General features: G+C 41.2%; 2 protein-coding genes across 2 annotated transcripts; both read right to left on the reverse strand.

Annotated features, from left to right (window-relative positions):
- Positions 1 to 28,256: 28,256 nt before the first annotated feature.
- Positions 28,257 to 55,874, reverse strand: CRISPLD2 (cysteine rich secretory protein LCCL domain containing 2). The gene is given in 16 exon segments (XM_050903899.1): positions 28,257 to 28,422; positions 29,957 to 30,090; positions 34,846 to 34,921; positions 35,617 to 35,689; positions 36,613 to 36,656; positions 36,805 to 36,935; positions 37,907 to 37,973; positions 38,598 to 38,658; positions 39,511 to 39,669; positions 41,281 to 41,381; positions 43,393 to 43,508; positions 43,633 to 43,765; positions 45,805 to 45,859; positions 45,862 to 45,922; positions 51,281 to 51,606; positions 55,715 to 55,874. Coding segments are annotated over 15 exon segments (1,509 nt in total). The 5' UTR covers positions 51,524 to 51,606; positions 55,715 to 55,874; the 3' UTR covers positions 28,257 to 28,367.
- Positions 55,875 to 64,189: 8,315 nt separating this feature from the next.
- USP10 (ubiquitin specific peptidase 10) lies at positions 64,190 to 116,737 on the reverse strand. Its single transcript, XM_050904016.1, has 14 exons — positions 116,695 to 116,737; positions 95,634 to 95,702; positions 92,487 to 92,532; positions 86,672 to 87,697; positions 80,710 to 80,801; positions 79,038 to 79,147; positions 78,506 to 78,561; positions 76,989 to 77,092; positions 76,109 to 76,208; positions 74,655 to 74,835; positions 70,847 to 71,012; positions 69,057 to 69,201; positions 67,732 to 67,797; positions 64,190 to 65,287 (listed from the first exon to the last, which is right to left on the reverse strand). The coding sequence occupies exons 1-14, from the start codon at positions 116,713 to 116,715 to the stop codon at positions 65,100 to 65,102; spliced, it is 2,370 nt and encodes a 789-aa protein (XP_050759973.1). The 5' UTR covers positions 116,716 to 116,737; the 3' UTR covers positions 64,190 to 65,099.
- Between the last annotated feature and the right edge of the window lie 8,228 nt (positions 116,738 to 124,965).

Consider the following 124,965-nt stretch of genomic DNA (forward strand, 5'->3'; position numbering starts at 1 on the left):
CCAGAGGAAAATACTGCCTGTTGTATCCTTAGCGAAAGAAGGCCCTTAAAATGTATAAAATGTTAAGTCTAGACATTAAGTGCTGGGAAGGGATGGAGGCTGAGGGAAGGGTAAGATGGACATGGATATGGATTAAAAAAGGGGAGAGGACCAGAGGGTGGGAAGCTGGGAGGTCTGGGCATAAATGCACGTGCTGCACAGGCAGTGTTATTGCACCGGGGGCCATCAGCTGCCCCATCTTCTGCTCCGAATATCCCATCAGTCCCACATTTAAGTAAATTGCAGACAGAAAACGCAAACATTTCCAAAACACAAATCCTTCTGCAGCTCAGCTCACGCTAGAGAATGATTTGGTTAGAGAGACGGGAAGGAGATCGCAACCTGAAGTTCTTCTCAGCCTTCTGAAAACTGTTAGAAGGACCACAAGGCAACAGCCTGTCCCTGAAGATAATCAAGTCCTGTAACTATGACACAAAACTGGGAATAACGCTGGCAACAGAACAGACAGTCTCTTCCTGGGGACAAAAGCCAGAACACACTGATTTATGGCAAGAGGAGGAGAGATTTTTTTTTTTTTTTAACCAAGCCAATCTGAATCATTGTAGAGGCAAGAACTTAAAAATAAAGACCAGATCCCATGTCCTTTCTTAGTTTAATTGCAGTCGCTTTAACAGGATTTTGTTTGAACAAGGATGCCTGATGTTATGCATAATCTTAAAAGAAAAAAAAGTTTTTATTTCAGTTTGGTCAACCCCAATGAGCTAGCCTGGGTTAAAATAGAGGTGAAAAGACTACAAGAACACAAGAACGTATGGACTGGTTCAGATCAAAGGTCCTTATATCCTCAGGGAGGAACATATAAGCATGGGAAGCAGTGACTAATTCCCATACTATATTCAGCCCTTAGAAACCCACAACTTTAGAAATGTTTGAAGTCAGAGGTCCCAACCGATGGACGTGTTTAAGAGCCTCTCATGAGCCTATGCTTTGTATGACAGCTCAGCCTTCACGATATCCCACAGAAATGAGATCCTCAGTCGGATAATGGATTGTGGGACAAATTGCTGCTTCTCAGTTGATTTAAACCTGCTGTGTGGGCACCCCAGCTTCTTCAGTTATAAGTAACAGCCAAGACATGATTTGGGTTTTAGGTTGGGGTTGAATTGAAACTGCTGAATTGAGTGAGAGCCTATGCTATTTTTCCTTCTTTTTCTTCATCCTTATTTTCATTAGCGTTAATTAATATGAATTGGTTAACTGGAATTAAAAACATATTTTTCTGTTTCTGTATGTGTATAAACATACCTTAAGTTAAAACAGAATCAGGAGGTAGATATGAACCAAGCCAAGGACCCAAGCACACTCTAGGCTTGAGGAAAGCCCATGCTCCAATCTAAAGTTTGTTCTTGAAATCAAGAAAAAAAATTTCAGACTGGCAAGAACAGTTTATTAGTCTACAGAATATTAGCCTACCTGGTTTTTATTTTAGCTGAGCCTACCTGATTGCAACAAGGATGAATAACTAATTTTTTTTTGCTAAGGCTCCAATCCCAGTAGCATACATCCCTTCATTTTTCTTTCTTTTTCTTTTTCTTAAATATTTTTGGCCAATGATTTCCTTCTCTGGCTTCTTACACCATATTTTGTATAAGAAGGCTAAGGACATGCCTGGCTACACAAAGGGGTCACCGTCCAGGTTACTGATTAGGAAATAGTACAGTTTGTCAACATTTGGCCCTGACAAACTTTTAAAATATAAATACAGATGGTTTTATTTAAAAGAGAAAAAGCCCAAATTCTACTAAAGGTTGAAGCTTGGGTTTTTTCCAGTCTCATTTTTTTCCCTGAATGTTTGGTACATTGTGTTCCATTGTTATCAAGTTTAATCGTATTTATATAATAAAATGTAATTAGGAAATGGAAATAGAAATTGAGAGTCCTTTGGTTTTGTGGTTTATTCAAGAAATTCCTAGCCCAAATTGAGTAGAATTCATATATGTCAAGTACTTCTGGGAGTATATTCCCATGTTAGGAGGGAATACAAGCCCAAGTAAAGTAGAATAAACAGGATAACTCATCTAATCGTTACATCTGTGGACCAGACAATTAATTCCCTTCATTCAGAGTTTGACTCTGAACTGCTGTGGCTGAACTGCTCTTTGCGTGAGCTCTGACCCTGTGTAAGTTGCACAATACCTCGAATGCAGTTCACATTTTAGCAGTTCTTGCTCAGGTGGAGATTTCTACGCCAGAAAATATAAATTGAAGCCTTTACAGTCCAGCTCTGCAACATATCTCTCTACATCAAAGTTCACAGGCTGACAGTGGGGTCCTGAATTATCAAAGAACATTGCATAAAAAATTTTGCATAGCAAGAACAAATTCTCCACCAAATGCCTATAATTCAGGCCAACATAATTCATGTTGATAACCTAACATATGACTTTCAATAAAGCGTGTGATCCAGCTCTTGAACTTCAAGAACTCAGCCTAATGTGTGTCTCAGGCCTGACACTTTCAGTGACCTTTGGATGCTACTACTTTAAAAATACCATATCATGCAAACTTCATGCCCCAGGGCTAATAATCCAATAAACCCACATCTTGTCATTGCTTCCTGTTTTGCTGAAGCTTTTCATCTCTTTCTCCCCTAACAAAAGCAAAGGGATTCATTAGCTATGTGAGGCATAGAGTAGACAATAGCCCTGTGTTGAATAAAGTGAAAACAGTGCTATTGCTGAAAAAGGTACAGAATCAACATTGCGAAGAAAAGGCCTGAGTTAAGACCACTGTTTTTATCAAGAGAGGTGAAAAAATATGACATTCCTTAGCTAAGAGCTAGATAATGTTCATAGCAGGACACCAGCGAGCGTGGAGCAGAAACAAAGTTTTGGAGATTTATTTCCCTGGGAGGCTTACTGCGACTCTGCATGACATTTGGATAAGCTAACATGGGTAAATATGGCGGAGGCAAAATCCCTTTAACATGAATGTGAAACTAATTAAAACATTCTGCTCAATTTTATCAGTTCAGAGTCAGGTCTTTGGGGTAGACCCGTGAATCTGTTCTAGGCAGTATTTGTGCTCAGGACTTGGATAAAGAAACAAAGAGTGAACTTGCAAAGGCTGCGATTGTATCACAGTAGGAAGATTTGCAAGAGATTTACCAGCCAAGATTAAATTCCAAATATTCTTGGAAAACTGGTGAAATGGGCTGAAATGAAAATCATCAAATTGCACAAGGAAGAGCAAAGGATTGTACTTAGAAAGGAGAAACCAAGCGTGAATGGGGAACTGGTGACAGGGGCTGTACTTGGGTGTGAAGAACCCAGGAGCAAGATGGAGCTGCAGACTGAATGAGTCAGTGGGACGAAGTTGCTTAAGATAAAGCCAGCGTCATGCGAGGTTGCAGCACCATGAGTGCTGCACTATCCTGCTCCGTGCTGCTGGCTCTTGAACTCAACCATCGCCTTCATTTGGGGATGGGAAAAGTGATGAGAATAAACTCAAAAGAAGACAGAAGAGAACAGCTGGGAGAAAAAAGACTTTGGAAAACGGTGTATGAACAAGAACTGAATTTGTCTAAACTAGAAAAGCGGCAACAGGAGATGAGAAATGTGTGTTTACAGCTAAGCACATACAGATCATTATGAAGGAAACAGCAACCAGCAGGTCTCCAAGACTGCTGTGAGGAGCACACGAAGCAATTGGCTTTATTTGCAACAAATACCCTGAACACATCTTCGGGCTTAAGCGTTGTATGTAACTGTTACTTTGTTAGGATTTTTTTCCCTCCTTTTCATCAAACATCCTGAAGGCAGCAGTAAATATATATATTAATAACATGCTAGCTTAGTCATCCGCCCCATAGAAACGCTGCAAAAACTTCAGTTTGGCACAGATGTAAAGACACTCCAACCTCAAGAAGAAAGGGGTCCATTTTGCCATGAGGACACTGTTTTCAGTGCAATTTTTGTACTGAGCCCATAATAACTATGATAGCTGTCCCCGGGGACCAGTAGCTGAAGGCGCAATGAGTTACACGTTGAGTTTTCTGTCATCAACGTGCAAGGCTGATTTGCATTATGTAGAATGCATGGTCCGAATGCATCAAGCAGCACAAAGCATGAGCGATACTTCTTGGTCAGGTTTTTATTAAAATACGGTTTTGATTCTCCTTAGGATTTTGAGACATTCATCTTTAAGAAAATTAAAAGAAAAGTGGATCAGAAGGGGGAGGAGACAGCACTTATTACCCTGCAACTCAGAGCCGGAATGTCAAAAGCAAAAACTTGTGTTTGTGTTTCCTGTTAATGCATGAAGAAAACCCAGGGTTTGTGATTTAGCTGTGATTGTGCGATCCAGTCTGGAAAGAGTTATTTATTTTAAAAAAAGTATACAGAACTAGAAGCCACATTTGCTGCAACAAATGCTAAAAGGCAGCGTGACAGCCCTGCTGCACCCAGTGGGAAGAGTGTGAGCAGCAATGCCGGGTGGAAGAGCCAAGTCACTCTCCCAACCAACAGCGGACGCTGCCTTTTCTTTCACACACTACCCTGCAGCACATCCTGCTAACGCACTTGAGGAGCACAGCGACATTAGGGTGACATTTGCACCCTTGCTAACTGAATGAAGGCAAAATATATCACTGAGGCAAGAGCTGAAACTCCCCTGAAGCCCCACTAGCGACCTCAACAACCTCCGAAGTGTCGTTTGCACGAGGTGCAAATCTCACCCCAAAATGCTGATTTCTGTCCTCTGCTGTGCCTGTGCTTCGCAGAAGCAAAATTCTTGCAACATCCGTGCTCCTGCAGCGCCAAGCAAATCTCAGGGGACATAGCGATCTCCCAGCACAGGAAAAGCTCCGCTTTCCTAAATAGGATGCAAATAATCGAGGTTTGACTATGTGACGTATAACTGCATTGGGCAATGTTTCCTGAAGCAATCTATCCCCTGATCCAGATGGGAGGTGCTGTAAAAGCTGACAGGGGCTGCAGCTAGCAAATTGTACTGGAGATTTAGGAATATTCCCAAAGCTTTCAACTCCATGTGCAGCTGCAGCACGGAAAGCAAACAGGATGCCGGTTGCACTGATAGAAGAATGTAATATAATTGAAAAGATTTGGTTATTATTGTATGAGGAAATGATAAGATCTTGTGCAGAGTATGGTTTGGTCAAGAAATGATATGGGAAATAAATTATATCAGTTCTCCAGGCTTAAGACAGGAGAAACATTCCGGACAATGGGCTTATTCTCATTTCTAACAGCCTCTGGTAGACGGACCATCTATAACATTCAAGAGAATGATGTTTTGTGTCTGTTTGCTTTGTCCAGCTGCCAAATGTGAAAAACACTTTCAAGCAAACTCTCAGAAAGTTTCCCATTCTCTGTCAGCACAGCTCTGCAGCCACACACCCGGCCACATCAGTGCTGCCAGAGCTGGCTCCGGTATCCACCTCTACTCTGAGAGGACTTCAATGCAATGCCACCAGAAATAGTCCCGAGGAGAACCTCAAAAAAAAATAAATAAAAGGAAGAAGCTGCCTCTTCGCATAAGGTAACACTCAGGGTCACCTCTGGTGATGTGACCTCAGACAACTCTGGTTTTCATTTGCAGATGTCATGCAAGGGACTGTACTCCAAAGATCTCTGAAGCAGCAAACCATTGCTAGCTTGGGCTTCACCCTGAGCGACATTCCACGCTTTGCCACATATAACCCAAATATTTTGCAAACATTGCTTCAGCAACTCACCAATGAAAGAGAGAAAAAGAACAAAACAAAACTGTTACTAAATTGAGCAAATGATGTAAGGTTGATTAATGAAAGAGATGACTACTACACCAATGGCCTTCTGTGAGGTCAAAACCAGAATGCGTTTGTTGATACACCTTCAAAAATAGATGCATCAGCAAGAACAGATGTACTCACGTTCATGAAAGAACAGTTTTGGACAGATGTCAGCTTTGCTGCGTCAGCCACACATGATGATTTGTCAACCACGGCTCTGAAAAATTTTCATAAAGACAGATACTTAAACCTATACATCTATAATAAAAGCAGAGAGAGCAGCAATGATGACACCTGGAGATATCAAATCCCACTTTTCAGATGGGATGACAGGACCTGGAGGGGCTTGTGGCATCCCTACAAGCTCTGTATCTCCCTTGGTGCTTCTCACACAGCAAAGTCCAATAACATAACCTCACTGGTGGCTGCCCTTAACACCAGTTTAAACTGGCTTAGCCTCCTTGTTGCTCCCATAACACAGACTTTCCTTACCTCAATTAAGAGCTGACCTCTTTAGGACAAGTCTTCAAGTGGCTTGTGAAAAATGAGAGATACCATCTAAGGTAATGAGCTGTGCTCCTTCTCTGGTCTCTCAGCCATCAATAGAAGACCCTTGGGGTCCCCAGGGATGTCTGTCTTTCTCCAGGGATGCAGAGGCAGCCCAGATGCTCAGCATAGACCACTTGACTCTCATTAGGTGCTAGAAGGTACGTATGATCTCATGGATCCCCATCCAGGCCACCAAGCCATAGCAAGCCCAGTTATAACACTGTCCTGGAATCTTTGGTAATAAATGCTTCTGCAATTGAGTTTGCTTCAGGGAGGAGAGTAGGTCACCAAACTGTGCTCTTCTCACTGTTAATGAGCATTGTTTTAAAAGGTTTGGTGGTTCAGTGAATCCCCTGAAGTTCGAGCAGTTGTCTAAAACTTTGTCTACCAAAGCTTGAATGGGTGACGGGTGCCAGATTTTAGATCCCTTATTTCAGCAGGGAACACCTGACAATAATCCATGGAAACCAGTGGAAATGATCATGGTGTTGTCTAGTGCTTAATGGTGTTGTAATCTGGTCAAGCATAAAAACAAGCCTCATCCTTTTCCATTTGACCTAAGCACAACTACCTCTTTCTTTCTCCTCTGTATTTCAGTACCTGTTTAGATGATAAAAATGGGAAGGAAAAAAAAAAACACCCAAACAAACCAAAACCAAACTCCAGAGGTATATGTAGAGACACAGGGTTTTCTTAAAGCCTCAGTAGGTTTTTTTTCTTACTTTTACTTGTTCTGAGTTTTACATATCAGCTCTGGTTCTTTTGGAGTATAGCATGATTGCTTTATACTTTTTCACAGTAGGAGAGATTTCACACAAACAGCTTGTGTTTTCTAATATCTTCAAGAAAAGAACAAAGAGAAAACTATCTGTTTGTGATTTTTGAAAGCACCCTTTTTGCTCTAGTTCGCAAAAGACCAGGCCAGATTTCTGCCAGAGAAAAATTCAGCAAATGGGAGACATTTGAAGGAAACTTGAAAGTGGTGGAACAGAGAAGGAAAATAAATTAGAGAGACTTATTTTAGTCTATTTTTTCATCTCTTAAGTCTTATAATTGAGCATTATCTGACTATAGACAGAGACACAGGTCATTTTTGCTAAAGCATTTAGCTGTTTATCTTTTCTGCTCTGTACGCTGTGATATTTCTGGCCAGAAAAAGGCTATATATCAAATTCATACCTTTCTACTCATTTCTTAATAAAAATCAGCTAATTGCATCATCTCTTCTCCCTGCCAAACGGAGACTGTCGTTTTATTTGGCCTACTCCAACTTGTTTTCTGTAGAAGTCATGATATTTCTGGATGTTTCTTTCTCATTTGAGAAAATAAACTTTGCAAAATGGCATAAAACTTCCACAAACACAAGCTGATTTGGACCTGAAAAATGCTGTGTTCAGACTAGAACATTTCTACTGAGGCCAGTGGAATTATTACTCAGCGTTTGCCAGTGATACATTAAAAAAAAAGCACCTTTAAATTCTGTCTAAATCTCTTCAACTTGTATTACATTGGGCTTCAAGGTAGTGCTTCAATACTTCAATGAAGAAGTTGAGTGAAGCAAATGGAAATGTTTGCTGACTCAGTAGATCTTATCTTGCAGCCCCACCAAATGAATTGGGGCAATCACAATCATACTTTAGAACAGAACATCCAAACTTGGCTAAATGGCTTCTCAGATTATACAATTTATTCACCTCTTCCACACAAAGAACACACAAAATATTTTGTGTTATCACAATTACTTTTACCCTTCCAACTAGCAGAAAGCTATGTTCCTTTCTGCATCTCAAGGCTCTTGGAGAAATAGTCATTAGAAGATAAAGTAGCCTTAGAGGGTGGGGTTTGCCCTGTACTGCCTTATGAATGACAGCTCAGCTACCCCTGAAATGTTGCTGCTTGAAGGAGCACAAAGTGCTGCGGAAAGACAAGGTCTTGCATGGACCTCCGGAAGCACATACACATTACCCGCATGTGCAGCGTCTCCTCCTGGCTTTGCAGTCCCTAAAGTCACTACCAGAAATACAATCATTGCAACCCAGTGATATATTTCCCTATGTGCAACCATCAACCCTGACAGACATGTCTTCAGTTTGTTGTGCTTGATCATGTTGGTTTTTTCCTTCTAATGACTCTCTCTAATGCTGGCACCTGCCTCCCATGAAACGTGACAGACATGGGGACTCAAGAGCCTTTAAAAACCTCTGAGGAGGTAAATGAAGTCAGGTTTGTGGGGAGATATCAGAGCTTCATTAGATCAAGTAATTTGATTGGAGAAGTAAACAAGTGGCAAACTCTGTACTAATACAGTGCTTGAGATACAGCCGCACAGGAATACTCTGCCTTCCTTACACGCCTTCTTCTGGCAGCTTTTCAGAGAAGGAGGGGTCTCCTGCAGTGTGTACATACAGTATATCCAACCCCTTTTGTGATTAAAACATTGGTGGCCTTATATGTAATGACATAGTTAATGCAATATAATTATTTCTCACCAGACTTTCAAGTGCTACTGCATATTTGTATTTGATGAGTATTTATTCTGGGAGGCCTTCTCATGACCAAAGTCTTCTGCAACTTCTATGTGAAATGACAAGACATGAAATGGTGGCCATACCACCCCTGCAAGGCACCGAGCTTCTTTATTGGGTTACTTTGAATAATGTGGTCCTGCTTTTTCCTTCAGGAGAGTCTGGTCTGCCCATATCCAAACAGGAACCCTTTGATGCTCGTGGGCTGCAATGGCTCTGAGGCTGCCAAAGCCAACTGTCGAAGTGCAAACAAGAATAGACTCATCCGTCCCACCGCAGCGCCCCATCTGCAGACGTTGCCCTCAAAGACACTTTCTTTAGGTTATGCTCTTCCATCGGTTACGCAGCCTGGAAGAGAAGCTGGGTTACTCACACAAGGGCTGGGTGGCAGAGGAAGGCACCAACTCCCTCTCCTGCTTCGGGGCTGATGGCAGCCCTATAGGAACCTCATTATCATTAAATGGGGTAGCTGCTGGGATAAAGATGACAGACCATCAGTGAATTCTGTCTGATAGTTTCTCTTATGACTTCCCACTGTAATTAGCTGCCTCTCTGCACTTGCATCCCACTGAAGGGGGACAGGATGAGCAAATCCTCAGCAGAGGCTGAGTGAGGGTCAGGCTGCCTTTTCCTTCCATACTGCCCTCGGGACCTCCACGCAGACATGGAGGGCTCCCACCAGGCACAGAGCTGTAGTCCACGCTGATGCATCCTCTCTGTGTCTATCCCTTTGGTTCCCTCTCGGCTGCATCCTGCATCCTCACAAGCAAACCGGAGGACACCTCAGTAACACTTCAGCAGTAGGATCCAAGCGTACAAGCCCTGCTCCTGGGACAGGCTTCCTCTGCAGAAAGATAAGAATAACAAGAATGCAGACACCACTCGGCACTTCCAGTGACACTGGAAGTATACACTTTCGGGATAAAGCCTTTCCTTTCTAACTCAGACACTGAGAGGCTGAAAACAATCTGCTGCTGGGAGTTTAGCCTGGTTTTCTAAGGAAACAATAAATCAAATACTGCAAAGGCAGTGATGGTTGGCGCTGGGGTCATGTGGGTGTTTGGCTGCTTCTGTATCTCCCACTCCAACTCCAATTTCAGCTGACTCCAACAATGCAACCCAGGCTATCTGCCCTGGTTGCTCTTCCAAATTACATTCTGCTTGCAGATATCCTTAAATTTGACTCCTATTGATTTGTAGTGTCCAAAAGCTTATTCTGAGTTGGAGGAGCCAAACACCCCTGCAGCTTGGCATGGTCAGTTCACCTCCATGGGCACCTCCACCACTTCCAGCCAGCGGAGGGTCCCAGCACCAGCCTCAGCCCTCACGTTGCAACCTCTTTGTGCTGCATGCTAGTGAGAGGATTTGGCCTGAAAGTTTAAAGCAAAGAAAAACTGTGTGCAGATGCCCGGAGTCAGAAAAAGCACAAATCGTTTGCATTGGCTTGCTGAAATGTTGGCCCTGTTGTATAATTGTACCTTTGCACACCAGTTTCCAAGAAGAAAAAGAAAGCAACTACGCACATTTTATTGCTGAGGTCAGGTTCCTGTCTTCCGAGTCCTGTTTCTCATTCTCTAATCAAATCATTACCCTTAATATGACTAGTTCCTAAGACAATGTTTTGCCATTAAGTGCTTTAACCTTAGAATCTTATTTACTAAGACCTTAATTGAAGGGTTTATTCAGACTTAATCTATAAACTGTTTTGTGTAATCAGCCAAGAACTGGAGATCAGCAGCAAGTCCTGGGCCCAGAAATCAGCTATGCCAAGTCCAGCCACTCTCAAGGTGACCTTAAACTGGGTTGAAATAACACTCTCTGGAAGTGTAGAACAATACAGCGGAGTACAGCACATTTAGATAAAACATCCCAGCTACAGCAAGACCAAAAAGCCTTTCATGAGGATGTAAGACTAACCTAGAATAAGTTGGGTCTGGGCCACCTCACTTTTGGACGTAATTTTTCAAGTTCTCTCACGGTGAAGTCAAGGAGAATCCCACCTCTGTGCCCCACTTGGGAAAAGGGACCAAGTATCAAGCATGCACTCAGAAATTCTCCCAGGGAAAAGGCATGAGCTGGTAAATAAGAGATTTTTGTGATCACTTCGTGCTGCTGGGAGCAGCATAGCAGGGACACTGGAATGCCATGGTCTGGTCATTCATTTCCGAGAAACGATCATCACAAGAATATCTTAGTCCAGGCCACTGACATGTGTCTGAAGGTACCGTTCTTCCCTACACATCTCAAGCCATTGGTTTGTTATACAAGACGCTTTTTGCTGAATTTAGTAAGAAAGAAACCAAGTGAAGTCTCTCATGCAAGTGGCTTTGTAAGGTTGCTGTGTCTTTTTACAGATCACGCGTTGGTTCCCATACTGAAAGATACTGTACTCAGCATGAAGCAGTCAGCATCGTGAACAGTCATGTCTTTACAGTCACAGCTTGAACTTCGCATGGCTTTTAAAAAAAAAATGTGCCCAAAACATGTTTTCTGGAAACATTTTGATTTTCAAACTATTTGGGTATCCTAAAACAAGAAAAATGCTTGACAAAGAAATGCTGCTTGTTGAAAGCATTACTTGTTTCGTATTTCAAAGAGAAAATTGAAAACACTTATGAAGGGTGTAGCTATTTACCAGTCAAGAGTGTTCTTATAAACAGAATAATATAAAACATATCCTCTTTGCTGTTTTGTTGTTTAATATCTTCCAGTGTATCATCATGTAGAGAGCAGAATAGAAGAGAAAATAGAGTGTCTTTCCAAGAAGCCTTGCAATAGGTAAAAAGGGTAAAGGACAATAGCGTGGCAGCAATGTGGTTTAGCTTTATATGCACAGGAATCATGAGACATGAGACAGGTATCAATTTTCCATCAGGAAAGCTGAATGGAGTCTCTCATGACATCTACCTGCAATTCCAGCTGGGCACATCAGGAGCAGTGAAGAAACCTGAAGGCCAAGAGAAGAGTTGAGTTCATCCAATGGACAAATGCACGTAGGAAATCCTTGAACTTCTTTGACAACCTCTTCGCAGAAATTCAGCTCAAGAAAACAGATTAGTAACAACAAAGTCAAGTTCACTGTTAAATTATTCTTGTTAAACATTGTTTCCCATTTTATTTACAGCTGTTATGCTCATAGTAATTGCTTTACTCGCACCATTTTACCCACAAAGAGCCCTGAGACTATGAAAAATATATTCATGTACAAAGCCTAAAACGCATCTCTTGCAGATGGGTTTCCAACAGTGAAAGCACGGGGAGGATATTTGTTCTTTCTACTGGGATGGAGAGGCTGTGACAGTGCTTAAGAGACTGCATGCTGAAGAACTGAAGGAGCTGGTTTGTTTTAAAAAGAGACAGAACCAAATGGCTTTCTATCATTTCACATCTGTAGAACAGCTGAATTTACCCTGTGCTTCATCCAACCATTTTATCAGGTTTCTGTTCTTTGCAAACCAAGCAAACTCCTAGAAATAACATTATAGTAAGTGAAGAGTGATGCATTTGCTGACGCTGGTCTCTTGATACACCATATACCTCAGAGGAGCAAGCAGTCAGTTAGAAGAAATGCCATGTGAAGTTTATTTCTGTTTCCAGGCCCATGTGATTCCCTGGGAGAGGGCAGCTCTGCCTGAATCCACGCAGCCTTTCCAACCGTAACAGGAAACCACCGTCAGCAACGGCATAATTCACAGCTAACACTTGCAAGCCCCACCAGGTCATGTTCTGAACTTTGGACAGTGATGAGATTGCTTTTAGTCTAACTGCCCCTGAATACGGGGCTGGGTTTAGCATGCCTGACTTTATGTATCTTACTCTGTTAGCAGCAACAGTGTGTGGTTTTTTAGGCTGTAAACACCTGCAGCCAAAATGTGAAGTAGGTCCATCAACTGCAGTGAGGTCGTGCCAATTTACGCCACCTCAGACACTGCCGATGAGGGTTTACTGTGCCTTGAATGTAAGTAAGTGTCCCATTCAAACCCCGAACAAGTCATTTACAGTTTCAGTCTCATGGATAACTTATGGGCAAGAATACAGTCTGAGCCACGTATTCAAGTGCTGCAAATCCAAAGCAGAATATCAGTTTTCTTTCATTAGGGAAAAAGAAATTTCTGAGATGAAACTTTCCGTTAAGATTCTTATTCATTTGGCTAAGAAGTTGAAGTAGGATTACAAATTGTATTTCCCAGATACCTGGGACCAGTTATACAGATTCTCCAAGACATCAAAACAGATCAAAAGATTTATCACAAGGCAGAGAAATTGTGTCTAATAAGGACATGCTCCTATCAAAAGCAAAAGTACCCCAATATAGTAATGTTCAGAGCATAATGCAAGACCTCTCTCTCCTACTGTCCAAATCCATACCATTAAATGTCAGAAGTCAGGGTGACACACCCACAGGACAGGTAGGAGGAGTTTTCTGTAAAGCAAAAGAACAAGACACTGGTGACTGCCCACCAGCGTCCCCGAGCATGGAAGAAGTGTTTCAAGCAATATGTGACTTCCTTTAGTATTTAGATTGGGCATGCTTTCATCTTCCCAGGAGAGAACTAAAATTTTCCGGAGAAAAAGTCAACTCCTTACTTAAAATGCCACAAAATTCAGATGTCAGAAGTTCAACTTTCCCACCAAAAAAATTTTGATCAGAAAATAGCCACGCCTTAGACCAACATTGCTAAAGCAGGCACCAAAACTCTCCAAATGACTTGTGCATCTCTGTTCCGTGCTATACAAAGAGCTACTGCATGCGCTGCTGTACATTGACAAAAACCCAGTTGCTTTCTCGGGGCAAATAATTTGTAAAGGAGAGAGCAGACTTATGTTTATCTGCTCTGTGATCAAAAGAATGTCCTGAGTTAACATGGGTTTTTTGAGACGTACCAGGCAATCTTATCTTCATTCCAAAAATAAATCTCGGATTGATACTAGTGGACTCTGTGTCAAAGACGACAAGATAGGCGTAGAGGAGAGTACAAGACTGGTGGAGTGAAATGCGCAATATGGAACTGTTTGTTGTCTGTATCCTTTGATGACTACTGATGGGAAGTTTTAGTTGGAAATCATCCATACAAGGAACTTAAGAGTCCAGCCTGGTGGTTTGGGTGTATTGCTAGCAGTTGGCTTTCTGAGCAGGCAGTACCTATTTCTCTCTTTCCCAAAGCCATGAGTCAGGCTGTGTACAGGGATCCCACATGAGTAAAAGCACAATGAAGGAAAATCTAGTAAGCCTCAAATGTGGCTGCCTTTTCTATGTCTCAGGACATAGCCCTAGTTTCTTTGGCTCAAAAAGCTCATGGTTAAGATTGGTTCCTCTGGGTGAACAGGGATGTGAGCAGCTCTTGCTTTTATTGTGACGAGGCATAAACACTGGAAATCTTGAATCAGCCAAATAGGGCTACAAACAATGTAATAACATCTTTGACGTTATTGGAAAGATGTTTCACATCTGCCTTCCCTACTTCTGGAAGGGAATATTGGCCTCATTAATAAGGAGACAAGCGACCTTTCTTCTTCCCAGCCCTCCTGTCCAGAATCCACATCTCACTGACCCAGAGTAATATGGGCTCCTGTTGACAGGCAGTACTTGGAGGCTGATTTCACCTCCTGGCCCATTTCCCATGGCACATCATGAAGACCTCCATGACTGTACCTTCTTGGTACAGTCAAGAACTGCAATAGTTCTGTCATGCTCTCTTGAGACTTTCTTGGTTTTCTCATATATATTTCATCAAAATATAGTCTCTTCTTAAAAGTTCATTTTATTCCCTCTTGTCTTGCTATTAGCTACCCAATACAAAGAAAACTATACCCATGTCCTTAGAGCACTAACTCTAAGCCCTGCTATAATGACAAGTTTGTGGACAACTGTCCCAGCTGGTGTGAGGAGGAAGAGTGACTGAACATCTAAGAGGATGCAACCAACTGTCAGACTCATCACAGCAATATCCCATTCCCTGAAGTCAAGACGTACTTGGAAACATCCTTCTCGCTTTTGCTGTGCATCACAGGTCATCTCTCACAATGCCTTGATTCTGGATTTGGAATAGTAAACACCTTTCCCATTCCATAACTCCTGCTCCTGCCATAAAACAGGTTAAGACACTAAAAGCTCATGTTGCACCGTCCAATGGGGTTGAGGTGTAAGGTGTGACGCCTTCTCATCATCTGCTGACTCACTTGCATGAGGGTTGGTGTCCAAGCCACCGAGCTGCCAGCAGACTAATGGGGCTTAACGAGGGGTGATTATGTTCAGGAAGAGGTACTACCGTGCCCAGAGGGGACCGTCTGTGCAAGACACTCCATTCAAATACCAAATGATGCAACACCCCGACATTGCTCCACATCAGCCCGCCAACACTCTGCAGTTATTTTAACAATGGGCCTAAAGCAGACCTCAATAAAGTAAATGAGGAAATGAGCATCAAGATAGTTGCAATTTAGTAAGCAGCTGTTACCAAACCGTGCATCACGTATACGTGAATCAGAGCAGTGCAGTTTGCAGACTAGGACTTACGCAGCTGCGGTTCAAGCCTGTGGGCTCCCTATGGCGCTTGATTGCCTCTTTTTTTGCCATGCAATATACTCCAACAAATTGTGAGGACCACTCATGACCCTTTAATTAGAAAATTCATTGCTGAGCCTGTGTTACAGACCCGCTCCCACAGCCCTGCGGATACCCACAGGAGACATTGCCCATACCTTTTTCTTAACGCCAGCTGTAACAGCACAGCCACCAACAACCAGAGGCATGGTTTGATGCCATCTCCTGTCCTGCTTCTTCCATGGTGGAAATCATTTGTCCTGTAAAGACACCCTCACCAAGATGCCACCACTCCAGAAAACCTGCATTTTCCTGCCTGGCTCGTTTAGAGCCTCTAATTTGTACAGAACTGGGGTTCACATGCAAGCCCTGATCAGGCAAACTTGGGGCAGAAGTGTAGTGACTAGCTTAGGCCCTGGCTTAGTGGTTCCATAAATGAGATCCTGACAACATTTTGTGAGCCTTCCTTTTAGAAAGGGAATCTGTGTCTTTGCATCCTTTGCAATACTGGGTTCCTGTCCCCGTCAAAACAGATGTTGAAATTTACAGTAATTTTCAGTAGACTCATTAAAAAGGAACCAGTGGTTCATTTTTGCTTCCTCTTCTAATAGTTTTCTTGCCACCCTGCTCTCCTAGGAAAAATTTCCCCCACCGTTAATGTGACGGTGTATTCGGAGCACAGCCTGTGCCTACAAATAGCTGCCGCCGCTGCCCTCCATGCTCAGCACAGCCCTGCCTGCCCCTCTCTGCCACTGGGAAAGGGAGAGGGAATGCAAAGGGGGGCGGGGGTGCAAGTCCCAGGGGTCTCCGGTCTGCTTTTAATTAAAGGTAGAGATCACAGAAGACTAGACTGGTCGGTGGGCGATAATAAGAAGGGACGGGAGAGCTCAGCACAAAGTGGGGCTTTGACGAGAAATTCACATCCGCCAAAATTACTGTGCCCAGAGGGCTGGTAGGTAAAAGGCGTTGGTGGGAATAGGATTTCCCTCTGCTTCGCACGCCCCCAGCTATGGGATGACTCCTTTACCCATCTACCAAAACTGAGATGCTCCCACGGATGGGATGCAGCTTATCAAGACACAAAGCCTCGCTGCACCCCATCAGGGCAGCAGACTGGCATATCTCAACACATGGGTGTTTAAACCGGGTCTACAAATGGAGTAGTTACAAGGGACCATCCACTTGTCTGTGATCAAGCAAAAAAGTAACGATAGGTGTCATTGGTGTAACAGCAGAAGTTGGGCTTTTGTCCAGGCTTGCAATCCTCAGCAGTTTTCCAGGTTGCATGTGCTATTTGACCAGCTGAGTTAGCTGTTCCACTTCATTTTCTCTGAGGAAGGCCCGCTGGGAAGTCATCAATATGAAGAGGTAGAAACAACGGCCGTGTTGTCTGCTCACCCACCAAGCTGGAAAGCCACCCATTAATTTCCAGAAAGTCCAGCCGTTAGCTCAGGAAAAGCTAGGCTGCTTGCGATTGTCCTTTCCTAGTGAGAAATTTCCTTTACATTGCATTTAGCTGGAAGAATATCATGATCTGGTATCTCACAGAAGATGGTTTTCCTGGAAGAAGGCAGAGCCGATAGTGGCACTCTTCCACATGCTTTCAGGGAAAGGGTGAAACGTGTCCTCAGCATTTTTGGACAATTTCAGCATCGTGTGAGATCTTTCAGTAGACACTGTCCGGAGTAGGTTTGCAAGACATGGACCTATCTCCTACACCTCTGAGAGCCTCAGACTAAGAGGAAAGAGAAAACTGGCTCCATGTGTACTTGCTGGCATTTCTGTGCCGATACAGCTCTCAGCTCAGTAAGAAGTATTTTCCCTAGAGCCATAGTGTGCCTTTTCTCTTTGCATTGGATCAAATCCAAAGTCAAAAAGCAAAACGTGAAGAGGAACATCCATTCCCCATTCCCGGAAAGGGACCTCCACCTGCACTGCCACAAGGGACCAAAAGCTACCAGGGAGAGGTGCAGACCTTCAAGCTAATGCGTGTGCTAATTAATGAATCAACTGCTCAGAGCGAAAAGCTCTCATGGAGTCCTTGCAAAGCTGGGGTTTGGCTTAAAGGAAGCTGAGCAACAAGAAGCAAGAAGTAATTTGGGACCACCTAAGTGGCAGCAGGCTTCCCACCGCCACACTGGACCAGCCTTGGCAGGATGGGCCAGGGCACAACGTCGTGAAATTAGGCACCGATGATGAAACTGAGTCTTTCGTAACTGGCAGAATAAAACACTTTTGTTTTGGGGAGGAAGAGGAAAATGTGTTTGTGGTGGTTCAAAGCATCGGGATCACCTCACATCCTGACTTCCAGTCACCCCTCTGGTTTTTGGGGACTGGCTTTCATTCAACATCCAAGGCAGAACTGTCCTCAGATTTGACAAAAATAAGGCGTTAAACTCCAGTTTGAGTCTTCGTCATAGCCCCTTGCTCTTCACTTCTCCTTTTGCTCCATTTGTCTGAGAAAAACCTTTCTCCTTCACAGTTCTGCCTGGAATCTCTTTTGTTTTTTTTCAGTTGACACTCCTTTTCAATTTCAACAAAAAAAATTGCTCCCTTCTTCACCCAGACAACACCTCAGTCTCCACCATGAGCTAGCAAATGCCGGTTATACACCATGGGAAACTAAAAAAAAAAATCTAATTAAAATTTTCCATTAATGTTTTTCAGTGCCAACAACCTTTTAAGAAGCCATGTTTGCAAACATGAAAAGAAATGACTGAAATAACTGCAATTTCACTTTTTAAAACTCTGATTTTTTTTTTTTTTTTTTTTTTTTTGCATTTTGATGAACAAAACCACTTTTCATTTAAAACTGCCTCACTAGAAAAATGAGGGGTGGCTCTCGCTCCATTTTGCTCCTTAATGCAACAAAAGTGCTTTGGGGGATTGGGTGGTAGCATAAACTTTGCATAGATGTGGTTGGTTTGGGGATGATTTTTTTTTTTCCAGAGGTCAGTCTGGCAATGAAAAAAACCCCCTCATTTATCTGCAATTTGCAAGTATGGAGTCAAACCTTCCGATTCCCCAGGAGTGCCCCGCTATTGACCCCCGGACAAGGAGCACTGCTCAACGCCCTCCCTGCTTGGGTCCCTTCCAGGCAAGCTGCTCCCCTCGTGGGACTTAGACACCAACCAGCTTCGCTGACCCAAGACCTTGGAGCAGGTCCAAGCCTGCATCTCAGACATGAAAGGCTGGCACATGCAAGACAAAAAAAAAAAAAGAGAGAGGAACACATGCCCAATTCTGTAATACTGCACGTAAAAAAGACCTGCCTTACAGATCCTGCTAATATTTCTGTTCCCAATGTATGAATTATTAATATTTAGTATCTGTGACTCACTAATATTTACTTTAGGAAGTATTTTTATAAAGTTTGACTGGTTTTCTCAACGTAGGAGCTCATGGAGGCTCCTGTTGTTAACGTCCAGGGAGCCCTCCCTGAACAAACTTTTCTGGTCACTGTTTAAACTGGGCTGCTGGGTTCTTTTATGGCCCTGAACCTCTAACGCCGAGCACTGAGGCTGGCAGGGAATGCTGCCGATGGCTCTGCTGAGACGCAGCTAATTTTAAATCTGGATCTTAAGGCAAAGGAAAAACCTCTCTTTTACTGGCAAAACTGTCACAGTCGAACGCTGTGTTCAGATTACGGGAAGAGGCTGCGAGAGAGCACACACAATCCCTTTTTTGGGTACTTGGCATTAATTTTATCTGAAGTCATGGATTATATAAGAGAAGAGCAAAGACCTCACACAAGTTTCTCCTGCGTCAGCGTGGGACACCCGGGGGGGGGGGGGGCGCAGACCCCCTCCGCACCGAGCCCTTGCCGTCGCGCCGTGCTGTGCACGTGGCCGAGGGGCCAGGGCTTGACCACTTTTCCAGCAACTCTCCTCAAAAGAGGATCACAAGCATTTTCTGGAACTGCATCCTGAGCTGTCCACAATATCAACTAGAGTTGGCTCTTTAAGTCCTTTTCTTCATCTACATGAGAGAGTTTGGAACTCATCAAAACTCGACTGTTTTCATAATTTTACTGCTCTTGTTAAAATGCTTAGTGTCCAAACAAATTCCAATTTAGTGCTTTGGATTTACAAAAATCACCATTTTCTGATAAAGAAGCCGTTCCCCAGAAAAGCGTTGACCAGCAGTAGGCTACTTAGCTCCGTGCATCTGTTTTGCTGTAACGGTTTAAGACAGCTTGACTTTACTCATGTATTTGGAAAGGCAAACACAGCCTGCTGAGCTGGCCGGCTGCCCCCAGACGCCTGAGATTGTTTCATGACTCTGTAGATGAGAAAATTTCCATGGTCTCCATCTTCCCACCAAAAGCCTGTCCTCAGATGGTGCTACATGCCTGGCACTGGTACGAGATGCCTCCTCCGCATTTCAGCGGTCCGTGCTGCTCTCCAACAGCCAACGCTCAGTTTGTGTTACTCTGCTCAGCGACATCCCTACAGGGATGCCCTAAATCACCCCTTGCCAGCATTTCAGAGCAGCTTTTTTCTAGGGTTGTCCCCAGTACTTTACCTCAGACTTGGCAGGAGGTCCACGGGTCCATCTGCAAACCCACCTCAGGGTCCCACAGGACTCATTTGTCTGCCAAAAGACCTACAGGAAAAAAAATCTGAACAACAGTTAGGAGAGCAATGACTAGTTTTTGTTATCTCAATCCATACTAGCACGACACTGTGCACCTTTACCTAGGCCTCTTCTACTAGAAGGTCTCTATCTGTATCACCCGTGGGACAATGCCAGTCCATGATTGTGCACCATCCTGGTCCAAACAGATGATAACACTTCCCATATGATTTCATGTTTTCTTTAGCCTTGAAAATTACAGAAATTACAGTTGGGAGGGCCATCAAGACATTTTCTAGTCCATCCTCCACTCAAAGCAGGATCTCATTTTCAGGAGCTGCCATCTAGCACTTTCTTAAAAACCTTGAGTGATGGCCTGAAAAGACCATGCAGAGTATCTGTTCCAGTCAGAGCCTTTCCTAATGGCCAGTCTCAGTGTTTCCTACTACAGTTTAAGCCCATTACTTCTCAGTGAGGCCCCTTTGGGCATGAAGAACAAATGCCCTCTCTCCCCTTACGGTACCTTCACACACTTCAAGAGTCCTCTCCCTCTCCTTTGTTTCCTCAGTGATCCTTCCTCCTTTCTCGGGGGTTGTTTTAGCTCTTAGGTCACTCTCTTTGCTTCTTCCTGGACTTCCCACAGTAGGTTGCATACTTTTGGGGCAGTATCATACAAACCTGACATCATACTGCGCTAGAGACCTTAACAGCACGAAGCAAAGCTGAAAGGTTTCTCACGTGTCCTGCAGACTGTACCCCTCTTTGCACATCTAATATGACATTTATCTCCTTGGCAACAGTGTGATGTTTTTGACTTTTTTGTCTCAGTTGGGCTGAGTTACTGCCTTACTGGTTGGTCTCCATCTTTTATTATTCCTCGTATTCCTCCCTTCCGAGTGCTGGCTTGTTTTCGTAGACTGTTTCTCCAGCTTTTAGAGTGATTTTTATTTTCCGGCCTTACCTCTCAGCACACTCTCAGTTCTTCTCAGCTCTGTGCCATCCATCCCTGTGCAGATTTAATAAGCATATTCTCTGTTCCACCACACAGATTGTTAATGAAATTACTGGTCACAATCCGGCTGAAATTTTGCCTGCAGAGGACAGTTCTCCATAGATTTAACCAGATGAAACAAAACAGATATCAGCTGTGAACCATTGAGAATTACTCTCCAGACAGACACAGTTACTGATGCAGTTTTGGAGCCCCCTTGCATTCATCTAAACCGTATTTTGATTACAAGCACGTCAAGTGAGATGGTATCAAAAACCTTCCTACAGTCAATCTGTACCAGGTTTTACTCTTTCTTTTCCTACTCAAGGACTGTTAAGCTGATAGAGAAGGAAATTAAGCTGCTTTTAAGATTTTTTCTGACAAACTTGTCCTCTGGCCCCTTGGCATAGTTCATAGATGGTATTTTTCTTAGCTTCCACAAGTGCAAAAGATGGATGTGCAGAAATAAGCCTTGAAGCAGCTACTGAAATAAAAACTTGAGGATCAGTGTCAAGCACTTCTCAGGATGGTGTATGTGTTGGCAGGTCCTCTCTTGGGATCGTGGTCACCCACAGCCCCTAAACCAGAGAAGCCCCAAGCCTACAAGAAGCAACACTTACTTGTAAGGTATTCTTCAGCACTGAATTTATTTTACAAGCCTGTGCTCCCAACTCCTTCAGCTTTCAGCTATAATATTCCACCTGAGCCTCCTGACTTTTAGCCCGCTATAAATAGCCTTGTATTCAATTTGACACTTAATAGCACTACGATGTACTCGGCTATGCAGCAGATGATGAGGGAAACTGGGTATAGCCCTTGCCTGCTCACATGGTACGAAGGGTGAGGAGCAAACACTGCAGAGAAGAGTGCTGCATAAGGGAGACCTTGTCTGTTGATTTAACTCCATAACCCTATTTTAACCACTGTCAACAAGATATAAGGGTGGTTTCTATTTACACTGAGGCTTCTTTACACTGCTCTGTCCACACCCTAAAGTGGCATAAATGTCTTCTAAGTGCCTTAAAGTAGGTCCTTAGTATAAATGAGAACGAACCCCATCGTTTGCGAAAATGGCTTTGAAAACATCGCCCGAGTGCATCCTATAAATGAATGTGGGTTTTTGGAAGAACACCCATCCCAAGGTATGCCCGTGCTATACATAGCCTCTGATGAGGAGCAGCAGCAGAGGGCAGAGCAACAGGCAACAAGACATTTTTTCCTGAAACAGCAAGCGGGGAGAGCCCTGCATCCTGCTGATCCCGGAGGATTACCAGCAAAGTGGGAAAACAGGGTTATCAGGTCCGCTCCTTTTTGTGAACTGCTACCCTCACTCAGATCCTGTGGTGGGTTGACCCTGGCTGGATGCCAGGCACCCACCAAAGCCGCTCTATTCCTCCCCTCCTCAGCTGGACAGGGGAGAGAAAATATAAGGAAAGGCTCGTGGGTGGAGATAAGGACAGGGAGATCACTCAGCAATTACTGTCACGGGCAAAACAGACTCCACTTGGGGAAAAAAAATAATTTATTACCAGTCAAATCAGAGTAGGATAATGAGAAATAAAAACTAAATCTTAAAAACACCTTCCCCCCCACCCCTCCCTTCTTCCCAGGCTTAACTTCACTCCTGATTTTCTCTATCTCCTCCTGCCTAGCAGCACAGGAGGACAGGGAATGGGGGTTGCAGTCAGTTCATCACACGTTGTCTCTGCCGCTCCTTCCTCCTCAGGGGGAGGACTCCTCACACTCTTCCCCTGCTCCAGCGTGGGGTCCCTCCCACGGGAGACAGTCCTCCATGAACTTCTCCAACGTGAGTCCTTCCCATGGGCTGCAGTTCTTCACAAACTGCTCCAGCGTGGGTCCCTTCCACGGGGTGCAGTCCTTCAGGAACAGACTGCTCCAGCGTGGGTCCCCCGCGGGGTCACAAGCCCTGCCAGCAAACCTGCTCCAGCCTGGGCTCCTCTTTCCACGGGCCACAGCTCCTGCCAGGAGCCTGCTCCAGCGTGGGCTTCCCACGGGGTCACAACCTCCTTTGGGCATCCCCCTGCTCCGGCATGGGGTCCTCCACGGGCTGCAGGTGGATATCTGCTCCACCGTGGACCTCCATGGGCTGCAGGGGGACAGCCTGCCTCACCATGGTCTTCCCCACGGGCTGCAGGGGAATCTGCTCTGGTGCTCGGAGCACCTCCTCCCCCTCCTTCTTCCCTGACCTTGGTGTCTGCAGAGTTGTTTCTCTCACATATTCTCACTCCTCTCTTCTGACTGCAGGCTTTTTTCCCCGTCTTAAATCTGTGATCCCAGAGGCACTACCACCATCGCTGATGGGCTCGGCCTTGGCCAGCGGCAGGTCCGACTTGGAGCCGGCTGGCATTGGCTCTGTCGGACATAGGGGAAGCTTCTAGCAGCTTCTCACAGAAGCCACCCCTGTAGCCCCGCTGCTATCAAAACCTTGCCACACAAACCCAGTACAGATCCGCATGGGTTTCTCTTTCCTTTCCACATTAGTTACACTCAGTCTTCCAGTTTTTATGTCCTCTTCACTAAAGCATGAACTTGAATCCCACCCCCGGACGGGGAGGGGAAAAATAGATTTAAATTTTGCTCCTACCTCTTTGTGTGTTGCACTAAGTCTTCACTCTACCTGATTTGCACAGCTGCTGTACAGAACGATGACACAGCTTTGTCTGCAGCATTGCTTACACACAGCACTCCTGATAACACCATTTTTTTTGTTGACAAGCATAGGGTAAAGCACACGGCTCAAGCAGGAGGAGACAACAGTTAGCAAAACCAGAGCCAGCACCAAAGGGGTGGAAGCTAATACAAAGGACGGGAATGTCAGCCTTAAATTTTGCATGTTATGCTGTTTTCCTCCCTATTTCAACCTGGACCTAAATTTTGCAATGGTATTTTGAGGCATTTTGTAGCACTAGCAAATAGGAAATCAAATAAGTGTTGCAATCAATAGGATGGTCTAAGCAGCCTCAGCATGACCACGAGCATTAGTCTGAATACCCTTCTCTGCTTACTTTTAAGCTCATGAAAATCTTCTCCAATATTTTCAGCAAGGGAGATATTTTTGCAGCAGTGAGAGTGGGGGAGAGCAAGCACAAATGGGCAGTTTGTAACCGGAGAGCAGGCAATAGCCACGAAACTTTCCTTCTGCAGAAATCAGCAGCAGCTCAATAACTGTGTTACCATGTCAGTCCTTGGTTTGGGTTTTACGGGTAAATACCGTTCAACCATAACTGTATCAGGCCAGCGTTGGAGTAATGCAAACTTCTCTGTATTTTATGTTGATCTTGTTGTATACATAATGGAAAACATAAAACTTTCATGGCCTTCTTGTCAGTCAGTACTCCCTCCCATGGCTCAGTCCGCATTTTTGGTCAAAAGCCATATGGTGCTCATTGCCTGGAGGCTGAGTTGTAAACCTCCTTGTCATGTTGCTCTTTTAACCAAGATGGTGTTGAATTACCATGAAGGAACTTGGTTTGATTTGTGGTGCTGTCGGCAAGTATGAACTTGGAGAAAATTTCAAGGGGAATTTAAAAAAAAAAAAAAAAAAAAAAAATCTGTATACTTTTTCCCTTCGAAAAAACAAGGGTACATTTAACAACAGCCTGGTCAGGTGGGGAGGAGTTCATCTCAGTTGTATTTTGCAGCACTACTTCATTAAACACTTTTTCCGACCCATTAATCTACTTCAGCCCTTATATTGCAGGGACTTTTAAAGACAGACACTGATTTTCCCTTACTCTCAGGATGTTTCAGGAAAGGATACATCTTATTCTTGATGGGGTAAAGGTTGACTTTTAATGCCTGGGTACTGGGCAGTTTTATTTATTTGTTTGTGGAACAGACTCTGCACATCCTGATCTCGCTTGGGTTCTCCAGAGGATACTCTAGTCCCCAGGAGTAATCCCAAATAGCTCTTCTAAATACAACCCCAGCTCTGGCTAAGCATTAAAGACAAGGGAAGCATTCATTCTGGGAAGGTTTTATTTCACAAATAATTCAGAAATCAAAAGAAAATGGAGTGGGGGAAAAAAAAGATATTTTACAATTCAGTATTTAGAAAAAAATTATAGTTTATAAACAAACACACAGCCCCTTGAAAAACATGCAAAGGCATACAAAATTTACAAGAAACTTTTATACATAGGAAGTAAAATACATCATTTTTCATAGAAAAAAAAGCAACTCTATGAACTGGCCCTAAATATTTAGACTGCACAACCGACCAACTGGAGACTCCTCAATCAGCTGTTGGCTGAACGTCTTAAAATGAAGAAATTAATGGAGCCAAGGGACCCGACAGCACACCGGCAGCTGGGGAAGCACCGCGCTTCGGCTTTCACGCTGGTTGTGTTTTCTGGAGATTTGGCTATGCTGAGCCAGATGCTCTGCAATGGCAGTGTCTGCCCTGGCAGTCTTGGTTTCAAAAATAAATTTACTGGAAAAGAACAACCAGGCAGCATCGGTTTTGCCAGAGGTTTAACCAGATGCTTCAGTAAAGGCTACACCCGGGTGCTTCAAGTTGGCACGTGCTTACTAATCTGCTGAGCTGGGGTCTAAGGAGGAACGGATCCGGTGATATAAAGACATGCTGCATCTTTAAGCTGCATTGAAATATATTAGGCTGAGAAATGTGTTGGTATCAGAAATAAAATCAGTAAATATTTGGCTAAAAACTGGTACTGTCCCACCTATGTATGAACAGCTAGCACACATGATTGCAAGTAATTGATATATCATGACTGCCTTGGAGGACCTGATCGCCTCTAATTCTGGTGGAGGTATGTTTAAATTAATAGCACCCAGGACCTCGAATAATATTTGTGTAGTAAAGTCACAATTTCTCTCTTGTACAACAAATACAAAAATAAACAGATACAGACTTAAATTAACATTGGTTTCTAAAAATCCAAACCAGTTGGCTGAAGATAAAAATACGCAATTGTAACTTGAATTAAGCATTTTAGGATATTTCTGTTGGAATAATAGTTCTTCCCTCACCCCCTTTTCGTCAGGTAGATACATCCCAAGCTGTCTGGATTTTTATGTGCTCACGATAATCCCCCGGACTTTTCTCCAAGAGCCCTCACATTTCTTTCCATCCTTTTACAGCATACGTAATTGTCACGGACAGCATATTAGAGGTGGGATCCTACGTTAGCGTCGAGGCGTTTTATGTGCTCTTGCAGTCCCCGTGAAGAATACCTGATCGCATCTCTTACTCTTTCCAATTCAATAAATAGCACTGTGGCTACCATTTGGCCCATGATGGTCATAGATTCATGCTGCAGTAGTTAATGGGCTTGAACCAGACCATGTACAGCGTAATTATTCACAGTGGGCAGAAACAGGGAAGCCTTATCTTACTGCCAAGATCTCAAACGCTTCCAACCGGCAGCTTTTCTAAGATACGTTCCAGCTGTTTTTAACATCATTTTACCTAGTAAGAAAAAAATAGTTCAGTTTTCCTATCTAAAGCAAATACTGTACACCTTGGAAGACAATACTATATAAACAAAGACAACACGTAGAGTCATTTCTCTCTATCCACCCCAAAGGTAGGTTTGCTGTGCTGCACTTCTGGAGACAATGCAAAGCAGCTCCAACTTCATACTTTACTAAAGGTCTCTTTCCATATTCAGATTTCACAGAGAAAGATGCACCAACAGCGAGACAAACTGAGTGATAAATGTAATTTCCTTGCTGATTTCATGGTGTTTACAGAATTAAAGAAGTGCTTAATCATATAAACATTTTTGGTCTGTGTTTTGAAACAGCTTGAAGAGATGACTTTTATATCTGTCTAGATTAAACCAAACATAGCCTGAGCATAAGAGCAGCTATGAGACACCTGCCAAATAGAGGGAAATGTTTTCCAATTTGTTATACAATATTACAGTCAAGTTACTGAGCAGAAGGACTATGCATTTACAAGAACGGAAGAACTAAACTTCACGTTGCCTTATGACTAATGAAGTTACTGGATGTGTGTGCATCAAAAGACAACCAGATTTGTGTTTAGACCAATTCTAAAGATTCTTTTCCGATATAAAGCAGAGAATACTCTCCTGCCTTAAAAGAGCAGGTCATGCTAGGCTCTTCTCTTGGCTTTGAAATGCATTTGGGTGCACGTTGAGACATAAATAACAAAATATGAAATAACATCATTATAACACCTACGGGTTTTGCAAAACTTACCATCCTGGATATCAAATGCTCATGGGTACAGCATTTACACTGAAAATGGGGATCTGTTGGTTTCACAAATTGAACAGGAAAAATTCATCTACCCCAATTTATGCCATATCTTTAAAGTCTCAGAACTGCACACACCACACAAAGCTTCACGAAGGTGAAGTGAACACGCTTCCTATGTATGCAACCATTCCTACCAGAAATAAGATTAACTTTATCACTACTTAACTACTACAGATAAAAACAACCAGCACTGCTGTATAAAACAATACACTGCATTTAACTGAAATTTTATTTGAAATGGTGTGTAGTATAGGATGAGATGTGCCAGCACAGGAGCCCCAATTCACTGACTTCTCGTAGGTTGCCAGACTTGCAAAATACCTGTGAATGTTTGACCAGCAAACACTAAACCTGCTGTTTTGATTATCTGGTGGCCTCATTTTTTGCAGCGAGGATCTCTGCCACCATTTTGCGCCCTACTCCAGTCCCCAAAAAACCTTGATGTCCGGCCGACAAGAATGTCCTCTCCCCAAATGTGACACCATCGTACAACGTAGCTAGTGTGATGCCCCAGCAGCCTTACACAGCAGTGCTGATGCATGCCACCTCGTTGGGAAAAGAGCAAATTTTCTCTTCTTTTGCACAGAAAACATCAAACATACACAAAAACATTCTATCAAAGCCCAGCCTCTCCCCAAAAGATGCAACTTTCAAAACAGTTTCTCATTTCAAAGGGTCCAGCGTCTGGACAGTCGCTCACTTCTGAGTCTGCTTGGCAGTGCACGTCCTCACGCCCATCGCAGTAGATGCTTCACACCCTAAAAATGCCATCCAGGGCCAGGCCGAGATCCCTACGTCTGCTGTACATTGAGCCACCGCCGTTCTGTGTAGCACACCTCTCTCGTAAATTGAAAGTTAGAACAGTTTATCATTGCTGAATGCCCCTAGAGAAACAAAAAACACGAAACGAAAAGATACAACGCTGAACGGGTGCGATGAGATGCGAACAGCTGAGTCAGAACCTGGTGTCTTTTTTTTTTTTTTTTCTTTTCTTTTTTAATTCCCTGAAAGAGATCGGCAAGGAGGGTACGGTCAGAGCTGATGCCATCAGAGGAGCCTTCCTGTCTCTGGAGATCAACAGAGCGCTCTCCCAAAGAAACCTGCACCTTCCCTGGGAATTTACTGCTTCACAGCAAAAATTCGGAAAGCATTTCCATCTGAAGGACTCTTCAAGCTGGAGAAAAAGAAAAAAAAAAAAAGGAAAAAAAAAAAAACATGTAAGGAACCCAATGTAGGCACTGCAGGACCCAAAGTGCGATAGACCTACAGGCAACTCCGAATTTCTTTGGGCTGCACTGCTTCAGCACACTGGCTCTGTGCTGACGCGGCCCTACCAGGAACAGGAGAAAGATAAAGGATGAAAAAGAGGAGGCACAAATCCACAAGTTTGCCTTTGGTTTGTGTTTTCAATCCAAATCTACAGTGCTAATGCCAACAAAAGGAGCGGGGAAGCAACGGCCTCTCTTACAGTGCTAGCTTTTATCCAAGGAACACTGTGCTCCCTTATGCAGAGATTCCGGCATGAAGAGGAACATGTTTTCCTAAAAAACAGTTGTCAGATAGGCTGGCAGATTCCCAGGGCCTGTTTGGCCCGTCTCCTGGTGCTGGCAATGGGAGTAGCCAGATCAGCTCACGTTAAATGACAATAAATATGGATATGCTTTTTCAGTCTGCAGAGGCGTCCCCAACAGCTCTGACTCCGAACTGCTGGGGGTGGCTGTGTGCATGGGGGCAAGGGGTTGTTTCTGTTCCCAGCTCTTATTTCTTCAGCCCTGCTGGGCTGCAAAACCCCAGGAAAAAGGTAAAATGCCATATTCCTGCAAAATAAACATTCCAACAAGGGTAAAGCCTCAGTAAATCTTAAAGGCAACCTTTTCCCATACCCGTTTGGGTATGTATCTTTACCAAAGGTTCTTTACAATGTCCTGAAGGGTAAGGCTTTCACCTTGATCTTTGAAAAGCTATTTCACTGTCTGGTGGATCTTACAGCAAGAAGGTGCTCTTTATTGCTGAGTGTAAATAACACTTTCCAAATCTTCATGCTCATCCCTGCTGCGAGAACGTCTTTGGTTTCCCTCACCTCCTAGATCAGCACCGGGTGGTCATATTGCATGTCACTGCTAGCAGTAGAGGTTATTCTTAGCTAGGGCAGAGTTTGCCATCCAAGTAAAAAGTTGTCTGTTAGTATAAAAGATAAGTGAAAGCAAGACAGAGAGAGAGAAGAAAACTCATACGAACAGGAGTTTGTCACCTAAATCCAATCTACCGAATTGCAAATCACAGAACTGCAAAATGCTGACCCTTATAGATCTATACTAAAGAAGCCCATATTTAATGCCTACAGCTTTCCTGTCGTAGTCTATTTTTATTTTCTGAGATGCTTAAGATGCTTAATACAGCTGCTTATCTTTTAATGTGTTAAACACACACAACAAAAATGTATTAATATGGACTCGTACTGTAATAAAATAAAACAAGGCTTAACAATATTTCATACCTTTCACACCAATCTGAAAGCAGCTCCTCACTTGTGGAAGGTAAGAGCAGGACAACACGCTCTATTTGTTTGGGTCTCAAAATTCACAGTGACACTGTTAAGTCACATATCTCCAACCCACCAGCCTTTCTAGCTGATATCTGCTGACTTTTGACATACAACTGAACACACAGTTGAGAATAAGAGGAAAGCACAAAGAAAAAAATCCCACCTCTCAGACTGGACTCCGTTCTTTAAGGACCCAACATAACTTTTCTTCTTTTCTACAGGCATCACGTCCACAAAACCACCTCTTTCATCTGGAATGACTCCTGCGTGCACTGCAGTTTTGCAGATACTGGAGCTCTGAAAAATATTTAATTATTTTGACTTACAAACTGTCTATATTTTATATCTGGAGATTTACCATTTCCATAAGCATCAAGGAAGACCAGGGGATTTAAAAAAAAAAAGAAAAAAAAAAGAGTGAAAAAGCTATGAAACAATTCCATCCCTTTTACGGACAGACCAGGGATAAAAGATGTCATGGACCAGATCTTGCAGGTATGTCATAAGCCCCGCTGTAAGAAGATCCACCACCACCGCAGAGGACATGCAGCCTTTCCACCACTCCTGTCTGCAGTGGAGTTGCACCTGGGAGATTCTCCAGGGCCAAAGCTGAATCGAGGACAACTTTCCAGCCAGTGCCTCTTGGGTCTGCACCAGAGAAACCGCTGCGGTGAAACTCTTTGCTAGAGACCAGCCACCTCAGCAAAGTTTATTCACCCAGTTGCTTGAAAAGCAGACACTTTTCCTGAATTAAGGTAAATGACCACCAGTTATCCAGGACAGTTCACATCCTTCTTTCTAGGAAAGACAGAAGGACTGCACCCACTGAATGGTGTAGTTTTTGGATAGGCATCACCCCATAAGACAACTCCAAGCATGGAGGGAGACGAACACTTCTGAAAAGACTAAAGCTTCTCTCTTGCACATCGCGCAGTTACCCTGCTCTCCAAGATGTGCAGAGTCAGAAAAGCTAGAGGAACACAAAACACTAACAACTGATGACTAAGCTCCCAAAGCATCCTGAAAGAGAGCAAAAGCAGAGGAGGCTTAGGCATAGCATAAACTTGGCCATCTACTCTCTAGAGGATTTATATACAGCAAGCTGGAATAACAAAAAGCAAAAACCAGCTTTGCACAGGGAACTGCAGCAGGTGAAAATCCCAACCCCACGAACTCCCTGACCGCTAAAACTCAAAGTACCACAAAACCAGTGCCAAGGGCAAACGTTTCCGTCGCATACGTACAATACGGATCGTGCTGTTTCATTCTTGCAGCCATATATGGCAGGTTTGCCTTGTCCCCTATATATTTATCACTTTGGACGGCCTATCTCTTGGCAGCTTTCTGAGTTTTGAGTGCCAGTTTGGTATTTTGCTTCTATATATGGCCAAGGGAGCAAGGGAACGCTGTGTTTGGAAGATATGCTGTGAATTCACCCTAGTATGCAGTGGGAAATCTGTAAATCTAAAATTGGCTCATAAAATTAAACCGTTCTGAATCAATTTGCAGTACTCTCCACCGGGAGACATCCTAAACAATGTTCTTTTCAAGGCACTCCTGTTTTTTTCCAGGACTTGCTGTTCTGCCGCTTACTCAAAGCTTTGAGCAACAGGCTTTTTATCGCCTTACCCCAAACCTCCTCTTATCACTCTGTTGGATTACAGCCCTCTCATATCCCAGGCTGGGCTTCGCTTTGATGAATTGATTGCAGAGCTTTTGGAACATGAGACATTACAAGAATAAGTAAAAAAAAAAAAAAAAAAAAAAAAAAAAAAAGAAAAAAGTAAAGAAGTAAAGTACGTAAATTCAGAAATATGACAGCTGTATGGACAACGCAATGGCTTTCCATGGTGTAGCCCCTTGGGACGCTCTGAGAGCATTTCCTGACGAAGCGGACTCTGAGTTATACACCGTAAAATAACAATACTTTTTATAGTGGGCCATTAGCAATAGTCTGTGACTATGAGTTTAATCGCCCATAATTTCCTCATTAGTGTGACCGGTTTAATCATTAAGTTCATATCTCCCGAGAGCTGAGCCACCCAACTTGGCTTGCTCTGGTGATAAACACCTGCCTCATTATGTAGGCGATCTATCCTCCCCCAACTAATTGCCGCACAACTGTGGATAAAAGACCTTATCTCAAGAGCAGAGAGTTGTTTTCTCTCCTAGCTCAATAGGGCTCCTGAGCAGGGATGGGGACAGGTTTCCCTTACGGTCTTATGTCACACTAGGAGCCAAGCAGAGTGACAAATGACAGCGTCTTGTGAAACTTAAAAGCTCTTTTACAGCCTTGATAAAGACCCCCGGGTGTTCACACAGCTCCAGCATCACCCCCGAACTGCTCCTCTCCACATTAGCAAGAGCCGAGTTCTATTTCCTAGGCACAATCATGCGTTCATATAATTTTTTTATCCCCTCCCCTCCTCCCTTTACATGGCAGCGTAAAGAACTTTGCTGCAATGCACCACCAGGGAAAAGAGGCAACACATTTTCTGTTCCCCAGCCAGCTGCTTCTTGCTACCGATTTCAGCACTGGGAGGATGCTGGATATGTTCCTCCCGTGCCCCCACGTGCCGCTTCAATCTGCAAACCCTGCATGCAGGCAGCAAGTCTGTTCTCACCGAAAAGTAATGCCATTCAGAGGAAAAACCTGGGATTTGGGCATCAACTTTTCCCATAGCATATTTTCTTGCATTTTGTTCATTTACCCCAAAATTTAAGGCTCCTCTGTGTCCCTGTTCCAGTCTTACTAATTTCACCATGGACAATTTCCTGCACTGCTTTTTAAAGCAAAGGCTGCCAATATCTTTGCGCTTTAAGCCACCAGGAGTACCCAGGAGATAATCTTATAAACACACAATCCAAGATCATTTTATAATGATGAGTAAAAAAAAAAAACAATCAGAATGCATTTAAAGTGGGCAAAAATCCCTTAACACAAGCAGAGATAGTGGCTCCTATGCCCCCTGAATAAAAATCAGACTTATCTCATAAAAACTGCCAATTCTTCATGTCATAGCTTTGTTCTTCATGGCAAATCAAATTTTCACATGCCTTCCTGGTATCATGTAAATGTGAACGCTATCTTGGGCCAAAACCACAGTGAATCAGGTCGTTACACAGACTAGCCAAGCATTTTTGTCATCTCTGCTTGGACTGTCAACTCCTTACCTGTCAGAGCATTTAGCAGATGGATATTCTGGAGAAGGTGCTAAAAGGCCAGAGGGCACCTTGCAGGGAGTGCAGACTGGAAATGGGGCAAAATGTTTCATTTTCTTTTAGATAACTTATTTCAGAAGACACAGTCAGAGCACAAGTCCCCCCAGGGCCATGAAGGTGCCGCTCTAGACGTGAAGCCAAAAAGCCCTCCCAGAAGACTAGCACTTGTCTCACCCAGCTTATTGCCTGCTTTAATTACTCCTTGGCCGCAGGCTCGGGTTAATTCACAGCATCCTCTCCTGGAGAGCATCCTGCACAGCCCGTGCTCCCTGGGAAAAGCCTTTGCCCAAATTCTCCCTGCACGGCATGCGTGTTTCTCTTGTCAGCTTTCCAGCCTGAGCATTTCTCAGCATCAATACCTCTTCCTTTGCAGCATGCTTCACAGCCGCCTCAAACTCTTTTTTCCCCAGCTGGTTTCACCTGCTTTGCTACCAGTCTCAGACTCTTGTACAAACCTAAATGCTTTCCTTATTACACTCACATCACCCTATTAGTACAGTAGTCCAGAAAAAGGTTAACCAAACCCTCTAGGAAGTGGCCAAATACTTTTTTTTTTTTTTTCCTATTTTATTTTTCTCCCAAATCACAGTCCATGCCCCCGTTTATGAAACAATACCCAGGGGGTACAGTAGGAAATGGAGCTTGCGATTCACTAAAGGACACTAATCCTTTTGCGTCAGTACAAATCAGGAAACAATGCCAGCCCGGGATGCTGGTCCTCACCTAATACCCTTGTAATCGCAGGCCCCGTTCGGGGGTAATCTGAGGTAGTTTTGTCCTCAGTAAAAGAGAGAAAACTATTTCCCATTTCCTGCAGGTTGGAGCATGCACAGAGGCAGGTACCGCGGGGTGGCAGCTGCCCGATGAATTTGCATGTGATCTAGTCTAGGCTGTTTGTGCAACTCTACCTTTAAAAAACTTGGTCTCAAGTAAAAGAAAAAATAGGGTGTTTTTTTAAAAATTGCTTTCAAAATTGCTTGCCCCACATTATCGTATGATTTCTGCAGGATGTTTTTTCTCAACAGGCTTCAAAGCTCCACGGTGACCCCAAGCTGGGGGTCCACAATCTGCCGACTGCTTCCCCCAGGCCTTCAGAAAGCACGTTCCTACAAGCTACACACCAGCCAGGGAACTGGCATTTCTAAACACAATCTCTGATGGGGGGGGGGGGGGGGGGGGGGAGAAAAAAAGAGAAAAAAAAAAAAGAGGCACTCGCAAATGGAAAAACGTTGAAACCCAGTTTTTAGAGGCCAGATATTAAGAGATTTCAAAAAAATGACTCTTTGCCTAGTTTTAGCATCAAGTCTCTGCTCATCCCCATGAGCAGAGTTTAGAAAAACAAACCAATAAAACCAACTCGCATGCTTTCTTTCCACTGCTCTGCGCTGTGTCCCGACTGCTCAAAAACGCTGTTCAGCTCCCAGAAAGAGGAGGACAGGGGAGAGGGAAGAAGGCCTACTTTTGCCAACTATATAGTGTGATAGTATATAATAAAAGCCCTTTGATGGTCATCTGTAGATCCCAAAACACTTTGCAAAGGCAGATAAGCGCTACCATCATTTCACAGCCATAGTCCTTAAGGCAACTGAGCAGTTAAGCGACCTGCCCAAGTCCATAAGAATAAGTCAGTGCCGGAGAGTGGAAGGGCTCCCCAAGGCCATTGACCCCAACCCGGTGTCGTAGCTGTTGGTGCCACTTCTTCCTCCCCATTCCCACATTGCAATGACCATGGAGACTTTGACTGCCTTCCCTAAATCACAGAGTATGACCCTGGCTCTGCGCTACAGACGTCGTGATACACAGGGTCATCAGGGAAAGGAGCATACTCACATCTGCATAAACGTTCGTGCCAAACACTGGTGCCCAGTACGATGGCTCGTCTTTACAGTGGGCTGGACAATAAATCCTAGAAAACAATTTATTCGTATTTATTTTCTATATCAAGGCTCAACAGGAAAGCAAGCTGCATTCTTGGGAGATTTCAAGTGCCTGCATCTGGTCTGCAGGTGGCAACAGTGAATTTCATTATTTGTTCCCCTCAGATGACATTCGGTAGCTACTGCAGAACTGCAAACAGAGGGGTTTAGACCAGTAAAAGAGGGATTGGTCTTTTATGACATTTTCAAAGGGGAGTACCTATATTTTTGCACCATGCTGTGCACGTAATCACTTGCACATGTTTGTGCCCCCCTGCCCTGCCACAACTTACACCTGCACAAAGCAGCTTTCTAGAACAACCTTCTTCCAGGTTTTAAGGTGGAAAGGAAAACCACATCCAAACACCAGCAAGTGCAAGAGAATAAAGACAGAGTGCGAAGTTGCACGCTCCTGCCTAGGGGTGTGCCGAAAAGGGATTGCGTAGCCTGACCTATATGTTACTGAAGCAGTCCGAAAACTTAATATGAATTTTCTGTCGCGATGCGAAGAAAAGCACGGTGGCAGGAGGAAACATGCTATTCCCAACCCCCTCCTCCTGTTCATCTGGTAAAATCAGCTCCATTCCCGCTAGCCCTCAGATTTGGGGACCGCAGCATCCTCCATTAAGCTGTCCCTCCTCGGAGCAGAGCAGGTTTAAGCTGAACTTAAGTGGGCTTGCGTTACCTTGGGCAATGGGTCGCCGGCTTTTTGAACTGGCACAGCTCAGCTACTGTAGTATAGCAATCCAGCGTCTGTGCTGCGGAGATAAATATGGAAAGGCAAATTACTAGACCTAATAGCTCAGGCAGCTGCAGAAAACACAAGTCACAGTCACGCAAGGCATCTGGTGAGACCCATGTCCAGCTGAGGGCACCAGGAGGAAAGCTGCTCGCTCCTTTACCAGCAGCATGCAGCCAGGAAAGAGCTGACCAGCTCTCCAGCAGAAATCCTGCTACCACACTACAATGTGCCCTTAAAAAGGCCACAGCTTTCAAAAGAGAAAAGCGGCTGATCCACAAGACGGTGTATTTTTGCTACAGCTCCAGACGTGGAGTCCAAATAACCTGATACCTATAGTTTTCCCTAAAAGTGGCTCAAGTGGATCTAATCAAAATGATGATTGTATGGAGGAGGAGGAGGAATTACTCAAAGATATTCAGAAAGTGGGAATTGTTTAAAAAGTAGAACTCCACAGTATCTATTTGTATGCTCATCATAAATATGATGACTCACTGTTACAAACTAATTCCGTATGTGTTATGTGTTTCATTATACTATTGCACTATTATATTAGGTACTTTTTTTTTTTATACAGTGTTCACACTAGACTGAGGCTTTTATACAAGGATAGCTTATCTTCTGTCACTTTATTATCAGCAGCTTGTGACACTGCAGCTGATGTTTGGACCCGACCTTGATCCAGCACCAGGAGATGCTGCTGGAAATGGCCCGTTAACACTTTTTTCTGGACCTTCCTCTTAGATCCCCACAGAAAAATGAGGTGGTTGATGGTGGAACTGCCCGTAGCGGGTGACGGATCACCCCTCTAGGGTTTAGTCGTCACACTGAACCATTTGACATGACCACTTAAAGTGAAAAAGAGCACTGTAAGGAATGATGTTTTCAAGTATCCCATAAAACTCTAGCAACAACGGTTTCTTCTCAACTTTTAAAACTTACTTGTGACTTTGGAAACCATGAATGCATTTGAAGGCTTACTTTTCCTGCAAAACAAGCAAACAAAAACATTCGTTCAAAAAATAAGCATACTAGAATTACTTGAATCACTATGTCTACACATGAGTAACAAAGACGACTGAACATCTGCATGTATTTAAAGCAAATACAAAAAATTTTTCATGAAGGTAGTACCGAAAAGACTCCACGCCGTTCCTGGTAGACTTCACAAAAGCTGGCGTCCTCCCCTTCCTCGTGATATCAACCAGTCCTCCTTTATTGTCCAGGATGCCGTAATGAATTGCAGCACGACATATGCTTGATGACTGACAAGAATACGAATACAAATAGTATGTGAAATCAATCTCATTCACAGAGCAACGCTGACCAACTGCTGTGCAAAAAATGAAGAAGAAATGAAACCACCACCAAAGCGCCAAATGGAAAATAAGCTGAGTACACTCCTTTGGAATCTGGTTGTTAAATCTTACTTTCCCAACACAGCCTTATTCTTTTATCATTATTATTATTATTTTAAGCACTGCCTGGTTGAATGGCAAGCTTTTTTTAAATAACAAAACCGTACATTTAGATACAATTTAGAAGAAAAGTAGCATTGGAAATTAACAACCAGTATGAAACATTTCCAGTTCTCAACAAAATATTCAAACCCAAAATATTTCTGCTGAAACCACTTGGAGGAGGCGGCTGTCTGCAATCACAGAAGTTGCAGGGCAAAGATGTATCATGGGCGATGCAGTCATGCACCAACAGTGAGAATGGGGAAAGTAAACATGCTTTTACACAAAAACCCTTTCATCTTCAACCTTTCTTCACCCCAAAAGTAGTTTTGATGGGAAAACTCTGCCATGCTTTATTTATAAATTACCTTGCTAATTCAAGATCCAGTGAATCAGCCCAAAATATTATTTAGTTACAACATCGAACAGTGTTTTTCATATAAAGTTTCTGTTCAGCATGACAGCTGCCCACACTAAAGAGATCTTTGTAAGAGCTCTCTATTGATCCCCATCCCTCACTTTCCATGGGTTTCATTGCACATTAAGGACATTCATGATAAAATCACGTCTGGAATCACTTTGCCTTTCCAGACTGCTGCTTTTTTTCATCACTAAGATGAGGAAAATACAGATAATCTTTATTAGCGCCATTTTACAGCACCACAACTGGAGAATACGAAAAGCCAAATTACACTAGAATTGTTGGCATTTCCCATTTCTGTTATTACCGCTAACTCCCCACAAATTACATCTATGAGCTATTAAAAGGTACTTACACTCTCATAATAAAATGTTCCAAAGATCTTTCCCTTACTGTACAAGCAGCCAGCTGGGCACAAATACCTAGCAAAGATATATATCTTTGAGGGTGGCGAAAAAACAATTCAAGAAAAACAGACTTTGACTCTATTTCATTTAATAGTCATTCCATTCATTTCACGTAACTCTTCCATTTAAAAACAAGATTGCAAAATAGCTACTTTTTAAAACAGTTTCTCCACCCTCCTTAAAAGCCCGACCAATATTTAGATTCTGTGGATTTGGTTTTTCTCCAAGCGATAAACTGTCCCGTTCTTTGCAGAAACCTTAACCAGAAGTTCTTGACTGGCTGGGAGGGAACAAGCCATGAATTATTGGTCTGGCTTGGACAGCAGTGGAATGCATGAAAAAGGCTCAAAAATGACTCTGCCAAAATTTATTAAATTATTTTGGACACCTGAAACTGTGGGTCATCATGGCTGAATAAAATCAACTGAGTCACCTTATTGCTAGCTTTGGCTGAAGGCTTTGTATTAAGAGAAATTAAGCCTTTTTTTTTTTTTTTTTTTTTTTTTTTTTTTTTTTAAGAGCTCTATCTAGATAGTCACAAAAAGTACAGAGTATAGCCTATCCTATGTTTGCAAGAACTGGACAATTTTTAGGCCACTTTTTCCCGCAGCGCTCCAAGAGGCATCAAGAAAACACTACCTGTTGCATGTTGAGCCTCTGCATTTGTCTCTCATCTTGGTTTCACAGGTAATGACTTGTGCTGGGGAGAAAAAAATAAAATAAATAAATACTTTAAAAAGGAAAGAGACTGCCACAGCCTGCTTTCGAGCTACGGAGATGAGCAACCACCGTGCATCTTTCCTGGAGGTCTTTGGTGCAGCAAGATAAAAATCTTATCACAGAGCAACCCAGCCTGGAGCAGTTCGTGCCTCTTTAGCCCTTCACCTGAGACAGGTGTCTTTGGAAATATTAGCAAGGAAGAAACATCTGACAGCTGAAAGCTTTGATTTACAGCCCGAGGTCCGCAGCCAGAGCTCTCATTCTCCATTTAATTACAGGCTCTGAAGATGCTGGTAGATAAACTTGAAAAGGATGCGCTGGCTTGCCTCACCTTGTTTTCACAATAAGTCTCTTTTAATTAACAGCGATTAGAGAACAACTGAAGAAGTACTACCAGCTCTACAAATAACTTCAGAAATATTCCCAAGCAAGAAATAAAAAGGAAACAAACTAAAAAACCCAGAAAAGCTGCAAAGGGGGTAACTCCTGGGTGTGGACTATTTTAAATGGGAAATAAAACCAGTATTTCCTAATTTGATTACTGACCGGAGGACCTTTGGTTCATCGATACTTCCTTGAGACGGCTTAAAAGAACAAATAAGTATTGCAGATTGACATGTAGAAGGCACGAGTGGCTCTTGAAAGCTTTGCTCCCCGCTTCTGGCAGGCTTCTGCTATCATTAACAGCAAATTTTTGCACAGACTACCTCCCCTTCCACTCAAACATCCTCCCAGTTATTTTTTCTCTGAGCCTCCTCATCACTTTCCACACCTTTTCCCATAAAGATACTTTAAAACTTATAGGAGCTGAAAAAGAAAGAGGCCGTCTTACTCATGTAGGAGTCCGGGATGGTTTTCTTGGGCTTGATGGGTTTGCTGGGCTTGCTTTCCGGAGGGTAGAACTGCACCGGCTTTTGCTCCGCCACCTGCGAAATCTCCACTTCGTTAGTCTCATCCGTCTCAGCGATGACAGGATCTTCGTAACGGTAATCTTGTCAGAAGAGGGGATTAAAAATAATTACAACGTCTTTGCATTGATGGGGAAGTCAGAGAGGTTCATATTTTGAGGGAGGTGATTTGGTTTGATGAGGATTTGCTTTTATATAGTTGGAAACTCAAAAACGCCAGTTAAAGGCAGCGCAGGGCTATTGTCAGGGCAGGTGCAGCACCGGGAGGGGAGATCTGCTCCTCTCCCGCTTCTCCACGCATGAAGTGGCATTTAGAGCATCTTACACTAAAGGTTTGAAATGATCCCCACTAATTAGTGAAAAAAAGTGCTGGTATTTCTTCTTCTGTTTCCCATACAGCTCTTTCTCTCTGGAGGAAAACACAAATTTGCTGAAGGGCGCGTGCAAAAAGAGGGCCCTACTATTTGGGAAGGTGGTTGAAACCTCTTCTCCTCCCACCTGGGTTTCTTCTCCAAACCACCCCATCAGCACGGCTTCAGCAGACCCTCCAGTAAAGCACAGGTCCTGCTACAGCGTGGTCCTGGCTTTAGTGCCTGCGGCGCGTTTATCCCTCGCTTTACCTCCGCCAGAGAACAAGCTGCCTGCTGTTGCCGCCGGGCAAAGGGATTTGGGAAACGGTGCCAGCAAAATTCATTCCGCTTGGCGAGTCCTACCCGAAACCCTGCTCCGCTCTCGTCCTCGGCAATGAGGAGAGGAACGATGCAAACAAAGGGATGATGGATGGTGGCTCCAAGAGGGCTTCCTCCCTTTTGCTGTATCACCAGGGCATCCTCTCCCCTCTCCCCGCTGCAGCCCACCTGCACCCTGGGGTCGTCCCCCCAAACCCCGCAGGCTAAAAATGATAAATGCAACGTCACAGCAAAATAAGCCTCTGCTTTGGGCAAGTCTCCAGGGAACCTGCCTGATTCTAAGAGCCCAGTTCTCTGTGAAGCAAAACACATGGGAAAAGAAAAATGCCCTCAATGCATGACCCCAGAAAATGCTGCGTGCTAGGGGGGATAGCACTGCTTCACTGGAGGTTTCAGCATTAATAATATTTTTCACTCTATTGACCTCTATTCCGAGAAAACTCCACAGGTCAGGAAAAACCATCCACGATCCCCTCCTCTCCTCCCGGAGACACGAATCGTTGTGTTCATTTTTGCAGCCGTGAAAACCAAGGTGGGGAGAGAGGGAAACTCTCTGTCCCTGGCCCCCGAAGGAATGGGGCAGGCAGCCAAGCTCTGCCCACCCACATCGCCTCTGGTAAGCGCCGGAGAACATTCCCTTCCCAAACAAACCCCGCGAGGACGGGATCGCTCCTGCCCGCAGCCTGCCAGCGCTCAAAATCCCACTGGAGCTCCCGAGCCAAACCCACGTAAGCTCAGAGCAGCTTCCCTCCATCCGAGCACTCGCTCTCATTTTCACCGGGGAAAACGCGCCGAATCCGAGCTCCAGATTTTAAGCCGTTCAGGGCTTTTCCGTTTCAGCAGCAGCCACCGATTTACCACGTGTTGCGATGTCAAAATATTAAGGATGGCTAATTAAAAGGCGCATAAAGCTGCGGCTGCTTCTCATTAAAAGTTTCCAGGCCTAAGTTTGCTCCAGCCTTTTCCCCCACTCAGGAGGGTGCCCCAGGCCCCCCCGCCACGTACCTTTGTAGCAGAGGTTGTTCTGGCAGCCTCCTCCGTAGCTCGGCGGGCACTCGGAGCAGGGGCGGCCGGTCTTGTATGGGGCTTCTCCGATCCAGTTGCCCCTGCAAGCACAGGAGCAATGTGCACCCGTCAAACACCCAAATACTCATCCAAGCCCCCGAGACCACCTGGCACTAAGGGAGTGGGGAAAATGGGTGTTTCTGCTGTGCTCATCCTTGGATAGGGGGCTGTAAATGCGGAAAAGACGGCCTGTCCCCACTCCTTCCATCCCCGTGCTGCCTGTCGTTCTCCAGCGGCTCAGGGGCTGCCTGCCTGCAGCCTCCATTTGTCTGACGCTTGCCTTCACCTCTCTTGTTCATCAGAGCCCCAAGTCTCCCACTATTTTCTGCAACACTCCCAGGCAGCTGCATGGGACAGGCTGGAGCGCAGCTCTTACCATTTAAAAGCTGCTCCATTTTCCGCCTGGAACCATTTCCAAGCGGAAAAACACCAGAAATACATGGACCCTCGTGCCAGATGAGCTGGGAACCAGAGCAGCACTTTGCACTCTCTCTTCACCCAACCTGGCCATCCTCAAGTCCCCAGTTTTGCCTCTGAGGCTGCAGAAACATCATCCTGGCCCAGAGCAACTAAGCAAAGACTAAACAACCGGCCTAGGAAAGCCTTGTAAGGAGAACGTTCCTCCTCATTTCACCTCCAAGATGACATTTTTAGGGTTTTACTTAAATAAATTGTGTGCAATATAGCTTTTACATTGAACTCCAATATAAACACTGCGATCTTATGTAAACAGAAGTAAATCAATGGATTACTGCATTTTCCTCAAGAAACTACCCAGAAACAAAAGCCCTTTTTGGCACTCTGTACTGCAAACTTAAGGGGCTTGAAGGAGCCGGAGTTCAGCCTATAGCTATGAACCCCTGGGTTATTGCTCTTTCAGCTGTCTCCACCTATAAGGCTAGATGAGGACAATGCGCACTGATGCCAGAGAGAAAAGATTAAGCAGAAACTGCAGAAATAAGAGTATTTTTCCATCCAGCAGCCCTGAATGGATGACGTGCAAATAGCCCAGCCTGCTGCGGGAGCTCCGTGGGAGATGGTGTGATCCCTTACGAGGAGCAGGTTGTTAAAGCCCACCAAAACACAAGCATAACATGTTCAGTATCTAACGTGGGGAGAGGGGCTTAGACAACCCACCCATAGAGCTCCGCCTGGATCATGCTATGAGCTGCCAGCTCTATACCTGCACATCTTTTTTCTCTGCATTATTCTGCCCTATGATCTCCAGAAGTCAGATGCTCTCCAAGCCGCTTCATTTGCATATAGTGATTTCCCTATTTCATTTTGGTTTTAAGTTTTAAATTGCCAAGGGCTTGGAGTGGAATGTTTCTCCTATCAGCCACTAAAGCAGAAAATATTAATTGCCATTGCCAGGGAGGAAACTTCTCCTGGATGTTGTAGTCAAGAAATGTGATTTTCATTTTGAAATTTAATCAAAACATCGAGCTAGCTAAATCTCGACAGATGCAGTTATTTCACTTATTTTTTTTTTAAGCCACGGGGAGCTCATCGGGTCTGGGATTTATCTCTTTGCAGTTCCTTGCAGCGGGCCCCAGCTCGCTTCGCTTCCACCAGCGACTGCTGCAGGGCTGGCTCTGCACGAAGCAGCAGTGTGTTTAAACCAGCAGATTTTGCAGGGAGGGGTGTGTGTGAAAAATGTGCCATGATACAGCAGCCTACCTGGCTGGGTACAGAGGCTGCTGCTGGAGCAGCGCTGAGCGGTGCTAATCACCACCCCATCCCCTCCCACCCTCCGAGCGGCAGAGAGAGCAAGCCTCGCTCGGGAGCGCACGCCAGCTCCGTCTTGGCCATCTCCTGCTCCTCCTTCCCATGGCAGGAACATCAAAGCTCCGGCCTGGCCCCGGCCTCTCATTCAGTTTTCCAGGCAATGCTCAGAAGTCTTGAACCAGCACCGTGCTGCCGTCTAAAGAGAAAATTTAAAGCCACAACCACCAGTCTAGACTGCCTGAAATCTCTTCCCCAGATCCTGGGCTAGTTAAGCAACCTGCCAGTTTTAGGAAAGCTGGAGACGGCCCAGCTCATCTGCCTTACTTCGGCGAGTAGTTGCAGACCAGGTAGACGGCGTTCTCCCAGATTTCTCCCCAGACGTTCATCTGCTTGCAGACATTCACGGCACAGCCGATCTTGTTCGTCGTGGCCCAGACGATCTGCAAGTGCAATGCGGTTATTGCAAAAAAGCAAACTACCCCACTGTGGGCACACGTTGCAGTGACAACTGGGACACGAGGGGATGCAGGGAGCATAGGTACAAAAGCCCTTCGTCTCCTTTACCTGGGTGTAATGCGTGCACATAGAGCCAGTGCATTTCTCTGGGCACCACGGGTTGCACTCATGAGGATACGGGTATGTGTAATCCTTAACTTCATCATACCAAGACTGGACATGGAAAGCTGGAGATCGATACCTGAAGGAGCAAAGACAGTTTAAATCACAACGTTCTGGTAGAAGTTTTCAAACAATACCTGTAGCCTCTTGCCATATTGTGAGCTCAGATTTTTTTAATATGAGTTTTGCTAATTTTTCTATAAAAATTTCTTAAGGCAAGTTCCATTCATTGAGAAGGTGTTACTTAAAGAACCCAGTAACATGGTCTAATGAACAGAAAAAAAAAAATCTCATTGAAAATTTTAAAGATGATTTTTTTCCCCTAAGATTCACAGCCCAGTCTGACTTTCTGTATTATTTATAGGTTTGACATGCCCTTCAAGTGCTGCTGACCTGAAACGTCCTCCTGACTTTTCCACACAACTACAAAAAACTTCCAGTTTGGCGGAAAGTTGTATTTTGAAAGTAAACAGAAGTTAAGGTTTGCCAAACGTCTTAAACTGAAAGCCATCATGTACCTATTTTACCACCAGGCAATTTGCTAAATCTGGAAGTACGCTAGCAGTTAATACTGTAAGACCTTTGAAAGTGAGTGGGTTTTTTCACACTCACATCACACCAAGAGTTAGTGCAGAATAGCTGGTGCACTACACGTGTACCCCACCTTTTATTGCAGCAATTTCCCTCTGCACCAAGCCCCCGCATACGCTGCGTGTCCTTTGTGCAAACTATGCACCAGACGTTGCAGTCTGTGGCAGCACTGATGCTACTTGTGCTGTTTGGGGGAACACAAGCGGTGTCAAAACCACCTGTAGAAACTCATATGCATTTTGCACGCTACTTACACAGTGAGGAAACAGAGCAATCTGCAAATTCTGTATCAAAGCAAGGCAGCGCTTCAAACCCACGGCTTTTTATTGCTTTCAACAGCTCACATGAAGCAAGCGGCCAGAAATACAAATGATATCATTACCCACTGGAGTTTGTTCTTTCAGCCAACTCTTCATTAAAAATCATTCATTAGAAGTATTTTAAAAACATTAATCTCATGATGTCATTAAGTGAATACTTTCCGAATCCTATTTTACAGGAGAGGAAATTGAGGCAATCAAGTTATAGCCCGTTCCTGAAAAAACTGAGATAAATCTGATTTCTTTTTCCTCTCAGTGACTGCAAAGGTAGCAAGATTGGATCTACCTCCATCAGTAACCCGTGGCCATCTTGAACGCTTGTAGGAGAGCCAAGAACAGCACAATCTTTTGACTTTGTTTCCAATGGATTAACCACTCTACTTTCCAATCATTATTTAATTCTGCCAACAAAAATGGGCCCGATTTTTATATCGGGCTAATTTCACACTAGCAAATTTCCATTGCTTTCAACCACTTTCTACCTGATTTACAACAAACATAACCTCATTTCCACCCATTAGGGCTCCTGAGCACATACAAAATGTTTGCTGTACAAAGCAGGCGTAACCTATAACAGGCTTAACAATAAACAAATTTCACCATGAGATGGAGAGGCAAATCCATTTGGAAGCCTTAACATCAGCCTTCCTAGCTGGGTTAACAACTCTAGGTTAAAAACCCTCCCCAGGAAGTTGAAAAAAAAATCTGCAAAGTGTTTTCAGTAAAGAGAATGTAGGAGCTGGATAAATATTTATGGGAAATACAGCAAGAGATAATTAAGTTCTGAACTAGCAGTTGAGTCCAGACATTGTTCCTGAGAAACTTCAGCTTTCAGCTGGTTCTCAGCATGGTGCCAGAACCCCCCCTGAAACAGCAGATTTAGGAGCAAGGGTTATGACTTCTGTAGCTGTTCTCCTTTAAGGAGTAAGAGTGACCTTAAGCACATTACAGCTGCGTTACCCAGAGACACAGCTAAATGGAGCAACCCACATCAATGTTGGTTTGCTGGGAACAGTGAGCTGAAGGTGGCTGCGGATGTTATCGCTATAACCATTTCATGAAAGCAATAGCAATTAATGATCCTCAGCTTTTCTCCTGTCTCCCCAGTGCTCTACTAAGCATCAACAGGGCAAACCTTTCCAACTGGCTCTAAAGGAGGATCCATAAATTGCTCTTTGCAATGAGCTTGTAGCATTCCAACTCTTACCTGCCCCAGTGAACCGCCAAGTTCTGTCCAATTGACCTGATGAGGGCACTAGGCCATGGTCCCAGATGCACTGCTGAGCCCAAGCATGGGCTGATCTTTCCAGCTCGTCATCCCAGGTCTTCAGGGTGTGGGGAGAGAAAAGAACAGGTCAATTGGTCATTTCAAGCTTATTAGATCAATAGACTCAACCAACAGCAGTTAGTGGAGAAAGACTACATTACAGCTCACCCCCGGTGTCTGGCCTGTCCTTGTGAAGCCAGCACATTTCAGTGGTGTGCCCTAACCTAAAAGCAAGTTTCTCAGGATGTCACCCTGCCATCAAAATGCAGGGCACTAAAGGGTCTATTATTTTTCCTGTTTGATGCCATGCTTCTTAGGAGATGCTTTGTATAGGCCAGCAGAAAACACACCTGGGAAGACCTCAAGAACCCATCTAGACTATCGACTCTAAAAACACAAGATATTCTTGGTAGGTGTTTTTCTAACCTGTTAAAAAAAAAAAACAACACAAAAAACCTGCCATCAAGGATGGAGATCCCAGTACTTCCTCATGACACTTATTTCTGAGATCTGCAAGAACTCTAACACACAGTCTGTGCTCTGATGTAGTTCAGCACAATTTTCCATCCGTTGTCCTTACTATCAGGACATTTCCAGGCTTTCCCATCAAGGGGAACTCCAACAGTGGATGTGCTCCTGCCACCCACTACTGACACAGCTGGAGATTTTTGGCCCAACCTCTTAATCAAGGGGTGTGGGTCTGAGGCTCCCGGTCCCAACTCCCCTTCTCCTTCCAGAATAACTGCTGAGTCCACCAATGGATCCAGTCAAATTTAACAGAGGTGGCAAAGTCCCAGAGCTGTTAAGCTAACGCCACTCTCACCGAAACAGGCATCAGGTTAGAAGTGACAAATCCCGTTTACGTTCCCTTTGAGGGAACGACATTGGTGTGAGATCAGTCCTCATTGAATATCACCCAGTTGTAAGCCAAACGAGAGCTCAAACACGATATAAAGGCGAATAGGAAAGCAGGCTTCATTGGCTCCGCTGCCCAGGAGTGTATTTGTTTTAAAGGCCAGACTTGCTGGACCCAGCAGACAGTGCCCTGAATTCATTGTGTAATTACTGGCAGCTGCTCTATTCAGAACAGTCCTTAGAGGATAATTCGTTGGGATTAAAATATTACCACACATTCCTACAAATAAAACCAAAGAGAAGAGAGGTCTTGTAATGCTTCTCCAGCCCATTCACGTGCCAGTGCGAGATTATGTCCTCTTTGGACATTTACCATCACAACCAGCTGGTCTTTCCAAGTCCTGTCTTCTCCAGAAGAAATGCAACTTCTGATCTCAAACATATCAAAGGACCTGTCAGAACCCGTTTGGAGGGCTGGAGGGCATTTAGGCTCTCAAACACATTTAAAAAACATCAAGCGCTCATTCCGAGTAAGTATCTGAACACAGTCTCGGGCAGTTATAACTGGGATGGGGAGGGACCGCATGTCCCTGGCTAAGACGACAGGAAAATGCAGTGTCTCCTGGAACTTGGTGTGTCTACACTATCTTTGTAAGGCAAACATGAGCTCATCTAACTGAGCTAACAGCCCAGACCTCTGAAAACAGCTTATCATTAAGCATGCTCAGCAACCCAAATTCCAACAACATCCCAGAGCTGCTCTGAGCTCATCAGCTTGGCTTTGAACTGACCAGTGGCCCAGCAAATTCATGTCAGTCTGCAAAACCCCGTGCAGACACAGCCCTGACAGAGGGAATAAAACCATTTTCCATCTCAGCCCTCCAACTCCTTGAAGGTGTATGGGATCCGACCCACTACACACACATTTCCAAACCTCTGTTCAAGCAGACTATTGCAATTGTGCCTAGACATACAGCTTTTTGTGGCCTCCCACTTTCTGCACTAGGCAGTGACCAGCTACAATCTGCCTTCCCATCCAACACATAAGCCACAGAAACTCTCCCAAGATGTTATGCGCTGCTAGTACTTCAGACTTTGTAGCAGAGCCTTATTCCCTGCAGCCTCAAACGCAGAGATGTTCCAAATCTCCTAATTTAATGCAGAGACGTTATGAGCAATAGGCCATTAAATGGAAATTGATGTGAACATATGCGTTACATCTTCCTTTGATGCCTACGGATAAAATAAATTAACTCGGACAAAAGATACTCAACGGGCAATTGGGAATGAGCTACGTCTTTGCATGGCTTTGTGCTTGATGAGTAGAGAAGCTCATTTCTGCAGGCGTCAGATTACAAAGCCATCCCATTTAAATTAGAGCAGTTATTTGCCTCTTGCTTCTCAGACGTGAATGTGGTCAGGACGCTGGAATTATTTCAGAGCAATAAACATTTTAAAAAAAAAAAAAAAAAAGAGAGATTTCAGACTTTCCCAGCTACACTTGCAAGAATTCTTTATATCAATATTCCAAGCAGTATCTAGGAAGACTCCTGAAGCCAGAGGGGCAGAGTATGCCCATGCTCAGTTTCCTTCTCAAGCAGAGATTGAGAAACCTTTGGGTATGTGTGATTCCAAGTGATTTAGCACATGGACTCTCTTTTTTACTCCCTCAAATTTGTAATGGCCTTTCAAAGTACAGTATACACTGTACATGTAAAATACATGCATGGCATACACACAGTATACTACAATTAGTAGGTTCAGATTTAATAAGAATATATCCGACAAGGAGTCTACTAACTCAGCCTATCTAGTTTGTAAACCTAACCCCAGACACTTGAATTGTAGTGATCAGGTTACTCGCTCATTTTTGTCCCCAGCTTAGGCTTATTTGCAATACTGGCAATTTACTTTTAAAAGTGGCATGAGAGTCCAGGACTGACATGTACTGGCAGAAGCTTGGATATGCTTTGCTAACCCACACAGAAATACTATCCCATCCTGACAAGAAAAGTCACCACCCTACAGTTTAGAGGAAGGATGCATACCTTATACATGAAAAAAAGCTATTTTCCTTCCAGCAATCTGTACCGAGAACAATTTTGTTTTATCCAGCTGTCTTTGAGGCCTCCGCAAGAGGAAAGATTTCTGCCTTTCATCACCGCTGAAAGCCATCTGACTAAGCCATCTTAAAAGGTCAAGATGTTTTAGGAACTATTATGTTCTTTTTTCTCTGGGTTCATTAACAAGGAGTTTGTTTTGGTCTTGGCACCCATCCACTGCCGTGACTGCTGTTATAAAGTCCAAATACACAGTGGAAGTGTCGATCATAAAGCTGTTAGAGGGGTTAAGGTAATTCTGTATTCGACCAACTTCATCAGGAAGATGTACAGTGCTCACTCATTTTCCATTAACACTGGATACCTGTGCTAGCTTTCAATTAATTATACAAACCCAGCAGCAAAACTGTTTCTTTCTTCACTCCACTCCACCTTCATCCCAGATGTATATAATTCTTTTGATCTCCAGATAAGTCATGGGACTCACTGTGTTATTGCTTTCTTATTAACAGCCTCCATCAACTGAAGTTCATCTTGCAGGAGATAAATATGTCCCTTTCCTGGAATACATCAGCTCCCCTTGCCACTTTAGATCACTTAAATACGTCAGATATGGAGCTGGGAGAAAGGACTTTCACAAGGCAGTGTTTGGAGGCTGATGGGCAAGAACAAGTTCTACCTACTTATCCACAAATCCACTGCACGTCGCCTGTGACGCTCCACACTGGCACCAAAGGAAAAGAGAAAAGTTTATCTGTGGTACTAAAGACAGACCATCCTCTTAAACGAGTCCAAATGAGAAATGTCCTATGCAGAACAAAGGATTAAAGTGAAATTCACGTTCAGAATATACACAGCATTTCCAAGTAATATTGGGTAAACACGAATACATGAAAGACTGATTATAGCCTTTCCAAGTAGCACCATCTTATACTCAGCTTCTTTCTTCACAGCATATAAGGCCCTTTCATTTACCCTCAATCACCCATAAAAACCACTAGAAAAGCACACTGAGCAAAGGCAAATATAAAAGTGTAACCACGCTGCAAGCGTAAACAGCAGTCGGCCAGTGGACAGTCCGCAGCGGCAGCCCTCTCAGATCCTCAAAGCCAACGAAAACACATTTGGCTTTCTCATGCTTTGTGTTTACTTTCTGGAAATTAATCAAGTCGCCTCTTCTCTGGCAGCACCTTGCCTGCAGGATAACGCGAGAGCCCGCTGAGAAAGAGCGATACAAAGCACCGGTTCTTAGAAAGGCATGCGATTTCTGACAAAAGTGGGGTGAAAGACCAGCAGTGTGAACGCTCATGGGGACCAACTGAAGGACAGCTGTCCTTCCTTACTGTCCTCTGCCCTCCTTTCTCTTTTCCTTTTCCCTACAGTCACAAAAGGCAGGATTTTCCATTTGCAGCACTCATTTCAGCACAGCTGGCAAACAATTTTATATTACATTTAGTGTGCTTCTCTTTTACCCTTTTAAACATGGTCTTAACAAATCGTTAATCATTTAATCTGTCAGCAGGAGCGCACAGTTGAAGTCAGACTAGTTTCAGTCATAACTATATTTGCACATTGGGAAGAGGCACACAAAAAAAATTATTTGCCTACATCATTTTCTGGCCCCACAATATTTTGATGGCATGTCAAAAATAGCTCAAGGTAGGGTCTCTGGCATCAGGTGAAAAAAAACTATTCGTCTGAATTGTTGATGGTAAAGGCATATTTCATACTCATACTTTTAAGTTCTCCCTCTGAAGTGGGAGAATACATTGACCAAACTTTTATTTTGGTTTCTTGGACTACGAAAAGCCAATAGCACTGACCTATCCACCCATGAACTCCCAAAGTCTTTCCAGCTATTTCCAGTGACTGAAATTCTTTGCAGATGGAGCCACATTCCTCAAGCCCTGTTTCTCTAAGGTCCTGAGCAGATTTCCAGCAGCTTCATGGATGCTTGGCTCCCATTGATAATCTCTGGTGACCAGTGTATGACAAAAGGGCAGATGCTACCTCCAGCGCTGGGTGGTAGCTGATGGCAAGCCAAAGACCATCAGAAGTCTCTCTGAGCAGACTGTGGTGTCCCAAAACACCAGTCACAATGGTCTGAAAGCTTTCACAGGGAGAACGTGGGTTTAACACTAAGGAAAATTTGATGCTTTTATGACATTAAGGTAATGGAAGAACCTGCTGAGGCAGGCTGTGGAATTACCATCACTGGAGATGCGTCCAGGGCTGGGCCAGATGCTAGTTTATGAATAATGGAACCAGTCCTGAAACTATGCAGCGGATGGACTCGATGACCCGTTAGTGGCCCTTTCCAACCAAAACAGTCCAATGATCTAAAGCACCGTTCACTCTGGAATGAAACTGCTCCAGGAAACCTCTTGAGAAAAACTTACTTTAGAGGAAATTTGCTACACCTCTTGCACCATAAGGAAAATTAAAATAAAGTTTAAAAAAAAAAAGTAATAATAAAGTTAGGTATCAGGGGCTAGACTCACCATGTATTCCATATTAGAGGCCACTGGGTACACTTGACCTCTCAATTTATTGTGTAGCATCAATATCTCCTGTCTGTCTGAGAATAAAATGGCTCTCTTGGATCTGGAGTGAGTTTCCCCATCCTGATATTTACTCAGAATGCTCTCCAGGTGACTCGAGTTGGGCAAGATAAAGCATTCGGCTGCCTTTGTCAGGAGCAGTACACATCCAAGAGGAAGGATCCAAGGCAGCGCAGGATTCATGCCTCCTCCCCTACAGCCAGCAGCAGCGGAGACGAAGACGATGGTAGGTTTTCTTGCAGGGACTCCTGTGGCTCAGCGCGGGTCTGGATTTTGGGGAGAAACAGGCAGTCAGAGCAGCGCCAGAGAAGCTCTCAGTGCATACGTCCCCCAACGATGAAGCCACACAACCCAGATTTTTGCTTGGAAAAGAGCAGTGCCTGCAATCTAAGCAATTATCGTTCACCCCAATGACAGGAAGACCTGAACACCACCGTAAGCGATGGGAACTCAGTTTATTACACCGGGGAACTCCACTGACATTGCGTTGGGAGCGAGCATTACCCAGGCACGGCAGCGGATGCCTTCTCCACCAAAGATGCCAGGGGTGCAGGTGTCATCCAGCAACACCCAGCAGCTCGGAATAATCCCAGCTCTATCCCTTCACAGGCGGGAAGGGGAGACATGTGAAGCTATTCGCCCAAAGAGCAGCTGTTAAAGCGGAGAATGGATATGAATAAAAGGGAAAGTAAAATTCCCAGCAAGCCAGATCACAGAGGTCAGACATCAGCAAGAGCTATTTCGGAGGCCCCGCTCTGCCAATAGACTCCAGCAGAGCAGCTGCCAGACTCCATGAAAGCAGCTGTTTATGTGAAATGTCACTGTAACGTCGAACAACCAAAATCCATGCTGGCAAGTGACGCACCGGGGTGTTCTCGCTGACGCATCGCTTTACGGCGGGCGGGAGGGCAGCCAGCGATATGAATTATGGCAGATTAGGAGAGGAGACGGGGCACCTGTCCTCCCCCGGCCAGAAGATTAGGCGTTCCCATGCGCACTCGGTAGCCGTCAGCACCGAGGGCTTGGAGAGATCATCTCGATTTGGTCATTGCCGGGTTTGAACGGCTTCATTTAATCCCCATTCCCTCCCTTGCTCCATGGTGCTCCCGCTCCACCTGCCATTTCCAAACTCTTCCTCCCTTCCTCTCCCCCCCCAGCCCTGACTTCTCCATCTAATGAGCCTTGTGCGCCTTGGCTGGTTTTATTTAGATCATGAGCTATTCAGGGAAGGAAATACGTGCTGCTGCATGGCTCTGCAGCACCTACTGCTCTTTAGGTGGGATCTAAGAGCCACGAGAGCAGAATCAATCCATCGGGGCAATAAGCATGCGTACAAACGGTGCAAGCACAGCATCTCTCTCCTTAGGGCTAAATTTTGGAAGAAAGCTTCCCCATCCCTGTCTTCAACACTAGGTGAGGATCTGGTTTTGACAGCACTGTTAAAAGACACGCTGAAAGCATTCCTACACAGCGTCAGGAAACAAACCCCAGGTCAGCAGGAATTATTCGAGAAGTTTCAGCCCAGTGACATGGGATTTGGACACACTGAGACCGGATGAGTTGGAAACCATCCAAGGCAGGGAAGCGCCTTCCAGCTCCCAGCTGGAAAAGCTACGCTCGAGCACAAAGTCCCAAACCCCTGTTCCCCAGACCCAGCACAACAGCATCTGCGGAGGACAGCAGCAAGCACAAGGTGCTTTGCACAGGTGGGGACCCCCAAAAAACTCCGAGGCCGTTGAGAACCCCTGGAAACTTGTTGGCTGTCTACGCAAAAGAGACAAAGTCCCTGTTTGAGGCTTCTGATTTGTACTGTATTAAGGCAGATGAAAACCAGCTGCCCTCAGTCTCTCTCCAGGCAGAGCATTAAGCCTTTGCCTCGGTAGAACAATGCAGGAATGTAATTTGCTCAGTTTAGGTAACGGCTTCTCATTATTTCCTGCTCTCCAGAGCAAGTCGAACACACACGCCTTGTCCCCAGCTCCGGGCACACCTGAAAGACAGGACGTTCGGTGGCGTCGGGACAAATATTGCTTTAACCTCATCCTCTTCTCAGCCCTGTTTGTTGGCATTTGCTGCCCCCCCAGCAGGAGCCCAACTTTCTAACCCGGCTACAGAGGGGTAAGGGAGGCAAAACGAGCTGTTGCTTTTGTAGACTGTCTGACCCAAATTCAGGGAACAATTCCTACTTTGAGGCACTTCCCTAAGAGTTTAAAAATAGATGCTCTGCCACAGCCGTTTACAATGTGGCCATTTAGCCCAAGCAATTTTAACTGCAGCCTGCCCTGTAGGTAGAGCAGGCAGGAACAGACAGCTAATATACACTGCAGTTGTACCCCTTCATTTGGCCGGGTGCCCTTTGCTAAATAGGAGCCCGTATCCACCACCCATTTAAGGCAAACACTGAACTTACAGAAAGGGCAGCTTGAAAAAAATCAGCTGTAACATCTGAAAGCCCAGAGGAGCTGCCCCACTCACGGCTACGCAATGAAGCCAACGCGTCTGGTTTCGTGATCCAGCCAAAACCTTGCAACAGATGGTGCATTATTCCTCGGGATGTTCTTCCCTGTATCCCATTTGCGAGCGAGGGGATACTAGCACCTCTCTAAAATTAGGTCACTGTGGCACTATCTTCTTTTTCACTTGGGGTGTGCAGGTCCCTCCCCCTGCTTTGGCTCGAAGTGGGGAGCACTGAGCATCCAAAGGAAGGATGAAGTGATCAGAGAGAGACAGGGAGCAAAGAGCTCCCCGGCCAGATTAATTGAAAGCAGCAGAAAGATGCTCACATTTCAGCAAGCTCTCATCAATTTCAGATGTCCATCCATTTGCCTCTATTAATATCCTCATGCCCAGGTGCAATGAAACGCTTGGACATGTGTTAAAGCTCAGGCAGCCCAAGTGCCCTGCAGAGCTGGGGCAATGCCTCCGGGCTGCATCAGGAACTCTTCATCGGAGAAGATTGAAATCATATTGCCTTTGAGTTGGGATTTGACATTATTCAGAAAAAATTATCACCTGACAGTCAGCTGAGGAAGTCTCTGTTGTTGTTTTCACGGGTTCAAGAGGAGCATTAGCACAGCCTCCCTTGAAACGCATGAGGCCCTTGATACTAGTGCCAGGTAAACATCTGGGAGTGATCAGAAACGAGTGAGTCAGCAGAAACCAACTCCTTAATATGCTGTAAAGCCTGTCCAAACTGGGGACAAAGGGGAGGCCTTCTTCTGGGGTCTGAGGAAGCTAAAAAGCAGCACCGGACTTTGGAAAAGATTATTTTTAGAAAGCTATTTCCCCAGCTAATGGATAGTGTCTGCACTTCACAGAAAGCAGAAGAGCTGGTAGCATTTGAAGCCTGGCACGCAGCACTGCCTGCTAAAGCCACATGCAGGCTGACTGCTGTACTTCATTATGTCCTCGCTTCACCTTATTCCTTACGGCTATTGATCTTTAACTGCCTCCCTGCTAAAGTATATGAGTGGGTCTCTACTCCTTGATTATGGATGACATGTGCAGCTAAAACATCCCGGGACCTGCAGAGTTGTACATGGAACAAGCTGCCAAGGCAGGAAAATGCAAGAGTTAACAGGGGATACCAGCAAAGCATCTAAAACAGCAAAGCAGAAGGGAGTTAACCTGGGATCAGCTTTTAACCTGAGTTAGCCTGGGATCAGCTTCTAATCTGTGTAAAGAAATCCAGTGGTAAAGCCACAACATACTTAATGCGTTAAACACCAGGTCATCTATTTAACCAAGATACACACATTTCAAGCTTTGAAGAACTGTGTTGGCTTCAGAAGAAAAGTGGGATGACAAGGACATTCCTTGACACAGGACGTAACGTTGTCTGCACAGAACACACTATGCATTCAGCATCTTCAAGGCCACGGGCTAAAACATCTGGATCTTCCATTACAATCCACTCCCACAGAACTGAAGTGGGTGAGTTTCTATCCAAAACCACATGGAAAAGCCACTGGTAACAGACACAACATGTGGCAACCCTGTGAAATTCCTTTTAGACAGGACTTTAGAGCAGAGTTGCATAAACACTGGCTTCCTGGAGCAGACTAGGTGTGCCCATGGGTAGTCAGCTATTAGAGACTGCTACAGCATCCCTTAGATATTTTCTATTTGTGTAGAAATCCACTCCTGTACTTGCAAACTCCTCCCATTCATTCAAGATTAATGTTTATTAATCTTGCCTTAACCTCTGCAAAGCATACATAAGGGAAGCTCAGACAGTATTGTGCTATTTAATACCATGCAGGCAACTTTTTGGAGAAGTTACTAAAATTGTGCCTTCTTAATAGAGACATTTCTTGCACACACCACCCACCCCCAAACCACATTTCAGAAGCAGGGACCAAAGCTTACGCTTACCTCGCCGAGTACTTCCAAGTCCCCAGGAAACTGTAGCTCCTCCAAGCCTGCTTGTGGAAAATAAATTATATATCTGAAATATTTAAACTAGGAGGAGTGGAAAAAGGATGAAATAAGCCTTAGGAGGTGCGAGGAATGCAAGGTCTCAGCTCAGCAGCTCGTACCAACTGCAGTCTCACAGAGCTCCCCAGTGGTATTTATGCTCTCCAGGCAAAGAGGACAACCCTGGATCATCCTGTTTGGCAACCGGCCTGTAGTAATAACGAAAAGAAGGAGAAAGAAGAAAAAAAAAGGGGGGGGGGGAGGGGGGAAACACGAAGAGGAGGCAGGAGCAAGGAGCAGAGGGGTGTCGCTTGGGATCTCAGCAGTTTGAAGTCAGTCATTGGGGCTCAGCAAGTTCGGGCCATCCTCCCAAAGGCGGTAACGCAACACCCGGGGAGGGGGGGAGAGGGGGGCAGCCGGTGATCATATAAAAGGGTTTAGCTTCGCTTTCCCCCGCAGTCGGCTCTCAGGCAGAGCTGGCAGCTCGGCGGGTTCCCGGGGGTATGGGAGCAGCCTCCCCGCCGCCAAGGCGGGGACCGCGACGCCTCTGTGAGGGGCTCCGGTGATGAGGGAGGGGGAATTCAAGAAAGGGGTTTTTCTGCGAGGGACTAAAGCCAGCTGTCTCCTCTCGGCTGCCAGGTCAGCCATTTCCCGCTTCCCACAGGAAAATCCCACAGCGGGTCCCGCTGCTCCAGGGCTGAGACAGCTCCGCTGGACCCCACGGCAAAGCGGGGTCCCCAGCTCTGGCAGCGGGGCTGAGCTGGGGTCCAGCCCCTGGCAAACCCCATGGCATCCCCCTTTTTTCCAGAGCTGGGCGTTTGTTGGGAAACAGGAGATTTCTCACCCTCTGCAGTTTGTTCCCAACACTCTCCCAGCGCTGACATTCCCCCCACACCCCCACGGTTCAGCCCCGCTGCTCCGGCACGAAAGCGGGAGTTACAAAGAATAAGGAAAACAAAAAGCCAGTGAAACATCTAGGCAAGGCTCACCTCTTCCACTACATGGCTGATGCCCAAAAAGCCCCAGCTTTTGCATCGAGCTCCGTGCCTGCGTTTGCAATTCTACATGCACTGTTGAAACACGGTTTTACTCACTGTGAAAGGAAACGATTGAGCAAAAGACAAGCTGAAAGTTCTTTTTTTTTTTTTTTTTTTTAAGTAAACAAACAGGAAAAAATAAACCAGCATCACAAGTAACAACATGAGTATATTACAGCACCGCTGCTGCAGCAGCCACCAGCCCGCAGCGGGATGCTGCGGTGCAGAGTGCCCGGAGTGAGCAGGTCCAGACATCACCACCCACGGGAGTCCCTTGGGGTCCCCATCCGGCAGCACTGCGGGGTCGGCACCTCTGCTGGCACGTACTCGGGGTGACCCAGCCCCAGCCCGGGGTGTCCCCCTGTGGAGGGGGCACCAGTAATGGCCCAGCATAGAGGCAGGGGAGCACCCACCTCCCGGATTTGGCATATCCAAGCAAAGCAGCTATGATTTTTCCAAATCCGCTGTCTAGTCCTCTCTCCAAAGTTCTTGGGAAAAAAGTCCTTCCATTCTTCTAAACAGTCAATATTTATTTCTTTGAGGAAAACACCAACCATTTTTATTTACTGTTTACAAGAAGGGAGCTTACAAGATATTCTGCCGCTGAGCAGCTTGTTTAAAGCCCCGCAGTGCTCAAAAAGCAGAATGACATTTATTAAATTTGTTCAACAGCGCGTGAGCAAAGCAGCAAATATTGGCAGCTGAGAGAGCAACTCCACCGAGCAAAGAAAACAACCCCTCTGAAGTCAGCTCCAAGACATATCTGCTGATTTAATCTCTTACAGCCTTTTCCTGACAATTTTTCGAGAACGAGCAGATTCTCATCACTTGGGGTGTATCTTCAGTCCTGTTCCTGGTCTGCATCTTTTAAACTGAGTCATAGCTGAGACATGGGGGAGCCAGTCCTCACCAGTCAGTCCCAGTCCTGCAGCCTTGTCCAGCCACAACACCCTTTCTGGCTGCTCTTCCCCACTGGCCACATTCTCCCAGCTGTATTTACAAAGAGTTTCTATTTACTTCAAAACAAACTGTGTATGTGAACCGACACCATATGGTCCATCATTTGGACCTGGCACTTCTACCCTGCTAAGAGCAATTCAGTGCAATTTGGGCAGCTCGCTCCCAAAAAGGTTCAGATGCTGCCACCAACACGGCCAATTCAAAGACCACACAGAACTGGGTTGACAGGAGGTTCTGCACTGCTTTACTTTCAAATCACTGTATCCTTTTTTTTTTTTAATTTTCCTTGCTCCTCTCATTCACTCTGGATCAATGAGCTTGCTGTATTTGCAGAAGGCTTATTTCATCAGCTGAAAGATGCTGCAGCCCCCAGTTTCCTAATTTCCCCAAATAACGAGGGCCAACAGTGGTGAACCATCGTGCTCCCGCACAGGCTGCCACCCCGAAACCACACAGCTCCACAGCCCTGACTCACGGCCCTCAGAAGGTGCTGTTCACTCCAATTACCAGAAAGCCGAATTAACTCATTTTAAATCTCACGTACCGACATACAAATGATTTCCAGATCTCAGAGAAACTCAGTATTTTGTAATCTCCACAAATGTTCCTATGGGAAATTAATCCCTGGAGGATGGTTTGGGCTGTCCGACTTCCCCATCAACCCTGCTGCTTTACAAAGATTTGATTTTTCAATTTGTTTTTTTTAATATACACCAGTATGGTTTCACCGTACAAGCCATACGTGGTGCATGGTTGTGCTTAGGGATGAGCACAGCCCGGAACAGGACTTTTTATCCACCTCATTTTGTCTCGAGTCAGCAGTTTCAGGTCATACATTTGACCAAAGCCAAAACAATCAGAAATTACTTTTAATCATTCAGTGTTATTACCGCCTTGATTATAACGTCTCCATTTCATATGTGGTAAAAGCCACATAAAGCAGGCTGCATATATAAGTATATATTAGGAGAGAAGGCTTTTAATGTAATAGCCAATGAATAGGAAGAAACACAGATTTCACTATGCCCTCCTAATTGAACATGCAGACAGCATGTCTTGATTTTCAACTTCAACTAAATTCCCCTTTATTTCCTATTCAAACAGTAGCTCGGGAGTAACAGCACCGCATCTGAGCGGGGGCAGAGCGAAGAACAGGGCGAAAGACTCAAAGCTGGAGTGCTAGCTCCTGTTACTGTCTGGTTTTGACTCCTGCTCCAGAACAGAGGGAGTACAAGGGGAGTAAGAGGGACGAAGCAAACCCGGTGGCAACAGGAAACATGCAGAAACTTGGCTGTAATCATGTACGACGAGAGCATACTGGAGAAGACCAGCACCCCGTCAGCTATTCCTGACGGGCACCGGGCAGGCAGCGGCACGGCCATGCTCACATTTTGGGGAACCATCCTCTGCTTTGCTGGCTGCTTACATTTTCCCTCTCCTGTCTGGGCTCGGTCTGTACTGGAGGATGATGCCATGGGGTAGAGGTGGCCACGAAAGCCCTGCTGCGTCCGTCCTGTCCTCCTGCAGGGATGAGATGAAGATGCCCCAAGTCTCTTGACCGTACGGCATGCTGCTGCCTTGGCATTATACAGAGGCTGCTCCGGGAGATGAATTAACAGTGTCAGGATCCTGAATCACCGGAGTGAAAGCCAGGCAGTTATAGATTTACTCCCAAACACAACTAATATTTGGCACTGTGAAGCCCTATTTATTCTTTCTCGCTGCTCTCCTGTTTTGGGGCAGCCTGGACTGTGACCCGTTCAGTTCTGGTTCATCCGCGCCTTCTTTTCCTCCTTCTCATAATAAAGACCATTTTCCCCAAACATTTAATCTGCTGATGATATGCAAGAAAACAACTCCCCGCAAAACCTCCCAAAGCCTCTGCTGTTTCATCAGTGCCCAGGGAAAAACTGAGGTAAGACAAGGAAATAAGCACACAAGCAGCAGCAATTTCAGAGACTTTTGGGGGCACTGCTGACCGCACTAAGTACAAGTGAAACGTGAACTACAAACTACAAAACCCCTCACCTTATTACCACACCTCACCACATTTCCTGGTTACATCTGCAGTGAGAGATGTTGAAACACACTTTTTTAATACTAAAGTAACCAGTACAGATCTGCAGACTGAAACAGCTAAGAAATATTAACCCAACGCTCATTTTTGGAGATTTCACCCCCTAACAGAGAAGGTGAATTGCAATCACAAGCTCTGTAGCCATTACATCTGGTTATTTGCTAATACAAATTCTTTCCAAAATCCTCTGGGTCATTAGAAATAGCCTGGAATAAAACCCACAGTTGCACGAATCCCCGAACATCTTGGGAACATCCACTGCTTGTCAAAGGCGTACTCTTCGTTCCTACTCAAAACAAGAGAGATTTATAGCAGATTTACAAAGATAAACCCCTTGCCGACAGCCCGGGAGCTCCCTGAAGTCCGGGCAGCAATTTTGACAGCAGCTTTAGAGCTGTAACACCATGAAATTCGTGTGTGCCACCACTGCCCTCTGCTGCAGCGCGTCTCCGGGCCTCCGGAGTGGCATCGTCTCGGGGGGATATTGTGGAAAACAGTACAGTTTCTTAATTAAAAAACACACGACCTCCCCCCACCCCCAAATACCTTGTGCTTTTGATAATCTGTCTCCCCCACCCCATCGAATCATTCCCCATGCAGACCTGGCTTATGGCGTAAGATTTTCCTAACAGTCTTTTGGACTCGCACATCCAAAGTTTCTAGTTTTGAAAACTTTAAGTCTTAATGCGCTTTTTTAAAAAACCATTTCTTAAAACCTGGTTTAAAGATCAGTAAACAACCATCAGATTTATGGTGCATTGGAGGGGGGTTGTCTTGGGTGCTGGTTTTTTTTCTTTTACATAATCACTCACAGACAAAGCAAATAATCAAAAAGCTGCAAAATCCTTGTTTTGCAACAATGGGAGGGGTTTAATATAGAAAATAAAAATTGTGGTTATGTGTTCACATCAGACTGTTGCCACATACTTTTTACTCTTCTTTCCTTTGAGTAATACACTGCAGAAGACGGATTTTAGCAACAAGTGCATTTGTAATATCCTTAGTGAAAAATCAAAAAATTAATACCATCTGAACAACTTCCATTTCATACTAAGAGAGGATTTCAACACTTGCTTTTTAAACTGGCAATTACTCATTGTCATTTCTTTAAAATAATTAATAACACATGTAACCTGTTCGTGTTAAGTGAAATGTGGAACTGAATATACAGACTCAGAGTGAATTGCATTTTTGCAGCAGGAGCTCCTCTCTTATCTTCTCCGATCCTGACAACTTTTACAAGATGTCTATACAGGTCTTTTATGAACAGGAAAGGCCTAGGTTGCATACCAGGACTTGAGTTCTGATATAAATTCATTTTCTATTCTTCTGCCCCAGGGGATAACGCACAGGACATGGGAAAAAGCCCTTGGAGCTCCCACAGTTGCAAAGGAACGCAGCACTGTTCAACACCAAAAACCCCCTGATAGCAAAAAATATCAAATAGGATGTTCTTAGGACCAAGCCTATATTAGGCAAAACTATATTAGGTGATTAAACTGTAATTTAAATACTGTAATATTAATCCATCACATATGCAGCGACTCTAAGCAAACCTCAGCAGAAGTGCAAGCACAGCTAAGTGAAATACTACTAAAATCTCATTAATTGTACACCAGTTCTTTCTTTCTGATGCTACTCTTCATTTCTTCCTCTCCTCTCTTCTTCACTTTACCCTTTTTGAGCTATTTCTGCTGTGCTGGACTCCACTCGAAACTGCTCATCACAAAGAGGGGTCCGCTCAAGGTCAAACACTATGGTTTCTGAAGCTGATGAGCCACCTATAACCGAGAAGACTCGTTTCGCTATTCGCGGGAAGATTGAGACTAATACAGCGTTTCCTTTCCAAAAGATAACAAAACCCAAGACTTCAGACAGCAAAAAGTTGAACTTCATTTCAATGCACATTCCCAAGTCCTAGCAAAGCCTTGCAGGGCTGCTTGCACACAGCAACCATCCCCCAAAATAAAAAATATAATGATCGTATCATACCTGTATTTTTAATACACCCGTGTTACAAACCCATCCACAACTGGTTAAGACATCTGTAAACAGTAAAAGCTTTTTGCTAGGAAATCCCTCGCCATTAAGAGTCCTGTTAGTGGAAGAGCAGGCCAACAACACGGGGTTCAATGTGTTTCTACTAAATACAGCCAATGTCCTACCCGCAAACTCAAACCCCTAATTTTTGAGTAACATAGGTCAAAACTGACCAGCCACCCATCTTGTCCAGTCAAAACCAAATGGCAAGGACCTGATATCAAGTAATATATTAATTACTGATCACCTGCAATTTTATCTGGACTATTCTGGTAAGCCTACACTATCAGAAACGTATCTTTTCACAACCCACTGGAGATACAGGTAAATACTCAACAGCCACAAGAAGAGGAAGGGGAAAAAAAAAAAAGAAAAAAAGGATTTCTGCAGTACAGAAAACTACTTCAACCAGGGTGATTATTCACATCCTGTTTCCGCACCAGTACAGAACAGTAATTTCAAAATCTGGTTTCTTTCCTATGTGGAACAACCCCCCCACTCTCCCCAGATTTCCAATTCAAAGCAAAACCAATGTCTCACCAGCACTGGCTCTGGGGTAATTCCCATCATGGGTGGCCCTGCATTGGGAAACCCTGGAAGCACCAGCCCTTCAGCAGCGCGCTGGCACGCTGCCTCGGTAGCCCCAGCTTCGGGGCACCATGCCCAGTGAGCAGCCAGGAGCTGAGGTTTTCCCTGCGACTGGCCAAAATCAAAACAAGCTTTGGACAGAAAATTGTTTCGGAGCTGGTGGAATATCACCAAAATCAAGAGCAGCGTCTCAGTCACAATTTTCAGATCAGAAAATACTAATAAAATCTGCTGATCAATGAAAACATAACTATACATTTGGATATCCAAAACAATTGACAAAATACCATAAAATTTTCTCAGCATCAGGACTGCAGTAGCGATATAAAGTTAACACTGCCTAATAATTCAAGAAACAGGAGATCATCCACCTGAAGATCACCCAACTTTGAGCAGGGAGAACAGGACCACCCCAAACAGCCTCGCCCCAGCCATGGGGCTGGACGCTCCTACTTACTTGCCGGAGCCCTGGGCAGCACACTCATTCCTGACAGGGGAACAGCATCACCAGGAGTGATTCACAGGCAGGAAAGTCCCAAGTTCTCCACCATCCGATGAGAGGGTAGAAGAGTCGAGGGTAAATCAGGAGGGCTTTCTTCAGCAGGTCTTACTGCTCATCCAACACCCGGCCGGGCAAGTCGCAGGAATTTTGTTTCCGCTACAGGAGCCGCACATCCACCACGACTGCGCTACACGATGACATCATGCAAACTGCAGCCATGATTTAACATCTCCACCTCCAACTCCCTCCAGGAAGCAGCCATGACCGACCTTCCCGTCTTCCGTCAAGTGACTAATTGCTGTTTGACTCGGGCAGAACGCACAAGAGGGAAGCCCAGGTCAACGGGTACGTGCTGAAACCTACGGCATTTACGGGGCTGCTTCCTTCTCTTCAAAAAGCTAACACCATTTTTCACCGAAGACCTGCACCCATCTCCTGGACAGACAGGCCAAAGTAACGTGAAATCAGCAGTTTAAAGAAATGCTGAGGGCATTTATTGGAACACAGTACCTGTAAAATTAATGCAGCCAATTTTATTTCCACAGCTTTGCAGAAAATAATTTTTTTTTCCTAAATATGACCTTAAAAAAAGTGAACAGTATTTGGTCAGAGTATACACAGTTTAACCTTTTATTGACAATCTGTGCCAAAAATAGCCCTGTTTCACTGGCAACAATTATAACACTTCTCCAATGATGCAATAAGCATATAACACCACTATCATCAAATTAAGGATTAAACAACATATAGATTTATCATGTTCAGCAGCAGGGAAGGCAACAGGAAGCTGATCAAGGAAATATTTTTACCAAAGTTTTCAATGAAAACATCAACTGGCTAAAGGAGGGAATATTTTAGTCAAAGGCAAACAAAACATCAACCTCAAAAACAACCGTGCAGGGCTTTCACGTAGGATACAGAAGGGATTCAATTCCCTATTCCGGCTGATGGGTGTTCAGCCCGGGGAATACCACGTCCCGGCCGCAGGCCCTGCGTTAAGACTTGTAGCTGTTCTGGGCTGACTGATCTCGTCTCCTTTCAAAGTTCAGTTCCACCTCAATGCCGAATGGGAACATTTCTGAAGTTTCAAGAAGTTGCAAAAGAAAAAAATCATCTACGCTTCATTCGGGGAACGCTATCTACACCTTGTAAAGGTGCTTCATAGCAATTTTTCGAGTTTCCAAGGGTAGAATTTACACTTGAGGAAAAACAAAACCCACACACACACCTTAAACCAACTTTGTGACTTTTATTGATGGGCGACAACTTTATACTTCTAGATATCACTAAACTGTGTACAATTAGGAACTCAACATTATAGGAGAGCAGACAGCAAAATTAAACAAAGCAGACTTAAAGAAATATCAATCTTAATTATTTTGCCCATTTTTTTAATTTCATGTACACAGAAGCATAAATGCAGTTTGAAATTTCTTAATAGCAATAAAGTTACAATCACCCATCTATATAGACTAACATCTTAACTCCAAATATTTGATCTGCAATGTGTACTTAAGCAGTTTCTCATCGCACAATTATTAAAATGTGTCTTCCTATCGGGAACCAGCAACTCTGCATTTTCTACGTTTGTACATTTTCTGAAGCACATAGGACCATTTCCATCTCATACACGTCGGCTCATATTTTACCACTTATCAAAAACTATTGGGGAAGCAGAGAGCGCTTTTTATTTTTTTTATTTTTTTATTTTTTTACTTAAGTAAAGATAAAACATTTTCACAGAAATCTACAAGTTCTGTTGCTGGTGCAGGGTTTTCTTCTACTACGCAATTAGAAAGTGGGAATCAAATGCAAATCCCCTTTTATTATATTAGGATTCAGCATTAACTCAGATTAATTTTTTTTTGTATTTTTGTGATTCATGAGATTGAGTCTTTCAACCAAGTGACTTCATTCTGCAAAGTCAAAAGTCAACACAAACTATGTTGTGCACAAACCCAAGGCAGTTTCCTTTATCACTCTATCCCATAGTTGCAAGGGAAAAAAGAAAAAAAGAAAAAAAAGGAAAAAAAAGAAAAAAGATTCACTCAAAAGAGCATTTACAGGAGAAAAAAGTTAGTGATAGTTGGCGTTCTACAAAGCAGGTATCTTGCACACACAGCGTAAAAGGGAGAAGTTTCACAGCAGGTCAACTCGGCGGTAGTACAGGAGGTAGGCTGTGCGTTCTGCAGACGGCTTCACCACCTGGTACTGATTTATCACTTTGACTGCCTGGTCATCGATGCGTAACCAGCCGTTTAGACCAATTTGGAAGACGTCCGTAGTGTAATGGCCACCAGTTGCGCTGTTTCCATGATGATAGACAACTGCAAAGAGAAATTCATGATGCACATATACGCTATACGTAGATAAATATCCACTGAAAAAGTAAATAAAGAAAAAACGTCACGTATTGCTTTCTTCATAGCACGCTCATAGTTTAGCCAGATGATCTGATCTGGCTTAAGCAAGAATCTTTAAGTGTTTAGTGCTTGCTCGCTTACATTTGATGCTATGTAATATTGGCAATGTTTCTCCAGCATACCAAACCTCATGATTCTAAAAGGAGGTTTAAGTAAATTAAGAGTGAAAAGCATCAAATCGCTTTTCATAACTTCCTAGAAGATCTTCTGGGAGGGATTTGCCTCACAAAGGCCATCTGCACCAGTGCAGCACACCCTTCAGAGCTTCCAACAGGTACTGCCACGCTTAGCGAGATACTCTAAGCTACACATTTGCTCTGTCTGCTGACGACAACGGTATTTTATTGAAACTATTTTAAAAAAAAAAAAAAAAAAATCAATCAGGTAAAACTATGTAGTAGACTACAAAAAAAAAATTCAGGCAAGACTATGGAGCATTCTATATGGCAAAAGACAAATCATAAAACTTTCCTTTATGCAAAAAAGAATTTTTTTAAAGACAAAAATGAGATGACATTAAGCAACCCAGTCTAACAGAACACTTTTCAAATGACATTGATTACAAATGTAAGCCAGTTATTCCCCCTCTGAGCATTTTTTTTTCATTTTGTCTTAACTATCATTTTATTCTGAAAACAGGTTCTACTGAAGTACCAATCTACAAGTTTCACATTAGTTCTCAGTAACCTCCTCAAAATTGTGAACTGAACACCTCTGATTAACTGCTAATACTGCTGCTTCCAAGAGACAGTCAAACTGGCGTCTTTCCTCAATTATCTCCGTTGTCAGAAGTGTTCTGCAGAAAAGACGTCTCAGCTCTCCTTGCAGAAACCAAACCCAGAGCTTAACGCTGAGCTTTCAGTGCTAGGTGTGACAACTGCCTCCAAGTGGAAGAGATCTTTTATGTATGTAATTCTAAGGAAGCATATAAGAAATTGCATTTAACTCCTAGGAACATGTGAGCCCTAATCATATACTTAACAAGAACAAATAAAAAACGGAAGGAATTGCCGTATTTGACACAAAAGCAGAAGTATATAATTATGAACTTGTTTACACTGTTTCAGACTAGAGTGACACTTCAAGCTTACTCAGATTTTCTTCACACTTCTATGAAAATAAACATTTTGGAATAACTTGACTTAAGCAAAGCAAAAAGGCAGAATATACTACATCTCTACATTTTGGGGAATTTAGGAAATCATCTTTTTACAGTAGCTTAAACTTGAATTACTGATGCTCTAAAATTTATTGTTAGATAATTAAGGAAGTCCTGGATGATATCTGAAACTTAATTCTTCAAAAGCTTATTTTAGTAATTTAAAATTCATCGAACAAGCTCAGTTTCTGTGACGTCCTAGACTGACAGAAAACTGAAGTATTGTACTTTTCCATAGAAGGAGTTAGAAAAAATTACAGCGGTAACACATTTTCTTCAAGCCACCTTAAATACACTGTCTAAACTTGTCCCATGAAAACCACTATCAATTAAAAAAAAAAATTTACACTGCCAGAAACAGTCCTGAATTTCCACAAGAGACAGGTATGTTATTTCCTTCTGTAACCTCAGCGGTCACAAAACTGGATCCAAACCACCAAGTCACATAAGGCCACCAGTACTGGCACAGATTTGGGGACGCAGAAGTTAAGACTTCCGGTTCTCCAGTTTATTATGTTCTCCTGACGCCAACACAAATAAGCAGGTGCAAATCGTAAACTGGGTAGGAGTTTTAAACTTCCGGAAATTCATTACTGCCCAGAGACTGTTCCGTGCAATATTAAAATGCTGCTTCTGAATTCTTACATGAGCTTCCAATCTTAACTATCAATTTAGGTATTCCGTATACATCACAGACACCCTTAAAAACATCGTTTCCTCACACAAAAATCATCTTCTCCAAGTTAAACTTTTCCACCTACAATATGTTATTCATACCCTGCCAGCAATACTCATCTTGAGGGTTCAAAGGGATGCAAAGCCAGCAAACAGCCATTTCAAAAGACATTTGAAACACTATTCTGAGAATATGTGGTGTATTTTAGGCATAGTTATATTACAGCTGCGTTTCAGCTGCTGATGATATTTTTCAGGGTGGATCTGTTACAGAACTCTGTTTTTGCACAAGGTTGAAGCTGAATCAGATATATAAATAAATATATAGCAATATATGTGTATATGCACATACGCAAGAAATCACTACATACAAGAATTTGACACCCACAAGTTACTTCAGTGTCATTTTAAAGAAAAATATTTTATATAATCCAGGAAACTCCAGTGTTTCTAGAATTCTATATGCAGAATTTGTATTTGCAATACAGGGACTAGAGGCACATAGATAAAATACCTGCAAAGAGCCGGTAGGTTCTTTGGCCTTTAAAAATTTTACTTTTCACACCAGGAGATAGTAGCTCTGGAGGAGGGGAAAAAAAAGTCAAAAAGGCATTAGTTAGCAATTTTAGAAATTCAGTTTCAAAGGGATCAATTATTTCTAAGAGAAACCAACACTACCATAGTTTAATTAAAATGTCTTCTGCAGCCTTTAAAGAATGGTCAAGGTTCTGATACTCAGTTTGCTGACACTAACATTTACGGAAGGTTTAAAACTACCACAAAAAAACTGAAGGGGGGGGGGGGGGGGGGGGGGGGGGGGAGGGAAGAGATCAGACTATTCATTTCTTTTCCTTGCATTCCTGCTGTCAGACAATGACAAAAATCAATTTCAGATTCCAAGTCATATTACAACCAGTTTTGTCAGTCAAGGCAAATTGCACTAGTTCTACAAATATCCATTCTTTAAAAGAATTTTAAAAATAAAATATTAAGTAAAATAAAAGTATACTGTTTGACAAAGTATGTACTTCACCTGAGACATGAGTAATCATTATTTTTATTTATTTTTTCCTATTTGAACTACTGGCTGGCTAACAGCCAATTTGTCAGATCAAAACAAAATGTGTTTAATTTGGCAAGCTTCACATGCTGGATTATATGAAAGCTTTCACACTTTGTAAAATCAGTATCTCAAGATATTTGTTAAAAGAAAGAACTTTGTTGTTTAACCTCTGAACTACAGCTTACTTGTCTGCCTTCAGGCTGCATTTTCTGTGAAAACACCAGTTTCCTTTCATCAGCCACTGTTTATTACAATAATTAGCCACTTCTCTGAATGAAATCTGAGATTAAAATATCTAGTATTACTTGGCAACAGCCTTGTATAGGGACATACCCCTCATTCAACAGGATCACTTCCAGTATTTGTCCTCACCAGTCTACAACCTTACTCCTTACATCTGCAGGAAGCTCTTACTCAGCCAACCCATTGTCTATGATGTGCCAAAGGTTTTAAGATCTTTCGCCACAACATTCTTTGCAAAATGGATGCCCAAACTCATATACAGGCAAGACTGAACGCAGAAACCCAAATATATTCTTTTTAGGAAAAAAAAAAAAAAAAAGAAAAAAAAAACAAACCACCCACCCTAAAAGAAAAAAAACAACCCATGCAAGATGTTCATCCAAATTACTAAGTTTCTAGACAACAATGGAGAAGAAATCTTGTGCACAAAGCTGGCAGCAAGGAAGAAAACTGAAAACACAAACAGATATCCCTAGGAAACACAACATTATCTTTTCCCTAAAGAGGGGGAAATTCTGTTCAAAAATCTTTACCTTTACTAATTTCCAGATCAACAGGATACTCAATATTCTTGATAAGCTTCTGACATCCACCAGTTTTCTCATATACAAACCGCTTGAGGTGTAAAACAAGAACCGGGGGGAGTTCTTCTAGTGTCACTCTTCGACTGATCTCCACCTAAAACATACATAGAACAAAGATGAAGAAAAAGTCTCATTTTTTAACTGCTCAAAATTACTCCTTTAAAAGAGGAATAAGTATTTAATTTTAAATACACTAGCAGAAAAAAACCACAGATTTTTAAAATTAATATTAATTTATGATAAACACTGCAGTTTATGACTTAAAGCACATTGGATCTGCAACCAAAGTGTTGTCTTAAAGGAGAACCCCAATACCTTTTAGTAGAATGCAACGTGTTAGAATAAGCACAGATATTTAGGTACTGCAGTACTAAAACCAGCTTGCTGGAGATCCCCCCAGGAGAAACTCCTCATGACAGTTTAGTGATTAGTAATTCTTAGCAAGCTATTATACTCTAATCAAAGTTCAATAACTTGTAACACATGCTGCTGAATTCAGAGAACTCTGAACTGTAGAAGAGAACAGCCCCCCACCTCAGTACCTGAGGCAAAAGTTGTCATTTCTAAAAGCTATTTTCATTTCTAAAAGCAGACACCTTTTTACAAAAAGCTGAATAGAAGGAAAAATGAGAACCAATCCAAATCACTTCTTAATTTTCAATAGGTAAATTAATCAAAAAAGAATCTCTATAAAACAAAGGCAAACTACTAAAACAAAAGATTTTGGTGTAAACATCTAAATCTACATTTATCTTGAGAAATTTCATTGAATGCTCCAGAAATACCGATTGAAATGCAAAAGCAGTATTGCAACTACTTTGCTAAAAAGTTTGAATGCTGTGTCGCTTTAAAGAGTGTTCCGAGCATACCTCGCGATTCCCCACTGAAATACTAGTTTCTACACCAGACTTCTCTGGTTTTAGCTGGTACTATCTTTATTCCCCTCTTCTCACCAAAAGAATCCTAAAACACTGCTGAAAAACACCTTCTCAGAACGGTATCATTAAAATACAGACCTATTCACAGGGACGATAACAACAATTAATGTATTAAGAGATCAGTACTGCAACAGTTCAAAAATTTTTGGAATGGAGGTGTTACTGGCTATTGAAAGATTTCAGATAATTGATCCAGAGAGAAAGATAGTGATCATCAGACGTTTTAGTGAGGTTCTAGATGGACTTCTATCAGGTCTACCACCAATTAATATTTTCATTTTTGATTTGTAAGTGAAATGTGTAAATCAAAACGCATCGAGGACAGCCACACAGACAACCATGCAAGTGTTCTGCTACAAGAGTTTTCTTCCTAAAGCTAGAGCATGCTTTCAAACGATACTCTGAAAAGCTGCTCCTTTACTGAGAACATCTGGCAATCGCCAGGAATCAGTATGTTAAGATCAGCTAAAAGCTATTTTACTCATAATAGTATGTATTATTACCACAGTTCACCCTGTTAATTTAATATACATTCCAGTAAAATCTCCAACCAATTACTACACCTTCAGAGAACATACATGTTTACAGGCATGGTTCTGTTTAAGAGTTAGTTCTCTTCCTTTCAGCGTATGTGTTCAAGTGTAACACGTTTTACTGCTGGAGGACACTTTGAAAAGGTTAGTACCTCTTTTGTTAACATAAGTAATAGTGTTCAAGTAACTATTTGTAAAGCATGAGCTGTATAAAAACCCTGTTAAAAAGTTTAGTATTTGCCTGTAAAAAGGGGTCAACAGAACACACCTCTTGCTTGGTTTTTGTGGTATAACCCTGGACAGACTCTCTTGCCACCAAACTTTCCAATGCATCCTGAACTGTGCGTATCTTGTCTGACTGGATATCCAGTTGCAGGGTGAAGAAAGGTTGCAGTGTAGCAGACTCCTTAGAACTCTGCTGGTAAACAACAGATCTATGGAAACAAAAAAGTTAAAATGTAATAAAACAGTAATTTTCAACAATATAAAACCTTCAAGTAAGAACGGATTGAAGTCTATTTTAGTAACTCGATTTATAGTTAGTCCAAAACAACATACACAAATGCAAAGGTTAAGCATAAGTTTCAACAACCTAAATCCACTTTACTGCAATTTAAATGATTTTCACATCCACTTAGAGCATACTGAATGGGACTGTATTTGAATTGTTTTATTTATGCAAGGATTAAAACAGTGCTTATTGGATAAGCATCAAAAGTTTCAAGAAAAATACTGAAATTTTTGATAATGCATTTGAAAAGATTCACCTCCGGACTCTTTTTGTATTAGAGTTTTGAAATTATGTTTTCCAACAGATCTTCAGAAGTGCAAAATACTAGTGCTTATCTAACTGTATGTTCTACTGTAAAAATTACAACTGATTCCAAGTTCTCCAATAAAAATACACAAGTTTTTTAGTCACTTCACTAAGACCAATTTCACGGTGATTTTAAGTTGTTTGCTTAAATGTTGCCATAGGAAATATAAACTATGCTCCATCGAGGACTGGTATTTCCTTTTCCTCCCATCATTTTCTGTCTCCAGACTTTGTACTCCTTTGTACATAAATTGGAGTCTTTCTGAAAACTGGCAGGAGTAACGACCTAGGGCATGAGAACATGTTTCCTGGTTTTTTGGTTTTTATTTTTTGTTTGAAGTGTATTCAGTTGCAGCCTTTAAGTAGCCCGCCTTGGTGACCGTTGTTTTGTGCAATGAGACAGTACACTCTTCAGCCACAACATCACTGTGCTAAGTGGACTCTTCCTGATTTTCATTTTTCTTAAACTTCGCTGAAAACTTAAAACCATCAAACATGGCTCAAGAATCCTTTTTTTTTATTTTGAAAACAGTACTTACATCAAAAAGCCCCAGCTGCTACAAAAACATGGTTTTATACAGCCAAAGAAATCATTCATTTATTATATTGTTACGCTTGTTACAGTGCCTTACAAAGCTTAATAGTAGTAAGATAATTAACATAGCTCTAATCCACGTAGACATGCTGAAATTTCTCCAGGTCATGTACGAAATGTTAACGTACAGGTTTAATGTCTGTACTGCAAACTCCTATCAAAAGAGCCCCTTTGACTCAGGCAAAGCCCTGAAGCACCAACAGAAAGCCAATGCATCTTTATATTGGCAAATATATATCCTTCAGAGGAAAGAGAGCATATGAAAAACAGTAGCATCTTTATTTCAGTTTAACACTTCCTCCTTGGCTATATTTAAGGACAAAACCTTCAACACATGGCAAGCGCAGTGTTTCAACAAACAAACCCTTCACTGTGTAAGTCTTGCTGCTTTTGGATACACTTCCCAAACCCTTTTTAAGCTCATCATTATTTAGTGCAATAATCAACAGAAAAATGTTAACAACTCCAATTGTTTTCAAGTCCATGTATTAAAGATTTAATTAATAATACGGACAATATTCTGAAAAGATAACGTTAAGGGTTTGGGTTTTTTTTTAATTATTAGAAATTAAATTGTAACATTGCTTCAAAACATTTTCTTCAAAAAGGTATGCAGAAACTGATTTGATAGCAACATCTTTGCTGGACTATGATTTTCTATAACTATATCACTTATTAGAAAAATTACAAGTTTCAATTGGTCAAGGGAAAATGCATCATTTTCAATGAATAATTACTCTCAAATACTGTAAGAACTCTACAATAAGAATTTTTCAGGAAAACAGGCACTGCCCATTGCTACCCTGCTTAAACTACAACTATGTAATCGATGTATTTTCTTTTAAAATAACAGTGCATTTGAAGGGAAAAGTTGGTACTACTTACGGAAATATTTAGCAGACTTCTAACTGGCTTGTGAGCTGGCTTGAGTAACAAATATTTGAAATTCACACAAGCTGAAAGTCAAAAGGGACTCCCTGCACATGAACAAACCAGATCCTGATACAACTGTGTATCTTCGTACTTACACATTTAAGTCTCACATTGCTTAAGGAAGACTTTTTGGGTTTGGGGTTTTTTTTTAAGCAATTATGCCTAAACAGGCATTTAATAGACAATGCAAACCTTGAGAGGACAGCCTAAAGTCTCCCAAGCCAAAACATGCCAATTCAAACCATGTTTTCCTAGCTGCTTTTTCCATTTGATTTTTCCAATTTCTGATGCTTTCATTTAGTGGAATTCTACTGGCAATTCTGTATTCAATCCTTCCTATCTCCACCCTCAGCCTCAGAGGATGAAGCTTTCCAACATCCCAACACGGGATACTGTTTCTGCGGTAAATTGTGTGACCTGGTTTGGAGGCTAAATGAAGTGGGTGTGGTGACAGCAGGCAACAGATGTCGGATTGGACCCTGTGGTTCTGCCACTCAGTGCAAGTTTTTGCCTTTTTTCAGTATTACCTTTGCTTTATGTCATTTTCTGTGGACTTCTACAGAAGACAGCGTTCTCTTGGTATTCTTAATTCAAAAACTAATGGAATCATGTAGAGATCTAAACAATTCTGACCATGATAAATATACTAAGGGTATTAACAATACCTTGTGAACATACCATCAATGCGGAATTTCATCAATACATCCAAACATCTGTCTGCCAACTTCTATGGAAAATACCATTTTATTTGCCAGCTGTCTGACTCAAATCCCTGAAGAATAATTTCAGTGCATTTCACAGGCAGAAGGCACTAGCCCACATTATTCACACCTCTAGACTGAATACCTGGCAACACAGGGAGTCAAACACTAGCAATTAAGTGTCTGTCTCCAATTTAAAAATAATTCTTCAAGTCTAGCATTTTTGTTTTGGAATATGTTTTCAGCAACTGTTTACCTTGCTTTCATTTTAAATTATACATTTCTTCAAACAAGTCATGAGGCTTCCTTTCCAAAAAATATTCTTTCAGTATCTACTTTCTGCCTTCATCTGGTATCAGACCTGAATATAAGTAATGTCCCACATTCTTTCCATTCCTGTAACATCTTGTAGCAATTTACATTTTTCCAAACTTCTTTCGCCTTTAACATTTATTAACTATTACACATAACTTTCCTGCCTCTGGGAAGCATAAGTGTCTAAACAACCAAAAGTTTACAATTTTTTTAATTTTATTTCATTCTTTCACTGACCAGATTTAACTCTTAGCAAATCTCACTATCCTTTAGTATCCTTATTTACAAAACGAGTCAAGACTCCTCAGAGGTCACAAAAATTACATAGCTCTAAAGTTCTTTGGAATTCTTAGACATTAATATAGAAAGCATACATATTTCAAACTCCTCTATATTCAATTCAAGGCTTTTGTTCTCTAAACAGTCTGTCCTTTTAAGACACCTAAAAAGATTCAGACTCTACAATAAGTCATAGAATCATTTGATCATTGATCAATCCTTTGATCATTCTGGTCAATTTTCTGAACTCTCTTGCATAAGAAATGCTTCATGGTAGAATGTTCACCTCTCTTGGCCTCAACAAAGTGTGTAACAGTCTCTTCCATCCAACTACCCAATAATGGTGAAAAATACAGAAAGCAAAGCAGAGGAAAAAGTTATCTGTACAAGGCAAAGAGCCTACGGCCTCAACAACTTTTATGAAAAAGTACTATACCTTATATGACCACCAAAAATATCAGTAATTGGAGTCTGAACAAAGTCAGCCTGTCGAGTGACTGATGATTTGTTGCGAGGTCCCACTTGCTCCCATTCATCCTCACTGCCTTCCCCTTGTTCATCTTGCTCCTCTTCTTCATGAACAGTCTGAGCCTCAGGGCCATTGGAAACCGAGAGTTCTTAAAGCAAGGAAGAAAAAACATGCATTGATTTTTTTACAAATAAAACATGAGTTTGAAAAGCAAAAAACCCAATACAAATAATTTTCAGAGGATAAAATGTTTTCATAGATCATAGATATGAGAAAGTAAATCAGAACAAGTATATTCCAGGCTCATTCATAGCTGGACACATCCATGTATTAACAGAATGCAGCTCACTGATGACTGTACGTAAACAGATGTAGTTTTCTAGCAAAGTTTGATATATTTTTAGTAGTAAATTTATGGGGTAGAAAATTAGAAAGTCAAGTGTTATTCTGGAAACATAATTATGCCATTATTAAATACAACTCCTTTTCTGCACAGATATTTTACAGGGAACCCAGGGCTTAGCAAATATTTTCTTTGCAAGTGCCAAAGTCAGGAGGCTATAAACTGCACACAGCTAAAGAACAAAATATGGAATAATCATTTTATATCATAAAAAACTTACCCTACTAAAGGGAAATTGGATAACTAGTGATCTTAATTCTATACTTAGCTAATATTTGGCTAAGACTAAGTGTTTTGTTTCTTTTTTAATGGGGGACCCAAACATAAAGCCACTGTAAAATAAAATTGCATTTTACTCTGCATACAAATTCTAATACTTCTTCCAAAGAAAATTCTTCTCCAACTTTGTCAATAAGAATTTTGAAATAATTCAGTATGTTCTGTTTTATATTAGATATAAATGAGCCATTAGTCTAGAAGTTTCCATTTCAAAAAAAGATCTTAACAGTGGTTTAAAGATCAGTGAAAAAACACATTGATATATTTTTGAACTACGATGGAGAGAGCCAAAACCCCAGTAAACAACTGACATTGCAGGTATTATGAACGGCAGACAAACATACCTATGCTTAAGACAAGACTAGTCAACTTGAGTTAGCCTCAACTAATGCTCAGTTGAGCTCAGTAAAAATTTGTAATACAGAAATTTGTTGTTTAGGAGGACCAGGTATATGACTTTTTATTATTGTTATTCAGAGTATTTACAGAATGATAGTGCTTTTCCAAATACCCAGTAACACTTCAGATCATTTGTTATTGTACAGAATGGACTCATTTTATCCTTTGGACAGATTTTAACAAAAGATTATTTGTTAATGTCTTTGAGTTCCCTAAAACATAGCATTCTATCCCTATCTCAACATCTACTCCAAACATTACTCTGTATTACGGAATCCCACAAAAAAAGGAGAATATTTGAAAGAAGTTAAGTTTGCTACAAAAAAAAAAATCCACTAACTTTCATTATGTGGAGAGAGAAGTTTCTTTAGGGTCAGCATTTCTTCATGTAGTCCATTGAGGATAAATCCCAAGTATTCTTCAGCATCCTCTTGCCTGCCCTGAATAAAATGGTTTTTTTCAATTATTACAAGACATTTTCATGTTTTGTTTTTAACAGAAGGTTCATGACATTGAACATCTAGCTTTCTCCTATTAATTTAGCTAATTCACCAACTACTCAGTCTAAGTTATAAAGTCAAATAAAGTTTAAATTTTACTATAACAACCCATAGCTTATTTTTAATCAGTTCAAAAAGAACCAACACATTAATTGGTAACCTGCCATAAGCAGTAAGTACACACATAAGCATGACCTGGATACAAGCATTTCTGCATTCTTCTCAATACAAATTCGATTTAATATGGGAGCTGGTAATTATTTTTTTTTGCTATTTCTTTTAAAAGTAATATTAAAAGTTGCTGTCAAACCAAGGTCAAATCAAAAGATGGTCTGAACGATTATTTTTTTCTTTAAATTGAAACTAAACCTGAAATAGCATTTTGAAGTCTCTGTGGTCCTTCAACCATTCCAAGCTGAATCCCAAGCAGAAACAAACAACTGCTCATTTCTTAAATATAAATCAAGAGGTATCTTCTTTATAAAAACAGGTGTTCCATTCCAACAGTAATTTTTTCATTATTCTGACATATCAAACTGCCAAACTTGTAATTAACATCTTCCTATAATTTAAGTTCCAAGACAGTTTAGCTTCATTATAATGAACTAGCTGATTTTAGTCATATTTAGGCACAGAACCCGATGTATGGCTTTACATGGTTTTAACGACAGTGACTGTCTTGCAATGCAATTACAAAAGCCAAAGATTTGTAAGTCACACCTTTTCTGATAGACTTGACTTTATAACCGTCAAAAGTCTATAAATGTATGTAGGTTCAAAGGCAGCTCCTGGTCGGATGTCTCTCACAATTTTATCACCTAAAGCTGCAAGGCAAAAGAGAAGTACATATAAATAATACATAGAAGTTTTTCTACATTATATCTTAACATTCTCTTCACACATCACTAGATTTTGGAATCCAAAATTATTTTTTATTAATAGTTTTATTACAATTTTAGTGACTCAAGCTCAGAATTCATAAGATACAACTCTTTTATCCGTAAACATTTTTTTAAAAACATCTTACATCACCCTACATAGACTTACAGATGGTCTGGAAAAGTTAGTACACTCTTTTTATAGTCAACACTCTGAAGATTAACAAGAATACCCATAGCCATCATAAAAGAACAATTCTAGTTCTATTTTTTTTACTTCTTTTATATTCAAAGAACACTTCCTTAAATCCTTTATACATTTGTAATTCTAATAGATCACTTTTCCTCACTGCAGAAAAAAAAACAAGAAACAGTTTGACAGAATGTTCAACCTAATGGCAATACAAGGCCTCAGAAACTACATTTGAAAACTACACAATACAATAAAATGACCTAGAAGTATAATAAGTTGCATAAGACAGTAAGATTTGTTTTACAGAAACAGAACTTAAGCAGCAAACCACAGAAATGTCTGAACTGTTTGGAAATCACTGAAACAACCAGCTCCTCATGATATTTTCTTATAATGTTACATAAACACATTCCTGAAACTACTGGTTTTTATTTCTATAAGTTTGTAATACAACAGATTTGGTTTAGAAATTAAAAAAATGAAACCTACAAGATAATTTATTTGCATCAAAAAAATATTCTGTTCCTCACTACATAATCATCACTGATCCTAAACACATATTAGCAAGAACCATACACTTCTAAAGTTTTCACACTGAAATAGTGCATAGCATGGGGATGAATTAAAAGCCATGATAACATGCCTGCAGGCAATTTCTAACTGCTAAAGAGACCTATTATAGCTCCATTTTGTTCCGAATGAATGTGAGTGTTTAGTATTTAAGGAAGAATGATAGAATTGAGCAAGCTGATAAACCAAACAGCTGGAAATACGTAAGGGAGGAAGCAGAGTAAAATACAGTGAAAATCAAATGATTTTGTTAGAAAGGGCATGTTCTTAGAAGACATCTTAACAATTAAGCTAACTTCCAACAAAAACTACTCTTATTGCACTTGTACATTTGGTATACCAAATAGAAGAAAAAAAATGTAAGGTGCAACACCTATGACTTCTTGACATGAATCACCAATACGAAAAAGCATAACACTGACAGAAAAGCAACAGCAAACTTTTTAAGATATCAAGAAGCCCCAAAAGTCCAAAGAGCCGTGAAGGGAATCAAGCACCAGTACTTAAAGGTCTTAAGTACATCACACAATGCAGATCCTTACCCCAAAGCCTTCTTATCATGATCTTAAGACTTTTCTCCCCCTATTCCCACTCACCTTGTTTTGCTTTAGGAGGTACAGGCATATTAGTGAACTCATTCATTAAACGAACACTGAAACAGAATGGAAGGAACAACTAGACATGAGCAGCAAGTTAAGACTCAGAAGGACAAATAATAAAATTAGATCATTGTCATTACTGACTGCCAAAAAAAAAGTATCGAAGAATATCATAATGAAGTCTGAGTAAAGTTCAGACATAAAAATTAACCTGATCGTTGCTAATGAAACCAAGGTGTTAGGTTAGTTCTTGCAGCTCTCACGGTTCATTTTTGCACATTAAACACTATTTAAAACTGATATTCCTCAGGCAACAGGAAGTATCTTCCTTGACTAGTCAAGCAATTGTAAAATACCGAGTTCATTATAAAAGCCACGTATCACCAAAAAAAAAAAAAAAACCAACACAAAAAAGACTTCTGGATACATACCAACTTTCAACAATTGCAGTAAACAATCATTTGTTAGATATTTCTGAATAAGCTTAGTCAGATCACAGAATTTTTTTTTTTTTTAACAAGCTACTTACAAACTGTCTATCATTGGTGTTGAGGTACACGGCCGCTGCGATTTTGAATACATTGGAATGGACTTCATTAAATGATACATTGGAGGGCAAGCAACCAAGGCTTGCAGGGTCTATGCAGTGGCATTAAGGAAATATTCAGAAAGTGTAATCTGCATATTAACCAAATATTCAATTATATTTAAAATTACATGCAAAACAAAGCTAACTCTATTATGTAGACCAATCCAATAACTAAATTGGAACAGATGGATGGACTTTTATCACATTAACTAATAATGTACAGAAGTTACACTAAAAAGCCCCGGCATCTTGTAACATGCAGTGATTTCACTGACATTTTCATAATGTCAAAAACTTTAATTAAAGGGGAAGGAAACATTTACTCCAGGAGCAGGAGAGGAAAAGAACTTTCATAGGAAAGACTTCATAAAATTAACAATTTGAAAATTGGCAAGTGACAACCTGTAACACGTTTTCTGAAAAGAATGGAAGAAGCCAGCTGACAGACTTCAAGTTAAAGGTGATGATTCACCCCCATAACCAAACCAAACAAACCCGCTGTGATGTGAAACATTCTGCAGTGTGAAGAAGAGTTTGGAGCAACCAGTAAAACTAGTGTGTGTTGGGAGAAAATACTTTAAAAGCATCAAAATCTGTGCTACTTGGCGAGAACAGTGAACAGAGGAAATGTATGAAAAGACTGGAGGGGCAGGGAAATGACAAAAAAGGCAGCAATCTCAACAGCTAGAGAGATATATTAACTTGATCCCTATAGTGTGCAAAAATAGAGTAACAAATTCCCATGTAACATTTTAAGACTGAAAAAATGGGAGCTAATACATACAATCAGATGAGTGCAGAATTGGTTAGATAAAAGCTGAAGTTTAAAGCACAATTGCTGGTCTGGAAATACGTTATTAGGTTCTTCAATGATCAGTCTTGAAATTGTTCTTAATATTTTTCACCAGCAGCACTAGCAGTTAAAAGTATCCTAACTGTCACTTGCAGTGAGCCACTGCTAACATAGGAGATACAGATATATTAATTAAAAAATTATTGTTAATAAAAATTATAATACAGCACTGAAGAAGGAAGATTTCTGTTACCCAAGGTAAAAGTTACTTTTGCAGAGGAATATAAGGCTAATACATTAAGAGCGAGCTAATCTTCCATCCTGTTGTAAAAGGATTATTTCAAACACTGCATTTACACAGATGATATAGCGACAGCCTGCTCAACAGAAAACCAAATGATCCACTTAAATTGCCAAAACAAAGCCTAAGAGTAAGAACAGTTACTTCAAGTACAAAAGAGAAATAACTACTTAAGTTGATGCACAAAGAGTCATGAGTAAACTTAACTAGAAATTACAAGAAGGTTTTCAGTCATGAGAAAGTTAACAGTTCTGAAATATTTTGACAGCAGTAACAGAGACAAACTGCAAACAGGATTGTGCAACCAACTGCAGGGGAACCCTGGACACAAGGTTCAACGATCCAAAATACCTCTGGATTTCTAGATGCTACCCTTACACATTTCAACCACAGTAGCAGGATATGGGAAGACAAACACTTTTATAAAATACTTACCAGAATAATCCAGAAAAAACTTTGACAGATATAATATACAAATTTTAACTTAAGTGTATTAATTTTTTCCAAGGTAAGGATACAGCATTGATGTAGCACCAGTTTCCTTTGTTGATTAGCCCTCGCGGTTGCAAAGACACTGGTTTATGTATTAGTCTTACATTTTCCAGTATTTCTGCAGAACGAGAAACAGCAAATTGAGCATCAACAAAATGCATGTGCTAGCCATCAAAACAAATATCTGTTGGTGCATTACAAAATAATTCAAATCAATTAACAAGATTCCCAGAAACTTCAGCAAATAATTTTCACTCCATTTAAACACTGCTCATACTTCAAATCAGACATATTTCTTCAACAGAAGACATCCTGGAACTTGGGTCAGGGGGATGCTGGTACAAAAACTAATCATTGTAATTTCAAACCTGAGAAGACCTATTTGGTTTTGTTTTCCTAAAATCAGATACTTTTCTTTATATAGATATATACATATATAGATATAAAATCCTATTAGCTGTAATCCCTTGCCACAAATTTTACAAAGTATTTCCCAAATTATTCTGCTTTGAACAGAGATGAACATGATACAGCAGTCTCAGTTCACAAGTTTCAACAGTATCTTAAAACAAAAATATCTTAGTGCAAACAGGACAGACAGATGTTAACGTGGTCTTTGGAACAGTATGTTTTATTTATTGGTTTAAGACTTCCAAGGAAGTCTTAAAGATACAAGATAGTAGGCTACAAGATAGTAGGCTTACATAATATAATGGCTACTGTTCTCCTGCTTTCAAAAACTTCAGCAGTGGCCCAAGCTTAAAAATTAGAAACCACTGCATATAAGTCAGTCTGTCTCAGTTATGAAACTGAGAGCAACAGGGGGAGTTTTTCCAGGAAGTCTGACCTGTTATTTAGCTACCTAAATAAAAACTGTTTAAGGAAAATATTGGTTCTGGTATATTTTAAATTTGCAAAATAAGGACAAGAGGTATACAAGACAGAATAAAAAATGCAAATAAACATAGCAATTGTCTAGCAAGGGGGTTATTTTTACAATAAATGTGAGGGCCTCTAAAGCCTTTATATGCTACACTGCATAAACTTAAAGAGTTTGAGCTGTTCACTAGAAGGACTACCTAAACAGACAAGATAACATGACACGGAAAAGCAGAGGCAAAGCCATAACGAAGCAGAGGAGGTGGCAGAATTGCAAACAAAATCCGTGTCCTTCTATTTCCGAACTATCTCTTTACCTATAAGATCATATTTCTTGCTGACACCACCAGTTCTGACCAAATGAAAACATGCCAAAAAATAGAAAATATTTAAATCAGTCTTCTATTACATAAAGAATCTCACACCTGAAAGGGCAGACAGCAAAAAGATGTAAAAGGGAAGACATTAGCACCTAGCACAGATGCAGATGAAAATTCTTCTGCGAGTGTTGAAATATATTTACCAAATTATTAATGCTCACATATTTCAGAATATATTGTTAAAGCAGCAAAGTTTGAAATGTGTTGTGCAGACATACAATCTTTCTGTTAATATAACTAAGCACCACTGAAAATTGGCATAAAAATAATAAAAAAAGTATTTATTTTTAAGGTCTATCAGTAACTTTTTACATTAACTGTCTTTTTCCCCATTTTTGTATCATACTAAACAAAAATATTATTAGGACCTTTAGCATCCTCTTGTGGTCAAAAAACTGCTTTGTAAACAACATCTAGAGCAATTACAGTGAGTTTTGTTTCTTTTAACATAAAGAATTATTTTTCTGTACAGCAATTACATTCAATACCACATTTTCATCTCACACCTAACATTTACACAATAACTAAAAGAATTTTTACAAGAGTATCAGAAGAAAAATACACTTACAACCATGAGAAAACCTTCTTAAAATTTTAAAACCTGTTATAAAGCACACATCACTAACCAGAAAGAATTCACATTCCCTTTGGTGGATACTGACTTGTGAAACGTGGCCTTGATTTGAAAACATATGTAGAACAATATCATCATGTTTAGAAATTTCTGTTGGTAAACAGACATTTTGCTAAAGTTCATTCACCAGGTGTTATTACAAATAGTTGTCAAACTTAAAAAAAAAAAAATAATTCCCTAATCAATGCAAGTCTAAAGTTTAACGAAAGAGAAACCATGTGGATATGGTCTCCATGCTGAAGACATATGTGTTACAAGTTCACAATTTAATGCGTAGCTTGAGACCATTATTTGGCAAATATTATGTATGTCACTCAGACCTCTCTTCAAATCTGGACAATGACAAAAAATGCCAGGACAACACTGCTGGACAACCCTACATGAAATCAGTTTCTGCACGAATGCAGTCTGATAGTACAAAAGGCTAAATTTCTGAAGTTGTTTATAAAAAACCCCAAACCTTGCATGCCTCCATGCCACAACTACCTCCTCTAGTGCCTACCTAGCTTTAGTAGTAAGAAAAATTTTTCTACTATGTAACACTGAAACACCTCTGTTACTAATTAAACTAATTCTTGTCTTGCTCACTACAGTCTTGGGAGAGCAGTGAATTGCCATCTTCTTTATGAATTTGTTTTATGTATTTGAAGTTACATCCATGTAACAATCTCATCTGAGACAAAGTAAATCCAAATTTTCCACGTTTACCGAAACAGTATGGTTTTCAAATGTTACTTCTGTTTTCGCTGCTGCACTACATCCTCCTTGATAAGTAATGCCCGAAGACTAGCATTTTCATCGAGTCCTCAACAGCAACAACAGAATTATAGTTATCTTCCATCTTTTCCCTGTAGATTGGTATTACACACACTGGAAAAAAAACTTTGTCTTCTTCAGCTTGACTAAGGACACTTATCAACTCCCTAGAGAACTTCCAGATCTTTTTATTGTCTAATACTATTACCAACCATTTGTTCTTCGTACTGTATGCTTGCGTTTGATTTCTGTTCTGGTGTACCCTTCCACACTTGCATTTACTGGATTCCCCTCCTTCTAATTTTAAATCATTCCAGATTTAGTCAGATCTTAATGTTTGTGTTCTTCAATTTACCTGAAATCCTGCCTGCTGTAAACAATTTTTACATGCACTGTTAATTCCATCATCCACAATGAAAACATTGCAAGAAAACATGATTCAGAAAATCTTTTTAGATTCTCCCATTGAAATTTTTCCTAAAGTTACCAAGAACAGTGAAACTACTTGGAGAATGGCTAGCTTTCCCAATCACTTATTTCCCTGGCTTACTTAGAACATTATGTAAGGCATTATTAACTATCATCAGGTTATGCATCAGAGGGTAGTAACTGTGAAACGTGGCAAGTGAAGCCTGAAAGAGAGTCTTATTTTTTACAAATATGGACCATTTATAACCTTATGAAACGAATTATTAAAATGTTTGTCCTAGCATCTAAATTAGGCTAAGGTGTATAATTAGTACAGTTGTCCCTTTCTAAATATGCAAGTGCTGTACCTGTACTTCTCTACTGTTCTGATGTTATCTGCCTCGAGTTTTGCCAAGTAAACATCAATGGTTCATAGTTCGCTTCAGAAGTTCCTTTAACTTGTTCACTAGTGTTGCCAGTAAAGCTTCTCACCACACACCTTAGCCACTTGCTAAAATTAAGTCTTCAGTATTTTTTTCTCATCAAGATTAACACAAAATTTGTTTGTCTGTTTGATTTATTTTCCAGTCCTGATCTTCATCTCCTTATCCTGTGTAGCTTTCGTTTAAATTTCAGGACTAAGAAACCACAGACCTTTGCAGGTTGAATCAAGCAGCATTAAACTATCTTCAAGGTGCCTGTGAATCATTAACCTCCCTTGTAATAACTGGTGAAATTAAGGCACAAACCAGCAATTTGTCCCTGGAAAAGTAACTTATCTTCTTGTGTCCTGAGCACTTGTTCTAAATAAAAACTGTACAGAAGGGCCTCAGAGCTCCAACATTAAGTCAGAAGATTTGCTAATTTTCCTTGCTAAACTTGAGATACTTTAGGTCTAGATTTTACCTGTGTTTAGCACCCTATGGCACTTGTGGTCAAAAATTCATTCCCACTGGCATGAGTTGAAACTGGTGAATTCCCAGCAAATCCAACAACAGGATCTCAACTCAGCCACACAGAAAACAACGAACACAATCAGCCGCTACCTATGAAAAACATACAACATTGCTACGCAGAAGATTTGAAATTAAGTACCTACGGAACAGAGCAAGTGATCTGTCTGGAAATCATAGACTGAAACTCATGTAACACATTTTTGAGTGTGGGTGCATGAACAAAGCACTAATGTACCTATTTTCCAAACAGGACAGAGAACATTAAAAAAAGAACAGACAATGAAGAAAGTCACCTTTTTGCAGAGCAAAGCACTGATTACATGGCATTCAGATCTTCAAGTAAACGTTTTATACCAAAATCAGTAGCATCTGAATTACAGGAATTGCAGCAATAACTCCTACCTAAATCAGCTACAATGAGAAGATTAGTTCCTTTTCACTGGAAAAGGATCTATACTCAGATTACTCCTCTGCAAAAACAGCTAGCTAATAGTGAAGGTGCAGAAGAAAACTGTATAAAAATTGCATTGCTATTTTAATACATTAAAGACAAAATAAAAAGCTTTGCTCCCACCTGGTGGCAAAAAATAGTACAGAAACAGTAGAAGTCCAGAAAGTTAACTTAAAGCTGAAGCAACTTGGACAAGATAAAAACTTTTCATCTATGGCAAGCAGGTCTAGCTTTACGGTTGTCACAAAATAGTTTTAAGTTAAAATTCATCACCAAATGTGAGCTTAAGATTTTAAGAGTACAACATACTCCACATGTATGGGTTCATACAAACCATAATCACCTGCTTATACATATTTTTTAAATACAGTTAACTGCATTTGTAACACCTAAGTGAAAAATACACAGAAATGTAAATTATTCTGACAGCTTTCCTCTCAACAAACAATTTGAAGTAATGAAACCGTTACTGAGTAAGGAGGCGATGAGAGGCAGGCATGTACTTCTGGGTATTCTGAAAAGAAACGTTCAGGTCAGCTTCTGGTTAGAGTAGAAAACTTTGACTTGAAGCCGTCACACACAAAATGCCATTGTACTTGTAAATTAGCTTGTAGCATAAATAGTAGGATTTTGCACAAGCCTTTTCACATACGGACTATTTCACATATTAAAATAATTATTTTTGTTCCAACACTCATGAGTCAGTGACACAAAATGCAACCAACTGGATATTTTTCTTCATGTTTTCTGACTGAATCTGCAAAAACGATCTCATGCACATTCTAGCATTTCTCATTAGAACAACAAATATGACAGGACCAATGGTCAAAGCCCTTGTATCACGCATTGCCTTTCCTGATGTACCCTCTGGACAGTTTCCTATGGTTATTCTTGAACAGGTAATAGCCAGTACTGTTTCTGAATAAAATAACGTTGTTTATAATGGTTATGGATAATTCTTCAAAATTTGAGAGACAGACCTCTCAAACAGCAAATCAATAAACATAGAAACTATTTCCTGAATTAGAATTTCTGAAGCGAGACCTATTTAGACATTACACTTAAGTTACTGTAAGTGTCCAGTAATTTCAGCTACTTTAGCATAAATATATTAATACTCTTCCTTTCTTGTAATGGAATGCATTACAAGGTTGTAAATACTGGATAATATAACACACCATTTTCAGAACAAACTTTTCTAACGTATTCTCCTTATTACAACAGCACACAGCTGAATGCAACCAGCCTATTTAAAAATCACAGATTCCTTAAACATATTGTTTGACAAGCAGCAATAGTTTTACGGCATCTAGGATAACGACATGGTAATGTCTCGTTGGAATGTTTACTCAGGGTGATACAAAACTAGCTTATTTAAATTACATCTTTCATAGCAGTATTTGAACAGTCATCTTATTAAGAACATTAACAGAGGAATCTTCTCTATCGATATTGCACGCTCCTGTTTACAAGCAGAGTTAATACCCTTCCAGTGTAACATCCACTCGTGTGTATTAACTATACCTGCAATCTTTATGGCTACAGGATCCTCTGAAACTGGAACAGGTCCCTCTTTGACTTCAACCTGTTTTTCAGGGACCAGAGTAGCTGTGGCAGGAGGGGTATACTTAGTCTCAACATAGACCACAGATGTGGAAGCAGAGGGCTTGGAATTGTGAAAAAGACTAGCCCACGATTTTGCAGGCTGATTAACAGGGACTGATCCTGCAACCGGGACTGTTGCCTCAGTAGTAGGTGAAGCTTCCTCAGGCTTAGGTTGGTCTGAGTCAGTGCTTTCCACAGTGTGCAATTCTACCCCATTGGCAGCTGTGTCCTCACCAGAGGATTCAAGTGTTTGTCCATTAGTAACGCCAAGATTTTCAGTAGTATCAGTACCAGCATAAGACTGTACAACAGCTGTCCTTAAAGGGCTATCTCTGCCAGTCTCTGAGGGGATGCAAAACTGTTCAGAATTAGTAACACGGCATACCTCAGGCTGCCCTGCAGTCCTGGTATTGTCTAGTGCGCTAGAAACAGAATCATCAGAGACAGCTTCATTAATGAAGTCCACAGAGTTGTCCGGGCTGTTGCAAGTCCTTGGTGTGGCCAGGGAGGGCATGTCTCCCGTCAGTTCCGTATCCTCCGTGCTTATACTGTTTAGTCCCGATGAATTTGCATGGCCATTAACAAGAGCTTCTGTGGGAGTGATGCCATCACTGACATCTTCCAAGTAACTGTAGTATCCTGGGGGTCTTTTTTTCTTCTTTTTACGCTCTCTTTGTCCAAGGCCTCCCGACAAGCCATCGTTCTCAGCGTTAGAACCGCTGTCCAAAGCGAGGGTTGGGTCAGTGAACTGGCAGTCAATGGAGTTGTAGTTTGTTTCACTGAGAGTATCATCAGGGGTTTTCTGAGCAGGTGCACAACTGAGAATGAATTCTGGAGCCTGAGGATTCAGAGTACTTGAAATACTGTAGTCGGTGTTATTTAGTACAGATGACTGTGTCTCAATAACTTCATTAACACCAAATTCAATTCTCTGATACTCTTCCCCTAGACAAGAGAAAGCAAACCTGAGTTAGTGAATGACATCTAATCAAAAAGCTACAAAATCAAGAAAAAAACCCATATTTTCCTGCAACTCAGTGAACAAGCTACATTCCCTCAAATGAAAATAATTCTTATTCTCTATCTCAATCCTGAAGACTATTTCAAAACATCATTTTCTTAAAGACAACAGAGTACAATTCAGGTTTTCTTAAACGGAGTATGTAATTTTCCAAATCACTGCACAGTTACTGCAAATAACACCTATTAAATTCACCTATTAAGAAAAACTATTAAAGCCCAAGGACTTTAGCAATACTCTGCATTAAGTGAATTACTGGATAATTGCGTATAAAATATGGTACAATATTTAACTCCACACTTCTTCTAAAGCCATTGACAATTAAAAAATCCAAGCCTTTACCTGTTTAACTTTTAAAAATAATTCCACATGTGGAGCTTGGTTTTTGGGAGCTTTGGTTTGGTTTTCCTGGTGTGTAAAGATTTACCATAATCCTTAATAACTGAGAAATATTTTCATTAACTGTATGGAAACACTGCAATTACAGCTTTTGAAACTTCAGGCTCATCAATAACTTATTTAATTTTATCACAGTTGAATATATTACTATATGAGAATACAATATATATGACTATATGATTTTATGACAAGAAATACAACAGATATGCCTCAACATAAGTCAGCATTTAACTTGTACATACAAGCAGTACTGAAAAACTTATGAGCAGGATTGGATTTGGGGGTGTTTTGGGGTTTTTTTGTTAGGGTTTTTTTTAGTTATTTATTTACCTTGGAACTTTGACATGCTCTTGAAAGAAACACTATGCAATATTCTCATGGCAGACTGCAGTATCACAAAATATTGTCAGTCACAAAGTACTGCAATTTCATGGAACTTAATTAGTTTTATAATGCATGCGTGCTAACCAGTAACACTGAATACTTCAGTTACAACTATTTCCATTAACTATCAAATAAAGAGATAAAATTAATGAAACTGAGTCTTCATTAATATTAAAGGTAAGCTCACATTTTAGTACTTAAAGTTTTGTAGGTCTACGATATGTATGCTACTGTTTCAAAGACATTAATTTTAATATTTTGTTTCCTAAAAGATGGGGGGGCTAAAAAACACATTTCAAATTTTTAAGATTGTTACTACAGAACCAAACAACACTAGATACTATTTCCAAAGGAATATAAGCTGATACACCACTAAACTTTAAAGATTTTGTGCAACTTACATTATGTTTGACATGTCAACAAATGCATATTTTCAACTATACCACAGACACTCACTAAAAATGAGACGGGTGTTTTTTTTAAACACACACAACAAAAAGCAAGCAACAGTTCCTAAGGAAAAAAAGTTATTCAGAAATAATCCTATGGGAGGACAGAGTCTAGTGGAGAATGTTTTGATACCTAACTGTCAACATAACTGTTTTGAAACTCTCCAAATACTTTCTAGAAAAGTCCGTAGACAAAAATTTTAGCTTTAAAAAAAAAAAGTAAAAGAAACAAGAATCTAGAAGGGTACCTATTTTTTAATATCAAATGAAGAGTAACAAATGTTCAATGTGTGTTGAGGTCTGACTTACACATGCAATACCAACATACTATGAATTAATGAACAAAGATACATAATACAGATGTTAATTGCTTTTCTGCTTTCATCTATTAACCTAACTAAATGAGAAGTAAACACATTTCATGTATCAATTTCAATCTTGCTGCCAGTCAAAAGGAAACTTTAAAAAAAGATAAAAACTCTCCATACACATCTAATTTCTCTAAATCATGTTAACAAGAGCCTGCATTTCAAGTTTTCTTCACCTCTCCCCTACACCCATAAGAAAGTATTTTATAACACCATGCCTGTCAATCCACCATTCACCAACTACTTCTGTAATCATTTCTGACTAGCTATCAACAACCAGAAAGGAGGACTTAAGTTTCTTTTAAAAAAAATCAGCAGCCTAGAGGCAGGGAGGTGGAAAGCTGCTGCCTGACATCCACTTAAGAGGGAAGGGCTGGGAGATCTCAGGCGTCTCCTAACTGTTCAGCAGCAACACTAACTGGCTATCAGTGCTATACACTGGCTGACCTGTCAGGACACACAGCTCAAAACCAGCCACAGCTTCATTTGCTTGCAAAAGCAGGGCATGGGGTTTTAAGCGATACGGGACACCAATCCACAACAAAACTATTCCTCATTAGTTCATCTGCTTATGGAGCAACTTGTTAGTTAAAGCATGAACCAAGAGCTAGTTCTTTATCCTTTGTTACAACAGTAAAAAGCACAAGCAACAACTGGTAACACCTAATATTCCTCCAAACACGATAAGAATGAATTATTGGGCACATTTCAAATCCCTACCAGTTCAAAATAATCTGAGACTTCTGCTTCTTTTCCAAAATCCCAGTTAAAAAAATAGTAATTGCTTCAAAACAAAGAACATGGTTGCCCTTCATGGGCGAGTTAAGTCTACCACAGCCAAAAGTGAGAGTTCTCACTTCTGCACTCCTGTCCTGCTCCTCTACTCTCCAGCAAGCTTCCAGCACTTGTGTTACTGAAAGCTAACCTAGCAAAAAAAAATAATCCAAGTGGTTTTTTTTTTTTTCCTGGTTTTGGTGAACTTATCAGCTTACTGTACACTAGACAATCACAAGAGCCAACTCAGGGCAAGTGGGGAGCAGAAAACAAAAACACATCCCTTACAATTACGGCACAATGGTAATTTAGCTGAAGGTGCAACATGACCATTGTAGGCTAAAATCTTGCCAAGAGCATAACTGATATTCTAGCATTTAACATACAAATTAGGAAGTTACCGCTGAGGAATTAAACTTTACACCTTACAGCAGGATTAGAATAATAAATATCAGTAGCTACTATATAGTTAGTCTATGGAATGACTGGCAGAAGCTCATTTGCCATACGATTGTGTCAAGTTCATTTGAAAAAAATGAGAGGTAATTTTTTGTTTGTTTTGACTTTCCACTTTGCTTCTGGGCATCTTTCTTTCAATCTAATTCACAGTGCTATTTCTGAATGGACTGAAACAGATATATCTGTCATGAACAACATGACACACATATTGAAACAAGTATCAACAGATGCTCCAAGGACAAAGTTTGTGTACAATAGCAAAAGCTGTGAATACATAGTACTAATTAGTCTGAACAGAGTTCTGCATATTAGAGCTTCAGCCGTGATTTGATTATTCCTAGTAAGTATTAACAGATCTTCTAATACCGTAATAAAGTTAAATACTGAAGTATAGAAAAAAATTAGACTACGAGGAGTGACATGGTCAGTGTATGTCATTATCTTATAAAAATTCTGCATAAGCATAGCATTCCATTTTAGTTTCCACAGCTTCTTATGCAGCCATCACAGTGATAATATGCATGCACAGTACAGTGCAAGCTTGTTAAAGACATTTTTCAGGCAAAACCTAATTTGCTGTCATTACCTAATCTCAGGGCTGGGAGGGGTTCTCTCAGGGTCTAGGAATCATCTGAAAAACATTTGTACAAACCAACTTTCTGTATGGCTTGTGAACATTAAAATCTCAGTCTTAAAGAACAGAACTTAAATCCATAGTTAGACAAAGCAATATAGGACTGGACACCTCTGTCAGCAACAACAGACAATTCATACCATATGGTCCTTCTAATGAACTTTTCAAACTCCTATTTAAAACTACTCAGGGTCCTAAAACTGGTCTTGTACTAAATAAAGCTCCCGAATTTTCAGAAATGTTGCATATCTGCTTTCAAATGGGACCTGTTGTCCTTCTTTATGACTGGCTATCTTATTTACCTTTAAATGCAAGGCCAAAGTCGCTAAGCATAATGATCAGGTGTTCTTAAACATTAATATGTGCATTTTGGTCCTCTTAAGTACTTTTGAGAAATGTCCAGTCAGACACTTGCGTTATTTTGAAGGAGATCTAGATGTCATTTGTATCATTCTCAAACATCTGGGTAAGTCTCAGCTTTCTTGCTCTCCCCTGGTTCAGGGAAAAAAAAACAAACACTAATTTACCTGCCACTTAAAATACTGTGAAAGTTCAGTTTAAACTATATAGAGTGATGATGGCATGGCAACTCCTACTTAACTGTCAACTTTACATAACTACGAAGTAAGGCCAGGTTGTAGGGTGTATGGGTTGAGACAGAGTAGACGTGTGACTGTTACAGCTTTAAAACAGGAAGTCTGTAATGCATTTTTACATCAAGAGTTATACTTTCACCAAAAGAAAAAGGATTTTCCAGAAAAATAGCTGAGCCAGACAGAAACAAGAGTCAAAGGGAACACTGAACAGAGCACTGCTTGCAGAGCTGTCTTCAGGTTGCAACTGCCAGAAAATACTCACGCTATGGCTCTTACAGGAGGGCCAGCTGAACGCCACACTAGTTACTTATTTCTTCAGTACAAGTTCTCTAGCAAACTTCAGCCCCCCACATTTTTACAGCTACATCCCACAATATTTCAGCAAGACATTAAGATTGTGTGGTAGCACAATCAAGGAAGAGTAAGCATGTCCACCCTAATTAGCTGAAGTTCAATGCAGTATTTCCAAATACTCTCACAGATCTCGTTCAATAAAGGTGTTTAAAAAAACAGCCTGCCAAATATATGCATATATACCTGCTGAACAAGTTCTAAAGATTAAAGAGAGGTTGTAGTAAATCTAAGGAAAATGTCACAACTTTTAAGTTTAAAAAAAATGGATGTTGATTTCTTACCATCATGAAACTTACCTGTGGACTTAATACCACATGAAACTGTTTCATTGTATGGGGGGAGCTGTACAAAAAAGAAATGAAACTTATTTAGACAAAGCAACTCTATTAACATTTGATATTAGCTTCATTTGAAACATCTGAATCCTTTAAAAATAACATCATTATTAAGGTCTGATTTGCTGAGAGTATGTCTTGAACTCATGCTTCTATATTTATCAAATCCCACACTGTAGCTTCAAGTGTCCTTGCAGATCACCACAATTACTGAAAGATAATCTTGGTTACACGCCATAGGCTCATCAACTTCTCCAGCAATTCACCTCCCAACATCAGGATCTTCCTTCGTCAATAGCACTCACCACGATTCTAAAATGAGGAACATACCCTCTTTTTAGACAAAAACTGAAGACAGACCAAATTACCTGTGAAAGGATGAAACAAAGTTTTGCACAGACAATAGTCACACCTAAACCTTTTGACTCTCAACCTGGTTCAGCTACAGTGTACTCTTAATCATATTTAACAAAAACAAAAATTTTTGATCATCAGCCTAAGAATAATGTAACCACAGCATATAGTTTCTATCTGGATTGTAAATATGTCTGGTATAAAACACTGGCATCATTTTATGGACTCAGTGGTTGACAGAACCCCTGCTATTGTGTAACCACAGGTGGGCAATTTCTAATCCCCCCTTGCCTGCCCCCAGACTCTCGCAGCAGCTGAAACCCTTCTCCTGTGCCTGCATGAATTGGCAAGCCATTGCTACACTGCAGTCCAGCAGCTGCCTGGAGAACAGCTGAACTGTTTCTGCAGTGGGAGACAGAACACTGAAAGTATACTGCAGTTTTACAATGCTATTCTAAATATTAATGATAATGCTGTAACAAGTATCAAAGACTTTTCCACTGAAGTCTTCAGTTCTCTAAAGCTACAGATACCTACATATTGCCTTTTTCAAGCACTGTAGATAACAGTGCATCAGAAGTGGCAAGAAAAATATTCCTAAAATTGCATTATAAGTAGTGCATAAAAAGAACACATACTGTAAAATCCATTTATAAATCATAATACATCTTAATACATCAACTTTCCAGGTCAAAAATGAGAATTAATGGGTCAAAAAGGTTCTTAAGAGCTTGGAGCCTCTATTATCCATATTAATATTGAACACAGATTCAATATAATTTTATAGTTAGAGCTAAAAAAGTTACTCTAAAAGTCTACAGTCAACAGTTTATGATAAAACTTGTAATTCTTGTTTTTCTCCAGTTCAAAGGGCTTAAGAAAACACAATGTAAAAAATAAAATAATAATAATTTAAAAAAAAAAAAAAGTAGTCCACCTATTGGTCCCCTACATATCTGGTTAATCAACAGCACCTTTGCGAGGTAGAGATTTCTGACTTGACCTGTTTCGTACAACTGGGTTACCTGAATCATCTCAGTCAACAGGCATCTGATAGAACATGTATTAAAAGTGCCATGTATAAAGAGACATTCTAGGCAACTTCTAGCTTTAACTAGTCCCTTGCCTCAGTCCACCCTTCGGTCTATAGGTAAGGGACTTCAGAAAGACACCAGCATCAACGGATGCCGGGACTCCCAGAACCGGCACTGCCCCCAACAGAATGTATGTCAAACACCACTGCAGTATTATAATCTCAGTCTTGTCCTTCTTGAATTTCACCCTGGTTTTTTGAGACCACTTTTCTCTGAAATATCTGCACAGTGTAAAACTAATAAGCATAATTTTTATTTCATCATCCAGATAATTAAAACATTGAACTGAACCAGATCAAGGACAAACTTAAGGAACATCGTTCAACACAGTTTTTTATTTTGATAGCTAACCAGTAAGTGGTACACTTGAGACAGTTACAAAATGAAGTAACACTGGTTCTAATGCTGTAGGTTCATGTTTCCTCAACATACTTTATGAGAATAGCTTTATAGAAGTCAAGATATGACATTTCCATCTTCTACAATGTAAGCGTTAGAATAGCTGATGTAGGAAATCTATGGTGACACTACATAGGACGCAAACGTCACGCTGCTGCTACTGTATTTAATGGTGGGAAAACAGCAATATAATCAGAAGAAACATGTATTACCTGAAGATCTATTCTGCATTACTTCCCAGCTACCAGAGAAGATACAAAGCTATCCCTAAAGGCAAGGAGAAGCTATCTTTTTCTTTCTAAACTTCCTCCATCTCCCACCCCACCCCATTCCCTTCATGCACTTCTATTGTTTAGCGGTATACTAATTATACTTGGAAAATTAAGTTACAGGAAACTAAGTCACATTAACAATGGTCGTCACATTTGTAAAATGTGACAAAAGGATTTCCCCATCTACAGTTGAAGTGTTCGTTTCCTTTATGTTGAGGGGAGAGGACGAAAGCATGATTGAAATGTTTGAATGGAAAAGTTTGGAGGAAAAACATGGAAAGTGACCTAGAGGAAAATTATTTTTCAAGTCTGGAGATTTGGACAATGGCATAATACTCTTCCCTACAAAGGAAAATGGTTTCTTCATTCTCTACCAAGAACTACAGAGAATAAGAGCCTACAATACTATCTGTAGTATGTTATGAACTCAAATACACAAAGACAACTGTTTCTACTCTGTGGTTCTCACTGCCACTGTAATTAGTTCATTATTGATCCATTTCTCAGACCTCATGCACAGCCTTCCTTGTAAGCATAGCTTTGATGTTTAGCAGTGCTCCACCTGTCAAAAACTACTAAGAATCCCTGGGCTTTGAAAGGCTCACAAGACTTAGAAGCCCACCCTACTTACAACCTAGAACGCTGCTGAAAAAGTTTTCTCTATATCCACCTCTTCAAAAAAAAAAAAAGCAATCAAAGCTGAGGTAATAGGGCTGGATTACTCACTTTCAACATTCTATCACTACAATGTCAGCTATTCCAGCTCTGAAAGATGACAAGTGGATTGTGGAATAATTAATTTCTTATTTCTAAAAATTGACTTAACATCCACGTACATGGAAAGAAGACTCCTGTTCAATATCTTCAGTTTGTAAATTAGCAAGCTAAGAGAATGATAAAAAAATAATTGTATTGTTATATTTCAAATACACACGCAGAGATGTAGCTTTAAAATGTTATTTCTAAAAGAAGTTTAAAGTAGATCTTACCTCAACAGAGCATCGTGGAGTCACAAAGAACTGATTAAATTCATCAGGGCTGAACTCCCCAAAAATATACTAAAAAAAAAAAAAAAAAAAGAGGAGGATCTTTGTTAAAGAAGGATTTATATTCAATACAATTAATAAATTCATGATAAAATCTATTAAGATATTAGCATTCAAAAAGACCTGTGAGTTGGGAGCCAGAAACTCACCTGTTTGCATCCTAACTCTCATCTTAATTCCTTCCCAAGTCTTTAGCAAAGTACTTTAGGCTCTAAAACTATATACAATGCATTTTCCTTCAAATTCCTGCTAGAGGTAATCACAGCACAAACTGCAGCTCATCCCGTGACCAGTTTTAAACCAACGTGTAGGGTGAGAAGTTGCATCAGTTCATATAAGCCTTAGACACAAGCTGGTTTACGTTCTAAAACAACACAGATACCTACCCTTCACAACAGAAAAAACAAGATCTGCTTTTCCAGAGTTCTGCTAAACTAATGAGTTATGCAAGACTAATGGTACCACTTACCTGAGTGCACAAGCACAGAACTGAAACTGCCTAGGTGTAGAAAAATACACAAGATCTAAATATCATCGATTTTGGTACAGCTGCTCTTACGAATTTTGTTACCGCTGTGCCTGAAACTACATAACCAACCTAAGATGACATGTCTTTTTCCAACATTATCTTCCTGCACCCTTTTGGATATTTTGCATCTATATTTCTATGAAAAAAAAAAAGTACCTAACAAGACCACGAACAAACCACACTAAAATGAGAGTTTATATTTAGTTTACAGAAAAATAAACATTCCCAATAAAAAGGCCTGGCATGTTGGCATTTCATAGCACCTGGAAGCTTCTATAAACTTCCACCACCAGTTGTAATTAGCTGAACAGCCTCTGAACATTCAGGACAGCAGAGAGATACTGGGACAGAAGTTGAACAAGCAGTTGAATAAACTGACTAAACAGACAAAGAGGACTGGCAAATACCACTAATAACACATTCTTGGCATGTGGAAGGATATTCACATTAAGAGTCACTAGTCACAAATATTATGGCTATGGATAAAAGCAGATCAGTTTCATCCAGTACCTTACAGCTTACCACTCTCATTCATCTCCAGTGTACTCTGACAGTCATTTCAGACAATTCTTTGCTATCCTCCACCCTTCCATCAGAAAAGCTTTTTCAGCAGGGTCAAGTCTTGCTCATGGTAAATCCTTAGCTTGGCTGTATCAAGATACAACTAACTAGACTGGGAGTTGAATCATAGGAAAAAGTTCTTAAAATTTGAAAAATCATCTCTAGTGAAGTGCAGGCTGTTGCCACAAACTGTAGATACAGTAATTCAATCACAGTATTTTCTTTCAGACTTTAGGTGGTTTATTCCAATCAAACTCATGTACTTGCTGTTTGCATGACTCACAGTCATCTACATTCATAAATTTCAAAGCTTAAGTTTAAGCTAAATTCCACAGCAATTACAAAACGTAATTTTCTTACACAAAAAGTGATACACACTTATATCACTTTTATGTGTGGAAAGAGTTTAACCATTTTAATGCCCTCCAGTGTTTTTAAATAACTATTAATATAATCTAGTCGACAAACAATTCTAACAGTCAAAATAAACTGGAACATCTGTGATACAAATGTTTGAAGCACAGTGGAACAGTTAATGCTTTAAAAAACCTTCACATAACCAAGTGCTAACTACCAACTGAGACAGTGCAACACCTAAACAGAACAGGATCCCTAAATCATACTTGAGTGAATGGCTTCACAGTTCTTGGCACAGGACTTAAACTTGGCTTATGCTCTCAATATAATCAAGTCATTTTTATTCAGTGACATACCAGCTAGAATTTATCATATTCCAAAAACATGCCTAAGAAAAACACTTGCTGAATCATAACTAAATTATGTTTTTAGGAGATATTTTTGATGCAGTCATGCAACAAAACAAAACAATAATCTCAACTATAGACTATTAAATGTTTGTCCTGGTTTTGGCTGGGATAGAGTTAATGTTATATAAATCCAACCCTAAGTCTTCCATATAATAATACAGTCTTTTCATTTACCAACGTTTTTAACCAAGGTACCACAGGCCTGGTACTTCTTTCTGAGCAAAAGAAAGCGCTTCTTTTTTAATTAGGGAACACAGAATGGAAGTTGAACAAAGTGATCATTAATGTTATCTTAACGGAACCGTTTCACTATATAATGATGTATTCACATAGGGAAATGTTGTGTCTACGCAACTGTTTCTTCACAATTTAAAACAGGACATTAAAACTTTACCAACATCTAACCCAAAAACTAATCCTAGTCAGACTGTAGCACAAAAAAACCCATCCCATTTGGGCCTGAAGAAACCAGAATTTTATTCGATTTTATGAGGCTTTATTTAACAATGCTTTACACCTGCAAACACAAAGTAGACCAGTTAAAAGATCCCTGCATAATAAACTGAGAAAAATAGTGTTTCAAAATAAACTTATTAGGCCATATGACTGATGATATTAAACCTACCCAACTTAACCGACCTTCCTGTCCTCTGCCTCTCAAGTCAGCCTCGTCTCTCAAGAAATAGATTTCCACAAGCTACACACACACAGCACCCTCTGCTAGCGTGACAGAATTTTCTACCCTTTTTAAGGCACAACTACATGCTGAAGTGAAAAAGAACCGATATCACATCACTTGGCAAGTATAACAATCTCTACAAAAAAGGATGCAAAGGGGAGGAAAGCCATTGCATTTTAAGCAACTTGAAATACAGCGCTAGCTACCTGCCTGCTGTCCGTCCATCCTACATCCCAATGAATCAGCGTGCCTGGTGCTATACAAACGATCTCTGTGTAAGAAAATATTGTTTTAGCTGTGAAACAGCTTCAGAAAGACATCACTGTAGTACTTACTCTGAACCATTAATTCATATTTAAAAGGTTTTTCTGCAACTGAAATGCCGAAGTACTACGCATTTTTAAGCAAGAAAATGCTAGGATTTTATGAAAGCAATACACCCTTGCAAGAAATAATCTCATTATCAGTACAAGCTTTTGTGGTCCTAGCTTGTATACTCTGAAGTATCCCACATAATTTCAAAAGCCTCAAAGTTAGCTTTTTTCCAAACTGACAAATAAAATCTAATACTTGGAACAATCAAACAAAAGTTTAATTAAATTATTTACACAATTCCTACACAAGCTACTCACGATCAGCATTAATTTACCCCACACTCTGTAAATAACATTTAAAACACACAGCAGAGATACACCAGCATGTGTTAAAACTTTGCCAGCCATTTCAGACTATTCCAATTCCAATTTTAATAATTTCAGGTGTGCGTTTGCATAAGAAACAAACATACCCATTAGGACTACAACAGATTGATTCCTTTAAATGCCAAACTCTAATCTGCCCTACACTGTATCAATCTCTAAACCTGTGTGTATGTCACAGTACTTCAAGGTCCCAATCATGGATCATAGACTGGGACTTCACCATACAAGCTCTGAGGAAAAAGTGGGTTTCAGATACAGACTGCTTACGGTAAGCCCTAACGCAGGCACGAGGCTGTGATTTGCTTGGTGGTAAGCTGCTTGTCATGCCGACTATTACCAACGTGTCAGTGCATCAACAGTCTCTTACTTTACATTAACTACAACTGTACAGTTACCTGAGCAAAGGAGGACCACAATTGCTATGACAATGCATATGAACAGACAGCTGAACTGGGCCAGTTAGCAAAATCCATGCCTATTACCATCAATAATACATAAACTAAAGTATGCACGGCAACATACAAACCCAAAATTTTAAAAAACATTACCAGTGAAAAGTTGAAGCTTACTCAGATAAAATTTCCTTTTAAGGCAAAAAAAAAAATCAAGCTTTCTCCAAGCAAAAATAGTGTTTAGCATTCAATTACACACTTCAAAAATTAATTGTGATTTATATCCTCAGACAAAAAAGCATCTGCTTGAAAAGCATGCTAAATAGTAGTCAATGGTGTAAGTGGTAACTCACAAGGTAGAGCAGGAATTATGCTTAGAAGAGAGAGTCCAGTCTCACACCAGCACTGGATTTGGAAGAAAAACTCTAAGAGAATACTGGGGGGAAGTTTTGAAAATTTCCAATTGTAACATTACCCCTAGACTTACTTTTAAAGATACATAATCCCTAGGAGGCTTAATTCAGAGTCAAATCTGATCTCCCTCTCCTTCTCAAACCATCTCTGCAACCTATATAGCAGCTTTCTGTTCTGGCTCCTGGGAAGGAATCCTCTCTCACTTTTTTGGGAGCAAGTATTTCACACTGCATTTCTCCCGCTACTCTCCAGATTATTTAACTCTGCAGAGCAACCATTAACCTTGCATTAAGTGTATTCAGGGATCCCTTAAGATAGCTCAGTCTGGTGAGCTTGATTTCTGCCACAGATTAAGAGCAATGTCAAAACAGTAGCATATAAATTTCAACAATCTTCCACTTGCAGCTGTGTAAGAAAAACAAATGGAAAATAAGTCTCCTCTGGTGGGAGGCAGGGGTGTGGGGGTGTGGAGAGGATGAGGTTTTGTGGAATTCTTGGGGCGAGGAGGAGGACAACACACATCCCCTACCACTACTACCTTTCCACTTTCTCGTCAGTGTTTCCAAACCTCTCCTTTGGAATGGAAAAACAAAACAGTAAACCCAAATAGTAAATGCAAAACATACTGATGGATGTACTCCATTTTGCAATTCACGACTGTAACCCAATTTGAACATTTACCAGAGATGTACAATATGTTATTAAACATATTAAAATTAACATGATTTTAACTAATATGAGTAAACATATACCAACATAACAAAATGCCTTTCTTACACTGCATGATCAGAAATTGATTTTTTTTTTTCCATCTAGTATCTTCCATACCGACGTTTAACAACCCATCGCTTTAAAAAGAAAATTATTCACAAAGGTTGGTTTCCACCCTTTTTTTAAATGCTAGTTTCAAGATACACAAGTTCTGAACTTCTGGGAGTTTTCAAATGTGAATGCCTTCTTGCAGACGCTCACATCTATAAGACCAAGGATGAAAATAAAAGTAAAAAAATGCTTGAATAACCTTAACAATGAGACAACATTAGGCAGGATGGTACACAACACACACAAAATCTCTCCTTTCAGACACTAACAACGACTTGCACCTAAATTAAAAAAAAAAAAAATCAATGCAAAATTAAATATACTTTATGCAATTCTACAATGGTATCTCTTTTCACATGAAGCTGCTGGTGGCATGGGTGCTCCAGTTTTTAATTAAACTTTCTTATGTTACAAGTACTTCAGATTTACTTGCCTTATTTCCACCCATCAAGATTTTGCTATTAAAGTCTGGGGATTGAATTCAAAACATTCTCATACAGCTTTGGAGAGTACCAAAAAAAAAAAAAAAAAGTACAACTAAATTCCTGAAAATGTTTGAAAGAACCAGATACAACTGCAGTTCTGAACTCCTTCCTATGTGACTGAAGAGAGGACATCAAAAGACCTGTATCTTTGCCTTCTTAAGAACTTAAAATTGTGAGACTACGATATTATATAAATACTCTGCAGATGAGAAATTTTTTTTAAAAGTGTATCACATTTGCAATATATTTTTTTCTACGATACAAGTTAAGAATATTGAATGAATGAGACTATTGAAGCTGGTACAGTGGAAAGGACTTTCAGCCTGCGTTTCCAAAACTCACTAGTGGGCTGGTGTCACCAATTTTAGTGTTCAGTCTGACATGCTGTAAGTGATCAAATTTCCCTGCGTCAAGTACCTGCCTCCCAGTGTTAGTTCTCTTTAAAAAAAAAATACTCATGTTAAATATCTCTCTTAGAGCAACATCCCAAACCCTCCTGATTGTCAGTCACTGGTGTTTCCAGTCGCAATAAAACTGGAATCAGTTTCTAAATTAATCTCTATAATGTGATTACAATAGTATAATATACATCTGCACTCCAGCAGATTCTACACCACTTTGAACAAAACATTTCATCAATGACATCACCTTTACATCTTCGAGATACTAACTGCATCTAGATTATAACACAAATTACATAAAACCAATTAACCAAACAAATCTACACAAGAACATTTGTCTTCTACCACACAGGAATGAAAGTAAGGATACTTTTGTATTTGTACAATAACTCTGACTACCATAACTGACCAAGTGGCATCTTAACTATGCAGACGAAAGCAGCAGCAACAGAACTAATTCCAAGAAGGGGGAAAATAAGTTCTCCGCAGACCCCAAAGGATTGAAATGCCTGACCTGCAAGCTCTCCCCATGTTGACTGTTTTTTGCTGTGCTCTCCTTAACCACTTAAAAAATTAATGCTGATGTTACCCCACTGCCTGTAATGAAATCTCCACTGGTATTCCAGTCTAGCGACATGAACACTGTCCTGGAGAAATACAAGGAGGAGCAGTACGTGTTACACAGCTGCTTGTCCTAGAAAAATGGGCAGAAATAGCACTGCTGATGCATCATCATCTTGGCATCACCTGTGCTACAAGAAAGCCAGGAAAATGAAGTGTCAACTTCTGCTTTCAAGAAGCATTAACGTGGCTTTCATCTAATAACCAACAGCTTCAGATCTTCCAGTCAGATTAGTTTAAGCTGCAAATACTCCCACTTCAACTGCTTTTCCACAAATGAGTTAAAAATACAGCTTTTACTTAATGGTGGCAAGGAATAATTCAACTGTATCTAAGCAGAAGGCCTAACAAGTCAAAACTAGTTCACATATAAATTGAAATGATGAAACAGTTTATGTATACCATAAGCTATACAATCTTGCTCACTGAGCTACTTCTACAAAGTGTACTTATTCTTAAAGCTACCAGGATAGGCTGGAGTAGAGGAAGAAAATGAACCATTCAGACAGAAGTCTGTTTTCTGGCAAGTAAAAAAGGGCACATGCGTATGACTGCACTTGGGTTTTCTTAGCAGAGAAAATGCTCTTACATTAGTCATCCCAGCAGCAAACAAGGTACTTCTCCCTCATGCTTTACTTCTCTTTCATTTTGTCAAGGTTTGTCAATATTTTTCTGGAAAGTGTAGGGAAAGACAACCTTCCCTCAGGTTCTCCTTCCTTCTGAGCTGAAATCCATCAAGTCTTAGTACACAGACGATTACTTAATTTGATACAACAAGGTTTTCTAACTTCCAAATCCCAAAAAACTTACTGGTAAAACGCTTCTAAAAACACAGACAAAATTGTGAGACTGAAAAACAGGTTGTTTTTTTTTTTTAGATTCTGAATTTGCAAGCAACAACCCACAACCAGGTGCTATGAAGACCACTGGCCATATATTTACAGCTGTATCACAGCCTAAATAGTAGCATTGTAGGCAAATCCATTTCTGAAAAAATCCTATGCTGATCTATACTCTTCATGGAAAAATAAAGTCCATTTTTATAAATACAAATGTATGGAAATGAAGCTGTACTTTAAGGTGGAATGGTTGCATATTAAAGCTTTTAACAGCTGAAAACGTAATGAATCATGAGCATACTCTCAGTACAGCTTACAGTCCTTTATCACTAGCCCGCAGCTTAAAACTAGAACATTAACAAATCTACATAGTGCCTGGAGAAAGATCAGAGCTAGTCAAATGTAGGTCAACTAAGCCCATGAGTCAGTGCAACTCGGCCTGCCTACCATTTAAGCAATCAAAGGCTCAAAAATATAGTGCATGCCTGTACCTTCCCTTTTTTTTTTTTCTTCCCAATTCAGGGTTTCTTGGATGTTATTACAGAATCCTTACAGCTGAATAAAGTTCGGCATTTTCCACACATTTCACATGAATTAATCTGAGGGGAATTTATTCCATTATGAAAAAAAAAAATTGTCATTCTCAAAAACTCATTTTCTGATCAGAGGAAAAAACAGATCTCTGGCTAGTATGAAAGCACAAGTTGGCGAAATTTCAGTTGCGGCCACAGCGTTACTGGAAGGGCAGGTTTAATGAACGAATGGCCCCTACAGCCGGACACTATCATGGGGGCACAACGTGGATCAGAACAGTTTATCCTGAAGATTGTAATTCAAATATTCACAAAAGCAGAGGAGGCTGCACTCTTTCATTATTATTCATTTTCATCAATTACATAACGTATTTCAAATAAGAGCAACACACCAAACAATAACCATACAAAAAACTGCCAAAACACGAGCCAATTTCTTACACCCAAACAAATTCTGTTCATGTACTCTCTTCATTCTATTACCAAAAATGAGTTGCTTGTTGGCATTTTTCCATTTCAAACAAACAGCAGCTGCCACAAAGTGCAACCAGCCCAAGGAAGCTGTCCATAAAGTGCTGATGGGGGGTGGGGGGGTGGAAGAATAAAAAACAACCCATCATCTTACACAGACACCATTGCATTTATGAGTGTGGTGTACCTTCCCCAACCACAGAAAGACTCTCTTATCTTCTGGTCTCCAAAGCAGGACTACCCCAGCAAAAAACCTCTCCTCTGTCACATTTAAAGCTTTCCTCAATTGATATTTTTCTCCTGTTCCACAAAATAAAAAAAAAGGCACACCCAAAACCAGCCACAATTTTATTTTGCAAATAATAATAGTATAAAGAGGGCAATGCAGCTGTATCACTTATATGTGATCATATAAGTGACAGGAGGATTGTATCTACATTTTATATACCTTTTAGTTTGCATCCTATGAGAGAGCATCAGGTATTCTTGCTAAGAAAATATCTTCCTTGTACGTTCCACTGGAACCCAAGGTAAGAACATACATTCATGTGGTATACAAACAAGAGCTGCAGTGAAGAGCAGTCATTTTGGGACCACAGCAGGAATATCTGGAAAGTGCACTCCAGACAGCAAGCAAGAGGGAAGATAACTAAATTGTCAGGGATGATTACATCAAATCTTAGCTCTTTGGAGAGCAAAAGATGGAATTTCTGACACCTTTACACCAGCAGCTCCACCACAAGCCTACAGAACATCTGCCAGTGATTCAGAGAAGTAACATTTTCCAATCTATTTTCTTGCAATGTTAAATCAAAATAAAAGCCAAACAAAAATACTTTCCTATTAAATTCTCCAAGCAGGCAGTCCTTTCAAATATCAAAAGAAAAATAAATACTTCCAAAATGGGTAGATAGGTCCTTCCTCAGTTTTGAATTCAAGAACAGTGGTTGGTAAAACACCTATTGCTAAGCCTCTACCTTCACACCCTTGAAGAGTTTGAAAACACCAGCTTCAAGCTGGTTGCTCATAATTGAGTAAACACATTTTCTGCAAGCTTTGCTTGCACTGAACTAGTTACTGAGTCTAATGCGCAAATTGTAAACTCTTCCTATAATGAAGAACAAAAATAATTAAGACTTTAATTATTCTGATTTACTATAGCATGATAAGCACTGAGGAGAGAGAAGTTGGAACATGAAGTTACTCAAGAACACAGCCAGTTTAACTGCTATTTTATTATAGGTGGGGCAGGCAAAACAATCTCTTACTAATTTTATCTAATACTTCCCAGTAGAAAAACCTTGGTGTTAGCCACTTCTTTGTCTGCCAGACTAAAATCCTTAAGGCTGCAACCTTTTGTGCCAGATACCTACAGCAGAACAAACTTCTAAGAACACGGTAGTAAAATCAGTTTTGCATCTGGAGAACGCTGCTTTGGCCACATTAAGTAGCAAATTGTCTTTGAACACCTCACAGCAGTCCACCCAAAATCCAGCCATACTGTCTAAATCAGCATTTTTCTGAGGTTTACAAAATCTTTATTTAGCAAGTATTCTAGCAACTAAGATTCTGAAGGATTGTTTTCAATGAGCTTCTCTCAATTCCTCCAGGTGGAAGAACAGCACATGCACTATCTTTTCTACCATCCACATAGTTCATAGTATCGAGGAGCCAGTACATTCCTACCCTGGCAAGGCAGGATGCTCTTGGCTACCAGGACAAAGACAGGCTTTCCCTGTAATGGCTTCCAGCTAGCAAGCTTCAGAGGTGCTTGGCAGTGCCCTGGTAGAGGAAAGCCTTTCTTCGTCCGTGCTTACTATACCTGCATTTACCTCATAGGCAACTTTTATCCACCAAATTCATGATTTAAAAAAGTAAAACTAATACATCTAGACTTGGATGAGGTTATTAAAAAGAAAAAAGAGAGGCAGAGCTCTGGGAAGAAAAAGTGCAACAAGACCCTGAGTTTTAAGAAATTAAACAAGTTTGACTATAAGCACATTTTTACGTGGTTCAAGAAGATTATAACTGGCTTGATGAGGTCAAAGATGAGGAACAAGAGTTAGATGAAGAGATGACATAGGATTTGAAGTTATTGGTGGCCTGCCAGACGGCTCTCCCGTCCAAAAGCTGAATTATCACCCAAAATTCTGCAATCGCATAATCCTTCTACAGTTAGTCAGGCGGCTCTTTAATTCAGTTACAGCAGTATGTATCTCAGCTCCTTTAATAACACTTCCTCTCTTGTGAATTGCTCCATGCGCTTGAATAGCAGACGCCCTTTCCATGTACGTAAAGGTGCTAACCTTGCAGATACAGCATGTGAGATTCAGGATAGCACTCTATTATTTAAGATAAGGAAATTACACTAAAAATTATGCTTCTAAAAACAAGTAATCAAAAGCAAAGCTGCAGAAAAATTAAGACTACTTGTACCTTCATTTGATTCCTACTAATTTGTGTATGGTCGATATTTTCTTTTCTTATTTCCACTATGCACATCTTCACAGAGGACTAATACCTCACAGGATCAATACAGACCCGTCCCAGGGAATAATTCCACCCTGGGCAGTAAGGAGACTACTGTTCCAGTTTGTCAAGCAGGCTGAAAAATAGACTGGAAGATAAAGAAAAGTAGGAAAAGAATGGATAGCCTCTGAATAACTGTAGCTAAATGTTGTGGAAAAGTAAAGTCTATCCCTAACAGCACCACAGCTAAACAAGTCACCCACACAACGCTTTTCACAAGCAATTACTCAGGGCAGGGTTTAAGATGGCTAAGATTAGGTGAGGTAAAAATTAGCTATCTGGACTCCATCCTGACAAGGAATACAGATTAGCACCTTCAGAAGGCAGTTGAGCCCACCTACCCAGGACGGATATGCCTCTTTTGAAGGCCTAACTTCACATCTCAACCCTGAATTTCCAAAGTGCTGAATGCTTAGAACTACAGCTGAGTGAGATTCAACCTAGAAAGTTTAGTATTAATCTAAATGTGGTGTAAAGTCCTACCAAAACCACACTGGCCACCAAGAATTAAAAAAAAGGCAATGCAAAAGCTAACGATACCCAGAGCTTGTACAGGGGGAACCACCCCGGCAAGGCACTACACATATAAGAGTGACAGTAAGAGAAAACACTGGCCGATCATTAAAAACAAACACTACTTTCTCCATTCACCAAGGCCATACAGGTTTTACTCGCCTTTTCGTTTTGCTGGATTCACAATCCGCCTCTTCTCCTGTGCCAGTTCTGGCACACACTGAATGATCAGTGAGATGATCATGCTCAAACTGAGAGAAAATGATCCAGACTTTTTTTTTTTTTTTTTTTTTGCACTGGAGGTTAAGAGAAGATGAGGAACCAGCGTAAAGCTAAAGATGCAAATGGCCAGGAGCAAGAAAGAATGAGACTTTCCCCTTTGCGAGTTGTGACCTGCCAAAAATGGGTTATAATCTCAGAGAAAAAGCCAAAAATAAACCAGAGAACTTGCAAAAACCACAATGATTGGTAAATGACTCAAGGGGATCACAGAAACAAAACACAACTACCACCACATAATAAAGTCTCCTATACTTTAAGCTCTGTGACTGCTGAAGTTTGAGAGTAATCCTACAGAGGTTCTTACTCTATTTTCTCTCTGCAGGAACTCAAGCCCCTTCCACTACTTCACCATGTGACACGTGTATGCTGTATGTCCCCCTGGCAGACAGAAACTGAGGACACCATCTATTGTTTTGATTCTCAATATATATGCAGCCATCCATCTCCTCTACCAGCCTGACGTGTGGTAAGTGGCAGGTGGAAACCTGAGAGGATCTGGCACTGCCCATGACAGCAACTTTGTATGTTGAAGTGGTATGCAAATTAAAATGAAAATTGGGACACCACACACATGCCACCTCCTCCTGAGATAGTTTTAGAGCTTAAGTATCTGCAACACAATTTTATGTAGACGCAAGATAGCTGTTAAAATAAATGCACAGATTAATACACTGCTGCAACTAAAACACAGACAGTAAGCATATTAAACACCCATATTTTTAAATGGCAGCATTAAAAACTGAGTATGAATATAGCAGTAGGTTTACTGTATGATAATAACGCTGTCAATTTTAAGAATTTTTTTTTTCAGGTAGCTCATTTCAAAAGAATAACACTGATAGTGGTGCTACTTCATGTCTTTCCTTATATGAGATCTTCTGTTAGCATTCAGATTTCTTTTGCACATATGAATGAACAGAATGCAAAACAGAGCACTCAAGATACTTCCCAACGCATTTACAATACTGAAGATACTGAAATTCTCTTGCTTTCTGAGGGGGAAAAAGGGACTAAACCAGAGTATACTCTGACATACTCTTACTGACAAAGCCCACAACATTACGAGATCAGAGTACACAACTGATAGCTCATGTACCCCCTCCATTCAGGAAGGAGTTCGAGTCACCAGCTCCTTGGCCTGCACATCCAGCCATCCACAAACAGGAATATCGATACACGGCAGGGGAGACAAACACAACACAGCACTGGCTCTTCAGTTTACTCGCTGCAAGGACAGAGGCAGAAGCAGCTGCTGTCTGCAGTGTCCCTGCTCACACCCCTCACCTCCATGAGCACGTCTGCAACTCCAGTACTTTCTATCCTCTCCCTCATCCACCCACGGTACAAAGGAGCAAGAGCATTTTAGGGGACTCCACGTAAATACAAGCAAATTGCCATCTAATCCACAATGCTGACAAAGTTGAGCAACAATGATGAAACCACACCCTCGTATTTCAGCCTGCATATTGTGAATTTATAATACTTTCTACTTTCAAACAACACCGATTTAGGCAGCTTTTGAAAGAACATGCTTCTCATGTGGCTGTACATTGCTTCCTTTGGTCCCAAATCCAATAAAAAAATCTTGCAAATCATAAAAACATTTGGTAAACATGATCAGTCACTCATACTATTGTTCAAAACGGCTATTTTGCAAATAAGACAGAAAATACAAACTGAACTATGTTTCAAATTAGTGATGTCTGCCATTATCAAATATTGCAACCTCTAGCTACTCAGTAAACACACTGGATGTGTTGGACACTCATACTTGGAGCTGACCTTCAAAGATAATATAATAACCAGTTGTTCACTAATTACACGCACTTTTTTTTTTAAGCTGTCATAAATAAATTTGAAGCACAAACACTTACATAAAATTTGGTATACAAGCCAAACGGCTATAAAATACCTTAGCTCTTAGCTAAGCCCTAAGATTTTTTGCTAGAAAAAACTGTGAATTCAGACTAACTACAGAGTCATACTACCATGAAAATCTTGTACATGCACATGCTATGTAGCTTAGCGCACAATCAAGCACTGCTTCTGGGAATGAGGGATCCCTCTAGCCCACTGCAACTTCTGACCATGGTACCCACTGTTACTAGCAGCAGCACAAAGCAGAGGAAAAAAACTTGCACAACTGCCCTAACATACCGTTCCAGGGGTGAACACTGATGAGAACTTGGGGAAATCTATATTTTAAGGATGTAATTACACCAAAGCAGAAAACCATAATGGCCTTTATGTGACAATCATTAGTACTAAGTGTAATACATGTCCATTGCCTTTATCCTCCCCAATTAAGGAAACTGAGTCTTTGGCAACATCTGAAACACCACATGTCAGCATCTGGTATTTACAGTCGTTTTGACTTGCAGCAACAAGAGTGACCACCACAATTCAGTGTTGTGTTTGAACAAAGGTAAAGTTCAAAAGACTGAGAATGCAAACCTGTTGACTTGAGCAAACTCAACAGCTTTATTTCTTCTGCTCTGAAAGCTGACTACTCCTCTTTCACACTTTTATGATTCTGCTGCAGTTACATTTTCTGTCGCTTGCAATGCCAGGATGATAATTTTATGTATCTCATTCTTGCTTGCTATGAAAGCATATTAACAGCATAAACCTTTTTTTTGTTGTCTTAAGTTTTGTTAGGGAGCTTTCATTACCTGTGATTCATGGAAGCTTAAACTTCTTGTTAAGGGGCAACAGCCTACGGTCACAGCCTTTAGCTGAGAAGAAGAAAATGAGCACCAGGAATTGCCTAAATAAGTTGTCTTTGACTTTTTTCCAACTTTCTATCAATTAACTACAGTGCTCCACAGAAATTTTCAAACAGTGGCAGCTTTGGTTTTGTATTCCAAAGGCAGCAGAGGAACAGAAAGTGAGGTTTGCCATGCTTTAAGCACATTACAGCACTATTTCTTACTTTCTTTGGTAACAGCTAGCTATTATTAGAGACCATATGATTTAATGGACAGACTGAAGTAGACTGGAACTCAAGAGAACTTGATTCTTCTTGCAATTCAGCTGTAACTTGTGCTGACAATGACTCTTTTTCTCTCTGCCTTATTTCCCTCTCCTTTTATCATACCTACTCATATTTAAAATAACAAGACCATCCCATATTATGTACCAGTATAGCATCATTTTTAACCAAATACCCTCCTAAGTAGCATGGTCCAAAACCATTATCTGAATACGATTAATCTAATTGCCTGTTGCTACCATTAAACTAAGCAACTGAACTTTTTCTATTTCCCTCTCCATCCATCCTAATGCTTGTAGCAAGAATCAAAGGGATTACCAATATCTTGCCTCTATCTCCCCTTTTTTCCTGTCAGAGTTATTTATTTAACTCCCACCTTGTAAAGGTTAGCTTTGAATTCATTTCCCTCTTTAAAACTCGCACTCAGCCTGTTCAAACCAGAGCCACGTGCAACAGGAACTCTGCTTCACCAGACAACCAGGAGCAAGAATACCTGTGGTTTGATACCACATACAGCATTTGAAGTCTTGATGCATTCACACAATGAAAGTCAGCACATCTAAAGTCACTCTTGTCATCCGATACCGGGTAATCCCACCTGCATTCTAGGAGTTTTCAATGTTAATAGCAGGCGATCTTCAACCAACTTAAAACACGTATGTATATTTTTGCAATACAGGCTAAAGAGCAAATTATATACATGTTGCCGCTGAGACAGGTACGTGCATATAGCAAAGCTGTTAAGTACTCATGAAAATAAGAACATTACCTTGACACTGTAAGAATCACTATTGGTAACATGTTGCCACACTACCTACAAAGGAATCCCACTCCAACAAGACAAAACATTTTCACGACAAAAGCCTTCACTTCTTTGCATGAATGATATGCAACTTCTGTATTTTAAGTTACACTGGTAAATCCATTGCCAGCCTGCAACATTCATGGGGAAAAATGAGGCAGGAAACCTGTGAATCACTACAGCAGGCTCTAAATGTTGTATGAAAAAACATGCCTGCTGCACTGAGGGAATACAGCACTGCTATTTCTGCTAGTATGTTCAGTTTGGTTCAAACAAAACAGAGAGAAGTCTTTCATACACAGAATTCTTTGAAGAAAACCTACTTTCTCATACTTTTTTTTAAATACATCTTTTCACACAACCTTTAGAGATATGTTCTTCTTTACAGTTTCTTACAGATAGGACGTTCTTCTCTTCTACCTCTAAGTTGAGCCCCAATTGGGGGGGTTTACTTTTTTAACAAAGTAAAAAAAGTTACAGAACCCTTAAGTGATTTTCCAGTTTGTGTTAACATTACATTCAACGGAAGCAGATCCATATCCCTTTCTTTCCTACTATAATTCCAATGCAAACAACATACAATGCTTCTTTTAAAACTTTCATACATGATATGAATTCACATACAATACTATAAGCAGCAAAATTCCCAAAAGCACTCTTGCACACTTCTTTCAGTTTGTACGGCACTAACATTTATGACTATCATAGGATCTCAAGAAGGCCTTTCTTAATTTTATGTTAAACACATGCTTTTCCATAAGGTGTATGATTTAAATAAGCCTTACACAAACACTCTGTTAGGGCTACTATGATTTAAGCTACCTCCTGCCTAACTACAGGTGAAGAAAAACAGACCTGGTAGCACACACCAAAGATCAATAAATCTTCTGCTGTCAAACAAGGAGGAAAAGTTCTTACATATATTTAAAATATCAAGAACATCTGCAATTAAATTAGGTATTAGAGAGTCAAATACAAAATGAAAAAGACTAATGTACTTCAAAGTTTTATGCTATTAGAGTGTTAATGAACATATTAACATGAGCACTAATCTAACAAAACCCTTTAAAGTGTTTTAAAAATAATCAACGCAGCACCATTATTGGGAATACTTAAAACACGTAGTCTTAAATGCATATGTTACAATTTCATAAAATAAAAATAGGGTTTAGAATCCCAATTTTAAAATATCAGACTGCTCCATTATGGAGTGTTCGTGTGTGTATACATATATACACACACACACATGTACACACACACACTTTTTTTCACCATGAAGCATAACCCTTTGTTCCATAATCCCCAGTTGTATGTTTAATGACCACACATAAAACACTTCCATCAAAAAGAAAAACCGCAGCTCTAGCATGTTTAATTCTTTGAAAATGAACATCTACATTGCTGAAATGGCATTAGAGTGACAAATGACTATAATCCAATGGCCCAAGGCCAGCAACTTCTATTACAACAGATTTGGCTGTTTTGTACGACACAGCATGTTGCATGTATATCACTAAACAGAAATGAGACTGCTTAGTTTACCTATAAACAAAACCCCACTTAACTTTATAAGTATTTTAACAGCTACATGAATGGAAAAAGCAGTGTGTCTAAGCAACTGCCTACAAAAACTGGATTTATTAATAGGTAAATGGCTGGATCCATTCTAAAAAGTCTCCAAATCAGTGCTATAGTCTAGAATGCACAGAATAAATCGCAGTGATTCACAAAACCTGTGGGTTTTATTCTATTATTTGCATGCTGCCATATAGTTCCAAATTTAAGTTCTATGTCAGTTTTCCCAGACTTCCTTTTTTTAAGTTAACCAACCCACATTCACCCACTGTACTCTGCGTGGATTCACCATTCACATTTTAGAAAGGCAAATGATACCTTCTGGCTGCCTAAACTCACAGCTTCAGCTGCAGCCTGAATTCCTGAGACCACGGAAGTCTAGAAGAACTACTCACTCCATAGGCAAAAGCTCTAGCAAAAGGATGAACCCAGGCCCTTCTGAGCAATGAAAGTGGGAGGGGGGCGCGGGGGGGGGAGAAGGGAGACAAATCCAGCTTCTTCACCCCTTTAAAACACAGAACAGCAACTGAGCAGGACAGGGGAGAAGCAGCAGCTACAGCAAGATGATGCACTCAAACACCTCTCTCCAAATCCACGCACTGGCAGCCCTTGCCCAGAGCCACCTTTCATTTTGTGTTCAGGGTGTCCCCCATAGTTTTCAGCGTATGTCAGGAACCTGACAGACAGAATCCACATTGCCCTCTCTCCAAACACTTCTTTCTGCCTGTAAGGACGCTGCAACATTAGACACATCTGCATGGATGCAAGCAAGCTAGCACAAGAAACTCATCCAGCTACATAACAACCATTTTTTTAAGATTATTTTTGAGACAGATTGATTTCCTAATCAAGGTCACCCACAAACGTCAGGCAATACACTGCAAAGACAGCACAGAACAAATGCCTACAGACTTTTTTTTTTTCTTCCAGAAACAGCACTGGCTTAAGAGAACATCAAACTACACCCTGCCAGGGAGCAACACTCCAAGCCAGCCATAAAAGCGGTAGTTTGCAGCGCAGTATTTCAGGGAGTCAGATTGCATGCCATGTTCCGAGTTCCAGTTATTCTGGTTGCCAGGCCAGACACAGGCTTGGGTGAGGATGAGCAGCTATGAGCTTGTTCAGCTTTTTCTGAACTCAAACTCTACTGGTTTTTACTTTAGCTGGGTTTTGGGGCAATACAGTACATTTAAAATGGCACTGAGTTAATCTGACACCACAGCAATGGTGAAAGAACAAAACAAGCATAAATGATTCATTCTGCTATGGTATCCTTTCTTCTGCTTAACTTGCTTTCACAAGATTTATAAATGATGTGTTTGTATTAATTCTTTCTATGAAAAACAATTGGAAAAGCGGCTAAAACAACTGTTTATACAGTTCCTACAGAGTATTACTCTTTCCAAACAGGGAAATAGTTTTTAAAATGCCCCCCCCTTTTTTTTAAAAGAAGATTTTTAGATAACGTTGATGACAAATGGTTTCAACTATATCCAGTGCTAAATCAGTGCAACATCTGTAGCGTCATGCAAAACCTGTAGTGATACAGCAGCCTTACTTCTAGCTCACCTTAATAAAAAAAAAAAACTCACAGATTTTGAATATACTCAGAACACACCCAGAAAACTCACAGCAACACTTAAATATCTCATTAAATGATTATGAAATAATGTCATGGAATACAGAGGTACAAACGACCAGCAATATCTCAACTGTGTTACCATATACTCATGTGGTTGCTGACTAGGTGGCCATCCAAAATTAATGCCCCTTTGAAAATATACGATACGGTCATGTTTCATGATTCATTTGTTAGAATACGCAAACTGACTGATGAAATACTTCTGCCCACTATTACATGAATCCATTAACTGGCAGAAATCTGACTATGCATTTTAGCTATTAGAAGAGCTTGATTTTCTTGAAGATTTCTTTTCCCTTGTGTGACAAAAAAAGTCTCAATTACGGTACATTCAAATTACAGTCACACAGAAAAACTAAGCACTTTTGCCTAGGACTCTGCATTATGTCATGAACATAACGACTAAATAATGTTATTTAGTCCTGTGCTCAGAGCAGACAACTTTTATCAAAACTCTAACTTTTCTACTGATCTGCAACACTACCATCCTAAAATAAAACGGAAACACCTACATTTAAAACTGCATCCCTAAACTTATTTTCAGGTTCTCCATCCAAAAAAGTCCAAAACATTGTTACCTTGCTTCAGCATTATAATAGCACTCTATTGCTCTAGAATATGTATTCATATAAATCCGAGACAGCATTTAAGTATACTGTTTACATTAGGGAAAAAACAAAACACAAAAATAGGCTGTTTAATGACATGAACAAAGCATTAAATGAAAGATATCTTACAGATTTGCTTCCAAATTACACATAAATTTAAGCAGCAAACCTCACAAGACTGAAATATCTACCTTTACCTACAGAGGGGGTTGATTTAAAATAGTGTATGTACAAGTTACTACTAAAGATGAATTTACAGTCTAGTTTTAATTACAGCTATGCAGTGCTTCACCATAAACTAAATCATCAGCTGAACTCTTTTTTTTGTTTGTTTCAAGGTACACCAACTTAATTAAGTACAGACACAAAAATGTCCTTAACTCTTCTAAATCAAGAAAAAAGCTGCAATGTAAAACCCAGTCTTATCAAACCGACCACATGCACTGCTGTCTAGTACTGAGGGGAGGGGAAAGCAGCAAGTAAAATAGCTTCCGAGTTGGACACTGAATCCTTTTGATACGTGTGCATTCTAACTATCGTTCATTAGGACAGTAAAAAAATGTCCAAAACTAACTGAGTTTCCTCCACTTTGAAAGAAAAGTTGAAACATACAAAATTTTAAAACAATTTTAAATCTTAAACAAACTCCAGAAACTGCAACTGCCCTCAGAACACCCACATGAACAAAATCACGTCCCTCTTTCTCTCAAACACAAATAAATCAAGCCGGACAAGAAACGTCATGATAGTTTTCACCGATTACAAACTTTTGTTTATGGAAAAATCACTGTCAGTGCCACTAGTGGACAACTTTATTAGAGGTGTACCTTAACTGCCGTTCAGAAAAAAAAATACAGAATTCAGAATAAAGCATGACCTTGTTTGAAATACTTAAAATTTTAGGAAAGAGATTTTTCCACCACAGAAGACATGGTTTCTTAACAAAATTATCTTTAACACAATCTAAGTTTTCTAAACTTGATTATTTGCTAAAAGCAAAGTTGTAAGAAGTCTTGCAAATAAACACTTCAGTGCACCACACACACTGCCTCACACTTTTGCTTTAAAGTTTTTTGGGAGAAAAGCCTTATAGGAAAGAAATAGTGAAGTTAACCCATTCAATCATTTGCTCTAAGCACACACTAGATTAGACCAGGATCCGCGCTTTTAACTTCCACTGAAAAACTACCACGACTGCAGTTTTATTTACTCCGTGCACAAATCTTCTGGCTGGTTTAGTTAGTGGGAGACAGGGAAACTGCACATGCATCCTCATGTATAGTAATCTTGCAACACTCAGCCGTTTGCACCTCAACGCATTGAGGTTTATTGAGTGTTTGGGCGAGGGGGGGGGGAGGATTAGTTTACAAATCTCCTTATTCCCTTCTCATTATAGAATCGCTTCTGCCTCTCCCCCCCTCCAAAAAAACAAAAAGCCCAAGCTATCGACTCTTTTCCAACCATCCTCTCTTTGCAATGGCTCAGACAGGGGTACAGCACCGACTTCACCCCGCAAAGGACTCCCGCAGGCCGCCTCCTCTCCGCTCCTTCCCCCTCGCCAAGGCGCGGTGACACCGGCGCGGCGAGGGGGGCGAGCCCCAGCACGCTGGGCCCCTCCGCGGGGCAGGGCCGCCGCCGCGAGTGCGGGAGGCCGCGGTCCCGGCCGGCAGCGAGGCCCTTCCACCGCCCTGAGGAGATTCAATGAAGCTGCAGAATCACCCTAGGCCTAGTCCCGGCCACCACGCTCCCCCCCTCGGCGAGCCGCGCCGCGGGGCCCGGCCGCCCCTCGGAGCCCGTCAGGGGCCCCCGCAGCGCCCCGGGCCGGCAGCGCGGGGGCGGCCAGTACCTGGGCGCTGTTCACAGCCATGGCGCCCCGCGTCCGTGGGGAGCTCGGCGTCTCCCAGGCGCCTCACGCTGCTGCCCCCGCCGCCGCCATCTTCTCTCTCGCACGCACCAGCCGGGCGGGCAGTCGGCAGGCACTGCGCCTGCGCACAGCGCCGCCGGGGAGGGGCGGGGCGGGGCGGGCGCGCCTCTGCGCCTGCGTGCGGGCCGGGCGGTGGTGGCGGGCGGTGGCGGCGCAGGCGCAGTGGCGGCGGAGCAGGGGGCGGGGCGGCCCTGAGGAAGGGGCCCGGCGGTGGGGAGCGGCGGGAGCTGTGGGGCGGGACGGGACGGGACGGGACTTCCCCCGCGGGGCCGCCTCCCTGAGGGGGAGAGCGGGGCAGCCTGAGGGGAGAAGGTGGGCCAGGCTGCCAAAGGCTTCGCTTTCAGTCCCCAGGCATCGTCTGGGGCGGGGGAGCTGCCCTGAGGCGGGCGGCCATGAGGCCGCCGTGAGGCGGGCCCGGGCTGAGGCGAGCCTGCCGCCTCCGGAGTCAGTGGCGGGAGCTGGGTCCCACATTGCTGGAGCTGCAGCCATGTAGCCGTTGGCCCAGCTGAGTAACCTGGGCAAGGTGGCGCGGCCGGCCCTGTGCTAATGGAGTAAGACAGTGCCGTGCAGGAGAAAAGCAGCTGAAAAAATGCAAGCAGCCAGGCTGCCCCCAAGGAATTAATCATGGCTTCACCTCAAAAGCCTGTAAAAGGCCCCGTGCCAAGGGTTACTCCGGCAGGTGAGAGGTAGGCTGTGTGCCCATGTGCTGGCAGAGCAAAGCTGTCCCGTGTCTGTTACAAATAGCGAGAGTGGGAACGGGTTCAGCGTTTGTATCTGGAAAAAAAAATTAAGTGACTAAGCCAATCTCATGATTTTGAGAGGACTGAGTCATAACTTAATGCTGAAACCCCCAGGCAAGAAGCCATTAAATTAATCGCTAATTTACTCCGTATTTTTTTCCATAAACAAACTACCAAATCCTGCAGAAGTCTACTTCAGTTGGGAAGCAAATGTTAGAGAAAGCTTAACATTACTGTGAAAGTTGAAGAGAAGAAAAGGACATTAAGAACTTTGTGTCTTTGGCTGTTCAGAGAGGAGGTTCACTGAAAGTGGAAAGAAGATTTATCCACCTCTACGATAAGGATATTTCCCTCTCGTTTCATGAAGTGCAACACTTAATGTGTGCTTGTGACAGTAAATGATTTTTCTATATCAGCTTCTGTCCTTTTAGTTGACACACCCTGCTGCCGCTCCCTTTGTTTTGTTTCTAGCAAGTGTTGCTCGTCTGTCCTAAGGCAGAGAACTAGCAGTGAAAATGGCTGTTTAATATTAGAAGAGAGAAACAAAAACGGGAGTCAAATGTATAGGCTTTTTGCATACAGCATTTCAAACCTCTGAAACCCCCTCTTCCCTCGGGAGTCTAATTTACAAGGTAAATAATGGAGTGAAAACCCTTACGTAGCTCATCTGATTGAAGGCAAAATTCCCTTCTGCCCATAAAGCTGCCTAAGTAAACTGACTGTTTTTGCTGGAAAGGCTGACCCTTCAAATGGCTGAAAATACAAATGAGCACAGTGCCTCCCGCCTGAAAACCACTTAATTCAAATACCAGTACTGTTAAAAGCCGTACCTGATGGTGAAAACTGACATGGGCAGAAAGGACGTCACTGTCTCGTAGTTCAGCAACACTTAAAACACCTTCAATTTTATCCCATCTTAATACAGTTTCATTGTAAAGTCCATTAACGTTTTACCACAATATTTTGTAATAATGTAAGTTTTGTAAGTTTTATTGTAATAGCATGCTTTGAAGAAACTTACCTGCTGGAAAGTTTCCACCTCAGTTCTTTTTTTTTTATCGTTCATTTTTGCCATTTTTAGTGGTCTGTTATTGCATTACTGCTTACTGCATTGCACAAATCAGTTTTATTTTCTTCTATCCTTTATGCCAGTGGCCATGAGTTACAACTCCCAAACAACATGTTGCTTTTCCGACTTCAAAAAAATGGTGCTGTATTTTTCTTTCTGTGTATCCATGTTCTTAAGATTCATGGAGTAAAGTAATGTTCCTAAAGTGCCTACTGACTTAATTATTTTGTGAATTGATCAACAGCAAGCGAGGTCCATGGCTATGGAAACAAAGGATTGTCTGACATTAGCTAGTGAGCCGAATAAACTACTCCCAAGTTAGCTGCCTCCCAGTAACTACTGTAATTGTTCTTATCCTACTGTAAATGCAGAGTGCTTGGGAATGGCTCACCCTTCCATACCATACTCCTCATGATTTCACTAGATCATAAGACCCGTGCTCATGACAGTGCCCAGGAGGTGAAGGATTTATACATATGACTTTTCTGAAGCAACCGAGACCCACACGTCCATTTTTTCAGGGGCGGAAGGGAATATCTTCCGGTAGCGTCGCAAGAACTGGTTGATCACTGCGGGAGGTTTACTGCTGTCCATGTAAATCTTCCTCCTAGTGCTAAGAGCTTTAGGAGCTCTGAAGACTTCTTCTTCAGAGATGCAGAACTTTTATCCCAAGAGTTTCTAGATACAATAAGGGCTTTGCTACTTCTCCAGTCATTCTGGTAATGAGATTCAACTGGGAAGAAAAAAACCAGTCAGCACTATACTGTGTTTTGGGGGGACCAAGACACAGAAAGCTCAGGTGGCTGCTGTGTAGAGAAAAACCAGAAACATTATTTAAAGCACCAGGAGTTTAAGGGACCATAGTGGTACCGGCCTCGTGCCCGTAATGGCACAAAAAGAGTGTTGGGGAGGGAGCTCTTTTCACTCCATCCGCCCCGTTGCCTACCATGAAGTATTTACAAGCAGCAGTCATCTTCCTTGGTTGGATCTCAGGGAGGGGCTTCTGCTCGTGGGTCAGTTGGCTCCTCGTATTTTAAGTTTTCAATAGAAAACCAGCCTACTCTAGGTCAGCGTCCACAGAGGTGTCATTGGCGTAGTCTAGCAAAGGCAGCTGCGACAGCGCTCCTCCAGCGTAAGGGCCACAGAGACGCCGTGAACTTTGCCGGAGGTAAACCGAGCTGTTTTCACAGCGGTCGTGGGGGCACAAAAGCTGTTATGTGATGTGGTGCCTATGAAGAAGGAACAGAAGTCAGTGCTGAAGCAGGTCCCTTTTGCTGCCCATGGTTATAATAAAACATTTTTACAGCTCCGATAAAGTGGTTCTCCTTCCTTCGTAGAACTTGCTTAGGTCCTTCTTGTCGAACCTCTTTTTTGGATGGCTGCTCGTGCGGGATAGTCACTCCTGAGCTTTTCCCAAAGCCTCATACTTCTGAGTACCCTGAGTACTGAAACAGGCTTGCAGAATAAGTTTTGAACTTTCCGTGGCCTAAATTGCACAGGCCAGCAAGAGGCATCCCCGTGTTTACAAAGGGAAGCGGAGAGAGCAGCGGCGCAGGAACGGTTATGCGGGTAGCAGCAGTGAGCAGAGGAGCACAGGACACCAACAGGAGGTGTTTCATTCCAAAAACGCATTAATGCAAACCTGACTTCAAACTCTGTATGCCTAAATTTGCTGAAAATTTGTAGCAAATACATTTAGTTTGTTGATGTAAGGAACTTAAGCATGGACTAGGTCAAGTTAACCTGAAACAAATTTGAAGTCTGGACGAGCCTTTAGTAGATCATGTGGATGCTTGACTCAATATGTTCTGTGTTTCAATTATCTATGCAGACCTTTTGGCTGAATTATTTGTGACTTATTCATCCTTATCTTAAATACGAGCCTTCTCTCTTCTCATGCAATTGTCTGTTTTAGGGCTGCAGTTTCAAAAGAACGTGCAAGTCTCTATCTCACCTTCCTTTCATGTTCTGTCACTGAACCCATCCTGATAAAAACAAAGGTACATTTTTTCCCAAATCTACTCTGAGTTCCAGAAAGAGCCTATGCGATGCTAAAAAATGTGTGTGTTATCGACAAACTCGCTGCTGGGCTGTCTCTCTATCTCACTTAGTAGTGGAGTTATCAGAAGGGAGAAGGAAACTGTTAGTAGCTGGAGCTTGTCTGGGCTCCGACTCGCACAGCACAGTGACAGAACATCTCCACCTGGACTGGGGATGCATCTCCCCTGACCTGGTCCGTAAGACAACTCAAAGCCGTAAGTTCATGAAGGCGTAATTAGCTTCTCACTCATTATTACATTCATGAGAACTGAAATATGACAAGAAACTGAAATAAAATAATATATAAAGCTTGTCACACTAGCTTTTTTTTTTTTATCCACAGAAACTTCTTACTGGTCAGAGCTTCGTTAAGACATACCATCAAGGTAAGAATCACAATTAGAATCTGGACTTCTTTTCTGCGAGTTAAATTGCTTCTCAGAAAGAGTACTAAAGTTAAACTACTTCTTTAAATCCCTTAGACATGAGACACTTTTTTGCTGTCACTTAATACTGAATCCTAAACAGCACATAGAAAATCACCAGTGTTTGGAAGCAAGCAGTCTGCTCTCTTACGGAGAAAGACAGACACTCAGGCACACTTTTCTCAATTTAAGATTTCAACCTGAGAACAAAAATATTTCCAGCTTCTTTCTCAAGCCTTCAAAACAACTGCATCTCACACCACAGTGTAATTTTTCCTCAGGGTATCTCGAGGGATTTGTTATCTAATGTCAGTGTTACAGGCAGCAGCTCCTTGACATGCTGATGCCAAGATGCAGGCATGGAAGCGTGGGAAGAGAAAACCTGAGGTTTTTGGTAGCTGTTTTGTGTCAGGTAAAACGAGCTTTCCTCAGAAATTGGCAATAGGAGCCTTTTTAAAAATGAGGTAGAGCAGTAGTTATTCTTCCCCAGGGCAGGAAGAAAGAGCTATGCTTCCTGACAAGCAGTAAAATGTTTTACAAAACTTACAGATGAAGGCAGTGGCACGTACAGGTGCAGGAGCCAGGCTGATTCGCTAAGAGCACAGACCAGGAGGACATGCCTTTTCTCTACCGATCTTAATTACTCACTGACAGGGCTGTTCAACCTCAAAATCCAAAGTAGAAATCCACTCCTGTCATACATATTCTCCCTTCCATTTTTGCAGAATTCCAGCACACCAATTTCACAAAGCAGTTCAGCACTTGGGAGCTTAAGTTATTTTCAAGCATCGTGTGCCATCTACTAACGCTTCCCGAGCGATGATAAGCCACGCCTGGGTACACAACATCCAAAATCAAGGGGCACTCTGCCAGACTGTGCTTTTAGCATTGCTTACTACTGTGGGTCTCGTAGGTGCAAATGGCAATCATTTGTTCCTTTCATAATGGAAAAATGCTTACGGCAACAACAGGTACGATACCCCAGTGACCTCTAATAACAGGAGAGATGTCCCATGCTCACCTTTAGCCCACGTTTTTGAAGGGACAATAAATGGACCGGGAAAAATAAAACTTACTTTGATGAGTACTGAGGTTATATTTTGCATATGCAATTAAGTTTAATGTTACGAAGTCATAACTGTGTTTATCTGCTCCCCATCAAATACTATCTTTGAAACCACCATATAAACTGGATTGGGTCTTTTGTCACAGCTGCAAAAAATGTGAAAAGTAACTTCTGACTGTCTGGTTTGGAGCGTGATGCAGAAAAGGTGGATTAGCCAAATAAGTTGTATTTCTACTTCATATTGTTACATTTAGCTTCTGCCTATTAAAACGTTTCCACCATTATCAATGCCACCTAAAAATAATTACAAAATTACTTCTTTCCAATTTATCAAAAAGGAAAACCTCAATTAAATCAATACACAAGTCAGACGGTGATGAATACAATATTCTAAACTGGATTTATTGTTTCCAGACATTAATGTAATACATAAACACATTAAAAGGGGGGATATAGTAACAAGCAACCCATTAACAGAAACAAAGCAAGTCTTGGAAATTTTTATTCTATACTTACACATGAAAATATCCCAAAAAGTTAAGTAGTTGTCAGTCAACATAGCAAGGATTTCAGATATTAAAAAACCCAAACAACTCATTAATGAGTTTGTCATAACCAAAATGGTCTGTTTTGGTTTTGTTTGGGTTTTTTTTTTTTAATTTATTTTTAGGATAAAAAAGAATAACCATTACCTCATGCAGTGTACAAAGGCTTTAAAATAAATCCATTAATGCAAATGAGAGACTAACTCCTGAGGCCTTTTTTTTTTTTTTTAAACACCAAAAAAACCTCAAGGAGTTTCACAAAATTAATTTCAACTAGTTTTCTTAAATCCTTTCTTAGCACTGAAGAAGAAACCTGTAACTTCCTTGCACTCCAGAAATTTATTCAGAGGTACCTCTTTCAATACAAATATGTTCTTGTAATATACCTAAGAGTTCTTTAATTTACAAGAGCTTCAAATGAAATTAAGTGCAAAAATGTTTTCTTAGTGTTTTCCAATTATTGAGGTAAATAGTTGGGGGAAAAAAAAAAAAAGGCCAGGTAGCAGGATATCAACTGTATATACACCAGATGGGGAAAAAAAAAAAAAAAAGGCAAATCTGAAATACATGGTTATGGTGCATAAGGGAGATGTGAAAGAAGGACTGAGGAAGAAATAACGGCAACAATCAACAGTTCCCCAGCAGAACTTTAAACCAAAGCCCTTGAAATCCCCTCAGCAGATCACCAATAGCTGAAAATAAAGCGTGTTTATTAGCATGTCTGGCGAGCCGGACTATCGGGGAAGAGGCTGTACAATAGTCACAATTATAGCTGACTGCCTGACAATGCTGAGAATGTAAATGCTGCTCTAACAGCTGCATCGCATCCCGACCAACTACACAAAGACTGAAAGATCCATCAAATGATGAGTTCCTGACGGCAACAACGGGGTCACAATTACAGAGCAGTAGTTTCTATAGTAAATAATATAATATATGGCAAACAAGAGACTGAGTTAGCAAAATGTGTTATAAAAAAGTATAAAAGTTGTTTTTAAAAACGTTCTAAAAATTTATTCTTTTGGGAAGGAGGAATATTAATCTGTGGCCTGGCATTATTACAATAACTGAAGTGGTTGTATCAGATTGCTGGTGATCGACTTCTTGCAAATCAGAGGTGCATTTGTAAAATGCCCCAGGGTGAATGCCTGAAAGCTGGCCAGACAGTCGGGGAATTTTAATATCTGCAGCAGAATCAGCTGTGTTTGTAGAGGGTGGACTAACACTTGGGTCGGAAATCTCTTTACTTGGTATGCAGAGGATAGTGTGACACAGAGGATCTAACAGAGGATTTTCAGTTCAGTCCCACTGCCTGGATCCCAGACGCAGTCCTGAGTATATTTTGGGTTTCTTCCTTTTGAACCTGTCTCGCTGGGGAAGGTGTTTGGTTGCATGCCTGATGAGCCGTGGCTTCGAGTCCCTGCCAAATCCATCAGAAAAGGCTACTCTCATGCAAAGACATTTTGAACTTGGAAAAAAAAAGAAAAGAGGAAAGTGTGAGCTATTAGCTCAGGTAAAAAATCAAGTTGCTGTTCTTCAGGATTACCAAACCCCAATTAACCATCCTGGGTTAATAAGCTTTTTGACAGCAGACAAGTCCAGTATGGGCCCCTGCTCACACTGGCTCCTAGCAGTGACCACTGTGAGGCTTGAGTTAAACGAAGTGGATCCCAGGTTCTACAGCCTGCTAGGGCTGGGGAGGGACATCTTCTTGCTTCAAGTTCACCTGAAGGACCCTCCTGCCACTCCTCCCCACCGTCACCCTATTCAGCAAACCCCAAACTCACAGCGAGCTCTATCAGTTCCATCCGCTTTGAAGCCCAAGGCAAATTGTACAGTTTCCATCCAAATCCTCAAATCTTCTTTCAAGTTCTTCGATCGATTTTCTTCCTCATTCTGGGGCATGTTTTAAAGCCCAAGAAAAACTTGATATTATGTTTCGATATGAAAAGTGCCATAACAAGGGATGCAAAAGTCATCTCAGCTTTCCCAGATTTCGAAGTTCACAATGCTATCGATCCAAGCCCAAGTCAATCCCATCTATTCTTTAGCCACACAGTAAGGTCTTCTTAATCTTAAAGAGTACAGAGGAGTTATTTGCTCTTCAAGCTGATCTGACCTGCATTCACCAAAAGCAATATTCTCTTTGAACACTCACGTGCCCCAGAAATCTGATACTAACAACTCAAGAATGTACTGTAAATGAAATTTAACATTACAAAAATTCAAGATTTACAACATCAAAGATCCGTTTCGTTTCTTCTTAGCAGTTGCTTCTGAACTCCTTTGAACTGCTCTGTAACTTCAA

Source organism: Gymnogyps californianus, chromosome 12 (genome assembly GCF_018139145.2).
Source record: "Gymnogyps californianus isolate 813 chromosome 12, ASM1813914v2, whole genome shotgun sequence".
In the NCBI taxonomy this organism is placed as follows: Eukaryota; Metazoa; Chordata; class Aves; order Accipitriformes; family Cathartidae; genus Gymnogyps; species Gymnogyps californianus.

Bases quoted from the DNA above. Each gene is read 5' to 3' on its own strand.
- USP10 (XM_050904016.1), bottom strand. From the start codon at position 116,715: ATGGCTGTGAACAGCGCCCAG. The intron at 77,093-78,505 runs GTGAGTGGGAAT...TTTGCCTTGCAG, and splicing joins ACCTCCTAAAGCAAAACAAG to CTTTAGGTGATAAAATTGTG. The intron at 71,013-74,654 runs GTATAGTACTTT...TTGTTTCCATAG, and splicing joins ATTTTTGGTGGTCATATAAG to ATCTGTTGTTTACCAGCAGA.